The sequence below is a fragment of the Misgurnus anguillicaudatus genome, chromosome 4 (genome assembly GCF_027580225.2).
Source record: "Misgurnus anguillicaudatus chromosome 4, ASM2758022v2, whole genome shotgun sequence".
NCBI classification, from domain to species: domain Eukaryota; kingdom Metazoa; phylum Chordata; class Actinopteri; order Cypriniformes; family Cobitidae; genus Misgurnus; species Misgurnus anguillicaudatus.
In genome coordinates, this window is record NC_073340.2 from 6011869 (window position 1) to 6156047 (window position 144179).

Here is a 144179-nt window from a genome sequence, read left to right on the forward strand (position 1 = left end):
TTTGTCCAAAAATAAAAAAAATTACGACTTTATTAAGCATTGTCTTCTCTTCCAGGTCTGTTGCGAATGTGCGTGGACAGTAACACTGCTGGCGTACAACGCTAATGACATACGACGTGGCTGACGTGTTATCCTCAGACATGTTTGCGAATATTTTTTTTTTAAACATACAGCCTGCGTCTCCCTCAGACTGTAAACGAAGCTCGGGTGCCAAAAAAAAGCTGGGGCGCACCAGATAACACGTCAGCATTGTCACTGCTTTCTCGTGCATGCGGTTTACAACAGACCCGGAAGAGATGACAATGCTGAATAAAGTCGTGATTTTTGTTATTTTGAACCAAAATGTATTTTCAGTGCTTCAACAAATTCTAACTAACCCACTAATGTCACATGGACTACTTTGATGATGTTTTTATTACTTTTCTGGACATGGACAGTATACCGTACATAGATTCTCAATGAAGAGTCAGAAAGCTCTCGGACTAAATATAAAACATCTTAACTCATTCACCGCCATTGACGAGTTATCTCGTCATTTATGAGTTCATATTTAACTAATAAATATGCCTTTCTGGACAAATTTCAAAGTGAAAGTGTAATACCGCTTTTATCCACTTCGAATTTATCAAAAACGGAATTTAAAAAGATTTAATGATTTATTTTAACTGCCTTTATGTTTGATAGTCATTCTGAGTCTGATCTCTAACATAAATTCCTTTACAAAAACGCAATTTTTTAAGCTTTTTGCTCAAAATGTTGTATTTTTGAAGAGGAATATCCATATTTCAGTGGTTAAATTAAGTAGAAAAAGTAAATATATAATGAAACGTTTTTTCCCCATTTTGTTTGTTTGTTTGTTTCTTTATTGTTTGTTTGAAAGCAGAGGGTGTGTTCTTTAATTTGATATAATTTGTATGTTTATATATTTATAGAAGATAATTTTTCCTGCAAGGTATTTTGTGAAAATTTTGTTAAAATCACAAAAATGCAGGTGGGCAACTTTTCTCAAAAAGGCTGGCGGTGAATGAGTTAAATGGTTTGCCGAAGATGAACGGAGGTCTTACGAGTTTGGAACGACATGAGGGTGAGTCATTAATGACATTATTTTCATTTTTGGATGAACCTTTAAGTTACTTTCTATCCACATTTGCAGATTTGTTTTTTGTTTGAGCACAAAAATAATTTTGTTATAATTTTTTCAGAAAACAAGACTTAATATCATGGGTCATTTTGCTTAACAACAACAAAAAAATTCTGGAAACAAGACAAAAAATATGAAAAAACATCCTTTTATTGCTGTGTAATCTTTCTAGCAGCTTTTTTAGTTTATTTTTAAACAAGTTATTTTGCTATATTAAAATCTTAAATTCAATTTATCACTCTACATCGAGTCATATACACATGCCCTATGGTGTAACCTGACACGCACCTCTCCAAAAATGATAGCAATATGTGTAGAGGCTACGGCATAGAGGTCAGATGCAAAAGTATAAATCACCCTTTATACAAAAAAAATCCTTAAATGTGACCTATGTCCTAGTTATATTCCATTTATCAGAAGATAACAGTGATAGATATTCTCATATCTTCCCAGACCCCTCAACTTGATCTCTACATTGAATTAGCCACCATCATCATCATCATCATCATCGGCTCCCATCTGCTCTTTATTGTCTCCAAATGAGCAACAGTACTGATCTCTCTCAAGCGTGCCTGACAACATGAGTTTGTCAATCACCCCAGCAGCCGCTTAGACTCAGGTGGTCCCTGGTTAATGATGAACCACAGTCTTGTGATCTCTTGTTTGCTAATAAAGAGAAACTGGGTTAGCACATCTAGTGCAGTTTAATGTAGTAAATCACACTATGGCGATATGCAACAAAGCAAACCAGTCATCTGTGTGAAAAATCCTGTTGAGTATCATTCTGTTCTTCATGTGAAGTCTGTGAACTTTAATCCGAGACATACAGTAAATGGTGATAGGATTTCATTACAGTGTTTACATTGTCAGTATGTTGATTTAAAGAGGTTTCGATTACTTTTAATCAAGAAGCTTATGTAACATGCAAGTTCATTTATAGGGCATCTATTTCATTGCTAAAAACGATGTTATTTTGTGTATTTTGTGTTATACAATGTGTTTGCGTGGTTTAAAAACACATTATTTTCCACATACCGTACATTTTTGTAGCTCCAGATATCCCTGACTTCCTCAAATGCTGCATTGATTTTGTACAAAACTCATTGATTTGAAAAGTTTTGTGTCCCTGACTGGCCAGCTAATCTGTATGTTTTCATTGGTCTGAATACCTCTGACGTCAGCAGGAAATGTGACGCTCCTTACCATGTTTAAAAGATTCGCTCACAATGCAATGCTAACAGGAGTTAACTTACAGACTGTGAGTCCGAAGCGGGAGGAATTATGATGTTTATAATTATTATAATGTCGGTCTTGTCTACATCACAAACCACTTTTGTTTGTTGTAGTCCAAGAAAAGAGATGTATGTTGGAGACGATAACTCGCGTCATCGTTTACGTTGGAGTTTGTACTTTTTGCATATCATTAAAGGTGCAGTGTGTAAATTTTAGCACCATCTAGTAGTGAGGTTGCGAATTGCAACAAACGACTTAGTCCACTGCTCACTCCTCGCTTTTGAAACACATAGAGAAGCTACAGGAGCCGCCACCGGACAAACATGTCATCGTCGGAGACAACTTAGTAAAAAAAATGTCCGTTAAGGGCTTCTGTAGAAAAATGGTGGCACAAAATGGCGACATCCATGTAAGGGGACCCTCAGTGTATGTAGATAAAAAGGTCTCATTTTAAGTTTATAAAGACATAACGGTTCATTATGAAAGGTCTTTATACTCCCCTGATAATATAGTTTTGTATATTTTTTGGCATTTCTGTCAAGAGATCCTTCTAAAAATTACACACTGCACCTTTAACATGTACTAATACATACTTACACACCAAAGGAAATGTAAAAACATGAATCGGACAATAGGAGCTCTTTAATGTCCAACATATAATTTCTAGGTTTATTATTTTTGTTTTAGTGCTTTGTTTTTTAATCCACAGCTTAAAATGCAAAAAAACACTTCTTTTTATGCAAAGTGACTTACGGTGCAAAGTGCACATTTTTTTAATGTGTATGTATGAAATCAAATCCCACAACCTTTGTGCTGCTAACACAATGCTATACACTGTAAAAAAGTGGTTCAACATAAAAAGTTACCTGGTTGCCTTTAAATTTGGAGTTAATTCAACATAAACATATTGGGTACCTCAAAAAAAGTGGTTGTGTCCATGCATATTTTTGTTGAATTAACAAACATTTATAGGCAACAATGTAATTTACTTTTTAATTTGAGGTGCGGGAACAATTGGCAAGAAATCCATTTTTAGCACTTATCAGTACAGTATGGGCTTCCCGACCAGCTCAACAATATTCATGCAGGCAATGCTATAAGTTAGTAGTTCATCCCCAAAAAACCTTCACTGTAAAAAATAAATTGTTGGCTCAATGAATTATTTTTTAGTAACTAGTTCCACAGAAATTTTACGTTCACTCAATTTCTGACTCCAAAGTGTTACCTGGATTGATGTTTTTTAGTTGGCCCAAACTTGACTCAAATATAAAAAAGTATGTTTGCTCAACTAGCTTTATAGTTCATTCAACTAAAATGTTTTAATCAGTTGAATCTTTAAAAACTTACAGCAAAGACTCCGTCAATCAAAATCCAAGCATTTACTCAATGTTGTATGTGTTACTTCAATTAATATTTATTTTTTGGGAATTTAAATAAACTTTTTTAAATTATTTATCAAATAATTTATGCTGGTGTTGTTAACAAAATACTTAACTTCAGTCAAATAAAAACAAAAGCTTTATTCACTTATCATAGAGACTGAACATACAGAATTAAGTCTTCTCTAAATAGAGGGCATAAAACAGTCCAAAAAGCACTCCAAACTCAGTCAGAACATCTGCAGGGTCATTTAGAAGAACTTCTTTCGCCATGTATCCCTCTGGTCTGCCTCTCCACATCATCTCTACTCTGGTTTGATAAACAGAGGAATATAAACACACAGACATACATAAATACATGTTTAATATAATAAAGCTTGACGGTGAAAGACTTTATACCCTAAAATTGCCAAATTTCCCTCAAACATCACACGTAATTGAAGTAAACACTATTGGGCGGTTTTCTCGGACAGGGCTTATCACTGACTAAAATATCTCTTAACATATGAGTGCTATTGTTTTGTCTCAAAATGCACGCCAGTATTGTATTTTATAAGGTTTGTTTGTAAAAATGTCCTAAACCCTGTCCGGTAATCTTAATAAAATAGCTCCACTTTAACTTGGACACATAACACATCTTTATATAACTTATATCTTTACAAAAACATAGAGTATTTGCGCCTTTGCCAGGTAATATAGTCTAAAATTAACATTAATTTACAAAAACGTCGAGTATTTGCGTCTTTGCCAATTAATACAGTCTAAAATTAACATTTATTTACAAACACTTACCTGACGTGAACTTTTTACAGTGTTCTTAAAATGAACAAATTCAAATATGTTTGCACATTGATAACTTAAAATCTCACTGTGTGTCTCATGACTCATTTTGTACGTAGGAACAAATTAGATTTAACATTATCAGCATGGCGTCATATCTGAACTTACAGTGCTGATCTGTAAGGGATAATGTAGAGGCAGCTGGTTGTTATCTCAAAAATAAGCCCTGACAGGGTCTTGAATCAAACTGAAGGTGCTAACAACCGGCTGCCTGTACATTATCTCGCTTATTACAGGGCAATTTACCTCATAAGTAAGGTAAGGAACATTAAATATTAGTTTAAAATATTTCATTTGCTCATTTTAAAGCAGACCTTTGGTGAGGAAAACACGTTTACATTTGGTTTTAAGATAAGTCAAGACGTTCACATGTCACAAACACACTATTTGGTTTAATAATTTGTAAATGTGATGTCATCCTTAAAGATAAACACCACCGTTTTTCAATATTTTACTATGTTCTTACCTCAACTTAGATTAATTAATACATACCTATCTTTTTTAATGCATGCACTTTTGATCTTTGTACGGCGCCTCGTAAATGTGTTAGCATTTAGCCTAGCCCCATTCCTTAGGATCCAAACAGGGATGAATGTAAAAGCCACCAAAAACTTCCATGTTTTCCCTATTTAAAGACAGGTACATGGCATAGTTACACGAGTAAGTATGGTGGCACAAAATAAATCTTTTGTTTGGAGCCATAGGAATGAATGGGGCTAGGCTAAATGCTAACACATTCACGAAGCGCTGTAAAAAGAGTAAAAGTGCACGCATTCAATAAAGGTAAGTATTAATTCATCTAAGTTGAGGTGAGAATATAGTAAAATATAAAAAAACGGTGGTGTTTTCCTTTAACATGTGATGTTATTAAAAAACATTTTTATATTTATTTTTTGTGTAACATTCAATGGTACATGTCAAAATGATTTGCAGCATCCGGGTTACCCTGTGTTATTAGTTTTGAGCGGTTGTTATCTGGGAATAACAAACCTGCATTTTTTTCGCAATGGCCAATCAGAATCAAGCATTCCACTGAGCAATATAAGATGCGGCATGGTGCCATATCTGAATTTACAATACAATACAATTCAATATATATATGTATATATAAAATAATTAAAGCTATAGTAGAAATCCACTTTAAAGAATAAATAATGGATGCATGGCTTGCTCAGTTTAGTTAGGAGGTGTTTAGTTTAAATGTTGCTGTTGAAACTAACTTACTGTACTGTCCTTTCGGTGATGTGAGTGCCTTGCATAACACTATGACTTCTGAGTCACCCATACTTATAGCCATTATATTAGAGCCCAGCATCCTGCTGTACAACCACCCACACTGTTGTTTGAAGTCCTTTGAGATGCTGCTTAGTCAGTAAATACAATTAGCAAATTTATTTATTTCACTTTTGAACCTTTTTGTAGACTTCTCTGGCATTTTGTGATAGTTTCACTTTTGCATGCATGCATTGATCACTTGAACGTTTTATTCAAAGGCAATGATAGCTTTCGGGTGTCACGAACATTGTGAACCAGTGGTTAGTTTAATCACTAGCTACATTAATTGAACACTGAGTCTTTAAGGAACAGGCTGGCTTTGCAAAGTAGCACTGTGCAAGGTTGTACGGCATGTGATTTGGGTGACACAAGGAAAGGAAAGTGTCCATCAGTGCTTCTTTTTCTGTTGTTTGTTTATCCAGGTCTGTGTTTCAGCACACAAGTGTTCTCCTAATAGAAACGAGCTGGCTTTGGTGTTCCTGGAAATGCCAGACAAACTCCTCCCACGTGGGTTCTGCCATACGCTGAATCCGCACATTGCAACAGGTGTGTAGTAGCTGTGGTCTGTGCATCTCATCTGGACACCCATCCTCAGTTTACACTTTATCCCATTTCCCGACCTCATCTCAGGGTCGGCGGGTTTAAGCGTGACCGGGGGCAGAAACATAATACGTTGCAATAAGTGTATCACCCATGTCACAATATTTAAAATTCAGTAGTTTTACGCTCAATGTCCTCACTGACCCATGAGGTCTATCCTACATACCAGTTTTAAAGGTATTACCAGGTTTTGTGTTCTCAGACAAGTCAACTTTAGCTCTATATAAAGATTGTTTCATAATATAGTTTACAATACATTTATTCAGTTTATTAAAGTAATATCACTTCAGTTGTTTTGTAGTATGCATAGTGAATTAACATAAATGTGGGACATCAAAAATGGTTGCTGTAAAATGTTTAATATACATTTACTCCTTTGCATTTTTTACATTTCTTATCACACTTATGTTGTAGACTGCGTCAAAAGAAGACCATCAGAATATAAGAAAACAATAATTTTGCTATGATGACATGCATTGGGATATGATTTTCAATTTAAAGTGTGCACTATGCAGGCACTTATGGCAAATAATGTAGCCGTTTATTTATTATATGATATAAAATACAGCATACAAACAGTGGCAACTTTTGTCAAAAGGAAGTTAAAATATTCCAAGTTTACTGAGGTCAAACAATCGATTTATTTGAAGAAAAGACGCAAAAGTGACGACAATCTGCTTTAAATATCAGATCTGGTGTACACTGGTTTAAAAATCACCACAGAAGAAGCAATGATAAGTCATCTTTGATTATGAAATATAGCTCTTGTGTGTCTCTTGACCGATTGCATCATTACGTTAGCTAAGAACGACTATGCAACTCAGTCTCACGGAAAGTCGTGTTATGGTAACGAAAATTTTGATTAATTTATTCATCTTTAAAGACACGAATTTCCGCTGTTTTTTGTGTCTCTGGAGACGAATGTCTTTTTCGTCCTTCCCAGCACAAATTTCTATCAATGGCTATGGCACGAATTTCTTTATTGTGTCATTTTATATTTAGTTTTCTCGTTGTTTTCTATTTTTTTAACATTGTCGCTTGAGGTTTGTGTTAGAATCACTTTCTGCGACTTCCTAACCCAAACCCCAACTCTAACCCCAACTCCAGGTGAGAATAGTTTTAAAAGCAGATGAAAAACATATAGAAACCAAAGCATAAAATTACATCCTAACGCAAACCCCGAATTTAACCCCAAGTGACAATGATTTAAAAATAGGAAAGAATAATCAGAAAAAAATTAAATGACACGATAAAGAAAGTCGTGCCACAGCCATTGATAGAAATTCGTGCTGGGATAGACGAAAAAGACATTTTATCTCCAGAGATAAAAAACAGCTAAAAATTCGTGTCATCAAACACAAATAAATTAATCAAAATTTTCGTTACTATAACACGACTTGCCGTGAGACTGTGTTGGACTACGTCATGCTGTAATGTTCTGGTACTTGCACAAACAATTAGGTCATTATTTTTGGAGGACAGTCTTCTGTAAATAAAATCAAAGGATACATATTACTCTGTAAAATTGTCTCTTATATTTCTATATTTTCAAATATTTTTTTTGTTTTATTAAAGGGGACATATAAAAAAATGTAAAAAAGATCAACCCAGTAACTTAGTTTTGGTAAACCATTCTCTGCAAGCATGTGAAAAAATAGGCCACTGAAATTTGGCTCCCCATGTGATGTCAGAAGGGGAATACCGCCCATTAATCTGCACTATCCAACCACAGCGCTGCCATTTAGTGCAGAGATCGGCTCATTTGCATTTTAAAGGACACACCCAAAACAGCAAATTTTTGCTCACACCTACAAAGTGTCAATTTTAACATAAATTATCTATATGATATTTTGAGCTAAAACTTTATTTGACATCTTAAAAAAGATGTCATAGCTACAGACATAATGCCAAAGTTATCATCCTATGACTGTGTGTGTGGGTTGGTATATGTGGTTTACAGGGACATGAATAGTGTATAATGACATATTTATTGTGCTATAAACACTGTAAGTGTCCCCATAAAATAAACTGATTAAAAACCATAATAAATGGTAATTTTTCATAGATTAAAAACTGCCAACAGCTTTTCGTGATGGTTGGGGTTACGGACTGGAGTAGGTAAGGGGAATAATATAGAGTTTGTACAGTATAAATGCGTTGTGTCTATTGGCCCTGTAAACCACATATGGCAACGTGTGTGTGTGTGTGTGTGTGTGTGTGTGTGTGTGTGTGTGTGTCTGTCTGTGTGTTTGTTTCCTTTTACTGTATGTCCTTCAGATGAATCATGTATTTTATCAAGAGTAACTGTTTGCTTTCTGTGGAAAAGCAAATATTCTTGTGGTGCCACTCTTTCTTGATTTCCACAGAGCATGATGACTTTACCCTTACTGAATAATGGACAGGAAATGAGTGAAGCGAACTGTGTGTGTGTGTGTGTGTGTGTGTGCATTTGTCTGGTAAAAACCTGAGTGCTCACTGGAAAATTTTAAAATACAGATTTACAATTTCTTCCTGATGGAAAATAAAGCTAGTGGAAAATTTTAACAAAAAAAAAAAAAATTCCATTGAAGATGTTTGTGGGCAAATCCGGTGACTATAGAGACCTGGGGCCTGGGGGTGGCCAGAGCAATAAACCAAAACTGACGCAACAAACACCCAGAAAGCCAAAGCAAGCACATACCACCATGTAAACCCTCTAGAAACCCTGCCAACCGACAAGAACATCCTAGCAACCACCTAGCAATGAAGTAACAATCACCAAGAAATCCCAAGCAAGCAAATAAGACCATGACAACCATTAAAAGCAACCTAGGAATCACCTAACAACCACACAGAATATCACAGCAAACAACCATCTAGCAAACCCCCCAAAACACCCTAGCAACCACCAAGCAACATCCTAGCAACCACTTCACTTCACTTTATCCAAAGGATACCTACTGACAATAAAACTCAGTGAATATGTGTGTATGTGTTTTTTTCCACATTTCCCGGTACTGCCTTTAAATCAGATGTCTCATGCAGATGTATGAGGAGTAAAAACAAAGTCCATGTGACCAGAAGAAAAGCAAACACTTTGTGTGTGTGTGTGTGTGTGTGTGTGTGTGTGTGTGTGTGTGTTATGGAGACAGAGTAATGCAGAGTTGAGGAGATAAGATCTGCTCCTCATCAACCTGAGCACATAAACAAAGCTGACGGCAGTTTCACCTGACAGGGTGCACACATAGTAGTGATGTCACAAATGGGAAAAACATTGCTCATTAATATCAATAAGGTAACAGAGACAATATTTATATTTGTATGTAACATGATCTTTACTGTTTTTATAAATATCCTATGTGATGTTTTCATCAGGAGATCAGGGGCATCTGTCACTGCTATAATATCTACTGTAAAAATGTGCTGTAATTATGCAGCTGGTTGCCAGTAACTTACTGTAGAAGATAAAGACTGAAAATGTTTCATGTTCATTTAACTTTGAACAAACTGTTGCCAGTAAATAACATAAATGTAAAATCTATAGTAAGTTACTGGCAGCTAACTGTAATTTCTACAGAATATAATTTTTTACAGTGTATCATTTAATACAAATATATATCTTTCAGGGAACTAATATGAAGTATTTAAGTGCACAGATGTACTTTTTGAAAGGGTACCACCTCACTGACAGCGAGGAACCATTTTTTCTTTTTTTACACATTTTCTGACAGTGTAAGGTGTAATAATGTCTAACTAAAAAATAAGAAATGTTTAAAATTCATTTTTAAATTCATTCTGAACAATTCAGTTGCTAAAATGAACTTGATTCTCTGGTAACTTCATTCACCCCATCACTCACTGTTTTACACCATTAAATGATACTTGGCACACCACAGGGGTCTACATGTACACCTCCTGATGCTTCTGTTATCTATACACTGCAATCGTGTAAGTGCAATTGCTGTTTCTGCCAGATGTCACACAAACTGAGAAACATTTCAGGGGTTTGTCAACATCACTTCTGATACATACAGCCTCAGTTTCAGTTTTTTTTTTTTGCAGATTGATTACCTTTTATATTACAATATTTATACTACAAATATCATGCTTAAACTGTTGGTACTGTTGTGACTCAATGGTAAATTTGTGGTTAACCCTTTAACTGCCAAACCAAGAAAAAGGCATATGAACATTTTTTTGTTTGCATTTCTTATCTCCATATGTCGATAGTTAACACACTCAATTGTTTTTTTTTAACACATCCCATCATTTTTTAAATATTGGCCTCTACCAAATGGTTGATGTGTCACTTCAATACACATACTATGATTTTACTACAAATAAATGACCTTGAGAAATCCATGCTAAAGTTTCAAATTATGAGATTTGTAGCATCAACGTTTTATTTATGTCATTGATTTCACATTAATTTTAATTTTTGAAATGATCTTACTCAGTATTAAAGATATCAAGGTTATATGTTACATAATGTTCTTTACACTATGTATATGATTTGATATAGAAAACAGTAAATTACAAAACACAAGTAAAACACAGGGTTTATTTTCATCAGGATAATTTTCATATTTAAAGGGATAGTTCAGCCAAATAATATGCCATCATTTTCTGACTGTCATGTTGTTACAAACCTGAATGCGAAGGAAGATATTTTGAGAAATGTTTGCAACCAAACCAATCATGAGCCTCATTCACTTCCATAGTAATAAAAAAGAATAACATGAAAGTGAATGGGGCTCATGAACGGTTTGATTACAAACATCCTTCAAATTATCTTTCGTCATGTTCATCAGAAGACATTTATAGGTTTGTAACAACATGACATTTCATTTTTAGATGAACTCCTTTAACATTCAGTAGCTGTCCTCACAAATGAAATGTTAAAGGTTCGGTTCTTTCTGTGTTTTTGAAGCTTTGATTGTGTTTACTATGCGCAATATAACGTGTTCATGTTTCACGTGTAAAAAATGCAGTATTTTTTACACAATTGACTTATCTGTATAGTGCTGTTTTCACTGTCCTCAAAACGGTCTGATGTCTTTCTTGTTCTATGAAGTCCCTCCTTCAGAAATACATATTGAGTTCTGATTGTGTAGCTTGTTTAGTGTGTTGTGCAGGGCTTTGAACCAGATTTTTCCTAATTGGTATAAAAAATTACGAACAGAAACAGTATTTTAACGTTTTCGGTTCAACGCTGAAATTGACGTTCCTGAACGGGTTAGATCAAAATATAAAGTTCCTAAACTGGTTAATAACGTTCCATTTCAGCTGTGTGGCATATAAATAAGTAGGCTGATCATTAGGACATTAAACTTAAATTATTAGTCTACATCATTTTCCTTAAGTCTCTATCTTGTCATCAAACATTAAAAAAGCTACATTATGTAAGCGGCATAACTGTAATTCTGACATGCCTACATTTGTTGAGTGCACTTAAACACTCGCACACACACACAAACGGAGGACGAATTCCAAATGGCCTAAACAGTCGCTATACATAAAGTGAAAATAACGTTGTTTTTCAGTGCTTTATTCGTCAAATGTATTTTAATGGACTACAGTATGAGACACAACTCTCTCTCAAGTTTACACATCAAGAATTCGGATCTTTGAAGGTATAATCACGTTTGATTGGAGTTGGAGTGGACACATTTACCGCATGTGCGTCTGTGCGTACAGAAAATTGTTGACTTTAGCGCCTTTTTGCTGTTAAATTGTTTAAAATCACTTAAGTGTTAACATTTGCAAGCCTTTGAAACACGTGCTAATGATCAACTTTCACCCTATTTAAATTTGCGTATTAATCTGCGAATCGCATGCGAGCCGAACCGTGGGTCATGATTTGTACGGATCTTGAATCAACTGCGATCCGTTACACCACTATTTAGTAAAACACAAACATCTTGAGATACTTGGTAACATACAATATTTCCCTCTTAAGATTGAACATTAGAGACTTGGGCTTGAGTAGACTACTTGCCAGTGTCAAACTTCTTATTTCTCTGATGAGTCAACAAGGACCAGAAGTAAACTTCACCGAGTCATATTGCACAGAAATCTTGCCAAAGAACGAAAAAAAAATGTTATTAACCAGTTACCATTATTTTAAATAAACGATTCTGTTCCGGAACATACATTTTTGGAAAGTTTCTGGTTTCGTTTCTGTTGCAAAACATCGTTTTTGTTCCATGAACCGGTTCAAAGCCTTGGTGTTATGATTTGATCGCAGCCTAGCAGAGCCGTTTGAGCTTAGCTGGTGATTGATGTATTCCTGTGGGCGGAGTTTAGTTAAAAACTGTTCTAGTGACGTCATTAAAGCAGGAAATAGAGGGCTGTACTCCAAACCGGCCGTTCGCTGTATGCTTTGAAAGGGGAATTCTGTTAAAGAAAATATCACCTGGCAGTGAACTTTGAGCTTGATCATTTTGCAGGTATTATTTATGCTCTAAAAGCAACATTACACACTGACTAAAGTTTGAGAAATGGGATCAGGAAGAACGTGACCTTTATATTATATACAAGAACATACGTTGCTTACTTCCAACAGCTTCTTTACTGTGCATTCATTATTACAGAACTGTATGTACAGACTGTCTTTAAATTACCAGCCAACACAAACAGTTAATAAAACTTAAGATTAAAGGTTAAAACCAATAAGCCTGGTCAATAATGCATTATTAGCAGTGTGAAGGTTACTCCCAAGTGCTCTCATAATCTGATTTGCATCTATTCTTGCAAAGACCTCCAGACAGAGAGACATACTGTCGACATGCATTCGGTTTATACTGAATGAATGTCATGATCTCCTCCTAATATCCATAAGCTGCTATTCAACAGACTATTGTGTTAATTTATTTAATCAAAAGAAACACATCTTTCAAAGACGTCTGTTAGTGCTGCTTACTATATGTGTTGGTCTGGACTACATCATAGGTACAGTTGAAAATTGTTGTGCAACACTGCCCTCTTGTATTTAACTTGAAAAATGAAAAATAAATGAATACAGAGGGTTGGTAGTAGTTTGCTGATCTTAAAAAGTCCTCCTTACCTATAATTTAACTCTTGGTGTACTGTCCATACCTATTGCAGATTGTATGTGATTATTGTGGATATCTTGTATGCTCTGTAAATATTTTGTACAATGTATAGTGAATATAGCAAACAGGTAAAGAGCTACAATAACAGTCGTTTCCTTCTCATTTGAGGTTGTTTATGTTTTGGAGATTGGGATGTAGGGTCATTGTTTGAATACATATTTCAATTTAGCATTTCCTTCACGGGTAGTAAACAAACATCCCTCCGACCAAGGCACAACATGCCATGTGATATTAATGGAAATATTTTGATTGCACATGACAGAGACCCGAAACCCTCTGTGCTTGTTCCTTACGATGTTATAACAAACAGGTACAAAACAGAACAGCAGGAAAACATCTCGAGGGCCAGGACTGATTAAACGTCCTCCTATCCATCATTTGAGCTGAGCGGAAGGTCATGACAACACGGGCACAAGAATCCGGAGGACATTTAGCCATATATAGATGTTTTTATTTCAGTTAAAGGTGGGCTTGACCATGACCTGCAGGACTATTGACCGCCAAGTTCATCTCTAGCACATGTAACAAGACTCATCCTTTTCAATTTGCCCTTATTGCAATTGTTAGGGCAAGATTACTGCCAGGATCACTGTTAATAATGAGCATCAAGAGTTTAATCTGATAACAAACTTTGCCTTTTTGATTTGATCCCTATTTTATGCCCTTGTGTTTGTGGTCCTGTACCAAATTGTTTTGCAATTCTGTCTGTGTCTAGTGAATGCTGTCAAACTTATCCAGTTGTCTAGTCTCGACTACAGTCCCGCTGCTAGCCATTTTGGTGTCCTAAGCATAATTCCTTTATGATGCACCCCACCGCGACCCTGAGAAAAAAAAATTTTGTTATATATTTGTTTTATTTTGTCAAGTCAGTTCATTGTTGTGTGCAGGGTTCCCACACCTTAGCTAACTTCAAATTCAAGGACATTCCAAGTCCAATACTCTCAAATTCAAGGACTAAATTTGGGGACACATTTCAAGTGAGAGCAAGGTTACATTGTGTTACTTTTAAAGATACATTGTTACAGTTCCTTTTCGAGGGAACTCACGCTGCGTCACTACGATGACGCCTCCAAAGGGTAAGTGTGTCTGAATGTGTATATCAAATTCAACCAATGGTGAGGCTTAACGACAAAGACAGGGTGACACGGGAACCAGGAAGTATATCGCTATCTGAAATATTGCCAAAGACGGCGTTACAGGGACGCAGGAAGTATAGCAAGGGAGACGCAGCGTCTCGTTCCCTTCTCAGGGAACAACAGTTACATACGTAACCCAAAACGTTTTCATGTGTCAGACACAACTATGCAAAAAAGCATTTTGGTATGAATCAACATTCGCATACAGAAGATATACACATTTAAAGCGAACAGTTTAGCACGTGTGCTTAAAAAGTCTAGAATATGATATTATCCTACACTACACAGGGAATAATAAGCTTTTTTTTTCAGAAAACTTCTTGCATAAAATAGATTCAAGCACTTTCAATGATCTGTATCTATATATGAATATTTTCAAAAACTTCCCAGAGCCTTTACTTTTTCCCCCCCATATTCACAAACTTTCAAGGATTTTAACACTCTAAAAATGTCTGGGTTATTTTTGACCCACAATGAGTAAATTTTGGACAGAACACATGCTGGGCTTAAAATGACCCAATGTTGGGTTGTTGTTATGTAACAATGGGTTATAATAAGTTGGGTTAAAATTAACCCAGCATTGGGTCAATTTTTAACCCAGCATGTGTTCTGTCCAATATTTACCCATTATGGGTCAAAAATAACCCAGCCATTTTTAGAGTGGAGGACCTGTGGGAACTCATGTGTGTGTTTCTAGTTTATTGTCTGTTTTGCCCCCTCGTGGGTTTTGCTTTTTGTTCATATGAATAAAACCTGTGTTCAAGCCATTTAGTTCACGTTAATTTCAGCATTTACTAATACATGTTTACAATCAAGAGTTGTGTCTGTTAACATTATTAATGCACCATGAACTAACATGAGCAATTGTTTTGGCATTAAAAACATTAAAAAAGATTATTAAATTAAGAAAAACAATACAGACAATATAATATGCATTTAAAAATTTTAACAAATACAACCTTATTGGTAAAGTGTCACCAACTTTTGTAATATAGTTTTGTTATAATATAAAACATTTACATCTATACACCTTTAACGATTTTTAGCCCTGTTCAATTTATGTAAATGAAACAAGTTACACTCTAATGTTGTTTTTAAACCATGCTGGGGTACTAGCAACAACCCAGCATTGGGTGATTTTTAACCCTATAGTGTGTTTTGTCCAATATTTACACAGCATTGAACAAAAACAACCCAGCGTTTTTTAGAGTGTACAATAATTTTTTAAAAGTTTTGTCTTAATTTATTTTTATCAAGTTCAACCCACTTAAAACTGTAATCATTCTGTGTTGGACTATGTGATTGATTTTTGTTAATATTATTCAATAGGTATTGGAAGAGTAATTTATTAAATGAAGTATTTTATGCAGTAAGTACAGAGAAAGAGTGTTTAATGTTCATTTATCTTAGAGATTTCGAAGACCATCAGGCAGAACCCATGCATTGGATCAAAAAGGAACAAACCATTGAATTAAATTAACCAAGAAAATGTTTATGCACATTTGACCCAACAATGGATTAAAACAACACAGCATATAGTTCAAATCCAGCATTATTTTCTTCTCGAGTGAAGTGTGTGGTGCTGTGAAGTAACTGTGTTAATGCTACTGAGTCTCTTGTTGAACAGACATGTGTGGGAAGATTTTGATTAATAGAATTAAATTGACTGAACAAACACATTTTTTACAAATACCAAACTAGTATTCTCTTCTTTCTTGTGAGAAATATGATTGCCATGGTAACCACAGAGGAGCCGCAACACAATGCTGTGTCCAGCAGGGGTCACTGTCATATAATATTATTGAGAATCGAGAAGCAAAAATCACTTCACAGATTTATTATGAGGAATACAATAAACATTACATAAAAACCTGGAGGAAAAACAACATGTAGATCGACATATATATAGGTCTTCAAGCTGACCTTCATAAAGATACAAAAGAGTTTTGTATATCATTGCTTGTATTGACCTCTTTATCTATTTCTGTATATGGGAAAATAAACAAGAGAACCTTATATACAGTACGCTAAGCAGTTCATTGTCAAAATCCTTTGAGCAGCTCAAAATGAAATTTTCTGACCAACAGCATACATTTTAGGCTATATACGTATCAATCTTTCAATAGACCAGCATGACATGACATATACATAACAATTCAAACAACAGAACAACAACAAAAGTGCAAAAGGCATAGTTCTGGATCTCTCCAAATGATTATTAATGCAAAAATAATAATATTTATACACAATATATTAAACAATCCACAGTACGCATAGTATCTTGACATAACATCAATTTGTTGAATTCTGGCACGTTTTCTATGCAACTAATTTCTAGTTAAAACTGTTTCTATTTAAGTATACAGGACAATACTAAAAGCATTTAACAAAGCATCAATTACATGTAATGCAAACTAAGTGCCATATGATAACTTTTTAATTTGTACATTAAATACATTCAATTTGATAACATTTAATAAAAAACAAATAACAGATTACTTGAATTTAAACAATGAGTGAAGAAAATGAAATTAAAATGTCATTCTTGAAAACTTGTGTAAGAGAAAGTGTGTGTGCAGGCATGCATGTTTGAAGATTGACTAAATTGTATACTGAACTGATTCTTCACTTAGACGCATTTTTGGCACTTAAAGCCTGAAAAACTAAAATAAAATTAATTCAGTTATGTTTGAAAATGCATCACATTCGCAAAACAGATGATCACAGTGTTGATGAATGTTGTAGTGAGTGTTGTTGTATGTCTGATCTCTTTGTTTTTTTGTGTGATGGTTATGACATCTAAATATAAAGATATGTCAAACATTGCATTAACCTTGCTGAAAGTCATGCTAAAACAACAAGATATAGCAATAAATCAAGATTTATAATTCTCAAATACTAATTGGTTTTGTATTGACACTTCCTCTAAAAATCGTTCTGATCGCTCTGCTGTTTTGGCAAAGATGTGCCATTTTTATTATAATTAAACTTTAAAAATGACAGCACTTTGGGTGCATTGTTTCTGTGAAAACAATAACAAATTTGGCAGATATTAATTTTAATGTGTTTTAAATATTCACCCTAAAGAATTGAAAATGTGTGGCTAGGGGACAAACCCAAAATCGAGAAATTGCTCATTCCAATAACAGTTTAAAGCCATTATAGTTTAAGCTGTTAAACTTTTATTAAAACAACAGAAAAGTTCCCCTAACTAAAGAACCAGCATATTGTCATGATGAGTATTGAAGATACATTCACAGCTGCTTGGAGAGGTGGGTCAGGAGACATTATTCTTTAAACACACACATCTGTATTAAAAGCATCTGTGTAAAAAGAACGAGTGCTGTTTTTTACATTGTGCTGTTTGCAAGCTGCGGTCGGGGGAAAGACTCCCGAGTTATCCAATATATGCCAGAGATGAGGATGAGAGAAAAACACACAAACAAACAAACAAGCAGATGTGTATGCGGCTTTAGGAGCGACAGCAGCCGGCTCCCTTCATCTCCTTGTTAACAAACTCCTGCAGTTGAAACTTTGGCTCGTTGGGCTCCTTCATTTCTCTGTGCTTCAGTTCCCTGATGGATGTGAAGGGAGACGTGAGTTTCCTTTTAAAACACTGGAGGGAATTCACTAAGCACTATACACATCACTTAGTTTGCTCATGCTGTCTGTGTAATTTCAGTGCCACGTTTATTCAAGTAATAAATACAAAGTGAATATGCTTAAAAATGTCTGCTGAAGATGCCACAGAGAGTTTCAGCCGCTGAAGACTAACATTATATGGGTGTCAGTATTAACCTTTTAAGACCCAAGCATTGATTTGTCTTCTTTCTGATTTCTTCCCGCTATTTGGGGTTAGCAAGAATCAATAAATATTATAACCAAATATTTTTAAGTGAACATGAAGCATTGTTATTTTTGTTGTACACGTTTGTGGTTCCAGTTACACAGAATTAAATATTATGATACAAACAACAAAAAATGTGATGTCCACATATTTGGACACACCAGGTCTCAGGAGGTTAAGAGAGTGCTTTACTTCCTGTTTTCTTTAAATCAATTGCATCCTAATGGCGGAAGCACACCCGGGCTTGGATCGGTCAAAGTATATTGTGAGTGTGTGCTTCTGGGGGAGTGGGGAGGGGGGACAATAGCGCTCTGGCACGGTTTGGTTTGGTTGGGTATGACATGAGTGTGGCTTTGATAAAGACTCTTTTTTTACTGAAAAAAATTATAAAAATATTAAAGAAATTGTTCTTCTAAAAACTTTTAAAGCCACAATATTTAAGATTTTTGTAAAAACAAAAATACTTAAAAAAGACAGATGCAACTGTGATATGCACTCACCTAAAGGATTATTAGGACCAACATACTAATACTGTGTTTGACCCCCTTTTGCCTTAAGAACTTCCTAAATTCTACGTGGCATTGATTCAACAAGGTGCTGAAAGCATTCTTTAGAAATGTTGGCTCATATTGATAGGATAGCATCTTGCAGTTGATGGAGATTTGTGGGATGCACATCCAGGGCACAAAGCTCCCCTTCCACCACATCCCAAAGATGCTCTATTGAGTTGAGATCTGGTGACTGTGGGGGCCATTTTAGTACAGTGAACTTATTATCATGTTCAAGAAACCAATTTGAAATGATTCGAGCTTTGTGACATGGTACATTATCCTGCTGGAAGTAGCCATCAGAGGATGAGTACATGGTGGTCATAAAGGGATGGACATGGTCAGAAACAATGCTCAGGTAGGCCGTGACATTTAAACAATGCCCAATTGGCACTAAGGGGCCTAAAGTGTGCCAAGAAAACATCCCCCACACCATTACACCACCACCACCACCCTGCACAGTGGTAACAAAGCATGATGGATCCATGTTCTCATTCTGTTTACGCCAAATTTTGACTCTACCATCTGAATGTTTCAACAGAAATCGAGACTCATCAGACTAGGCAACATTTTTCCAGTCTTCAACTGTCCAATTTTGGTGAGCTTGTACAAATTGTAGCTTCCTTTTCCTATTTGTAGTGGAGATGAGTGGTACCCGGTGGGGTCTTCTGCTGTTGTAGCCCATCCGCCTCAAGGTTGTGGCTTCACAAATGCTTTGCTGCATACCTCAGTTGTAATGAGTGGTTATTTCAGTCAAAGTTGCTCTTTTATCACCTTGAATCAGTCGGCTCATTCTCCTCTGACCTCTAGCATCAACAAGGCATTTTCGCCCACAGGACTGACACATACTGGATGTTTTTGAAAACTGGATGCTTGAAAATCCCAGTAACCGAGCAGATTGTGAAATACTCAGACTGGCCCGTCTTGCACCAACAACCATGCCACGCTCAAAATTGCTTAAATCACCTTTCTTTCCCATTCTGACATTCAGTTTGGAGTTCAGGAGATTGTCTTGACCAGGATCACACCCTTAAATGCATTGAAGCAACTGCCATGTGATTGGTTGATTAGATAATTTCATTAATGAGAAATTGAACAGGTGTTCCTAATAATCCTTTAGGTGAGTGTATTTAATGCAGTTGTTATCACAAAAGTTCTGAAGGATTTGTAAATTCAGAGAAATTCCTGTTTTTAATAATGACTCGTCCCTTGTTTCCCTTGTAATTGTTGCCCTTTTAGTGACTTAATATCTGAGCAATCCTCAGAAACTAGAAACTATAGCAACACGAGTGGACAAACATGGATGTGGCGGTTATACAGCATCTAACACGCAGCTGTTGTGCCTTGCAGAAAATTCATTATGGTGGCATAAAATAATGAGATCAAACATACGGATAAAAACATGAAATCATTACCTCATCTGTAAACATGATTAGTGAATTCCATACCTATCTGGATGGTGACAACAACATCTCCCATCACAATTACACTCGCTCTCATAACGTCATTAACCTTCACCTTTGTTATTGTGTAATAGCGACCTCTAGTGGTAAATATCTTACATATTGTGGCTTTAAAGGAATAGTCTACTCATTTTCAATATTAAAATATGTTATTACCTTAACTAAGAATTGTTGATACATCCCTCTATCATCTGTGTGCGTGCACGTAAGCGCTGGAGCGTGCTGCGACGCTTCAATAGCATTTAGCTTAGACCCATTCATTCAATGGTACCATTTAGAGATAAAGTTAGAAGTGACCAAACACATCAACGTTTTTCCTATTTAAGACGAGTAGTTATACGAGCAAGTTTGGTGGTACAAAATAAAACGTAGCGCTTTTCTAAGCGGATTTAAAAGAGGAACTATATTTTATGGCGTAATAGCACTTTTGGGAGTAATTCGACTCGGCGCAGTAACACCCTCCCTCTCCCATTATGAGAGTGAGAAGGGGAGCGGACTTTTCAGGCGAGTCCAAGTACTCCCAAAAGTGCTATTACGCCATACAATATAGTTCCTCTTTTAAATCCGCTTAGAAAAGCGCTACGTTTTATTTTGTACCACCAAACTTGCTCGTATAACTACTCGTCTTAAATAGGAAAAACGTTGATGTGTTTGGTCACTTCTAACTTTATCTCTAAATGGTACCATTGAATGAATGGGGCTAAGCTAAATGCTATCGAAGCGTCGCAGCGCGCTCCAGTGCTTACGTGCACGCACACAGATGATAGAGGGATGTATCAACAATTCTTAGTTAAGGTAATAACATAGTTTAATATTGAAAATGAGTAGACTATTCCTTTAACCGAATGGTTCTTTAAGCAACCCAAAATGGTTCCTCTACGACATCACTGTGAAGGACCTTTTAAGCACTTTTATTTTGAGTGTACTTATCCCTTCTTCTAAAATGTATACCCTGTTATTTTATAGTTTTATTCTGTAAAGATAAAGGGCCAGATTTACTAACAGCTTGTGCTTGTGCAAACCATAATGTTCTCATTAAATAACCATTGTGGGGATTTACTAAAGACACGCAGTGGGTCATTAGCACTGAAAAGGTGTGGTTTAGTTATTTTTGCGTTTAGTTATTTATGGGAGGAGATTATTTGAATAATTCACGCAATTGGATTTACTAATGTTTGCGTGTGTGATATTATTGGTATTTGAGCCGTTATTTAATGCCGAAAAAAGTCTTTAATCATTTTGTGCTTGAAATGGCTGCAATTGTTGCTGATAAGAGGAGGCGTTGAGAGATCAGAGAATGCATGATACAAGGCAAAGAATTGTTTTAACACGTAGCAGTTTATTTGAAATGCCAGAGGAACATATTATTCAAAAATATTGTTTGTCAAGTCATGTTATTTATATAATTTTTTGCTGGAGGAAATAAAAGAGGAGTCACTAGAAGTCACAAAAAACAGGTGTTTCAAACGTCTTTCAGCCCTGAAACATCACAAGAATCTGTTTAGTGAATTCGCCCCTTTTTGCCAAACTGATACAAAACTGATGCACTAAATTTTTTTTAAATAAAATCCTGCTTGATGTCGGAGCCGATGGTGTAGTGGCCAGCGCTCCGACATGTGGTGCTTTCGCACTTTCAGTGACCCGAGTTCAATTCCTGGCTCGTGGTCATTTGCCGATTCCATACCCCGCTCTCCTCCCTGTCCTCTCCTAACCTTACTGTTTAAAGGCGGAGTCCACGATGTTTGAAAGCCAATGTTGATATTTGAAATCACCTAAACAAACACGCCCCTACCCCAATAGAATCTGGACCTTCTGTTGATAGACCCGCCCCACACATACGCAACCCGGCAAGGATGTCGGTTAGTAGACACGCCCCTTACTGCTGATTGGCTATAAGTGTGTTTTGGTAGTCGGCCCGTCTCCTTCTCCAAAGCGTTTTTCAAACATTGTGGACTCCGCCTTTAATGAAGGCAAAAATAAATGGCCAAAAATATAAATATATAACTTAAAAAAAAAAAAAAACTCTTCTTAGGGCCCAATACAATCTCTGTAATTCAATATTTACCCAACATGGGTCAAAAACAACCCAGACATTTTTAGAGTGTTGTATCAATAAACTAAAAATATGACCCTGTCTGTGAAAACCATGTTAAAGAGTCAACATCTAATAATGAGATTTGGAACATCAAGTTTCATTTTACATTGATTTTAATTTTACATGACCTCGATAAGTATAAAAGATATCAAGGTCATATTTTCACAGAATGTTCTTTATATTACGTAAGATGATTTTATGTAAATCACATAAAATAAAAAAAATGACTTTTCACAAGCAGGTTCACATTAAAAATTCCCAGGAAATCAGACTCTAAAGCCATTTTAAACCAAGGATGATAACAATACTACAATATAAAGATAAAGTTGTAAAAAAGTTTATTTTTATTTTAGGGGAATAGTGGAGTCCACACCACAGCTATATAGATAAAGCTATATAGACACAAGAACTATATTGTTCAGATCACAATGTTTTCCCAGCTGATAAATAATAAACCATGAACAGCCCAAGTCTAAGGAATTTAAAGGGCACTCGAATTTAAAATGTAAAACTGCACTGTCCAGTAAATAAACAACATTATCATCCGGTGGTGCTAAAATATTTATTGTTACTTATCTTTATAGGTATCGGTGTCAGCATATTTTACAAGCGACTTACTTGGCCACGGCAGTGAAAGCCAACTCCACATTCAGACCAGATTTAGCGCTGGTCTCCATGAAGGGAACACCAAACTCCTGTAGACAACAAGTGAAAAGCTTTAGGGGCTTCCGTGCAGTCCATACCCGTTTAATGCATTTATAAACTCCTTTTGAAAAATAATTTAAGAGATTTGCTTAATAACATATAGCATGACAGTACGTTACTACACACAGGTGTATGTATGTATCTTTCTGTGTGTGTGTGTGTCAGAGTAAAACATTTAAATAAGCAGCCTCTAATAGGAAACAAAATAGGTTACATAAAGCAATCCATTAGCATGTATCTAGCCTGCAGTGTGTTTGTAGTTAGTTTTATATAAAACATTTTTTTATAATGTAATTAGTCAAATAAAGTCTGTGTGTGTGTGTGTGTGTGTGTTTGTGTGTGCGTGCGTGTGTGATAACTAACCTTGGCTAGTTTCTCACCCTGCTCTCTCTTCACAACCCTTTCAGTTGTGGCATCAGCCTTAAAAAATCAATCATATAATCAATCGACCACACTATCAATGAATCAATTACAATGCATTATGCATTGACTATGATTTCTAATCAGCTAAAATGAATCATGTTTGCATACTGTATGAATTATTAATGAATTCACAGCTATCACACATTCGGCATTTCAACATTGATTCACCTTTGAAGCAACATCAAGGCAAGGTTGAATCAACGTTGAATTACCTTTTGATGTTGCAAATGAAATCAAGGTTAAACAAACAACTGACATTATTTCATCATATTTCAAAGTTGAAGGTCCGGTCATATGCCTGCTGGGGCAACTCTAAATATAGAAAGGTCATAAAGTTTCAGATCTCAAATGAGTGAGGTCGACATGTTTCAGATGTATAATTTAGACGTGACCCAGCATGCTTCACTCACCTTGTTACCCAAAAGCATGATCACTACGTTCTGCTGAGCGAACTCGTGAATCTCTGTCAGCCAGGCCTGCGGAAAGAAAACAACTGACAGCAATTGTACTGTAAATGTATAGGAAATAACCATAATCTCACATGCACACACGCACACACGCACGCACATACACACACAAATCCGTGAATTGTGGATCCAATAAAGTTTAGAATAGAAAGTCATGCTAAAGACAGTAGATATTTAAATCAATAAAAGCTGGCATTTTCATAAGTGTATTTTCACCAAAGAAAAGAGCGAATAAGAAAAAAGGATGTTGTAATGAGAGAGAGAGAGAGAGAGAGAGACAGAATGATGAATGACCCTGGAGACATGTCTGACCTCAGGTTAATGAAAGCCTCCTGTTAATATTGGGAGCATTGAATCATAGGAGTGAAATTGTATGACACATTGAGCTACACAGCAAGGGTCGTGTCAGATCCTGACTCACATAATAATCACACACACACAGCTTCAGTGCTTAAAGCAAAGACTCTTATGTCCCATAATTAGTGGTCTTTGCTCAGCCAAGCATTGCTTTTATTAAAGAATCCAAACCATATCTACAGACCAGATCTACAAAACAACAGGTTTAAAGTGCACACTCTGGCCATCCACTCACAGCTTCGTTTTGGGATCAACTGAATAAGGCGTATGGACCAAAGATTTTCACCAACCACTACACTTCTGTGTTTTGGTGGTGTGACGATACCTAATTCTTCATTCTAAATCAAATTAGTCTTGCTTTGGTCTTTAATGCTCAAAGCCAATATGACCATGTCTAGAGATGGATGGTCAATATAAGCCAATATAATAATGATTGTTGACACAAGTGCTTTTTGCTAATTTCAGTTTTCATTTTCATTTCCACAGTCACATTGTTTAAATGGGAAATGCGTTTGCAGCTATTTCTGCGCCCATGGGCATGCTGGTCAAAAAACGAAGTGTGTTCAGGCGCATTGATTGGGTGTTACAGGATTACAGGATTTTAGAAAGTGTACGTTTTTTGGTTTTAAAAAGTGTAAATATTGCATTTATTTTGAAATGTTTTTAAATGCTACCCCACAGATATGGTGAGATGAGAACCATTTTTAAGTAATATTTTTCAAAACACTCATGGCGCTGTCCCAGTGCTGAACTGTCACACTTTTGTAAATTCTTATCTCCTGTTTCTTAGAAAAAAAGGATGTTGACTTATGCAAACCTTTTTTTTTTTTGGCATATTTGTAAATTATTCTTATAAAAACCTTTACAGTGATCATGCATCATACTTTATCAGCTTATTTAACTTATTACTCCTTGACTAAAAAAATGACTTTTAAGGGAACCAAAGCTTTAATTACACAAATAACACTTTCAATCTTGGTCTTGTTCCTCTGCTTAGAGTTTTTCGGCTTACAAACTCCACCATGTACAGTAGTATGTTTGTGTGAGCACCTTATTATGACCTAAAGTTACGTGTAAGCGATCAGTGCCCTCTAGGGGCTAGCAGCGTATTACATCTTGTGCTTACGGTTTGAGATTTTTGCATTATATGTCAGATTAGACCCATTTAATTTGATGAATTTGTAAATAGATATTTTGTAGCTTCTAACCCCACCCTTACCCTAAACCCAACCACTTCTCAATCATTTAAAACACAACACGCAAGTACACTCTCAGGTATTTACTGCATAAATTGACCAAAAAAACAACAACAGTATAAAAGTAGTACAAACAATTCACATTGCAAACCTTGCGAACTGAAGCCATACGATCACTTCATATGAAGAAATTCATGAATGCAACGCAAACACAGATCTCATTCAAACACAATGGCGCTTCACATTCTTAGCTAACATACAATAATGATGCAATTGGTCATGAGACACACAAGAGCCAATGCTATTTACAATCAAAGATGACATAGGCAGTTTTTGAACCAGTGTACAAAACTGGATCTGATATTTAAAGCGGATTGTGATCATTTTTGCGTCTTTTCTTCATATAAATCGATAGTTTGATGTTTGACCTCGGTACACTTGGAATATTTTAACCCCGTCAGACCTGATTTTTCAAGTGTTTAATCAGTAGGCGTGTCACGATTCTCCAAATCCTCGATTCGATTACATTTTCGATTCTTAGGCCTTGATTCGATTCAGTTCTCAATTTTTACCTTTTTTTTGAAAGCACAAAAAATGCTATGCCATTTTTAGACTTTTATGAAATATAATATCTGACCTTGAACCCGGAGATGCCCTGCCATGTTAGTGGAAAAATATGGTACATGCACATACCTGATAAAACATACTGTCAGTACTTTGCACCTTGTCATTTAAACGCGAGCGGGAGTAATGATGAGTTTATATGGACATGAACTAATATTATGTCAGAGTCCGCTGCTTGTTTTGCAAGTAAACATGCTGCACAGTGTTTTGTACATGTATATGTTGGAGCTTTCTCTGAATTTTCAGGGCAATTGATGAAATAAGATCGCGCAACTTTCACACGCTTGCAAAATGAAACTGCTGAGATCAGCTGCTTTAGTTTTATCAATAAAAGGCTAAAAATAGCGCTGTTCACTGAATGTTCACGCCAGAAGTCAGAAAAGACGTGTTCAGTACCTCCGATTAGATAAATGGGTGGAGAGAAGGCGGTATCATGTGGCTGTTTGAACACATTCAACCACATGTGCGTTTACACTATAAAAGATGGCAAGCCGACCGGACGTGACAGCATCGAAGATCCCATTTTTTAATTTGCAGTTCGAGGTTGTGACTTAATTTCGATCGATTATTAATCAGTGTGCCTTATTTTAGATTGGTTGATCAGCATTTTTATTGGTTTGAAACACAAAACATGTGATATCCATTCCAGTGGACGCAGTGTCTGAAGGTGTTAGGTAGGGGAGGACAGGGTAAGTTGTCACACTTTCCACACACGTCTACCATTTACTGAGCACCATACATCACAATGGTATAAATCTCATACCAAATGAAAGATGGAAGTCTTGTGCACATTTGTTTTATTCATTACATTTTTATATCTTATTTCATTATGGAGTTGTAGACTGTTGAATAGAGAATGTTCGATTTGCCCTATCGGCGAGTAAGTTGTCAGGCTGGATTATCTAAAAAGAACAACACACCTTAATTGTGATTATAGATTTGAATTTTTTCATTCAAACCAAAACTGGAAATATTAACTAGGGCTTTTCACACTGTGCTTAACCCTGGGTTATCTTAGTTCTAAACACTGCTTTTAACCCTAGGTTAAGGTAATTTAGAAGTGGGGTTATCCCTGAAATTAACCCAGGGCTAAAATACCCTGCTAATGTTGGCTAAATCTCAGGGTTAGCTTAACATAGCACGTCAGCTAAAGTATCAAAAGACTCCTCAATTTTGTGCAAAAGAATCATTTTTTAACATTCACACCTAAATAAAGTTGTATCGCATAAAATTTGAAATGCTATTTTTTACTTTTCAAGCCAAAAAATAAGAAAATTGTGCTAACGTCAGATTAGAACGATCTTGACCACATGTGAACACAAAGTGTATCCTTATTAACATTAAAGAAAACACAAAAAAAGAAATATCGATCAACTTACAGCAAAGAATAACTTTATTAACATTGTTTTTTAGTCTGTAACAGAAAAGACTTAAAATGCATCAATTTGCCTGAAAAAAAAATCAATCCTTGTTTAAAGTATAATATTTTTTGACCGTTTGATACTGAAAAATTAAATTAAATGTAATCAATAAATAATAATAAAAACTCAAGCGGCTTATCAGCGTGATTGGGGTGTAATGTCTTTAAGTGACAGTGCAAAAAAATCACTTCCTGAAAAAGTATTTTTCCCCAGGGTCTCGCGCGCCCCACCTGGTGTCGCTTCGAGCCCCCCCTGGGGGTCCCGCCCCACTATTTGAGAAGCACTGGTGTAATGTGTAATAAAATAGAATGAATCCTGGCAGTTTCAATTGAAAATCATATCCCAGTACATCATTGCAAAATGATACCCAATGTATATAATTTCAAACCCTAATATATTAAGTTTCACCTGCTGCCGGTAGAGGTGCTAAGTTAGTAAGCACATATTTTGTTCGTACTGTATTTGGGGGAATGGACTAATGATCAAAACAATCATATGGGTTGGAGGATTGGTTGCCTTAAGCACAGAAACCAGCAACTTTAAACCACAGCAGAATTTGTGATAGCATGTCCTGTTCAATGTACCAACCTGGAATTGAGTATTTAAGATCTAGAGAAGTTGGAGGTGGAGGAAAGATGAAGTATGAATTCTCAAGTGGATGCAGTAGACAATGAATATGTGAAATCTAAATCCTTGTAGTTTTGTTTTGATCCGCTCATACTTTAGCTACTTTTACATCTTCAGAACGGACTATTTGTTCTCGGCGAAATGTGGCACAACTCCCACGCTCTCTTCCCCTGACTCATCATCACAGACTCTATAAATGGGTCGCTCTCTCGCTCCAACTTTGAAACGCATTCACCCTTATTTGCATTTTAAAAGCATAACAGTGCTATTTAGCATTCTGTCATAAAAGCCTTGTACTGTATCAGTGTGCGTGTTTATCTTCCCCTGGGCCTTGAACAGGAAGAAGAAAAGTACAAGAGAGAGAGACTTTTGATCTTGGTATACCACGTTTTTTTTTTAAAACTTTACTTTCTTGCTTTTTAAAGCACAATTAATCAGAGTTCTCTGATACGCTTCATTTGTTATTATGCATAACTGGAACAGAATTAAGGTGACAGGGCTCTGGCCAACACTAATGTACTGTATAGTCTGAAAGGTGAATATGTCAATATTGCAAAGAATGTTCATTATTCAATTATGGATATAATTTTACATTACAGTTTAAATTAATAATTTTATGGGCTGTAAAATGTAAGTATAAAAAGTTATTATCTCAGATTGGTATATTTTCTGGGTTAATTGAACCATAGGTTGGGTTCGTCCCATTTTGACCTTACAATTGAATCAGGTCAAGAAAAAGGTCTGAAATATCAGCACAATTGAACAACCCTGTATCACAATAAAAGTTGAACAAATTCAGGATTCCTGGACAAGTTTATTATGGCATAACTTTTCAAAAACATTTTCTGTCAACTTTGGTTTGGATTGTCAAGTTCAGAAGAGTGTGCACATAAAAGTGTGATGTTTGCAGTGAGCCAATCACATAAAACATGTTATTTTATTAGGCTATAGCTGAATGGTCCAATATCTGCTTGTGATCTGTGATTGAGAACATAACATCTCCCAGAACAGCATAACTGTGTAGTCAGCTACTATACTGTTAAATACAGATGAAATTCACCAGACAAATAGGTAGAGTTTGTGCTAGCTGCAGGACTATAAAGTAATTATTTATCCAAAGTGTTGTTTAATTTGCGAGTCTAGAGCGAGTATATACACCGATCAGCCTTAACATTATCACCACCTGCCTAATATTGTGTAGGTCCCCCTTTTGCCACCAAAACAGCCCTGACCCGTCGAGGCATGGACTCCACTCTGAAGGTGTGCTGTGGTATCTGGCACCAAAACGTTAGCAGCAGATTCTTTAAGTTCTGTAAGTTGCGAGGTGGGGCTTCCATGGATCGGACTTGTTTGTCCAGCACATCCCTCAGATGTTCGGCTGGATTGAGATCTGGAGAATTTGGAGGCCAAGTCAACACCTTGAACTCGTTGTTGTGTTCCTAAAACCATTCCTGAACCATTTCTGCTTTGTTGCAGGGCGCATTATCAGACTGAAAGAGGTCAATGCCATCAGAGAACATCGTTTCACCTTTGTTAACTTCAAATTCAAGGACCTTTCAAGGACTTTCCAGGTCCAATACCCTCAAATTCAAGGACTAAATGTGGGGACACATTTCAAGTGACAGCAAGGTTACATGTGTTGCCTTCAAAGTAGGGCTGAAACGATTCATCGAGTTACTCGATTTACTCGATTCAAAAAATTCCTCGAGGCAAAAATTCTGCCTCGAAGCCTCGTTAAATTCCTATGACGCGCACTACACATGCCGAGATCTAATTCACACGGACCGTTGTTCAATGTTCAGGAAGCACATCAGAGCGCGTGGTACATTGTGAATTTAGTTGGCGTGATGGCGGAGCGAATATGTCCATAAACGGCAGACAGAGAATGTCTAAAGTTTGGGATCATTACATTATCATTACATTACATTCAGCATCTGAACCAAAAACATCCACTGCTGTTTCACCAAGCGTCGATAAAACAAACATAGCTTTCGCTGATTTTAATCCCATACTGTATTTGTAGCGATGTCGTTATGCGGTTTGACTAGATATGATGTTTAGCTTTGATGTTTTTAAGTAGTAAACGTATTCACGTTCAATTGCAAGAGAGTATAGCTTAAAAAAGAACCCCTTCACACACACGCATGCACTTTACAGGTGTGTGTACCAAAAAACAGCACCACAGTGCAATCATATATGGGCAACTTGTAATCTGACATATTTTGTTCAATAATAATAATCTCTGTCTTATTGGAGTTTAGCATAAGAAAGTTATTCTCTCTCACGCGAGTCAGACCGATTGCGCAATGCATCACGTATGCTTAAACTTTTATGTAGCCACGCAACAATAATTTCAGCATGAATTCACTGTATACAGCAGGACGTGATGTTGTGATTTTTCGAACGGATTCTTAACCTAAAATGCACCGCAATGCAAGTGATGCAAACCAAATGCAGCGTTCTATTGAAAAGGAATGCATGTATTTCTGCCGTACCAAAATGCAATGAAACAACTGAACGTCTGACTGGGGTGTCACTCTTCCTCACGCACAGAACGCGTGCACACACACAAACACAAGTGCACGTGCGCGCATACACACAGGTTGTTGCCATAGCAAATAGGCTCACCCCAGAAATGATATATTACATGTTAGTAGCCTAATGGTAAATGCTGCAAGTGTAGAAATGTACATAAACCAGATATTTACTTTGATGTCAGGGCTAGATTACACCATGAAACCTGTTGTGCATATTAATAAATTAAAGTGCTTAATTGTTGGCACTGGCACTTATAAACACTAAATGGGTAAAAATTGAAATAAATAGGCTTATTTTTTGGAGCCAAATACCTCTGTTTTTTTTAAAGAAATAAAAGCCAAATGCTTGAACATTTTACAGCCAAGTCATTTTCGTTATGCATTATTTGTTTTGGTTGTTTAAAAACACACACAAAATTTGTATCCAATTACTCGATTAATCGATCGATTCAGTGCTAGATTAATCGATTACAAAAAGAATCGATAGCTGCAGCCCTACTTCAAAGATACATTGTTACAAGTATGGCAAGGGAGACCCAGCGCGTCGTTCCCTTCTCAAGGAACAATAGTTAAATATGTAACCCTAAACGTTTTCATGTATCAAAGCATTTTGTTATGAATCAACATTCACATACAGAAGATATAAGCATTTAAAGCGAACAGTTTAGCATGTGTGCTTAAAAAGTGTAGAGTTTTTATGATATTATCCTACACTACACAGGGAATAATATGGATTTTTTTTCCAAAAAACTTATTGCATAAAATATATTCAAGCCCTTTCAATGACCTGTATCTATGTATGTTTATTTTCAAAAACTTCCCAGGGCCTTAAATCCCCCCCAGATTCACAAACTTTCAAGGATTTCAAGGACCTGTGGGAACCTTGTCGTTTCCATGAAAGGGTGTACATGGTCTGCAGCAATGCTTAGGTAGGTGGTACACGTCAGAGTAACAGCCACATGAATGGCAGGACCCAAGGTTTCCTAGCAGAACATTGCCCAAATCATCACACTGCCCCCACCGGTTTGCCTTCTTCCCATAATGCATCCTGGTGTCATGTGTTCTTCAGGTAAGGAACGCACACACAGCGGCCATCCACGTGATGTCAAAAAAAGTTTGATTTATCAGACCAGGCCACCTTCTTCCATTGCTCTGTGGGCCAGTTCTGATGCTCACGTGCCCATTGTAAATTTCGGCAGTGGATAGGGGTCAGCATGGGCACCCTGACTGGTCTTCGGCAATTCAGCAATTTGAGTTACTGTAGCTCATCTGTTGGATTGGAAAAACGGGTCAGCCTTCGCTCCGCTTTTTTTGTTGGCGGAGTTTAGGTGAAGGGAGAAATCGCATACTGTGACAGTAGGTACTGAATTACATAAAGTATCTACTCATCAACCGCTAAGACAGTAGGTGCTATATAGTATGAATATGGATAGTATGAATGAATTCAGAATTACTACATCTGCCATGTTAATACATCACGACATACGCCGTCAAAACAACAAGTTAGTTGTTAATTGGAATGACGTTAAACAAGCGGGACAGCTGTTTAATATCTGTATTTGCATTTGAATAGAGCTGCGTTACCACTTTGGGTATTTTTTAATAAAACAATGCCCCTCCATCTTCTTCTTTGTTGGATAACTCCTCTCTTGGGGGATCACGGGATAGCAAAGTGTCCATCGAGTAAACACTTCGGGATCTTGCCAAAAGTAGTAGGTCATCCACACTTTTCGCCTACTGTTTCGAATACTATGAATTCGGACATACTACTGCTTTTTGCCTACTATATAGTATGGAAGTAGGTGGTTTTGGACGCAGCCAAAGTTTTCCCTGGCCGCTTCTCATTGGATGAGTTTCGGCGGAACGATTATACTGGAGCACCAACTAGCGTTCATGACTTCAGACCACAACAAACCACATTGAACATGAACGAAGAAGCTGATGAGATCGCTTTGGTTGGTCCCGTGGATGGGAATTTTTTTTTAATAAAAAATGAACGGATGGAAGCGTCGATAAGAGCATGGTTGTGTGTAAGCTATGCAACAAGGAATTCACATATCACCGCAGCACATTGAGCCTCAAGTATCATCTCAATGCAAAACATATAGCAGCTAGCGTGGACATTAGCCCGACTCAGAGTACAACGACTTGGTTGAACAAAAATAAACAATATTTTGTTGCTTAAGCTTATGTATTCAGTCATTATTCATGGTATACTAAAAATCCATGTGAAAAAATAACTTCTCAATGTTCTCAGGTCAAATATTTATATGTGATTAAAATGTGATTAATTTCGATTAACTAATTACAAAGCCTCTAATTAATTAGATACATTTTTTAATCGAGTCTCGGCCCTAAAAAATAACACATTCTTTTGATATTTCAATACGCTTAGAAACAACTTAATCTTTTTCATTAAAACAATTTTTTTTTTTACATGAGAATTGTCCATTTCTGATTTGGTGCGCATGCATGAGAAATCTTTAGTCACAACAACATTCATGTCTCTTGTGTAGCTGCCTCTGTGCTGGTTTGTTTTGGACGCCTCCAGTTTTCCTTTTATTTTGCCTCCAGCTAGCACCAATTGTGACATCGGCCCTATAAGGGTTTATAATAGGTTGTGCTAAGTCTTGATTTTATTTCATTGAGGGGTTTTACCTACTTCACAAACTGAAGAAGATCCACCACCCCCTGAAAAAGCTACTCAGTTGTCACTGAATCTGTGCATGTCGATAACTGTCTGGTTTGGTTTGGCTAAAAAATCTGATATAAGAAGACTAAAACTGACAGATGAGAGGATTATTGATGCTCCCCCTCTGCCCACTTTCTAGGACCTGTAGTAGTGAGGACATGGACAGGAAAATCATTATACACAACCTCCACACACCAACTCCATCAGACCCAGGACATCTTATTCCTACACTCCATCTGTATTACTACTACCTGAACTACCCCGAATGCTTGATTCTGTTAGTCATGACAGGACACCTATTATGCCTGTTTTTACAAGATGTAATATAAGTCACAGGTGTGTCTAGAATGTGTCTGTGAAGTTTCAACTCAAAATACCCCATAAATCATTTGTTCCCCACAAATCAATTCCAACAACAGAATGGCTTCAACAGAAGAAAATACGCCTTCTGGAGTGGCCCAGTCAGAGTCCTGACCTCAACCCGATTGAGATGCTGTGGCATGACCTCAAGAGAGCGATTCACACCAGACATCCCAAGAATATTGCTGAACTGAAACACTTTTATAAAGAGGAAATGGTCCAAAATTTCTCCTGACAAAGGAGGGTCAACCAGTTATTAAACCCAAAGGTTCACATACTTTTTCCACCCTGCACTATGAATGTTTACATGTTGTGTTCAATAAAAACATGAAAACGTATAATGTTTGTGCGGTATTAGTTTAAGCAGACTGTGTTTCTCTATTGTTGTGACTTAGATGAAGATCAGAACACATTTTATGACCAATTTATGAAGAAATCCAAGTAAGCCCAAAGGGTTCACATACTTTTTCTTTCAACTGTATGTCCAAAGACCTTGTAAAAGTGGATTTTGCATAATAGGTGACTCTTAAGCATACTGTAAGTTTGTTATAGCAAACAGCAAAACAAAGTTACAATACTCAGCTGCATTGACATAGACGTTTCTAAAAATGCGGTTTATAAGTTTAGCTTTATGGTTGCAAAAAACTACTTTTACCAAGCTAAACTGTGACATTAAAGTTTGTGCGTGTTTCTTGTCTGTTTTAAACTCCTCAGTGTGATGCTTTAAAAATCATTTCCCCAAGCATTGCAGCAAAACTTTAACAACATGATGTTTTTAGACACAAGATGAGTTTAGAAGTTATGTTATACACAGAGATTTCAAAGAAAGATCCAGATATCAGATTAGTAAGGAATAATTGACGACGGGCCATTGAATTATAAGAAAATAATGCACACCAAGGTGGTAATGCGGCACGACGCGAAGCCGCATCACTGGCCTAAGGTAAGCTAATTCAAAGGACCGGAGTCAATTATTCCGCTTATACCACGGTTACCACAAACATTGCTCTGGTGCCTATTTTTAAGACATTTGAAAAATTAGGTGTGCGGTTTACAGAAAAATAATCAACACCCATAGAACATTTTTCAGCCAATCAGAATGCAGCATTCAACAGACCCGTGGTATAAGATGTTTATAATAGTTGAAAACTTGATATGTTGTACAGCTCAAAATATTTATAATTTATAATAAAAAAATAGTATGGCAATGATCCTATTCCAAATATTTTATTAAAGTACCTTTTAAAGAGCTCAGATGCAAAAAAGTGCATCTGACATGTTTTCTTGTAAATGAGCATTTCTATCAAACTCTTAAGGGATTCTGCCAACAAACTGCTATTTCTGAATGGCCTAAGGCTAGAATTAAGCAGATTTTAAGCAAAGTATTTGATGAATGTTCACTCACCTAAAGAATTATTAGGAACACCTGTTCAATTTCTCATTATGCAATTATCTAATAAACCAATCACATTGCAGTTGCTTTAATGGATTTAGGGGTGTGGTCCTGGTCAAGACAATCTCCTGAACTCCAAAATGAATGTCAGAATGGGAAAGAAAGGTGATATAAGCACTTTTGAGCGTGTCATGGTTGTTGCTGCCAGACGGGCTGGTCTGAGTATTTCACAATCTGCTCGGTTACTGGGATTTTCACGCACAACCATTTCTAGGGTTTACAAAGAAGGGTGTGAAAAGGGAAAAACATCCAGTATGCAGCAGTCCTGTGGTCAAAAATGCCTTGTTGATGCTAGAGGTCAGAGGAGAATGAGTCGACTGATTCAAGATTCTAGAAGAGCAACTTTGACTGAAATAACCACTCGTTACAACCGAGGTATGCAGTAAAGCATTTGTGAAGCCACAACACGCACAACCTTGAGGTGGATGGGCTCCAACAGCAGAAGACCCCACCGGGTACCACTGTTGCGGGCAAAAATTGTTGCAGCACGTTTTCTTAAAAATGCAATGGAATATGCACGATATTTATGCAATTTTACTGTTTGCAGCCTGTCATGGATGTTCACGCCACGTAATTACGTCACTTCCTAACATTTCCATGACAACAGGGGACATGGCTGCACATGTGTAAAGTAAATGCAATATTTTTCAACCTTCTGCTAAGTTATATATAACTTTTTACTACGAAAATGCGGCGATTGTGAAATCATGCAAGCCCCGCATATTTTGCGAGCAGAAATCTGCAATTTATGTGGTGAAAGTGCGGCGTATTTAAAAAATGCGGCCCCCACATAAATATGTGGACTTTGGCTGATTATGCATTGAAAATACAAGTAGACAATACAATTTTTAAAGACCAGAAGGGATATGTTATTACATAAATACAGACAGTGAAATTCCAAAAAAATACAGTTCTCTAAATATTGTGGCAGAGAAGCTGCACTTTAAACAATTTAATTGAAACGGTGCAATAAGCTTTAATAGGTACTGCATGACGGATTAAGATGAGCATATCAAGAATATGAATGTAATGGAGTCACTGGTTTGTATCCCACTAATCAAGAGTGATAAATGAGACTTGTTTACCAGAACCGGTATCGCATATCTCCAACAAAACTCATCCAGAATATCAGTGGAGGAGAAAAAAAGAAGCCACGGGAACGCTGTGCAAATAAGCAGGGGCAAATGACAAGTTTAATGGATAGATTACACTTTTTCCAAAAGATTAGACAAAAAATAATAAAAGAAAGTTAATGAATGTGTGAATGAAGATAAAGAAGTGAGATGATGAGAAGAGGAAACAATTACACAGAAGTAATTGGTTAGACAAACCTGAAAAAACTTTTTAGCTGGTGTATCAAGCAATATAAAGAGAAAGAAGTTTTGATAGTGGGAGAGTAACATGAGTGTAATTGTGTTTATGTGCCCACTTGTTATGCTGAGAATATATCTCAGTTAGTAATTGGATAGGATCTTCAGCATACAAACAAGACTGCATATAAACCAGCACTGTAAGCATATGATAGTGATGTACTGTGTATTCCCCAGAGCAACCTCTTGTTTAGTATGGATGTTTTTCTGGCCAATTTTCCTTTCAAATTGAAAAATAAAATGCAAATGAGGATTTGACATTTCATTTTCACGACAATGTCAAGGGAGGACTGCCAATATTAAAAATAAAATACAAACATAATAAAAAAACATTTCTAAACAAAGCATGCCAAGCTCTTTCACGCTTCAGCTCGTATGTTCTAAATGTTGCCCAGCTTAATGCACATAATGGGGGGTTTCCCGGACAGGGTTTAGATTAATTCAGGACTAGGCCTTAGTTATTTTAGGACATTGAAGTAGTTATTACAAACAAACCTTACAAAAGACAATACTGGTGTGCATCTTGAGACAAAACAATGACACGGATATATGTTAAAATACTGTATGTCAGGTAGAGGTCTTCACGGGTCCACTTAGATCCGAAAACCCGAGGTCCGACCCGAGACCCGATCGGGTTCGGGTCTAAAAGTTTCACATGTGCCTCGGACACGGGTCGGGTACAATAATAGCGGCATCGGGTCTCGGGTAATTTAAAAATGAATGTGTTTTTTCTGAACGGACCCGAGAAGACCCGAACTCTCTCGCCTGTGTGCGTCAATGTCCTTTTCAAATCTCTCATCTGTTTGCCAAGAGCGCTTGCAACATTGTGTGGTTGTCGGAAGGTTCCTTTTCGTTGAGACAAACATGTCAGTCAATTATAAATTTACATTTTAGCGGTTACGTTGGTGTCGTCGTCAGATAACAAAGTAAAACGAATGGAGCAGCTCGCCAAATTGGTTGCAAGGCCCACGGAGTTTCTTTCTGTCTGACTGCTGCGCGTGGGTCTGCAGAATGCACACACGTCAGTGCCGTTCACATTCGGTTCCAGTCGGGTTAAAAAAAAATTTCACTAGTTCGGGTCGGACTCAGGTCTAATTTTCTCGGGTTTGTCTCGGGTCGGGTCTTTCTTTAAAAATGTTTTATTTATGCACGTCGGGTTCGGGTATGAAGTGATTCGGGTCATTTCGTGTTGGGTACATTTCTTTGGACCCGAGAAGACCTCTAATGTCAGGTGTTTTGAAATTAAAGCAGCTCAAACATGCATTTTAGTCTGGGACTAGGATAAGCCCTGTCCGGGAAACCAGCCCATAGAGTATAGATGCCGAGAGAGATGCGCATTTCACAGGGACAGCAAGGAACGACACTCGTGGGGTGGTATAGTAGCCTAAGGCAGTGGTTCCCAAAATTTTTCAGCGTGCGGCCCCCCTTGTGTATGGTGCATTCCTTCGTGGCCGCCCAACATTTTAATAAATAAAAAAAACATTAAATTATACAAAAAAGTACTGCTTTTGGTTAGTAGCCTTATTTTTTTAGGTTTAATTACACAGAATTCATGATAAATTAATGTATTTCATAAAATGTCATAAAACTGGGGCCCCCCTGGCACCATCTCGCGGACCCCTTGGGGCCCCTGGCCCCCAGTTTGAAAACCACTGGCCTAAGGTAAGCTAAGGTTTATCCAAACAGTTTTTTCTAAATGCGCCCAAAAGTCGCTAAATGTATCCACACGTTTCCGGGGGCGTTACTGTAAAAAAGAAAGTGGGTAAAACTTCCAGCGAGGCGGCGGGGGTAGTATATCAATGGTATTTTGTGTGTTGTATAGCAAACTGGTTAGATGTTTTTCGGATAATGTTTTTACTATTTAAAGTTGCAAACCTTTATGATAGATGTTGTTACGGAGCTCAGGGACAACATGTGCTGTTTGTGGTTGTACATTTAACCGGAATAAACTAAGTCAGTGGCTTAAACGACAAATCAAAAAGAATATGGCTGAAGAACTTAAACTTAAAAACACCCCCAAAACACTTGTTTGTGTGCTCATTTCACTTCGTGGATAAGAAGCCAACACAGGATAAGCCGTACCCAACCATCTACTGCAGAGGGTGAAGGTATTTATTTCACCCTTTTTCATTTAGTTGAGGTTGTGTTCCCACATTGTTAGCAAGTTTGGATTGCTATATCTTTAGTGACTGTCAACTAATGAATAAATGAGTGTCAGGTCCCGCTATGCGTCCCGCTTGTTTACTTCCAACCCGGAAGACGCGCCCACTTTTGACGCAAGGCCTCATGTGAAGCAGGAAACTTGTAGATAGCAATAAAGTCGCTAATTGGCAACAGTGCTTCAGTCTCCGTTACATGAGCAACTAAGTAAACCCCACCCACTTATTAACATAGAAATTTGCATACAAGTTAAAAATGAAAATGAAAAAGAGAACATAAAAATAATTTTGAACATTAAAGCAACACTATGTAGTTTCCATGTAAAAATGACTTACAGCTCCCCCATGTGGTTGAAAAGCGCAACAGTGCCTGGTATCAGACACTCTTCTGCAGGCAGGGGGAGGTGCGGGGCTGTGTTTCCTACCCTCCACCGCCACTTTCAGAGTGTGCTTGTAGCAGCTAGGAGGCTGCTCGGGTTGCAGCAACAGTACAATTTGTCCAGTTAAAAGTTGTTCTATCACTGAAATAATTTTAGAGACATTATTAAAAGGTACAAAAAACTACATAGTCTTGCTTTAAATTTAAATTTGATTGAAGAATGTGTTAATTTTTTAAAAACATTTTGTGCTATTCTTTTAACACATTTTGTGTCAATGTTTGTTGATTTTGCATTAAAATAAAACAAAAAAGTTTTAAAGTAACACAAATGCATTGTCATTGGGACAGTATTCTATAAAAAAGGTCCTAATATGTACCATTTAGCTACAAATATGTATCTTTAAACTACCAATATGTACCTTTGAAGTACTAACATGCACTCTTTGGGTACAAAGGTGTACCTTTTTGAAAGAGTACTGTCCCAGAGACAACTTTTGTACCTTAATTTCTGAGAGTATACTAAAAAAGCGCAAATTAAATAACACAGACGCAACAGATCCACCACTTTGGAAGCTCAAAAAGCAAATATATCCACTAAAAAAGTAATCCCCATGTGGACATATGGACATCTTGTAAAGCAAATTGATCCGTTTTGCAAGATATTAAACGTTATCCACAACATTATTAGCGTTAATGCACAACCTCGGCAACATATGAAGTGTGCTTTATGCTCCGCTCTATAGGTGGAGTTGACTGCAAACACTACAAGAAGAAGATCATGCTCAATTTTGGCCTGCTGATGGCAAACCTCTAAGTGCCCCCTATCCACCTTATTTTTGAGCTCATTTGTGTAAGACTTCCGTTGAGCCACTACAGCTAATGGTAGTTGTATAGCGAAGGACACGAGTCTGGCGTTTTCACTGGCTTTTTCAAGTTTATTATGAAATCCAGGAAGACCAACATATTTGTGCAGTTAGGGGTTGCCATAATAGCTGATACAAACACAATTAAATCTCTATGAAACATTTTGACTATAATCCACGCAAAAGAGTTGAATTTGTATTTGGCCCACGTTGCTGGTTCATACAGACCGTGTTCTGTTTATGTCTGTAATTTTCTGTGTGAACAGGACACTTCCAGACTCACACCTGTAAGTAAATGCGGCTGTCACTCCTGAAATTTTGCGCGTGTGAACGCACCCTAAGAGCAGCACAGTTTCGGTGGAGTGACCGCTCTTGAAACCAGACTGGTTGCTGGGAATGTACCAGTGGAAAGAGATGAGTTGCTAACGTGGGTAAGAGCAGGATTGAGAAATGGCCTGAAGGAGATGGGTGGGTATGGTATCTAACAGGCAGGTAGTCGGGTGGTTAGAAGCAAAGATCTTAAAAAACATCCACTTCAGATAGGAGAGGGAAAGAGGGGAGTGAGCATGCATCAGGAGTTTGAGCATGTGCAAGAGGTGGCGGTACAGAGAACTGACTGCTGATAGTGTTCATTTTCTTAACAAAGAAAGAAGCAAAATCATCAGCCGTTAAGTCAGATGAAGATGGGGGGAGAATAAGAAACCTTTTAAAAATATATTTTTCACGATTGCCTTTTAATGTTAATACTGGCAGTCTTGCCTTAAGATTGTAGTGAAAATTAAATGTCAAATCATCAATTGGTTTTGGATTTTCAATTTGACAGGAAAGGAAAATTAAAATGGAAATGAAATTTGCACATATTTTGCAGATTTTTATTTTAACTTCATTTTTTTGTGTAGGTCATCCCCGGTTTCAAAGCACTGCGCTACATGAAAACATTCAGAGTGCAGTTAAAGAAAATATGAAATATTGGAGAAATACTGTGGCAGGAATAAAGAGGAGGTCTCATGGGTTAGGTCTTCTCATCTGCCATCTCTTCTGACTTGTTTGACTTACAGCTCTGCGGCCACTATCATCACTGCATGACACGAGAATGTGTCTTGAATTCATGCTGTGAAATCGTGAGTCACAACTCGCTTGGTTGGCAAGCAGGTCTCTCCCACACGTGTCATTCTCACTGACCTCCCATCTGCTCTTGCAGCTTCACCTCCCAATCTCCTTTCATATTGTCTTTCTCGCTATATGATTTCTCGCAACGCTGACATACAACATTTAGGGTTTCCGCTGTGCCACCCGATGACTCTTTGCAATGGTGAAAATCATTTTAGTGTTCTGTAAACACTCCAACTTTACTTTGGGTTTTCCATCTCAGGCTCCTTGCTTATGCCACACTACAGTTTATCAGCAAAATGTAAGTCCATTTTTGATTCACTGTAAAGTTTTTCTGTGAATCTCTGGGCACAAGTTTCTCTCTGTGGCTGGTTAAGCACGATATTTGAGCGCAGAGTGGGTAAAAAGTATCCCTTAGTAGCCCTATCCACCATAATTTGCATTTGATATTGATAAAAAATGTATTGATAATTTTTTCTGTTACCAAGGCAACGACTGACACAATTGTATTACAATCCAAAGGAACACTATAACCGTACCGGCTCGGTTGGATCAGCAAGGAACCGAACGGTTACAGAACGAGAATTGTTTGGCACGGTGATGGAAAAGTGCCTATATGGGTATTATCTTGCTTCCCGCTATATATCTACTGTTCACCACTCACATAGGAGTTACAGAGAGAAGCAGAATCTCACTACTTATCTCTTGCCATCATGGGTACAGTATGTATGTTTTTTCCTCCAACACCCATGCAATACCATTATTGCCTCTTATTGGATAAAAACTGAAAAAAAAAACTCATTAAGTTTACTCGATTTTTTTTTAAGGTAAGTGGTCACAATCAATTTATTTAAGCTACATTTAAACAAAAAATAAATAAATAAGAAAAACAACAAAAAAACTGTTGTTTAAATGTAGCTTAAATAAATTGATTGCAACCACTTACCTTAACTAACGTCTCGGTTACGTATGTAACCCTCGTTCCCTGAAGGAGGGAACGGAGACGTCACGTCGTGACCGACGAATTGGGAACTCGCTTAGAGAGACCAATCTGCTTCGAATACTACTAAAACGCCAATGAACTTGGCATTGAGATATTTGCATAATGCTGGCGCCGCCCCGCCAGGTGCATATATAAGCCACAGGTGCAAATGTAGAAATCAGCTTCTTTTTCCGCTGAGAAAGCCGGAAAGTGTGACCGGCCGATAAACAGCAGGGAGCAGCCCTGTGGCGACGGGACGTGACCTCTCCGTTCCCTCCTTCAGGGAAGGAGGGTTACATACGTAACCGAGACGTTCCCTTTCAGTCGGTCACTACGACGTCACGTCGTGACCGACGAATTGGGAATCCCTACCAAAACGCCACTGAGGGCTGACCTCTTCCAGTGTCTGCGTAAAGCCCTCCGGTTCCACTTAAGGATAAGGAGAATTAGGTTTTAAGGCAGAAGGCCGGGCACTAGATGTTCCTTTAACCCACAGTAGTGCCAGCGACTGGGAAGCGCCCTATCTGAGCGGTATAGGGACGCTGCGGAAGCCACCGCCCCGTTAAGGGCTATTGGTGGGCGAAAGTCAACCGTAGTTGAGGTATAAATGACAGCCGTGGCTGTGTAAGCAAAGCAGTGCTCTGCTCACAAAGGAACCCGGTGGGACGCAATGTGGATGCCCGAGCCAAACACAGGTTCGCGAGGATGCAGCTAGTGAGAGGCTGGCAGCGGATGCTCCGCAACATCAGGCTGCCAAGGCAGCGGAGGAAGGCAAAACAATTATTACGCGTTTTTGCCTCGATGGCCTTCCATACTGAGCTCAGTTTGGAGCAGCAGTCGGAGGCTGCAAGCCGACCTGCGAGCCTGTTCTCTGTGCTTCCCCTAACGAGGAAAAACACAAGAGGAGACAGGCTCGACACGAACACTGTAAAATCTAGTGAACGTATTAGGTGTCGCCCAACCAGCAGCTCTGCAGATGTCTGTTAGCGAGGAACCACGAGCGAGTGCCCAAGATGAGGCAACACTCCGTGTGGAGTGCGCTCTCAAATTAAATGGACAAGGAATGCCCTGCAGATTATAAGCAAGGGCGATAGTATCAACTATCCAATGAGACATCCTCTGCTTAGTGACAGCTTTCCCTCTCTGCTGACCACCGTAACAAACAAAGAGCTGATCTGAGGTCCTAAGGCTTTGTGTGCGATCCACGTAGATGCGTAACGCTCGTACGGGGCATAATAAAGCCATGGTTGGGTCTGCCGCCTCTGCGGGCAAAGCTTGCAAGCTCACCACCTTATCTCTGAAGGGAGTGGTGGGAACTTTGGGCACGTAGCCTGGTCTGGGTCTCAGTGAGACAGCAGGACCAAACTGAAGGCACGAATCGTCAACAGAGAATGCATATAAATCCCTTACTCTCTTCACGGAGGCCAATGCTAGCAGGGTCAGAGTTTTCATTGACAAAAGCTTCAGACTCGCAGACTGCAAAGGCTCGAACGCGGTACCTGTAGTAGGGCTTCAGCACCATGGACAGGTCTCGGAGGAATAGAGGGAGGGCGCGAGGGGTTTAGCCTGCGAGCGCCTCTTAAAATCTAATAACCAAATCATGCTGGCCAACTGATCTGCCGTTAATAAGTGAGTGATGAGCAGAAATAGCGGCGATATCCACTTTAATGGTGGAGGGTGACAGCCTACCATCTAACCTATGTTGAAGATATATAAAAGCACAATGTTAAGCATTCTCTGGGGTCCTCGCGTTGCGAAGAGCACCAGGTGACGAAAAGGGTTTCATTCAAGCGCGTAAGCCCGTCTTGTGGACGGTGCTCGTACCGCGTCGATGGTGTTAGATACCGCTTGCGATAAATCACCTAAACCTTGTGCGCACTCAACGACCATACATGGAAATCCCACAGGTCGGGGCGCGGGTGCCAAATGTGCCCCTTCCTTGAGAAAGAAAGTCCTTCCTCCGGGGAATTCGCCAGGGAGGGGCTGTCGCGAGGAGCATTAACTCTGAAAACCAATTCCTGGTCGTCCAGTACGGTGCGACTGATGAAAGGCTCTACTCGTCCTGCCTGACTTTGCACAGTGTCTGTGCGATTCAGCTCACTGGAGTGAATGCGTATTTGCGCGTCCCCCGCGGCCAGCTGTGTGCCAACGCATCCACGCCGAGGCTGCCCTCGGTTAGTGAATAAAACAGGCGACAGTGGGTATCGTCCGGTGACGCAAATAGATATATCTGCGCACGACCAAACTTCTTCCAAATTAGCTGAACCGTCTGGGGGTGGAGTCGCCATTCGCCGGTGCGCGCAGCTCGGGAAAGCGGGTCAGCCGCTGTATTGAGCGTACCCGGGATGTGAATGGCACGAAGGGACCTCAGATGCTTCTGACTCCAAAGGAGGAGATGACGAGCGAGATGCGACAGGTGACGAGAGCGCAAAAACCGCCTTAACGGGAAATAACGCAACAGTCGCAATGTTGTCGGTGTCGGCTAATACATCCTTCCCTCGCATCTCCATAGCGGAGCGTACAAGTCCCAGATATACAGCGCACCGCTCGCGGCAGTTGGTGTGCTATGCACACCCTTGAGACTGCAAGCCCTTCATACATGGCTGCTCATCCCGTGCTGGGGGCATCGTATGTGCTACAGAATGCCAGGAGACCCGACTCAGGGGCATATCTTGCTATAAGAAATGCTGGGTCTGCCACGGGGTAAAATTGAAATGACACGCAGGTGTAATGGTTACACAGTGTATGCCGTTGCGCCACGCTCTCCTCGAGACTCGATCGTAAAACCAATGCTGAAGCGGTCTCACATGAAGCAGCTCAAGCAGTGTCACAGCTGCAGCATGCTGTCATATGTCCAGGAGCTTCTGAAATTGTTTCAGAGAGACCGCGTACTTCCCTCGAATTAAACCGAGGCAAGTCAGAACTGACTGGTTGTGCGCTCTTGTAAAACACGCCAATAAATCGACCGAGTCTATTTCCATACTGAGAAAAAGATCCTCTGTACGGGGCAAAGTTGCTCCTTTCCCAGCTGACCTGATGACTTAAACGAGCGAGATGCTGAAGCATTAAATCTCTGTGTTCGCGCACGTCTGCCAAGAACGAGCCATTATAGCTGACGTAAATATAAGCAGAATGCGAACAACGCTCTCTCACTGAGATTTTAATGCCGTGACTAGCACTTTCATGGAGACACGGGGAGAGAGAGACAGCTCGAATGGTGTACTTGGTATTAATATGCCCACCCCATGACGCAGAGCGAATAAACGGTCTAAGGCGAGGGGAGATGGACACATGAAGTACACGTCTACAGGTCTAAGGCTGCAAACCGATCTGAATATTGAAATACGAGCCTCGGCGTATCATCCTAAAGGATCACATTTGTAGAGCCGGAGCGTAAATAAATCGGTCGTAACCCACCGCGTATTTTGGGTAATATGAGATAAAGGCTGGAAAAAAAACCTTATCATCATTCTCGGTAAGAGGGACCGAAATGTCCTTCGCCAGCAGGACATCGACTTTTGCACGCAGTACATGTGCATCGGACGCTTTCACTATAGTGAAACGAAAGCCCGTAGAATTTGGGGGAGTGCCGGTAATTGTATTTCGTAACCGAGGCGGACAGTGCGTAAAACTCAACGAGACGGGCTGGGAACTGAAGCGAAGCATCCAGGGACCGTACGAGGAGAATTAACGACACTACCGAAGTACCCGCGGTGGGGCAGCGAAGCGAGACAGGTGAAACTGCCGGTGCGTCTGCTGTGACAGCATAAACATCTACAGTATGTGTGTGAGTGACACTGACCTGAGCCCGCTGAGGGTGACGGTCGTCTGGTCTCCTGCGCGGAGAGCGCAGACTCCGGAAAAACACCCGCTGGCGATAGAGGAGAGAAAGGGTGAGCTGGTGTGCCCGCTCACGGCTCTTTCGATCCTCTGGAGACCTGGAGAGGGAAGAGGAATGCACTCTTATGTGTGGTTAAGTGGGTACCGGCTGGACAGCCGGTGGAACAGATGCAAACCAAGAATTTTCCACCCGACCCTCTACCGGGGGAAGGAGCGAATCACGGTCTCCTGAAGAGTGATCCTCTGCCAATCCGGGTCGCCCGTTTACTGGCCACTTAAACTCCCGATTTTCACGGGAAGCGGCTAAGCGGGCGGGGCGAGCTGCTGACTACCGGTTCCCATGCGCTGCCGAGATGGGGTCCGAGGAGGGGAACAGAGGTGGCCGCCGCAGGACGCCGACGGTGAGAGGCAGACTGAGGAGCCGGCATGGTGGACCAAGGGCAGCTCTCTTTTGCCGGGGCATGCCCTAGGAGATCGCCTCAGTCTGCGCAGCGGAGCTGTACGACTCCACGGGCTCGCCGAAGAGGCCGGTCTGTGAGACAGGGGCATTCAAGAAGTTGTTCTCGTCTGCGTCCGTCATGTAAGCCAGACATAGCCAAAGGTGGCCATCTTGAACACTGTGGTGGACATCGCACGACTGAAGGTCGCGGCTTCCCTTGTAAATCTCTAAAGCCTTCGCTTGGTGAACCTGCAGTAACATTATTGCGTGCAGGGCTGAAGCCGCATCTCCGCATGCCTGATGGGCAGCGCCCGTAACCGGACGACTGTCTATACAAACACGGGAGGAAAGGGTTGGGTGGTCCCTCCAGGAACGCAGCTGCATCGCAACCCCCCGCTCTACTGAAGGGATCCCCATCCTTAGCGGCTCCGTTGGTGAGGGAGGTGAGGGGTGAAAGCTGAACGGCCGAGACGGCCGCAAATCACGTCAGCTCTTCGTGCCGTCGGGAAAGGCAGGAGGTGAGGACCGTAGAGGCCCGGGCAGCTCCGAAATACCAATCATATGGGCGGGACGGTTCGGGTGGAGAGGGATTAACCCCTCCAACTCTACCGTTTCCGCCGCTTGAGCGGGCACGGCCGCCATCTCCGCACCCCTCTGATGCTGCAGAAGTGACGGGACCAAAAGGAGGTCCAATGGATTCGGCAGAAATCGCAGAACACGACTCTGCAGTCTCCACCGGAGCCTCAACCGGCTGAGGATGAGAAGGCCGGTAGGTGAAGGACGCATCCTCCGTCCTACTCAGCGTAGTGATGCGAAGAGCGTCCTGCGAGCGCTTGACAGCCGCACCATGGCGGCGTTCAGCACTGCAAAGGCGCGGACGTCGTTCCCATAGAAACGACAGTCGGCTCCGCAATTCAAGAGAGTTATGCTCTCACAGAGAGAACAAAAGCTCTCCACGAACGCAGCCTCGGAGTGCTCGATGCGCAAGCACGAAGACAGCGCTCGTGACCGTCACTGGAATCCCTGTACTTCTCGCACCCAAGATCGCACGGAGGAAAAGCTATCCTGAAAAGGACGCTGATCTCCGAATATACGAGAGAGTGGCTGTCTTTAAAAAGACACAGAGCTCTCACATATCACTCTTTAGGGAAATCACTCTTTTGGTGCTCAGCTGATGATGCGCACAGGGAGAGGCAACGCACACACTAAACTCAAAACAAAAAATATGCAGAGCAGTGGAATACTGCGAAGCGTCCGCTGTGTCAGTACTGCTTGTCAATCAACTTCAGCAACCGTTCCCAGAAGAGCAGAAAGTAGCTTCTCAGTAGCAGATACTGCCGGCTTTCGAAGCGATAAAAAGCTGATTTCTACATTTGCACCTGTGGCTTATATACGCACCTGGCGGGGCGGCGCCAGCATTATGCAAATATCTCAATGCCAAGTTCATTGGCGTTTTAGTAGTATTCGAAGCAGATTGGTCTCTCTAAGCGAGTTCCCAATTCGTCGGTCACGACGTGACGTCGTAGTGACCGACTGAAAGGGAACTGGAGTAGATTGAATGAATAATTTTTTCAGTGAACCTGTGAAATAAAAAATACACCTTGAACTTGAACTATGATTTACTTACTATTTTTACATTGATATTATTTGAGTAAATGTAGGCAAAAAATAAAATAATAATAAGTAGAACAAATGTTAATTTTAAAAAATCCCATAGCCAAAGATTTTTAATCAGCAACAGAGAAACTGGGGGGGAATTTCGGAAGTGCTCGTGGCATTCTGCTCTCTAAGACGCGCATTTTTAAAGGCCACATCTGTACATAAGTAATATGTAGTTATGGTATAACCATTGTCAAGAAAAAGCCTGCGTGATTAAAAGTGCGATGCTGCTCACAACTGTAATTGTGTTTAATTAGTTGGTCTGGGCGCTTAGTGTTGTTATAATCAGTGGCATTGTTCAGACACAATTGTACGGCTGATTGTGCGACATCTAAGAGGCCAGGGTAGATTGATTGCAATTCTCGATTATGGTTGCAAAATTTATTAGCATGAAACAACACACTGAGTAAGAAAATAAAAACTTAAAACAACAAATAAACTATTCAAATGGAATGAAAGTGTGCACATGAGATATATTTCTATGGCACTTTCTGGAAACTAACACATAGCCTATTCTATAACCAGTGTAGATTATAATATGAATTATAAAGTTGTGTGAGAGAAGGGCCAGTGTATACAGACCTGTTCTAGTTCTGACGGCAGTTTAACCTTTGGTCACTATACTTGCTTTTTCATTTTACATTTTTGATTCCTTTACTAATTTTCTACATCAGAAACCAGTAATAGCAACCTGATCTCAGAAGAATTCAAATTTTACAAATTTACTAATTTATATAAATTCACACAAAGTTAATTGTACAAATACATACGATTATCATAGAAAAACAATAATGACACCCCACCCCTAACACCAACTTCACAGGGCCTTTCATCCATGGACACTTTATATACTGTACACAACGCTGCAGGAAGAGGGCTAAGAACATTTTCAGGGACACACACACCACCCTGCACATTCAATGTTCAAGCCTAAGCATTCAATATACAATTTGAGATATGGCAGACCGGACAGTATTATTTCGCACAGGGTGCAGTTTTATAAGAGTTTTTTTCCAGCGAAGGTTAGATTGATGGCGAAGGACATGGCTGAGGGAACAAACATCTCGGCTTTTATATAAAGATGTTAGAGGTATACACTAAGTTTTAAATACTTATACCTCGTATCATCTTGGGACAGTATAAAATATTATTAGTATTATATAATTAATTATTATGAATTATCATATAATGTTTACATCCGTCAACACCTTGTCAACATCCTCACCTCAATCCAATGTAAACTCCCCACTAGGCATAAAGGGTTAACCAAACAGGGTCAACCAAAATTTGCCATGCATTCAGGGTGAATTACATACAACTAGTGGGACCAAAACTAAAAAAATGTCTCTTTTCATGTCAAGTCCAATAGCTTTTATCCCTCAATCCTCCTGCTGTTCTCTTATACATATTAATGTGAGTGCCTGGGCCCTTACAAGCCACTCCACTTTGTTTTGCAATACAAAAGCTAAAAAGAAACATTGACTTTTCCTTTGCAAAGCAAAACTGTGGTCATGTTTACAGATTGACAGATTGAGCTTAAACTGACTTTTTAGATTTGTTTGGCAAATATGGTCTGAAAAGCTTGGTACATTTTTTGATGTTGCTTTGAGGATATGTGCAACATTTTTAATATCAAAAATATATATATTTCTTTTAACCAAAGTTTTTAATCTATTAACTATTAGTTATTAATCTATTAATATTAAATATCAATTTAAGGGCATGAAACCCCCCTCTTTCAGCTCCTCACTATCATTTTTAGAAAAATGGCCATGAACGCTGTAAAAAGAAGGGCAAGGAGTGGGTGGGGCACGGGAGAAATAACTTCCTAGTCTCACGAAATTACATACCTATAAGAACATAATTTTTTGATTATTTTTCGTGATACTTTCACGGATTTCTGCATGTTTTCGTGATCGTATCAAAAATTTCTGTTTACGTGTCACTGTCACGTATTGGTTACTCAACTGATTTTTCCTATTTTCAAACCATTGTTGCTTCGGTTTAGGGTTAGATTTAGTGTTTGCGTTAGGATGTCACTTCAACTATTGGTTTATACTATTTTGTCTGATTTATTTTTTATATTTTCTGAAAAAAACCATTGTCGCCTGGAGTTAGGGTTAGAGTTGGGTTTGGATGTCATTTTATGTAAATCTAACCCTAAACCGAAGCGACAATTGTAAGAAAATAGGACAAAACAGTTGAGCAACCAATACATGACAATGACACATAAACAGAAATTCGCGACACGATCACGAAAAAATGCGGAAATTCGTGACAGTATCACGGAAAAGAACAAAAAAACTACGTGACTATAGGTATGTCATTTCGTGAGACTGAAATAAAGGGGATGAGCAACTGTCATAGTGTATGTCAGTCACTTCTCTAAATAAAGAGAAAGCAATGTTTGCATGCTTATGGTTAAAAAACAGATTTGTTGGATCTGTGCAGTACGTATTTGTACGTATTTTAAAAGTTGGTATATGAATTTGTATGAAGTAAAATGAACATAAACATATAATTATCATAAAAAACAACAAAACCCCACCCAAAAACCCTTAATGTCACAGGGACAAAAGCAAATCATACAAAAATGTACAAATGTGGTCTTACAAATTAATACGAATTAGCCACCTCGTAAAATACATCGGTGAAAATAAGTATTTGACACATTTTTATCAGTAAGGGGATTTCTAAGTGGGCTATTGACACACAATTTCCACCAGATGTAGCTATCAAGCCAAATATTGAATTCATACAAAGAAATCAGAACATTTATTCACTGTGTCATTTCACTTTATTTATTATGACTCAACTTGTATACTTAAATGTTCTGATTTCTTTGTATTAATTTAATATTTGGCTTGATGGCTACATCTGGAGGAAATTTTGTGTCAATAGCCCACTTAGAAATCCCCTTACTGATAAAAATGCTGATGTGTCAAATACTTATTTTCCCCGATGTATAAATGAATTGCCATGAGATAGTGTCGGTCTGTGATATGAATAGATGTTAAAGTCTGTATAACTTCTGACTATCTTTATCTGTTATTTATTTTAGTCCGGCTTCTGTCTTCTTTAGCTTTATTTAAATAGTTGTTGAAGAGTCTGCGCAGATGGCCACATCTCTCAGCAGGTGGATGTTATCAGTTCCAGTGATTCAAAAGCCTGCTGAGTTAATGGATATACAGACTCTCTCACACAATCCAGCATGTTGATTCTTTTTCACAGTCTTATGAGCGACCTATGACATTTATCTCTGAGAAATCACATTGAAAGAGCGTTCTGTCAAGCAATAATGTACAGCTCCAAACATTAGGCCAAAACCAGGATCTATGTGCGGATGCAAATTTTCTTTAATAAATGCAATGTGAAATACAAATGATAAATCCCAAACATCTATAAGCATGACAGCAAGACATAACAGATTCACAACACCAGATACGATGGAAACCCAGGCCGGAGAATATACACAAACATTATCAGGGTAACAAGACAAACCTTGACACGGTTAGGGTGGGGACATAATAAAAAATACTACAAAAGTACATTGGCATGGGTACAAACAGGAAGTCATCACAAACAAAGAAGCAAATTCTTTTGGTATTTTTAAATTTCAGCTTAAACTCATTTTTTTATGTTAGCTTTTAATTGATTGATTGCTTTTTATCTTTGTTTTACATTGTATAATGTCTCTTTAGTCCTAATCTTTATTATGTGTTGTATCTCTGTTGTTTTAATTGTTTTTGTACAGCGCTTTGAGATGTGCACTTTAAAGGCGCTATAAAAAATAAAGTTTATTATTATTATTATTATTAAACACAAAAGACATAAAATGACTTAAAATCCATCTTTCTGCTCTGAAACTTTATTTATTGTGGTCACTGCCAGATAATGCTTGTTCAGATGAATGAAACTGCCCAAGAGGTGTTACAGCCTTGACCCAAATTGCATTATTTTGAGACAAGTTAAAATGAACATGACCTGATTCTGTGTGCAGGTGTGAGCGTTCACATGCACGATGAGCATTGTCTAAATCATAGTTCATTGCAAATTTGATAAAGACTGACATTCTGACAGACTCGACTCAATTTCGGTACCGTTGAGATGCACTTTAAATAACACATCTAAACTAAGATGGAAAAGGGGCAAATTTTTGTTTTTAGAACTATGTGATATAATTCGGATTGTAATAAACCTCTAGAGCAGTGCTTCCCAATCCTGGTCCTTGAGGACCCCCTCCCAAACCCCCCCTTATTTAACACACCTGATTTAACTCATCAGCCTCCTTCCAAAATGGTAAACATGTCTCCCTAACAAGCTGATGAGTTGAATCAGGTGTGTTAAATAGGAGACCTCTAAAACCTTTTGGGAGGGGGTCCTCGAGGACCAGGATTGGGAACTCTGCTCTAGAGGTAAACAAATAAAGTTAGGAAAGAAATCTGGAATGCATAGTCATAAGATGGAAAAATGAAGAATAGCAGATTTTTATGCTGAGCTCAACAGCAATGCAAACTATGTTGTTTGCCTCATTCATGCCTGCATGTGTTTAAATTAATTTAAGCAAGAACACATTTCATATAATGATTATGATGTCAGACTCTTCTTAATTATATAAGAGATCCATGCTCACTGTCTCCCCTCGTCTTTTGGGAACCGAAACATTTTTATTTTCCACAAGGTGTTTGTTCCAGAGGTCAGTCACTAGCCAGACTGATAAACAAGCACAGACTTCGGGCCAGACGCATAACGACACTTCCTCAATCAAATTGACTTTTGAGACTTTGGGGCGTGACAATGACTGGTGTCTTCACACCTGTGATTGGTTGTTTGATTTAATCAGTGACACACATAATCATTTGTCCCACAATCCGTGTGCAGTCAATCTAGGTAGAGAAGACACGTTTTCATATGGCCATCAATTGGTAGCAGATAATCCATCTGATTGTTTAATCCATACAATAAGCAGAAATCTAAACAATAATGCCAATATTTGGCCTGATGCTAAACTCACTTGCTGACCACTGGTCTATAAAAACGGGTAGGTTTGGGGGTTGGCACAGGTGTTTACAAATGTCTAATTAGTGCCAGTAGTATCCTCATAGTCATAGTTAATTTCATAGTCATAGTTAATTTATTGTCATTCTACTGTATACATGTATACAGTTGAACGAAATTTCGTTTCATACAGATCCGTGTGCAACCATACACAAATACATATAACAACACCTCATGATACACACAATACATACCAACAGTAACCCATACAGTACTGTAAAACCAAAACAATTGTGCAACTCAACCATAAGAAAGTCATTATTATTTAAAGTTATTAAGCTCATAGTCCTTCAATGGGGGGGGGGGGGAATGGGAAACAGCAATTTATGACAACGGTATGATGACTGGCACCCTGGTATCTAGGGCTCTGACAGCTTGAGGGAAAAAACTATTGTAGAATCTTCTAGTGCGAGTCCTGATGCTGCATAACCTCCTACCAGATGGTAACGGGACAAACACACTATGTGAGGGATGGGAGGGGTCCTTTATGATGGCTGAAGCTCTGTTCACACAGCGTGACGTAAAGATGTCTTGGATGGGTGGTAGAGAGGCCCCTATAATCTTCTCTGCTGTCCTCACTATGTGCTGCAGGGACTTACGTTCGTGTGTTTTACAGTTTCCAAACCACACAGTGATACAGTAGGTCATTATGTTCTCCACAGTTCCTCTGTAGAAGGTTTTAAGGATGGGTGAAGGGAGCCGTGCTCTCTTTAGTTTCCGCAGAAAGTGCAGGCGTTGTTGTGCTTTCTTCAGTATGGTTCCGGTGTTAACAGACCAGGTGAGGTCATCAGAAATGTGTAAGCCAAGAAATTTGGTGCTTCTGACTCTCTCCACCTCTGAGCCACTGATAGCCAGTGGGCGATGTTCAGATTGCATCCTGCGGAAGTCAACAACCATCTCCTGTGTTTTATCCACATTAAGGGATAAGTTGTTGTTTTTGCACCAACCTAGCAGTAATTCCACCTCCTCTCTGTATCGGGCTTCGTTATTGCCACTAATGAGGCCAACCACTGTTGTGTCATCGGCAAACTTGATAATAAGGTTGGAATCAAACTTGGCTGTACAGTCATGAGTGAGTAGTGTGAACAATAATGGGCTGAGAACGCAACCTTGAGGGGCACCTGTGCTCAGTGTGATGGAACCTGATGTTCTGCTGCCAATGCGCACAGACTGTGTTCTCTCTATCAGAAAGTCTAGAATCCAGTTGCAGGTGGGGGTGCTAATGCCCAGAAGTCTAAGTTTACTAAACAGCTGCTGGGGGATGATGGTATTAAATGCGGAACTGAAATCGATGAACAGCATTCTGATATATGCGTCCTTAGTGTCAAGATGTGATAAAGCAGAGTGCAGTGTGTAGGAGATGGCGTCGTCAGTAGTGCGGTTGGAGCGATATGCGAATTGCAAAGGGTCCAGTGAGGCGGAGAGTGAAGAGTGAATATGCCTCTTGACCAGACGCTCGAAGCACTTCATCAAAATGGAAGTCAGCGCCACAGGGCGGTAGTCATTTAGACATGTCACTACTGACTTCTTCGGCACCGGAATAATAATGGCCTTTTTGAAGCTTGCCGGGACCACAGCCTGGCTCAGGGAGATGTTGTAGATGTCAGTAAAAACACCTGTTAGCTGGTCGGCACAGTCCCTGAGCACTCTCCCCGGTATGTTGTCCGGACCTGCAGCTTTGCGTGGGTTGACCCTGGATAATGTCCTCCTCACGTCGGCTGGGTCCAGATGCAATGCCTGCTCTTCAGGGGTGGGTGTGGACTTGTGAGCCGGTGCTGTTCATGGCTTCAAACCGTGCATAGAAGTTGTTTAACTTGTCTGGGAGGTGGGCGTCACTATTGTTGACCTGTGTTGTAACATTGTAGTCTGTTAGGGCCTGGATACCCTGCCACATACGTCTGGGGTCCTTGGCATCACAGAAGTGGTTGTATATCTTCTGCGCATACATCCGTTTTGCTTTCCTGATGGCCTTGGAGAGCTGAGCCCTTGCTACTCGGAGGAGCCTTCCATCCCCTGACCTGAAGGCAGCATCTTTTGCCCTAAGTAGGGCACGGGTCTCTGCTGTCAGCCACGGTTTCTGATTGGCGCGCGTAGTTACAGTCCTTAAAACAGTGACATCTTCGATACACTTCTCGATGTACCCAGTCACACTGTCTGTGTATTCATCCAGGCATGTTTGCTGATCGTAACTAGCTGCTTCCTTAAACATGTCCCAATCAGTGCACTCAAAGCAATCCTGCAGGGCTGCAACAGCTCCTTCTGGCCAAACTCTAATGGTTTTCTGTACTGGTCTAGAGCGTTTCACCACCAGCCTGTATGCTGGAGCGAGCAGTACACAAAGGTGGTCCGAGTATCCTAAATGGGGACGAGGGCTTGCTTTGTATGAGTCTCGAATGTTGGTATAACATAAATCCAGCATATTTTTACCTCTCGTGGCAAAGTTCACATGTTGATAAAACTTTGGTGCTACAGTTTTCAGGTTGGCATGATTGAAATCCCCAGCAACAATAAAAAAACCGTCGGGGTGAGCTGTTTGTTGCCCACTGATGGTATCATACAATTCACGCAGCGCCTCGTTAGCATTAGCACTTGGAGGAATATACACTCCCACAACCATGACTGCAGTGAATTCCCGGGGTAAGTAAAACGGCCGGCATTTCACCATTAAAAACTCTAGCTGTGGTGAACAGTGAGTAGCGACTACAGAGCTGTTTACACACCAGTCGTTGTTAATATAAACACAGAGCCCGCCACCGCGGGTCTTACCGGAGGTCTCAGTGTTCCTATCTGCCCGGAACAATGTCCGCCCCTGTAGCCAAATAGCTGTGTCGGGAATGTTGTTATGAAGCCACGTTTCTGTAAAAATAAACACACTGCAGTTCCTTGTTTCAGACTGTGTAGTCATTCGAAGTCTGAGATAATCCAGTTTGTTGTCCAGCGAGCGTACATTAGCCAATAGCACTGACGGGAGGGCTGGACGGCTTGAGTTAGCTTTTAGCCTCCAGTAAACACCCGAACGCTTGCCTCGCTTCCGGGTCCTTTCGCACCGCTTTCGGTGTCTTACCTCCCGGGCAGCTGAGTCAGGCGACGCCGAGGTGGACCTTTGACTGCGTAGTAGTCCTAGCTCCTGTAGCTTCGCTGTTAATAGTTTTGAAATTGGTGTTCCGTAGCTGCTGTTTGAGCTCAAAATCTTAAGAGCTTTACTGCTATATTTAAAACCAGATTCCCTATTTCCCTGATAACCCGTGTTTGGTTACTGCAACAAACATTTAACACCGACATTTACACCCTCTATCGGAGCTGTAGAGGCCGCTGCGACCGCGCGCGCCGCCATCTTCAAGTTTCATATGTTAGGTTCAACAAATGAGCAGCGCCTTGTGTTACCTTCACAAAGGGGCACTAAATCACATTCCCGTTCATTTTCCTTCACTTTTCCCTGATGGTGGAATGATCTTCCTTTAGCAATCCAGTCAGCCTCATCTCTTGAAGAGAAAAATCACTAACTCTCTCTTTCTATCTCAACAGGTTATGTTTCGGAAAAGTGAAAACTTGGTATAAGCACTTTTTGTATTATTGCCTACCTATGAAAAATCGCTTTATGGTTTTTTAATCTTTGTATGTCTCTTTAAATAAAAGCATCTGCTAAATGTCTAAATGTAAATGTAGTATACCTCAGTAATGGAGTAGTTAAAGCAGAAGGAAAGAAAATGCAGAATAGTTGATATGTAACATCTTACTTATATTCTATTAAAGTATGTTATAAAATACGCTTACAGAATGTAAAATATTTGTGCACTTCAGTGTGGCTTTAAAGTCTTCAAAATAGTTTATCCTTTCAACATAGAGGTTTGATTTAGTGCTCTTTGGCAGTAAAAAGATGTGAGCTCTTCAGTTGAGGCCAAACACTTTAAAAGATTTCAAAATCAAAATCCTCCAGAGTGTTTGCTCAGTCTCAACATTTCTTCCATTTTTTTTTTAGTTCAGCCATCATTTCATCCTGCACAGCCATGAATCTTGAAACAGTAAACTAAACATGTTACACAATTTTGCTGTTTGCTTTAAACCTAATTATTAAAAGTAATTATGATCTAATTTAATAATCACTACAATGTTCTTACAAAAAATATATATATAAGGTTTAGAAAAACGAAATTTTAAAAGATAATGTTTTAGACGGAGATATATTTTTGCTTTGGTCAATAACTTACAAGTGTGGTCTATCAATACCACCATTTTTTTGTGTTATTCTTGTTTTTATTAAATATACCTGACTATGACTTTGTTAATACACTGTAAAAACAATTCAGCATTTTTGTCAAATCAACATATATTTGTGTAAGCATTCATTGTCTGGCAAGTTTTTACAAAAACGCTGGCAGGGAAAGAGTTAAAGAGTACTGCCCCAGTGACTTCTTGACAGTGCAGATACCAAACATTGTAAGCAAAGGATCTAAATCATATTTGAATTAGGTGTAGAATTATTTTGAAAGTTTAAATCATGTTTTAAAGGTTATAATTTTCACAGTTTTTAATCATGTTAATCAATGTTTTTAAACCTAAAATCTAAGCCCATCCACTGACAAAATTAAACACCTAAATCAGCAGAACAATGTCCTTTCTTTTATTTATTAGTCCATAGAACCATGAGAAGCCTGCGTTGTGTCTATCACAGATTAATTTGCCTTTTAGAAATATCTGATAGTATCTAGGGGAGAGCGGGGACGAAAGTAACAAAGCTATTTTTTTAGAGCCCTGACTACATTTATATTCCAAGCTCCAGTATGACAGCACATTCAGCCAAATATCTTGTGATTTCGTCATCATTTACCACGGTCATTTTTTCTAATTACAACTGTTTCTGGTTTCATGTGTTAAAGTACAGATGAATACGTTATTTAGTGCTCTCACACATCATGAAGTTTGCCTTTTCAAAGTTTTTCAGAGTAAAAGTAAATTGGGTTTAAATGGCAGGAGTTCCTGTCATTTCACATTCCACTCATTCCTGAGTACCTTTTTTTCTCAGAGAGTGAAACTTTTGTCCCACTGCTAATGTGATGCATTATGTTGAGAATTTATATTATGCTCATTTAATTTAATTTCATTTACATAATGATCATACTGTTAAATATATAGACCCTCTGCTCTCAAACAAAAAAGTTTCATCCTACCTTCATTAGTTCTCTTTTTATCACCTCTCAAATATGGGTTTCTTCAAAAACACAAAATTTTAGGCAAAAAACTGAGATAATTGCATTTTTGTGAAGGACTTTGATAGAGATCAGATTCAGAGGGTCCTCAAAACATACACGGACATACAACTGTTTGCCCTAGGGCGATACTTCCGGGTTTTATAAGTTGGGGCCACCTGGTGGATAATAGCGGTATTACAGATTGCCAGAAATACTTGTCATTGGCAAGGAAGCGTTTTCTCTTGATTGAGACTTTAACTCATCAATCATTATACACCATGTTTCCATGCAAAATTCAATGACATTTCAAAAGAAATCAATTGTTTATCCCTTCATTAAATTAAAATAAAAGATATATCAATAATGTTGCTGTTGGTGATAGCTAATATTGAGTTATAGGCAAAAAAAAAACACATTTAGACAATACATTGTATAAAAGAAAAGCATTTTTTAAAATAATTTTTATATCTGTAGTACAATAGTGTTGAATCAGATTGTATTATCTGGTGATGCTGAAGCACAAGATACAACACATGAAGCGAATGCAAACTAAGTAGTTTCCTCAGAGAGCAAGAAACAGGAGAACAGCATGAATCAATATGACTGGATATTCATGTCAACGATGTATTGCACAATGATGTGATACCACCTTTAGTTTCACAAGTTATTAATATTGCTGTTTAATTTCCTGAAGCCCTGCTGCAAGAGACTGGCAGGACCACACGGTGAACAAGGACATTAAATAGTGAATTAAAGAAGAAAACATCCCCAGTAGAAAAGAATGAAACACAGCGACCGTCTCTATTGACTTAAATAGCACTGTGGTTTCTCCTTCAGCTCCTCATGAAAAATGCATTAAGACAATGAGCTTCAACTGAAGTGCTTTCAGGTATTTTCAGGTAAAGCTCATCTGATTGTTATGCAAAAGCACGAGTGTGTCTGCCCATCAGGAAACAGCAAGGCTAGAGTTCAGATCATTGCTAAAATAATAGAAAATATTACAGATAAATGATTAACATCACTGTCAGTATCATTTGTATATTCACCCTCAGGGTTTCAATATGCAATGGAATAGATTTATGACTGTGAAGGAAAATTAGCATTGAACCAACTAACATACACTCGTATTGACCCAAACATTCATGACATGTAGCAGTCTGTGGTTCGTCATTTTAGAGATAAAAAGGAATCTGTGTGCGCTGTTTAGATATGGGCACAAAGAAATATAGTAGGGATCTTTAATGAAAAAAAAAAATGATGCAACTTGATTTAGTTGTTTTCAAGAGTCAAGATTTTGAAGGCTAACCAATTTGTTTTCTGTAGCTCAGTATGGTGCTAGCAGTGCCAAGGTCATGTGTTTGATAATGCACATACTCTTAAAATGTTTACCTTAAAGTAGTTTTGAATGTATGTCTGAAGGTTCTTCTCTTACGAAATCATCTAAACAAAAACAGCTGCATTTTAAATCTCTCTAGTAATGCATTACAGTAGATTTGCTTTAACAGCAAGTCAGAAAACGAAAGTGATGTTGCTCCGATCAATGATGTCTGCCCTTGATAGACGTTATGAAGTGATAATAGGGTACGACCAGAGCTGCTGTACATCATTCTGTAAAAAAAACTGGCACCTGTTTTAGAGATAAATAAATTAAAAACCTATGAAATGACATTTGATATCAGTGGGAATCAACGTTTCACCTCTCATTTGGTCCCAGTGACGTATCCATACAGGAAATGAAAAGATTTATCATGATGTTCGGCTCAAGGTGGGAATGTGGGTGAACATGTTCAGTCTGCACTGTTTTTAATTGTTTTTGTCTACATAAAATACGTTTTTTAAAGATGCTGTGTTGGACTTTTATTATTTATTTTTTTCATTCAGCTGCGCTTTTGGGTACACTGTCAGAAAAAGAGTAAAAAAAAATGGTCCCTATCCACCTGTTTCTTGACGTAAATGTGGGTGCCGCCATCTTTGAGCTTTCCTGCTTATGACTTCCGGTGAGCTACTAAAGCTAACGCTAGTCTATTGCGAAAGACACAAGTGTGCCGTTTTGGCTGTTTAATGTTTATGATGAAATCCATGAAGACGACATAATTTGTGCAGTTAGGGGTTGCCATAATAGCTAATACAAATGCAGTAAATCTACAAAACATTTGTTTAAACCCCAAGCACAAGAACTGAATGTGTATGTGGCGCATATGCACTCATGATCTGTATTTACAAATCCATCCAGTCAAACCTTTTATAGAAACTGCTAGTAAACAATAAATACAATAATTGTTTAAAAGTAATATTATGCTGATAAAAATAAGCTGATTTAGCTGATTTATTTATTCTGCTACTATATATCATTACAAAAATGCGATTATAGTACAGAATATATACGACATAATCTGCTTAGTTAATGTTTATAATAGTTTGTAATATGTTTGCGCGTATACTTTTGTTATGTTTTAAATGAAAAAGCAAATATTTTAAGCACATAATTTCATAAACTCATGTCTCCACGTTAGTGCATTAAGAAGCGATGTAATAATATTTTCATCAAACGAAAACACTACTCAATACATGTAGTAGTTTAATATGTTTATTATGGTTTGTTCAAATAACTTGCAATGTGTTGAATGAGAAAGATACTGCTGACTGTGTCGGACCGCGAGAAGCTTTTACATGTTGCCATTAACAAGTCCATTAAAAATTGCCTTTTTAAAAAAACTCACACCAGAGGGACAGTTGTGAAATTTTAAACCAGCCCCTGAAAGGTTAAAAACAAGTCTTGGTAAATTCCATGTACAAACGCTCACCTGACTTTCCCATTGTAAAGATACTGGTATGTCTCTGTGCTTTTATATTTGCACATTTAAGACCCGTCACCTTCAATAAACAACACAAAATGATCAAATATATCTTCATATATCAAGCCACTTCTTAATTTCAGAAAAAAATGTGGGTGGGTCCAAAGAATTTACTGTCCAAAGAGTATTTTCTTGTATTCTGATGACTTTTAATTAAACTATTGATTTTACAGCCTAAAAGTACTGTAGTGAAAACACAAAATGGAGTTTAATTTATATGGACTTTTTCATTACAACATTGTAATCAATGGATTTAAGGAAGCAGCATGGAAGTCAAGGTTGTAGCTGAAATGAGTTTAATTTATTAGGGCATTCTTCCAGTGGAATGGATTTGACTGACGGCGCTCTGACAAGTGAACAGGCATATGTGCTAAATTAGAGAAAAAGTGGGTGGGTCCAGTATCATTGGTCTTAGAAAGTGGATGGGTCTTGTCTTGGCTCTGATGCATTATTTAATTTACACAAAACAAAAGCCTAAAACTCAGCTCTAACTTTAAAGGAATAGTTCACCTAAAAATAAAAATTCTGTTATCATTTACTCACTAGCATGTTGTTAAAAACCTGTATACATTTAATTTATTCTTTTTTCCTACTATGGATGTCAATGGGGCTTCTGATCAGTTTGGTTACAAACATTCCTCTAAATACACTATATAGCCACAAGTTTTGGGGCACCTACCTTTATATGCACATGAACCTGTATGACATCCCATTCTTAATTCATAGGGCTCTATCATACACCCGGGCGCAATGCACGACACAAGTATCTTTTGCTAGTTTCAGCCCAATGCAACCCAATGATCATTTTCACATTTAGCGCCATGTTGTTTAAATAGCTAATGCATTTGCACCCATTTGTGCATCCACGGGCGTTCTGGTCTGAAAACGAGGTGTGTTCAGGCGCATTGTTGGCGCGTTGCTATTTTGAGGCAACTATAATAGACTACGTCATTGACCAAAAAAAACCTGCTCTAAAGTCTAAAGTCTATGGCGCAATAGTGTTTTTGTTATTTAAAGATTGCATTAGTAATATGCGCCTATAAACGCGACGAAAACCTGCGTTTGCTTATCACATGAATAAGCAACGTAAACGTTTTAAAATATGAAAAATCATAGGATTAAAATGTAAAAGATTATTAATGAGTCTCTTGGACATAAATGAGGACTGATGATGAGACGTTAGAAGGCGAAAAGAGCTGCTTCACCTGTAGCCTGGTAAGTAATTAAATGTTTTGCTTTAAACAAATGCAAATATTGCGTCTATTTTTTATGTTTTTTTTTTAAATGCTACCTTACGGATTTATTGTATATGATGACTTTGTACCTGTGGATATGGTGAGATGAGAAACATTTTTTAGTAATGCTTTAACCTCATAAGGAACACTGTGCCGTACACGGTACACCCCCTCCCTTGCACATGAGGCTGCATAAACATCATTGTAACTTTGAAGCATTAAATCTTCAAAATGTATGGTCACGCGGCACATCATTAGACTTTCAGGATTCCATTAAGCGCACACACAAAGCATAATATGATTTTTAGCAGACTTTTAAAGGTTTTCATACAAAAAAAATAACAGTTTCAATACAAGTAAAAACAATGCAACAACAGGGTAAGCAAAATGTCCAGGGTGAAAAGAATGAGTCCCAAAGTTAGATGGCTGAGATGCCGGCGGGTGACGTGTCTCCGGCTGCACCGGCGGCTGATGAGTCTCTGATTGCGCCGGTTGCAGCAGCTGCTCCGACGCCCCCTTCGTCCTCTTCTTCCTCCGTCTGGAGGCTGGGAGTGCTGGACGGCTATCTGGTGCGGGCGTGGTCTCCGGCGTCGGGGAGACGGGAGTCGACCTCCCCAGCCTGATAGCCCCAGTCATAATGCCCCTCGGGCTGGACGGAGTCGGACGGGATCTGGCAGATCCGACTGGTCTCCACCTGGCGTTAGCTTCGGGTCCGCATACGAGCGGGTCATAGAACTCGCAACCCGACTCGTATGCGGGACGGGAACCCCTTCCCCGTATCGCCAGGTGGCTACCGGAAAACATCCCTGCTGGGTTCGGTTGGGCGCGTTCGTTATGCGCCATTAACCCTAGACCATGCACTTAGATCATTAAAATAGGGCCCATGGTTTAATATGGAGTTGGTCAATCCCTTATAACAACTCTTCAAATCTTGGGAGACGTTCTACAAGGTTTAGGATTGTGTTAATGGGAATTTTTGACCATTCTTCTGAAAGCACATTTGTAGGGTCAGACACTGATGTTGGACCAAAGATGTTCTATTGGGTTGAGGTCAGGACAGTCAAGTTCCTCCACACCAAACTCGCTCATTCATGTCTTTATGGGCCTGGTGCACAATCATGTTGGAAAAGGAAGGAGCCATCACCAAACTGTTCCCACAAAGTTGGGAGCATAAAATTGTCCAAAATGTCTTGGTATGATGAACCATTAAGAGTTCCTTTCACTGCAAGGGATTGGAACACCTGAATTCATTGATTTGGAGGGGTGTCCCAAAACTTTTGGCAATATAGTGTAGCTTCCTTTGTGTTCATCAGAACAAAGAAGTGTATAGGTTTGTACAGTGGTGTAGGGAAGTGGTTCCCAAACTTGAAAACCACTGGTGTAGGGTGTATGCAGGTATACAGAGTATATACCCACTTCTTTATTAGATGGCATGGGGTATACCCACTTCTAAATATTAATTTCATATTGATCCTTACGCTGAGAAGTCAAGCAGCAGAAGTATAGCCCATAGCCCATTTTGGAGTAAACTAATTATGCAAGACTATCCTACATGTCATTGTTTATATTACAGGCTGTTCAACCTTAGTTGGGCTCCTTTAAAAGAATAGGGGTGTAAATTGAAGACTATGCCTACTTCTCCAGGCACCACACCACAACTGGGTTTAATGAGAGTTAACACTATTCTTAAGCTGCTGTCCAAGATTTGTTATTTTTTTTAAATTGCTAATTAAGTTATAACAAATGTTGTAATTTCAGAGTTCAATAGCAGCCGCACGTTGAAGTTTGAAAAAAATGAGGCTGCAGTTGAAAATGAAAACCCAATAAATAGCTTTAATAAATAAGACATTTTCAAAATAAATGAAAAATGAAAACAACTAATGCAAACGCTGCACTGTCCATTTGATTTACTGTGTAAAGAGAGGTAAAGCTGGTCAATTCGATTAGTTTGAGGCAGTCCTCAGATGAGCACTGATGCATTACTCGGGTGTTTCTGCAGACAGAGAAATCATTCTTCATGTCCTCTTTAAAGACACACCAACATTATCAAAGGTCAATACATCAGAAACTTTCTTCACAGCACTGCTTTCTGCATTTTTACTCGAGCATTGACTTTGTTTAAACACTTGGCATGACTTATGGTTGTGCAGCAAAACAAACTGTTTACATCCGACAAAAATCTGGTGATAATAGATTTATTATATAATCATTAATCACAATGTTCATGTTGTGTTACTGCATATTAAAAATAAGCAGCTCCGTAGGAGGGCCCTAATAGTACAGGGCATCTGTCACCTGAAAGTGCATTGTAATGACAAATGTTTTCATTAAAATCTGATTAGAATAAACCTGTACACAGATTTATCGATTATTATGTGCTTAATTTTCTTTTGACACGTCCTATCTAGTATGAATAAGATGTTGAATTAAATGGCAAACAATTCCATAGTAAATAAACGACTTCTCAAATAGCTTAAGTAAACAAACCAACATCCGTGTCTAAATGTGGGTGAAAAAAACAGAAAGGCGATGCAGGAGAGACACATTCATCCTAACAGAAAGAAAGTAACACTAAATATCCCAACCAGACAATGCACTTGGTTTCTATTTCTACAAGTTACCATGACAAGCAAAATTTTTTTTTACTGTCCGGGATATTCACTTTTAGTATGGACGGACACATTAAATGATTATGCAAAAAATATATATAAATAAATATGTGCTTAAGCTGATGGCCTGTACCAAATGATTATACAAAATGGTTATGCAAAACAATCTGCACGCTTTCATTAAAGCCATTTTGTTTGATTATGCATTCAGATTGCGTTTTGTTACAAATCAGGACAAAATTGATCAAAACAATAGCATTTTAGATTACATCTAGAGATTTAAGTAAACACAACAAATCAATAAGAGCCGGATCACAGAAGTGTCAGAAACAAAGGGTGTGAGTGAATAATCACAGCAGGAAACTCTTTTTCAGACACTGTGAAAGGCTGGCAATGTGAACATTTCAATCATACAGCAGCAACTACAAAAATCCAATCAGGGACTGAGTGACGTGCAGCTCACTTGCCTCTGGTGGACTTGGAGACAGCAAATAGAGTCAGAGCAGCTATTTCTCAGCTCAAATCACTACCTGAAGAAACTATCACAGTATAACAAGATCTATACTGCTCACTTTCTTTGTGTGTGGGGTACAAGCGTTGCCAGATCTTGCACAAATAAAACAGCAAACAAGAAAAATCTCAAGGTAAACTGAAATAAATCCAAAGCTTTACCTCAAAAAACTAAATATTGGGACCGGCACCTTCCCACTTTAAGGGCGATTTATAGTCGTGCGTAGGTTCTACGCTGTAGCTACGGCGTAGGCTATCCGTAGCCTGTGCGTAGCTCTGCGTAGCCTGACGCGCACCTCGCAAAATTTTTAACAGCGCGTCACTTCTACGCGGACAGCAAGAGCTGTGATTGGTCTACCAGAACCCCTCCCGTCAGGTAAAAAAACTGCGTCATAGGTATTTCCGTTTGCGACGGTGAAAACAAAGATGAGCCAAGTTGAGGAGTGATTTAACGCAAACTGCAACAAAAGTCGCTGTTTATTTACATCCATCATTACTGGTCTTCTCAAATCATACACAAAAAGTTGCTGTTTCTTCTTCGTTTGTGGCTTAACTTGCAAAGCTTCTTCTTCTTCTTTGGCGTTTGCGCTGCTACTGTGGTTACACGCGTGGTTACTGCCTACCAGCGGCCCCTTCATGAGCCAAGGCCAGAAATGGTTAAAGGATTATTCCACTTTTATGTCATCCAAGATGTTTATGGTGCTGTTTACACTTGGTATTAAGATGTGTTTGATGGCAATCAAATGCCTTTCTTCAGTCGAAAAGAAAAGGGGCATACGCGTCATGATGAAAATTTAAATATTTTTATTTAAAACACTCAAATAAAACTTAATTTTAAAGAAACATTGACAGAAAAGGAACACATACTAGATTATTAATGAATTAAATAATTAATTAAATTAAATCTTAACAGATATCTCTAATGGGAATAGCTGCGTGATGGAGTGAAACTAAAGGGTTAATAAACACAAACTAAAGCAGCGGTTGTAGATCGTCTGGCGAACGATGATAGATATGTCACGACGCGGGAGTGGAGGGAGGACACAAACGCAGAGTTCGGACAAATAAATAACATTTAATAATAAAACTGGAACAAAACACAAGGAATACAGGTAAGCAAACATAGGAACATCCAAAATGTGACACGGGGAACAGACAGGGTAGTAATGACAATGACAATGATCCAGCAGTGAGCAAACAGAAAACAGGAGTATATATACACACAGACTAAATGACAAACAGGTGTGATGAGGCAGGTAATTAATCAATGAATGTCCAGGTGACAACAATCAGAACAACAGACACAAACAGAACACGGATTAACCGTGACATTACCCCCCACTTAAGGAGTGGCTCCCAGACACTCCAACATAAACAAACAAAAGTCTGGGAGGGAGGATCTGGGGGAGAGACGGAGGGCTTGGAGACCAAGGTGGAGCCGGCAGAAACCGGGGTGAAGCCGGCAGGGCAGGGAGCCGGAATGAAGCCGGCAGGGCACGAAGCCGGGACAAACCCAGCAGTGCAGGGAACCGGGGTGAAACCAGCAGGGTAGGAGGCCAGGACGAAGCCGGAAAAACCGGAACGACCATCTCGGGAACCAAGGCAGATGATTCGACCCTCTTGGGAATCAACGGGGATCCGATCCCCCCGGAAGTCAACTCCCACCATCTCGGGGAAACGGGCTCGCACACGGTGGCGACCGCCCCAGGGAAACCATCGGGCGCGTGGCGTCCGTTTCGAGCCCTGAATCAAGCACGGTTGTGGACCTCCCAGGAATCGGAGACGACTCAACGAGCAGGGGAACCAACAGAAACGATTTTACCCTCACATGAGCCGGCTCGAGTGTCGGGGCCGCCACCTCGGGGAATGAATCGGGCGTGGCGACGGGTAACTTGAGCTCAGCCTGGAGTTTCGAGCATTCCCTCTCGGTAAGCTCCAAGGGGCACCGGGACTTCTAAGCTTGCAGATCCCAGTGCCCACTACTCCCCCTCAAAAAAATATTAGGGGAAGCTCTCCTCCTCGAACCCGCTGCATCCTTTGATGGCTGGGTCATTCTGTCACAATTGGTTAGGAGAGTGAGGACGCAAATGCAGAGTTCAATGAAATAAATAACATTTAATATAAAACAGGAAAATAAAACACGAGTATGAAACAACGGACAGGTAAGCACAACAGGAACAAATGGGAGTAATGACAATGACAATGATCCAGCCGTGAGCAAACAGAAAACAGGAGTATATATACACACAGACTAAATGACAAACAGGTGTGATGAGGCAGGTAATTAATCAATGAATGTCCAGGTGACAACAATCGGAACAGAAACAAGACATGACACGGATTAACCGTGACAAGATAAGCGCAAAAAATGTAAAAACTTATTATTTCCCACAATTAATTACATTATGTACATTACATAGGAGTCTAACTACTGTAGTATGTAAATAATGCACATAAATAACACGAGCAAGAGCGCTCAACAATTATATCTAATCAACAGGCACGTGAAACCAGCTAGCAGGTTGCTCAAACAACAAAAACACCAGTTAACTTACTTTAAATTGGCAAGAACTATATACTAATACAATAACAGGCTTAAATAACCCCAAAACATAAGTCCACTTACAGTTCTCACAGACACGTGTTTTATTAACTGGCTATCCCCCAGACATGACATGACGGACCACGTCTTTATCTTATTTCGGCCGTGTGGCACGCGTGCCCATTCTGTCACGGTAGGAAATCCACTGTTTCCTCCGTGTCATGTGTGTGTGTGTGTGTGTGTTTGTTTACTCACCTCTGCCATGTGCTCATTAGAGCGATTCAGATCACCTGTGTGTTGATTGTCTCGCTCCAGCTGTTCATCATTACATCTCCTCCATAAATACTCACATGACTTTCTGTTCCCTGCCAGATTCTCACTTTGTGTTCGGCTCCTTGTTGTTTGGTTGTTCCGTGTCTCTTGGATTACGTTTCAGTTGGATGTGTATTGTCGTCGTCGTATTCGTGTGGATGTTACCGTGTTCAGCCTGGATTTCACCACTGCTCACCCCTCCACCAACGTCGCACTCAAACACCAACTTCCACCGTAGTCTTCGCCACCATTGCCAACAACAACAACACCGGACTGTTTACTTCCGCATTGACTCTAAATACTCTCTCTGTGTTTATTATTAATAAACATTGTGTTTACATTCCCCTGCATTTGCTTCCACTCATTACGTGTCATTACACATTCGCGGTGTGAAGAGCGTCCGCGCTATTCTCCGAGATGCACTTGACAATTTCTTTTCGACTGAAGAAAGACATAAACATCTTTGGGGGTGAGTAAATAATCATGATTTTTTTATGAAAGTGGAGTAATCCTTTAAGCGTCACAACAGTATTTAAGTAAAAAAAAAACATGAGGACCTGGCAACATTAAAAGACAGCACTCTGTAATGCATACAACACACTACACCAGGAAAAACTGGGACTTTTGTAGAGGGCCGTAACAATAAGCTGAACATAATACTGCTCAATATTAACTTTTATAATAAAAAAAAAACACAAAATATAATATGAAAGAGGTCAAACAAAGCAGTAAAAAATGTGGAAACAATTAAATGCCAAACATTTAACATACCACTAATCTTTCAGAGAAACAGTTATTGAAAATGTTTTAAGTTTAAGACAATAAAAAAACATTAGCGGGTCATTTAAAGTCGCCATGAAATTAAAATGAAAAATTGTAATTTGTTTTGGAATATTGTGTTTTTTCTTTACAAGTGACTTGATGATGGTTGTGCGTAGGTCCTACGGCATAGCCATGTGATGGCGTAGGTTACGCGTCAGTTTCCATTTATTCTTTTGCGTCGTCGTTCGCGTCGACTTGCAAACACACACGCAGACCGCTGGTAGGCAGTATTCACGCGTGTAACCGCAGTAGCTGTGCGACGTCAATAAAAAAGCAGCTTGGCAAGTTAACCCACAAACGAAGAAGAAACAGCAACTTGTTGTGTGACCAGCAGTGATGGAAGTAAATAAACAGCGACTTTTGTTGCAGTTTGATTTAAATCACTCCTCAACTTGGCCCATCTTTGTTTTCACCGTCGGAAATACCTATGACGCAGTTTTTTTTAACCTGACGGGAAGGGTTCTGTCGGACCAATCACAGCGCTTGCGGTCCGTGTAGAACTGACGCACGTAAAAAATTAGCGAGGTGCACGTCAGGCTACGGATAGCCTACGGCGTAGCGCTTACGCACGACCATAAATTATACGTCACCTGGGGGAAATTAGGCAATTGATACTTCTGTTTTCATAGCATACAAAGCAATAAATGCTTCCGATGTTTTTCTGCTTTTTGTCTTGTTCAATGAAAAAATCCAGTCTGTCTCATAATAAAAGGACATCCTGTGTAAATATAACCTTGATATCTTTTAATATTGACTGAGTAAGACCATGTCAAAGATTGAAATCAATATCAAAGCACAATCTGCTCCCCTATGAATAAAAGATGAGCACTGTCCTCCTCAAAAAACAAGAATAGCCACACTATGCATGTCTTAAACAACACATAGTAAATTCAGCCAAAGGTGGCATGAACTTTGTATGGTACTAAGTGATAACTGTTATCGTTGTTTGCCAGTTTGTGTCTAAAGCACTCGCTGGATGATTTGTGAATCACTTGAGCATTATATTCAAGCTGTTGAAACTCTGCGGCAAAAATGAGAAAGACATTTGCAACCCCAGAGCCTTAAGAAAGAGAGGGAGACAGCGAGATGTGGATGAAGTGGGGCGGGGATTAATGAATACCAAGCAAGCGTTATGTGAGTGCAACACGCAATCTTACAAACCACCTGGCTAAAGGCAGCACCAGAAGGCTCTTTTGAACACTTGAGGACAGAACATTCAGACATTCAGTCTTGCTGCAAATAGCAGACACATGCTCTACATGTTAAATATAGATGTATGTGCCAAAAGCAGCAAGAAAATGCTAATGCCATTCATAACTAGCAATACGTCAGTGCATTAGCCAATGAAGCATAGACAAATAAGTGTCCACCGTGAAATCTTATTGGTCTGAAACTGAATAATAAACAAATAACAACATACCTGTCTTGTATAATAAGGCCAATTTTGTAAACCAAGTACCTGTATAAATCTGCTTAAGTGCTCTTTGGGGTAAGCTTACGCCTGATTAGGAATCACTGGTTTTAATGGGATGATCTGTGCCCCCTTCTGAACAAAGCAATATACCCACATCCATCACAGATACACAAATCATTAAAAAAAATATGAGCATTTAAGAAGGCAGATCTTATTTAAAATTAAATGTACCATAGCATACAATTTAGCCAATGCTTGCGATTCATACCCACTGTAAGAAACTGATGTAACAATTCGTAATTCATTTCTCTCCTTTAATCCAAACTAATACTATTAACCGCTGAATTATCTTAGACAGTAATGAATATGATGCTACCAGTGATAATGTAGTGATTTACTCTGCATTATTTTTGGGAAATGCTTCACATGGTATTTCGCTATCTTACGCAATTTTGATTCAATTTGACTTAAGTGTCCAAACGTGTCCAAATGCTTTTGGGAGCTTTTAAAGATGTAAAAGTAATAACAACATGGCAACACAACGAATGTGCGTATAAGTAGGTTTAATATGCGTAATGCTAAGGCTTTGGCTTTTTTGCATCTCAGCCTTTGGTTCTCAGTTTGTCACGGTGATCAGCATGGAGTTACATTAATTAACCTAAGCAGCAGAGGTAAAGCTTGAGTGCCTCTATGCAAATGAACAGGTGCTGTTTACCACATACAAAACACTCATAATGTCCCTTATGGTTACAAGTCCAAGACAGCAGACAAAAGCTTTGTGAAATGCAAATGCCCGTGGGTGTAAGCACCGACCTTTGGTCTGAGCAACTGTTTTTCTTTTGTGCATGTCAATGTGAGATTGAAGCTGTGATTGAAATGTTTGTATGTTTGTGTGTGTATGTGTGTGGGAGTGTGAGGGCTTGTGTGCGTTCCTGTTCATGTATCAATAATGATTTTTAAAAGCTTGAGGGTGTATCAGTCCCCCCTACAAATGGTGCAATGCTTCATGATGTATTAATAACTGGGCCTGCAGCTGTAGGATGGTTGTCCTCAATACCACCCTTTCATGCAAAAGTTATTAAACTTGCATCTCTATTTCACATTGACACTGACCGAAAAAAATGGTCTCTAGCTGTCACTGTTGCAGTACCCTTTCATAAAGTACACCTTTGCAATTTTTGCAAGTACATACATAGATGTACTTAATGCACTAAAGACTGCAGGCCCTATTTTAAACGATATAAGTGCATTGTCTAAAGCGCATGGTCTAAACGGGCGTGTCCGATTCCACTTTTGCTAATTTAACGGTGGTAAAAATGGTTTGTGTGCCGAGTGCAGGGTCGAAAACGGTTGTTCCTATTCTTGTAATGAGTTATGGGTGTGTTTTGGGCGTAATGTGCAATAAACCAATGAGAGTCGCAGCTCTCATGCCCTAAAAGCCAGTTGCGCTGGCGCTATGTCTAATCCCTATTTAGATGATGGATTTTGTAAAGTGAAAAACTAAGAGGAGGAAGAAGAATAATGTTAAATAATTGTGTTGTTTGAAATTGTTATTTTTTGGATTAAAACCTTTAAAAGCCGTTTTCTTTTAGTCATGGAAGTAAAAATAGCAGGCTTTTACTTGCTGTAAATGTATTGATATCTTACATAATCATTGTAATCTCATAAAATAATTTGCAAATATGCAAAAAAAAGGTTTGTATTCTAAAAATACAAACAAGAGATAAAGAATTTACAAACGTGCGAAGAGCCGAAGCGTTTCAGCACTCGGACAGCCCCATGGGATTTTTACAAAGCATTACTTAAATGTTTCTCATCTCATCATATTCACAGGTACAGAGTCATCAAATACAATAAATCCGTGAGGAAGCATTTAAAAAACATTTAAAAATAGATGCATTTGTTTAAAGCAAAGCATTTATTTACTTACCAGGCTACAGGTGAAGCAGCTCTTTACGCCTTCTAACATCTCATAATCGGTCCTCATTTATGTTCAAGAGACTCAATAATAATCTTTTACATTTTAATCCTTTAATTTTTTATATTTAAAACTTTTTTATGCTGCTGCGCATCCATGTGTGTGATAAGCAAATGCCCGTTGTCCTCCCGTTTATAGGCGCATATTACTAACGCGCTCTTTAAATAACTAAAAACATATTGCTCCATTGACTTTAGACTCTAGAGCAGGTTTTTGTTGGTCAATGGTGTAGTCTATTTTAGTTGCCTCAATATACCAACACACCAACAATGCTCATAAACACACCTCGTTTTCAGACCAGAACGCCCATGGGCGCAACATTGGGCGCAAATGCATTTGCTATTTAAACAACGTGGCGCTAAACATGAAAATGATCATTGCGCCGGTTTGAAACCAGCAAAAGACACTTGCGTCGCGCATTGCACTGCATTGCGCCGAGTGTATGGCAGGGCCCTGCATATTAGTACCTCAAAAGTTCATAGTAGTACCAAATGTTTGCATATATGTAGCTAAATGGTACAGATGTTTAACTCTTTACCCACCATTGATGGTTAAGGGGGTGTGCACACCAAAGCTTTTAAACACTGTTGAAAACAGCAGACGGACCCCGACTGACAGCATTTTTCAGCTAAGTGCATTGGTTGCTGTGATACTTCTGCTTTGTTTATCAGTTGTTGAACGATGCGCCGGTTGGTTGTTGTAATGGTTATCCCGCCCCTCCTCCACTGTGATTGGACGGCCAAGAAAAAAAATGACATTGACGAGCTGAGCTTTTCACCTAAACTTAAAAAAGCGCCGTGCTTCCATTTGAAACAACTGAAAACATATGCCGGCCACCGGCGTAAACGCTTTGGTGTGCATGCCCGCTTATTCCCCACCATTTAGTTACCTCATAAATCAAGAGAAAGCCAAGTTTTTACGGTAATCCATATATCTGCTATTATCCACTAGATGGCGTTCTTACCCAACTTATAAAACACTGGAGTATCCACTGATCCAAAAATAGTAAAAATGTATGTTTTGGTCATCGTTCTGAATCTAATCTCAAAAGTCCTTTACAAAAATGCAATTACTGTATCTCAGCTTTTTGCCCAAAATTTTGCCATATTTGAGAGGTGATCCCATTGGGACGAGTTTTTACCATTTTTTTTCAGACAGTTCAGAAGCCCACAAGTTTTTGTCCCGTTCCTTTCCCATGTAAGCAGTACAGTACAAATTGCTGTCATTCAAGTATTCTGATTCATGTATCACATGATGCAACAAGAATAAAAGTACACCTACCTATAACCCCTCAGGTGTGCGAGAGGTGTTTATTTATTTACTGATCAATGTACGTGACACACACACACACACACACAGTGCTCACTGCATCATATTAGTACCTCAGAGGTACGTATTGTACCAAATGTGCACACATCTATACCCAAATGGTACATAGGACCTTTAAAAAGGGTACTTCTCAAGTGACAGCTTGGGATAATTTTCTTGACTTTTTTGACTGTGTATATAGCGGTAAGAAAAAGGACTTTATAGATTTATTATGTTAGAAATTATAATTTATATCATAATTATATAAATTATAATTAAGTAGCTGTAATGAGAAATGGGTTTTGTTGCCTTTAAATGCCACATGAGTCTTACCTGTATGTTGTCAAAGGATGATTTATTTGTCACATCGTAGAGCAGCAAAAGAGCTGAAAGACAAAAGACAAGCCAGTAATTAAAATGTATTAGTACAAGATAGAAAAACAATACAATTATGCATAACATATGTTTGTTTCTAAATATAAAAGGCCTTATGCGCTTTTATTCTTCATCATTCCAACAGGCAACATTTTTCTAAGTTTATAAATGTAGTTTATAAATGTAGTAAAAGTCAGACTCTTTTAACCTTGAACGAATTTTAAGCACTCTGCACAAATTTATTGCCGCTTTCAGCATGTGATGTATTTATGGATTTAATCCTTTACTTTGGTTTTGTAGAAGACGGGTCTGTAAAGGGCAAACATTAAAGGATAATTACTATCCCTGGTAAAAGGAGGCAGTGCGCATGCAGGAACAAACAAAGTCCGAATGTGTGCTTTTTCACACAGATGCACACGTACAAAGACAAGCTGCCTGCCTGTTATTCAGCTAAGAATGGAGGATATATAAAGGTCTGAATAGAGATTGTCTTTATCAGCTCATAACAGCTTTGTGTGGAGATGTGCAAATACGTTGTGTTAGTGAGACGGTAGGGTAGCCGAAACTAAAGCACCACACGCTGCTCCTTCAAAGCTCAAGTGCTTCATGTTGCGTATCCGTTGAGTGACAGGAGCCTATCTGCTGTAAAAATATAGGAAATGACAGCAGTTTGTTGGGGTTCATAACAACCCATCAGAGTCTGCATGTTCAGTTAAACTGGATCAGACAGCGATTCAGCTGCAGAGACTGAAATAATTGACAGGTTGTTCCCGAGCATCTTAAAAGCCAGGTGCTCTCTGTTTACTTTGTCGAAACAAATCTACGGTATTTGAGGCAGAAACACATAACTTTATGTAACCTTGAAATAATTTACAATTGCTTGATGTGATTTGCTGTTTATGTGAAAGAGATTGACGTTGACAGATTGTATAGTGTGTAGAGATGTCTGCCAAATTATTAACTCTCGAGTCTAGACTTTTCATTGTACAGTGTAAACAAAACTAAGGTAATTGAATGTGATTTTGTTATAGGTTTGAATGACATATTGCCATTAGCAATATATACAGTAAGTAATGTGAAGGATATTGTACATTTAATATGTAGAGATTTCTGCCACATTATTTCTTAACTCAAGAAACTTTTCATCAAGGTCAGTGACATCTTTGGTTTTGCTATGGGCGCCCACCTGCAATATACTGAATAAATTATAATTACACACTGTTGATATTCGTTGTTATACACAGACATGTTTAAAATATGTTGTAAACTATTGTTAAAATGTCAACTTTTGTGTTACACAGAAAATTGATTTGCATTGGGGTTGGAATGGTATACGATTGAGGAAACATGGAGAGAATTGTTATCTACAGTATTGGTAAACCATACCTTTAAGCAAAGTAAACAAAGACAGATTTGATTTCATGTTGTGTTGTAAAACAGGTACTGTATTCTAATGATTTTCCAAAAGCTTGCAAACAAGGTCACAAGAAAAGCTGTAACGCTATAAGTAAAGCTAGATATTTATTGCTAGTGTCACATAAGCTGTCCAAACTTCTCTTAAAACCACTTCATCTACCCTCAGGGTGTGCAAAACCACAAATTTTTTAGAATCAACTATCCCTGTATTTCTATGAATCAAATGTGACCCTGGACCACAAAACAAGTCAAAAAGGTCAATTTAAGGTTGTCCAAATGAAGCCCTTAGCAGCACATATTACTAATGATGAATACATTTCTGATATATTTTTGGTAGGACATTCACAAAATATCTTCATTTAACATGATTTTTATTTAATATCCTAATAATTTTTGGCATAAAATACAAATGTATAATTTTGACCCATACAATGTATTGTTGGCTATTGCTACAAATGAAGGGTTTGGTTCCAAAACGTGATAAACGCCATTTTTGGAAAAAAATAAGTTACTGCCAAAATCAGTATTATATCAGGTCAGTATTTAAAAGTAAATTCTTAATTTTACGCAAAATCCAATATCCACCGTGTTATTCTGTCATCTTTTCTCCCTTTTTTTTCCCAAAACGCGATATACGCCACTCCTCCTTTTCCACAGAATGCAATAAATCTGCTCCAGAAATCACAGCGCACCATTCCACGCACTGTAAACAAGCCAATGCCGGCGCGTTGAGCACACGGAATCCTAGTTTTCCTCATCTACTTTGTACTTCGTAATCAACAAACAAACAAAACAAAATAATACTTTAATTGCATTGATAAACCTGTGGTGGTTTTCTGTGACTGGAAAGAAACCCTAACCCTAAGCCATCAACATCTAATAATTTACGCGAGAGGCACTCGGGAGACGATTGCTTATTCTCCCATAGTTGCTCTCATGCTAACTCATTGACCCCAGGGGATCTTATCAAAAACTTTCCATAATTTTACTCAAAGTCAACGAAAATCGACCAGGACCAAAACATTTTACAGCTGATTGCTGTGAAAAATGTTAAGCTATGTTTATACTTGTCGCATCCGCACTGGCGTGTTGGTGTGCGCGGCAAAAATGACGTCAACGTGGAGTAAGCGCTCATGCGCGTTGGGTGAGCGAGACCCCATTTCGCATGGAAGTGTGCATGGCATTTTTTGTAACTGTGCGCGCGGCTCCACATCCGAAAATGACCGAACTCGAAGCGATTCTGTCCGAGCAGGCAAGCTCTCTCTTTGATCAATCCAAGCAAAACAATGTATATATTTATCTGACACTCTGGAAGTAAAGTATGCCAACTTTGCAGTTTAAAACACGAATTCTTTTACATGATTCAGAATGTTTGGCTTATATTTGTATTGAATGAACCACTGGACGAGGAATAAAATACGATCTCTGTACTGTTTGTTTAGTAAAAACATTAATGAAATGATAATGTTTAATGAAGACATATTTAAAAGATTGTTGTTTTATTCATGTTCTCATATTTATATATCAATCTTTGATGTTAAAAGCACCAGGGTTGTTCCAGCGGACGACGACTTCTATCCTCTTCTTTGTTTGTTTTTTACTTTATTGCTCGTGTCGCTTCCTGGTGGTTCAAAAAATAGTGCAACAGCGAGCGCGTCAACTATAAACGCCTTGTCCGTTTGGTGAGACGCGCGCGCAATCCGCGGAGGCTTGTGTTGTGGACCAAAGCGTGAGTATAAACAAAGCTTTAAGCGACGACGTCAAGTATAACTGCAGCAATGTGTTTTTAATATGACAAAGTAAGTGTTTTGATTAATGCCATTAATGTTTGTTTTTAATCAGTGTACAACTGTTCAACTAAATGAATATAAAATGGCAAAGATGAATGCACATTTATTGATTCAATAGATTTATAGCATTTTGGAAAAAAAACATGTGATGGATTTATTGCATTTTGTAGAAAAATAATTCGTTTTTATAATAAATCTTTGAAAATCAAGTTATGGATTTGAATTTTTTATGTTTTTATAACTTAAAGATGCTATGTGAAAGTTTGTAACAGAAAATAGTGGTTTTCATCTCGTCACTTTCTTGGTATAGAAAACACATTTTTACCGAAATTTGTTAAAATCGCTTTATTCCGTTTTGGAACCAAACTCTTTATATATACCCATGCTACTTTTGACTGGTTTTGTGGTCCAGGGTCACAAATGTTACAGATCCAAATTCTACTGTATATGCCGAACAATGAGTTGTAAGGTAATCCAAGTACTTAGACTTGTGGGGTGATACAGCATCACAAAATAATATGTGTGCATAAAATCACAATATGAAACAGTCGTTTAATACGTTTTATCTACAGACATTGAGGAGCAAAACATTCAGAATTATTGTGAAACTGAGTAGAATTATTGATTATTTTTTATTTTTATATACACATACTAACTATCTACATGGCAACTTATATTAAAATATTAATGGACTTTTAGTGATAGGGTTAGGGAAGAGGTTACAGTTAGTAGAATAAGTTGACATGTAGTTGCAAAGTTACTTATAGTCAGTTGAATAGCTGCTGGTGAACCAATACAATAAAATGTTAGCAGACATAAAGCAGTCAGTCTACTAATACTCTGTTAGTTGACAAACAGTTGCACAGTTACTTGGTTATAGTTAGTTTACCAGTTTGCATTAACATGTAATTGATAGGAAATGAAAAAAGTATTTTGGCATCCTCTCCAAGGGGAGGGCTCCGAGCATGGAATTTTAGCCCGAACCCAGAGTAAACCCCCCCCCCTTTAACTGGGATAAATGAAACTAGATGAGAGTGAGGTGATGGGGTGGAGGAGAGATGCTGTAAAACAGGGAACTACACTAACCTTTTCCACTGGTGGCACTTGCGCTACCAACTTTTTCAGTTACTGGCGCAAAATATGATTTGGTCACACATATTTTTTTCAAGTTATATTAAGGCGCTCTGGATAATAATGAACAATAATGAAACTGTATTGCATACAGATATGCTTTTTATTTTACTTGCCATCTTTTAAACCACATGCCGCCTTGTTTTCTTAAACGTTGCAGTGTTTCCCACAGATCTGAAATTTACTTGGTGGTGGTAGCCGGTGAAAAGGGCAATTATTACCCACTGACAAATAATGGTCTACTATACATGTGACATAGAACTAATAATGTGTGACACAACACAATACTTTGATTCATTGAAAATTAATATTAATTTCACATTATATTTCATCAATCTAACCACCCCAAACTTTCTTTGCCATTAACAAAGCTGACACTGTTTGTCAAAGCACCACGAAAACACTAACTGTTTTTGCACTGATATATGAAGCAATTAGACCCCAATTTATCAAACTCAATATAATACAATACTATGTATAGTATATTAATAGACAGTGCAGGTCTATAGATTATAAATGTGACTGATGTTATGACTGGTGTTATAATGGTAATAATTTCTATTAGATAGAGCAGAAGCAGTAAAAGTGCCTGTCTTTCTATTTCTCTCTTGCCGATTAAAAAAGCTTAATCCGCTCATTATTTTTAGATTTAAAAGTCTACTTGCTGTCCCGGTGACAGACTTTACATTGCTTTGCTCGTTCAGTGCAATTGGCTTGACATTAGCATTGCTTTTTGCTACAATCTCTGTCCAAACATGGATATGGTTTTAGAAAAGATATGGTTTATTAATAATAAGATCATTAAAAAAATGTGAGAAAGCAAATGCAGCGCGTGGTCGTAACAAGAACCATCGCCATAGAAACCGAAGGCACGTTGAAAATGCACTCGAGCTTTAGCGCGGTAGCGCTCATGGCCGTTTTCCGATCGACTCGGGTTATAAACACAACATTAATCAGACTTGGGACCCAAAGTAATTAAACTAGGACCTAACCGGACCCGACAGACCATTTAAAATATAAACCCGGAACCATACGGGTCCCGCGTCCTCAGTGAAGAAAGACCTCTGCTCAAGTTCAGAAACATGGAAGACACTGAGCTTGCGTCGCGTCGCACCTAATTATTCATTGAGAAACAGCTGAGCACGCAAACGCACACTGATAGGGAGAGACACGACGTGCTTTCACGCAAAATGACGCCAACGTGTTGATGGCTCAGAGCACGTTATAAAACGTATTCTTAAAATCCACATTTCTGTTTTAATAAATGCTCATAGTAAATCATATCATATTGTCTAAAACATTATGTAGCACATTTGCGACCCATTAAAAATTAGGGTCGCAACGGCAGTTCAAAAGGTCGCATATGCGACCATTTTGGTCGCAGTGTAGCTCCCTGTAAAAACTATCACTGGACAGAGGTGGAACTGCTATTTATAGGCACCTCTTTCCGCTAATTGGTTGAATCACAAGACCAAAAATACCACGTAAATGATGGACAGCAGAGAGAAAAACATCCCCAAAAAGGGTGGGAAAACTGATGGTTTGACGGGGAGGGCTCTCGCGGCATCCGACAGGGGCTTCAGCTGAGATGCTCTAAGCATCGGACAGGAAAGCCCCACCAGCAGTCAAACGGAGAGCCCAATCACGTACTTGATAGAAGAACGGTATTAAACGAATTCAGTCAAAATGACAAGGGGGCCCCAGCAGCATCCGACAGGAGCTTTGGCTTTGACCCAGCTCCTAAAAATTAATAATCAGTGAGTTTCAAAGCCAGTGCATTCGGCAGAGAAGTTATTGAGAGATTAAGGCTTGAAAATGAAAAATACAGGAGGGAAGTGGGGCTGGCTCGTCTGTGGAGGCAACCTCACGCTAGATTTGGTGATATTAAAAATGGTTGAAGTTAAGACAAAGGAATAAGAAAGATAAAATTGGCATCAGGGCTTGAGCCACTAGCGGACACCACCTCACGCTAGGAAGCACCTGAAGTTAATGGTCGAAAATAGAAAATAGTTTAGACGTGAGAAAAAGCTAATGATCGCGACGTTGGTGGATATAAAAATATTTAGTGGAAATAAAGCAGGAACCAACCGCATTTTGGACTAAACCAGCTGCCGTAGTCGGATGAGGAAGTGTTTGTTGACAGTTTCTATTAGCAATATTAGCACAATGACAGATCGCGGACATACCTGGAGTTGCAAGGAGGTGCGGGCGGAGCCTCAAAAATTTGGTGTCTTCACCATTTGTAGTGCATTAAAACGTTGTTTTCAAGCCGCAGCCGCGATTCATTCTGAAAATGAACAGTTTGTCTAGAGCGCTGTATACAAACTATAAATAACAACCACGGACATAATTACAGCGCGCAGCCGTCTGTCCATGGTATCTGCTGTATTTTCCTTCTTTTTGTTTACTTCCGGGGTTCCGTTGGAATTTTGCGCACCATGATTCTGACCAATCGAGAAACAGTTTAGGAAATACATTTAAATACATGTGGCCAATGCGGGATGTGGATGTTATCACATGACTGAATTTTGGTTCGTTCCAACTGGTGCGGATCAAAGCAATCAGTGTGGTGTGAAAAGGAACCAAAACTGCTAAATAAGTTACAATGTATAATTTTTTGCTTTTGGTCCGGACCAAATGAACCGAACTACAGATATGAAAACACCCTAATAGTCCTTTTTTAATGATTCGGCTCGATGGGCAGGAGTGGCCAACCAAGGCGGAAAATTGCGAATGTCTCGTTGGTGGGGGTAAAAGTAGGATTCGGCGTCCTCGCGTACATAAAGTGAAAAGTGTGGGCCGATGTTCCCGCTGATTGGTTGGATCACATCACCATGTTCCTCCTGAATTTAGTTTAATAAACTTCATTTAAATTAACTATTAAATTAAATTGCTAACAAATTATTTTGCAGTGACTAGTCGACCATCAACTCCGACCGATATGTATTTTTTAGTGCCGATACCAATTTTTGTTTCATCAGCCTTAGCCGATGACCGATACAGGCTGCCGATTTTCTTAAGCCGATATTTGGAGCCGATACTGCTTTTGCTTACTCAATTTACATCATAAAAATGACACGATGCCAAATGTTACAAGTCTCAATTTAAAAAAGTAACATTTATTGAACTTCAAAAAAACTATATTTAACAAATAGTAAAAACAGGTGAGGGTGCTATGGAACCATGAACTGTACTCTCCACAATGACGAGGAACTATCAGCAAAAGATATTGATTTCTAGCTCTTTACTACTAAAAATATATAGAGGGGTGGTTTCCCGTATAGGAATTATCTTAAACTAGGACAAGATCTTAGTTTATTTAGGAAATATAACAAGTTTTAACAAACATGCCTTACTAAAAATATTACTTGTGTCAATTTTGAGGCAAAACACAGGGCACTGACGTATTTTAAGATATGTTAAAAAAGATATGTTATTAGTTTGGACAGTTCTTACATTTATTTTAGTCTAGGACTAGTCTAATCCATGTCCGGGAAACCGCCCCATAGAGATGAGAAATAAAAACCCGCTTTGTCCACCTATGATCAGCTGTTAGGCCGAGCTTTCGATGTTGTCATGGAAAGGTTGATTGTTTTTAGTCACATTACCTGCAATCGCTTGCGTCTTCCAACACTCTGTCTGTAAATAATGCCGGAGAAAATCAGCGAACACAGCAGCCACTTGTCGGCCGATGGCGATACACATAAAAATCGGCCCGATATATCGGTCTATCACTACCATCAACGCACATTCGCAAGAGTCCACTCTATGCTGCTCCTGTATTTATGTAATTCAATGGATTCAGTAATGTGGAATGACTTCTGGACCTTTTTAAACTTGGTTTGGCTTGTCGTGTTAATTCATCCCATTCAGCCTCCCAGGTATGTTCTGTATGCTATTGTGTATCATTTAAATAACTGATAATGTTACGTAAACATATGGACAACTATTCAGCCTACTGTTCTGTACTATTGTTTTGTTGAATAACTTGCCTTTCCAGATTAAATGTTTGTTCTTCGGCTTGGATTTTGTGAAAAGAAATTCTAAATAAATGCGACGTGTAGTCCAGTGCGACTTATATATGAAGAGTTTCGTTGCAAAACGAGATAAATCAATTTTTTTACATTTTTGACAAAACATGTTTATTATTATGTTATCATGTTATTATTTTGTTTTATGGTGCTACTTAGCTGTATTTTTTAAGTTATGAAGGTTTAAATCAAAACAAACCAACTGCAGTTGAATTGAAATTAATTGGAATGCAGAACCAAAAAACGAGATTTCTGAACAATTAAAAAAACGGTGGTTATCTCGTTTTGCAACGAAACTCTTCATATGTTTTTCCTCTTTAAAATTTTGTTTTTTGACTGATGTGACTTATACTCCAGAGCGACTTAAAGTCCGGAAAATACGGTAGGCAGCTCACGTCAATATTTTCCTATTTAAGAAGCTTGAATGTTTTGTCACCCAATACAGTATGTGATTAAGCAGAAATATCACTGCTTTATAACTCTACTGTATATAATAAGTCATGTCTGTTTCTCCTTTATACTGTATGTCAGCGAAGCACATGCCAAATCTGTATGCTATTGGGCTGTATAAACAACAAAAATGGAGCAGAGGAACAAAGACTCATCACAAAGAGCCTTTTCAAAGCAAGTGACACATGTGAATGGCACTTCGATAATGACTGCAATTAACAATCATTATGTCAAAACCATTTCTGAGGGCCATTATTGTCTTGTTCTCAAAATCCCTTCCCAAAATACTATCATTTAGTATTGACCCAGAAAGGTAGGAGAGAGAGAGAAAGAGAGCGTAGATAAGAGAGAAATGCCGAGGAAAGTGCGAGAGAGCGATCAGCCCCTAATAAACAGCTCGCACACTCAACCGAAACTACCTACACACCGCATCACATTTAATCCCTGAGCTCAGAAACCCATTTAACTGTTGATACAAATTTTATTTTTGGTTATTTTATGGTTGAAAAACAATCAAATTAGGTAAACAAGACGGGAGCTTGAAATGAAAGCCTGCTGATAATGTAAATCAAATGAATATTCTTCATAAATCATAGACGTCCAACGTTTCTTTCAGCTCATCTAACAGAGTGTCTATTTTAATCATTTCACTTTGTGTTGTGTTTGTTTTATCTGATGAACAGAATGAATAATATACTGAGAACCAGATGATGTTGTGTGCGGAGAGCTGGGGACATCAGGATCATTATGCGTTATTCTCACTGATAAAAATAACACTGTCATGGTCACATTTCAAACAATAAGCCTACATCAACATTTAAAATATATTCACCTGTCAGTACTTTTCAACACTTTAAATATAGGCATGTCTATTGCAGTGGTACAGTATGTTGTGGTGCAATGCCATGTCTCTCTATGAGCTGGATGGCACACAGGCATGGCACAGATGGGTGAGGCTCTCTGTGGGCGTCATGAGTACAGTAGAGTCTCTCTTCTCACATTTGTTTAGCACCCTAAAACAGCATGATGAAGAGTAATAAAAGCTCCACCATCCCTAACATCTCAGGCAACTATAATTTTGGTCAATATGTGTGCATTTTGCTGGACATTTATACAAAGCGACAAGCAGTGCATTCAAATGTGTGCCATAGAAATCGAACCTCCAATATTTGCAATGAGATTAGGATCATCAGTTTGATACTCTCATTGATTTTACATGAATTATAATCTTTGACATGACCTTACTCAGTCAAAGATATCAAGGTTATATTTTATAGAATGTTATTTACATTAAATAGGATATGTTTATGTAGAAAACAGTAAATCACAAAAAATGACTATAGCTGGGCTTTCACAGGCAGAGAGCCGTAATATGGTCTTATGCTGCCAAGCTTCTCTGATACAAAAACATCTGACTTTTACTACTGTATTTCAAAGCAAAATGACAAATAGTAGGTACTTAAAACCACTTACCTTTCACTGCAGCATAAAAAGACTTTGTCAAGGTACATTTGTAGTTGAAAGGCAAGCACAAAAGCTCACTCAAATAATTGAAATTCAAGTACAGTAAGTATCTCCCAGGATACAGTCTGTAATATATTATACTATGTTTAAGTGCGATAACCTGGTTTGGTGTGTTTTTGGTGTTGCTGCAAATGTTTTTGTGTAATTGGTAGCTCACTACCACAGTATACCATTTTATTATCATGTTATTGCAAAAACTTAAGAGAAAATGATAGAGCAATAAAGGGAATGAAACAAAAATACAAAACCAAATTATGTTCCAGGGACACACAAATGACTATCCTTTATTTCTTCTCTAAATTGCTCCTTTGATGTTAGCAATAGAAAATCTGTTTCTGTTATCTAATGTCCATTGACAATGGTTCTGAAGACAGTCAACATTCAGACAATCATATATTGGTTCAATACAGGGACAAGCAATAAATGACATCATCATTTCACTTTCTAAGTCAGCATTTCTCAAAGTGTGGGGCGAGTCCCACTGGTGGGGATTAGGAACATTACAAGTGAGGGTGACAAGCGGGAGGAATTTGTTTGTCTTTCATCTTTATTACAGTTTTTTACAGATGCTAGGATACATTTCTCAATACTTAGGTCACTTTTGCAAAACTCTCAATTTCATGAAATTTGAGAGATGTAGTAATTGAATGCATTTTGTTCCAAAGCAATGATAATGGATCCTCAGTTTAGCCCACATAGACTTCTGTTGTGCTCACTGTGTGAAGAGTTTTGCAAAAGTGACCTAAGTATTGAGAAATGTGTCCTAGCATCTGTAAAAAAAAATGTAATCACCAAACCAGCTTTTCTGATGAGATACACATGAGAATCGCAGGTGATTTTTTTGCACAGCTCTACGTGAGGGCGAGATTTCATTTTTGGCTGATCAAGCCCTTTAAATACATCACATGTCTTTTAGGGATGTGTGTGAATCAGACTCTGGAAAACCATTGGCAGTGGGAATGAACCAAAATCAAATCCATTTTCCACAATCTCTGTGTGAAAAGGGCTTATTAGACGTCTTTTAAATGCGAAATTGCTTGCTGTGGGTGCTCAGCATGAGTCTTCTGTTTTGTTTGCAGTACACAAGATCAACAGTGATTGTGCAGCATAATGGCATCTATAGGTGGTTAATGAAATATGCTCAACATTTTAACAATGTAAGTCAATGGGAGATTTTTGAACATTAATCTTATCTTCCAAAAATGTATATAGCATATACAACATTCAAACAAAAACACACCAAAAACAGATACTATCTATAAAATCAACTGAACAAGTGTAATGCTAAGTAGTTTAAAACCCTGGGATTTAGAATGAATGGCAGCTTTGCAAAAATGATGAAAGTGCCTGCCAAATGTATAAAAGTAACTGTGAAACATAACAGAGAGGTGGCAAATGGCTCAGTTTTCTATTCTATTAATAAAAGCATTAAATAAGCCCCAGCAAGGGTTTTGACTTGAATACTTCACAGAGAAACACTGGGAAAGCGCTTTCTGAATCGGAAACTATTCATCATTTTGCATTCCTACACAGAACGTCTGCATTTCAACCCCAAGTCTACACGGATTAAAATGCGACTCACCATGTGCGTCTCGGTAGTAGGCATGCGTCACGCTTCTGAATCGTTCCTGTCCCGCTGTGTCCCAAATCTACAGAGAAACAGAAAGAAGCAAATAGACACGTCTCTTTAGCTGCTTCATTGATTTATCCATCCATCATACATACAGGGCCTTTCAGATCAGATATGAGTATTCAGCGAGATTACACTCTAAGTGATATGGAAGGGGAAAAGCTTTAATGATGTGATAATGGTGTAAGGCAGAAGACAAGAATGCTGAATTACAGCTGCGGTCAAGCTTACAGTGCACTGTGCAAGTCCTGATAAGAGTAGCCTGTCACCTCACATAAAGACCTGTCTGACAGATCATATATTTAACAGCAAGGAAAATAAGAGTACGGATGATGCACAGAGCAGCCTAAAATTACTAAAGATAGGGAGATGTCACCAAAAAGATACTGCAGAGGATTTGGGTTGATCTTCAGTGAATAAAAGCTTAAAGCCACAATTTCCCCAGATAGCCTTATATATTCTGCATGAAATATCTATTTTTCCACAAAAGAAACAACATGAGGGAGTGAATGGTGCTAGAATTTATTTATTTATTTATTTATTTGGAATTAATGCAAAAGCTAACAATGAAGAATACTTCTGTATAATTTATTATTCGTACTTCATGTTAATTTCAGCATTTACATTTTTAAAGGGGTCGTATTATGAGAATTTTTTAAGATTGCAAATAAGTCTTTGGTGGTTCCAGAGTATATATGTGAAGTTTTAGCTCAAAATACCGCACAGATAATTTATTATCGCGTGTTAAAATTGCCACTTTGTAGGTGCGAGCGCTTAAGTGTAGTTTTTGGGTGTGTCCTTTAAAATCCCCTCTATTTCGAAACGCAAAGTGAAGCTATGGTAGCCGCCAAAGGACAAAAAAGTCATCATCTGAGCAAGTGTAGTGACAAAACACGCTCTGTTGAACAGTTTGTTGGTTTATGGCTACTGTAGAAACATGACGGCACCAAATGGCAACTTCAATAAAAACAATACAGTTCATTATGTAAGGTTTTTATACACCACTGATAATATAGTTGTGTGTTATATTGCATTTCTGTCAAAAAAATCCTTCTAAAGGTTACACATGGCACCTTTAATGAACAATGCTTTTGTTTATTTATTTATAAAGCACTACTTAAACAACAGAGCGCTGACCAAAGTGTTTTACAATGATTAAATACTTCATAAAAAGCAAACAAAAAATTATAATGATAACCCTTACCCTAACCTAACCCTAACCCCAACATACAGACATTTAAAACAATACAAGCAAGGAACTAACATGAACAAATTTTATTGGCATTAAAGGTCCTGTTCTTTCTGTGTTTTTGAAGTTTGATTGTGTTTACAGTGCTCAATATAACATGTGTTTATGTTTCACGTGTTAAAAAACGCATTATTTTTCACACAATTTACTTATTTTGTATAGCGCTGTTTTCACTGTCCTCAAAATGGTCTGATGTCTTCCTTGTCTTCCGTGAAGTCCCTTCTTCAGAAATACATATCGAGTTCTGATTGTGTAGTTTGTTTAGTGTGTTGTGATTGGATAGTAGCTTAGCTTGCCGTTAGCTTAGCTTGCCGTTAGCTTAGCTGGCAACTGACATATTCCTGTGGGCGGAGTTTAGTCAAAAAACTGTTCTAGTGACGTCATTAAAGCAGGAAGTAGAGGGCTGTAGTCCAAACCGGCCGTTCACTGTAGGCTTTGAAAGGCGAATTCTGTTCAAGAAAATATATTGCCTGGCAGTGAACTTTGAGCTTTATCCTTTTACTGGTACTATTTATGCTATTATAGCAACATTACACACTAACTAGGGTTTAAAAATGGGATCAGGAAGAACGTGACCTTTAACTAACATTTATTAAAATAATAAATGCAAAAGCTATATTACTCATTGTTAGCTTATGTTAGCTACATTTACTAACCCTAACAAATTCAACTTTACTTGAAAGGGTTACCATTTATATTTGGGGTACACTATACTACCTTACACAATACAATTCAGGAACCAAACCCCAGCAAGATCACATCAGTAATGATCTGAATTTCACTGGTGTGTGAAACTACAAAGACAGATCACAATCAACACAAATAGGAGGATCATAAGTGCTCCATACTATAAAATAGCAGGTTTTGTCGCTTTTAACTTGACACAGAACGACTTCGCTATTTTTAATAATTCCTATGAGCAAATCAAATTTACATTAATTTACTAATTGCTTGCTAGCACAGTCCGTAACAATCTTAAAAGCCGTTAAACGCTGAATACATGTTCAGGTGACTGGGGTTATTAAGCTGTATGACTTGTTAAATAAAACATCTGCTGAAGAGTGTGTGTGTATCTCACCAGTGCGATCCATGTGGCTAATAGGGCGTTAAAGATTAATGACAGCCTTGTTAAACTCTCATTACAGCTTATCCTCAAGATGCACATTTATTGTTTGCTTTGTCAATATAACTAAGAGATAGCAAAGCAGCAAGGGAATATCAAAATGAATCGCTTTATTACTCAAAATAGCAAAGATTATTAATGCAATTTAATCAAATCAAAGGGTTTGCTGTTACAAAAATGCTGACAGAAGGTATCTACCTTAAACCTTGATGAATTGAAAGTACAGTATCAACACAAGACAATGACAAGTTTATTACTTATATAACTATAACTTTCTTAGTGTTGGGAATAGAGAGCAATGTCTTATTCAGTGCAGAAGTAATGGAATCGGATGATTTTGATTGCATTCGGTTCTGTAGCTGGCTTTTGGAACGTCAGCATTTTTCTGTTAATGTGATCACGAAGGCATAATAAAAATCCCAATATATTCATCACGGCCAGTTTACACTAAAAAATTATGGGTTATTTTCAACCCAGCGTTAGGTCAAAAAGGGATGAACCCAGCACGATGGGTTGTAATTATTAAACCTATGCTGGGTTGTTTCAACTCAATGTTGGGTTAAATATAAAAAAATGGGTTAATTAAACCTAACGGCTGGGCTCGTCCCTTTTTGGCCCAACGCTGGGTTGAAAATAACCCAGCATTATTTAGATTGTAAAAGGATGACTAAGCATCATGTTCCATGTTTACAATTCCATGTTACTGTATGACTGAGAAAATTTTCAGTGTACAGTATAATTTTTGTTAATTTGTGATAGGCCTATACACAAAATGCTGGGTTATTTCAACCCAGAGTTGGGTCAAAAATGGAACAGACCTAACCCATTGGGTTTAATTTAACCTATGCTGGGTTGTTTCAACCCAAAAAGCTGGGTTGTTTTAATCAGTTGTTGGGTCAAATATAAACATTATCTGGTTTAATTTAAACTATTTTTGACCTACACTGTAGAAAGTTATATGAACCTAAACAAATACTTAAATTGGTAACACCTAAAGTGAAAAATTTAAGTTGAAAATGTTTAAACATTTTAAGTTTTACCAATTGAAAAAATGTAAAAAAAAAGTTTTTTATCTTAAAATTGGCAATAAAAGTGAGAAAATGTAAGTTTATAAAACTTATTTTTTAGGTGTTACCAACTGAAATAATTTTTTACAACCTGATCTCACGAATTTCCGTGGGATAGTCACAGAATTTTTTGCTCATTTTTCCATGGCATTCTCACAGATTGGTTACTCAACTGTTTTGTCTTATTTTCTTACCATTGTCGCTTTGGTTTAGGGTTAAATTTACATAAAATGACATCCCTACATAAACCCACTCTAACCCCAACGCCAGGCGACAATTGTTTAAAGTTTAGAAAATATAAAAGAATAAAGTAATGAAAAATGTCCAATACCAAAATAACTGTACTTCTATATTAAAATTGTTTTATTTTTCATAATGTTGAACAACAATATAGCTAAGAGCAGCCGTTTTTTTATGTTCAGAAGTGTAAACTTCGAGGATATTCTGTATTGATCTGGTTTTATTTATTACATTTGGCTTCATTTGGTACATGAATGCTCAGTGATATTGCAAGGCTTTGGTGATTTACACACGTGACATGAAAATGGCAATTCGTGAAACACTGAGCAGTTGCTGATCCATGTCAAGGTTCATTTCCAGTGAGCAGGTTGTGCTGGAAATTTTGTGAGACTTTATGCCTTTAATTTGTAGAATGTTTTAGGTGTTTAATGTTTAAACTGTTATGAGGCATTGTTTAAAGTGTTTCCATTAAGTTTCATAAGCTCTTACTTAGTGTGAGAATGTTAAATTCAAGTGAAATTGTCATTAACGTTGGGTGAGGAACCCTCCCCACTTTTATATAGATGTTTTTGGAGATAGGCCTATTTGTAAAATGTTTTACATTTTTAACGTTTGAATTGTTAGGTGGCGGTTCCATGAGCTTTGAGTACTAAAATCTATGTGAAGCTTTACTGAACACTTGTACACTTTTCCCGTACAGGGTCTAGATCAATCTAGAGGACTAGGCCTTAGTTATATTAGGACATTTAGGCATGGGCGAGGCTAAAAAGGGGCTCAGCACCCCTAAAACTTGGAGCAAGAAATTTATTTATTCTAAAATGTTCGTTCGTCTTTGACAAGGTTAAATAATGTCCAAAACATACTCCGTAGTTTGTGGTTTAAAATGTATATGTTAAGCTAGAAAATGAAAACCTCCCCGCTTAGTAAATGGTGTCATCCTCTTCATCTACTTCTCTGTACCTGCATCGCTGAGCCCGACCGTCATTCAGCGCGAAACACACGCAGAGTGAGAATCAGTAAAAAGTGTTGTGATGCAACTTTTTTGTTCAAATCTTACAAAATGTTTACGTTATGTTTATAATGAGCGAGTACATCACAAATCAATCTTTCAAGCCGTGTTTTTGTCTTATACTGAATCACCATGGTACACGTATAATAAGTGTTTATTTTCGGATTATTTTAGTCCGGCGGGTACCCGCGCGCTGCGGAGTAGCACAGTACCTGGGTGACTCGTCCATAGACTTAAACGGAGAGAAGTAGCGCCGGTTACAATGTTCTTCCGCAAGACGCATGCAGTTTTGTGCGTCTCAGTGGTAGTTGCATACGTGTGTCTCCGTTGTTAAAGTTTATTGTATGGTTTATTGTTAATTTGAGACTCATTTTAACAATCGGGAATAATGTAAAGATGACGTTACGTGCGTCTTTTCTGGTCAGTCGTCATGAAAACATGGCGTTTGAAACAGAGTGAAAACAAACTACAAATCACTGTATACCACGAGTACCGATAAGTTATGTGTGAAATCACTAACTGTCTGACTATCAAACTAGACAATACATTTTTTTTAGTTTGTCACATTAATCTATTGTAGATTAATATGAAGGGGATAACGTATTTAACCCTTAGTGCAGGAGTCACAAGGGTTTTGTTTTAGACATATAGTAAAGGTAATGGTTCAATAAAAGGACTGTTAAAAGAAAAGCTGCAAATTAACAAACTATTATTAATCCTACCATATGTTGTAGGCATAAAAGTTATAAATTAGGAGATTTCTCATTTTGACAAAGGCTTAAAATGATACACTGTATATCCACATAAAACCATACCCACACTGCTGCTGTAGCCCACCTTTTGTCCTGAGACTTTAATATGGCATTAATGGCAAAAAAAAGTGCTAGCTCGCCATTAATCAGAAAGAAAAAGGTTGGCAAAAAATGCATCTCAAAACTCATCAGATTGATGCTTTAAAATATGTCATTTAAAAAAAATTCTAAGGGAGAGCGTGCTCCCAGACCCTAGAGGGGTAATATTCTTCTCATCTTTTTCCCCCCTGACCCGTTTTCATGCCTGAAAAGTCTCCAAAAAAAAATCTGGAATTTGGAGTAAGTTGAACCAATGTTAAAATGATAGTTATTTTACAATAGACATATTATTGGTTTCTGTAGGAAAAAAGAGCGGGTGAATGCAGCGGAGCTCATTGGGTGCTCAGCACCCCTAAAGCTCTAACCCTAGAATCGCCTCTGCATTTAGGTAGTTTTTACAAACGAACCTTATAAAAAACATTACTGGTGTGCATCTTGAGACAAAACAAGGGCATTGATATTGGTTAAGATATGTCGGTGAAAGATGATTTTAAATTAAGACAGCTTAAACATCCTTTTTAGTCTGGAACTAGGATAAGCCCTGTCCAGGAAATCGTCCCTTGGGAAGGTACACTCAGTTACTTACATTTTATTTAAATTTTCACAAAATTTTATTGTATAAAACTTTTTATTAAAAATAATTATTTTCTAGTGTCTACTGTGCAATTGTATGCAGACCATTTCTGTATGTTTACAATTTTAAGGTATTACTAATAAATAAAAATGAATAAAATGTTACAAAACAGTTTGAGTGTTTCTTTTTCTATTAGGACAACGGGGAATAAACAATTCAGCATGGTTCCTTACCAATGTAATTTTACCAATATACATTTTCAGTTTGGGTAATTTAAAATAAGAATGCTACCACAATTTAAAAAAGTTAATTGGGCAAAAACATGGTTTCTTATTTTCAATTGGCTCAACCTGTTATTTTCCATTGAGCTAATGTTTAAAGATCGTTGCCACAATTGATAAAATTCAATTCACAGAAAATCTATTGGCCCAAGTGAAAATTGTCAATGTTACCAGTCACTAGAAAATTTTGAGTTAGGGAGGCACATTTTTTTTACAATGTACTTAAAGTGACATCCTAATGCAAACACCAAATCTAACCCTAAACCGAAGCGACAATGGTTTGAAAATAGGAAAAAGCAGTTGAGTAACCAATCCGTGTGTCATGATCTTGGTCTTACCGGTTTGCTGTGTGCTCTGTTTTCCTTTGTTGTTTTGTGTTTGTTTGACAGATTCACGTGCGCGCCTCACAGAGGTGTTCCTGCTCTCTGTGATTTCCTCACTGCGTCATCCTCACCTAAAGCTCATTTATTCCCCAATCGGCATTAGTATAAATTATTTTCCTTTTCCCCACAGTATTTGCGAGTCCGTCATTTGATGTATGTCGCCGTATCATGTCTTGTCTTGTCTAGTTGACTTAAATATTAGTCTGTGCTATCTGCTTTTCGCTACTTACAGATGTTCAGCTGCTGTTCCTTCGATTGTGGATTTCCATCTCTCCGCTGTGGATTTTTTATTTGCCTGTGGATTATTAGAGACTCTGATCCATCATAGACTTTGCCATTTATCTTCGGTCTACACAGCGACCATCGGCGGGGTGTGTTGTGCCCTGAGGGTATGCCCGTTTTGCGGGTCCTTCATTAACTGTGCTCTCTCTTTGTATCCATAGACTGCCATCGCATCTGCTGTATGCCCATCTGGAGTCGTTCACCAGCACCGCTGTTTCTCCACCTGCGGTGCCTCTCAGCCGAGGCTTGGTAATGCGATTGGCATATTCCCAGTGCCTGGGTTGAGAATAGCCCTTTCGTTCAGGCTTCTGCGTAGCGGCGCACGCAGGAGTGGCCTACGTGCCTCGCCCCACATTGGGGTTTAGATACCCCTGTGTAGCCCCCCGTGCCGGTGTCTGGCCGGGGCATCTCTATCTCTATTCATCAGCGGCAGTCTCCTTCTTTATCTCTTCATGGTCAAATAAAGATACCTTTGCATTGGGATTTTTGACTCTGTCGTTCCTTACACCGTGAAGATGCCACGGAAAAATGAGCAAAAAAGTCCATTTCTATCCCAAGGAACTTTGTGAGATCATGTTGTTTTTTTAAGTTCAGCCTACTTTCTACAAACATTTTCAACTTAAATTTTTCACTTTAGGCATTACCAATTTAAGTAATTTTTTTAAGTTCATCCAACATTCTACAGTGTAGGTAAAAAATTGGTTAAATTAAACTAGCTATTGTTTATATTTAACCCAACAACTGATTAAAACAACCCAGCTTTTTGGGTTGAAACAAACCCAGCATAGGTTAAATTAAACCCTATGGGGCAGTTTCCCGGACAGGGATTAGTTTAAACCAGGACTAGGCCTCAGTTTAATTAGGAAATATAACTAGTTTTAACTAACATGCCTTACTAAAAACATTACTCGTGTGCATTTTGAGGCAAAACAAGGGGCACTGATGTATTTTAAGATATGTCAGTGCAGGTTGTTTTGTAGTTTGAACAGCTAGTATATTACATTTATTTTAGTCTAGGACTAGTCTAATCCCTCTCCGGGAAACTGCCCCAATGGGTTAGGTCTATTCTTTTTAAACCCAATTGGTTACCTTTTGCCCATGAGTTAAAACAACCCAGCATTGCATTGAAACGACCCAGCATAGGTTTATTTATTAACCCAACATGGTTTCTGTCCAATATTTGCCCAGCGTTGGGTTAAAAATAACCCAGCAAAATTTAGAGTGTATGCATACAGGCAGCTGGTAAAGATGATACTGTAAACCAACATGCCCTCCTGGTTGACAAAGCATGGCTTTCTGGTTAAGCCTGAATGCGACACACCAGTACACTCATGCTGCTGGTCGGCCATTTAAATCTTCAACTGGCATCTTAAATGTTGCAATGTTGAGAGAAATGATGCTTACCTGTAGTTTAACCCTCACGCAATCAATGCTCAACTCCTTATTCTGCAAAACAAGAAGGAAGAGAGGAAAATCAGCCTTGCAAAGATTTTTCAGAAGTTGCCTGAGATGTCTCATTAACATCAACTCCGGATCACTGAGCACAAGCGATTCAGGCTGCCTGCCACCAAAAACCTCAGATCCATTATGCTTTGAAAGGTGATATGTCAGCACAAGGTGTGCTGTTGTTTTGCCTGAACTTCTTAAAAATATTCAGAAATGATACTGATACGTTATACGGCTCTGTTCTGTTTTAATCTAAACATGATCTAAATGTGTTGTTTTTATAAGGTCATAAGAACATGTGGCAATATGGCAGTGCTCAAACCGCCATGATGGGTGATTTTCTTTTATCAGGCATTAATTGAGGCAAAGGTCTGTTTCATAAGCATTTAGGGGCTGAGGCTTGAAAAGGTTGTTCCACACAATTTAATAAGTGTGAATATTATATGCCTTTATTGTACTGTCCCTCTCACACATAATGATAAGTGAGAAAACGGATTAAAAAAAAAGCTTATCACACTTACATGCACACATTAAAGTCATCAATATGTTGACTTGTTGAGATTCTGCATGATAATATTTGCATGAACAGTTGTGGACAATAAATATTGGCACCCTTGGTAAACATGAGCAAAGAAAGCTGGATAAAAATCTGCATTGTTTCCCCTTTATATCTTTTACTTTTATTTCTTTATATTTTTATTGTTTGGCATCATTGTAAAATAGCCAACTCTATTCAAGCAAACTTGAAATTGGAAGACAGTTTTAGTAGAAAAAGCAAATCCATATTGGGCATATTCTGTTACAGCACTGAGGCTGAGGCATCAAGACTTGGGTCAGTACAGCTGTCACTGCATCAGAACATTATGGCTCTTGGTGGTGATGCATAATAATAAACCTGCTGTCAAACTGAGATGCACAAGTAGCTGAAAGTTAGACCAAGAAACTTTCACTCAGGAACAAACCAACACAATAACACCAACATTAGAGATGTATTAAGGCAATATTCCACAAGAAACTATATGGGGATTTTAGAATCTAAAGCTGAAGGCATGTGAGACAAACGCTTGTTTGTGTTTGTGTGAGGTTATGGTAATCAATGAAGCAGCACTATTTCACTTTAGGCTGGCCATTCGTGCCAGTTCCGCCGGACACGCCCGGAACATGTTTTAGTGTTCGCCTTCCGGAAGTCGCGTTGCTCGACCGCATACGCCATCGAGGTTCTCACATTTCAGTTAAAATACATTAGAAAAATAAGATTTATTTCTTTTAAGACATACAATCATTGTAGTTGCATTCTTACCTTGAAATGTAACGGTTGCTTTTCTGTAATTAAACCCGAAATATTAAACCTTGATGACGTATGCGGTAGACCAACGCGACTTCCGGAGAATGAACCCGAAAACATGTTCGGGACGTGTCCGGCGGAACTGGCATGAATGGCCACCCTTTTTCACTTTGTTTTGCTTTTGAATCTTGTTTTCTAACTGCATTCAGCTCATATATTTTAAACCTCATATTTTTGCAGCAAAATTCAGGCATAAGTTGTGGTACAGATTAAAGTCTGCTTTCTAAAATGTGTCATCTGCTTGTTCTGCGTGTCTCTTCATTGAATAAGTTTCACTGTTTAACATACTACACGTGTGACACGTGGATTTATCAATGAGTGGGTGAACATATGAACCAAATCTTCAGAGCTGCTCAAAGAGTTTGGCTGAATCCGAAATTGCATACTTACTCTGAGGTACTGAATTTCACTGGGTACCTACTTAACGTGCACTAAGACAGTACCTACGTTGCGGTATGTGCGAAGTCACTTCCTGTTGATGTTTGAACTGTTTTCAAACAGACGGAGCGTAGCTAACGCCTCCCCCTCCCTCTCCTGTCCGTGCTTTCATGAACGCGCCCAACCCCCACCCCAAATCCTTCTTGTCGTTTATTGGCTGGAACACTTTGTTATGTTTTGTTGTGCTAGGTTTGGCCACTATGTTGATATTGCCGTTTGTCGAGCCTGAGCTGTCTACAGAGATTGCGTTTTTTTTACAGTTTGATCAGCGGACAGGCAGCAAGCAGATAGTGAGGAGATGTTTGCTGTATGTAACAAAAAATGTTTTATGGTCTAAAACGCGTCAATTCGCTTAGAGCGCCTTTAAGTATGGACAGCATTCGCCATGTTGACGTTATCATGTGACATATGACGTAGTAGACTTGTTCGAGTTCATGCGGAAGCCATGTGCCCCCCTGTTAGTTATGGTCTGGCGCCGGCTCTGCATAGATGCAATAATACTCTATAGGTACCCAAGATTAACATGAGAATAGCAAAAACACTTTGTGTTATGTGACCTTTAAATAATATTTATTTTTCAATAAACAGGTTAAAAGCTCACACTATGAATCCCCTAGCATGCCAAAGTCACTGCCCACTGACTCCAGCATTGACTTATTTTGTATTACAAAGCAAGTATTCAAATCTTTTAATATTCAATTTAATCTTTAAATGCGGCAAAAATTGTAGGTCTCCGTGGTCAACACGTTTTATTGATATTAGCAAAAAGCAGCCCATGCAGTAAATGAACAACATACAGTACAGTGTAGGATAAGACAAACATAGCAGCTCCTAGTTTACTGGTAAAGCTTTTATTGAGACCAAATAACTGCACAGTAGACCTCTAAAAATACATATACAGGTGATTTACTGAGGTCAACTTTGGGGAATCTCAGAGGGCTTGTGGTAGATAAACATAACTACATTTAAGCCTCCTAGCTGGCTAGAAAGCACCTTAAGAAACTAATAGCATTAGCAGCAGAAAGCTCATGGGTTAGATTACTAGAGAACACACATACTGTATGTATACCTTGAATGGAGTTACTAGATAAAAGTGTCTGCCAAAGCCAAACCCATCTATATGTACAATCAATTAAAAAAACTTTCTGAAGCTATATTTATAGGTGGTAATACACTGGCCAGGAACATTATTGTCCCAGTAACAACCAGTTTACTCTATTGATTTTGGATATGTTGTTAAAACATAATTCTGTGAGACTGAAGATAGCAATACATCCAGCTCAAGGTGTGTATACAGTTAATACTGACATATAAGAAACAGGTCCTTTGGCACTTGTTAGCCATAAATACGGAATAGAAAGAAAGCGACTCAGACAAACACCTACATTTTTTTGTTTCAGTGTCTTTCTGAAACGGAAACCAAGCCAATTACAAACCAAGAGAGGATTGTTTTATATACAATAAGGTCCCAGTCTCATCAGATTTGTACAGAGATGTGGCCAAAACCTTTATAGAAGGTATTTTCTTCCAATTTAAAATATATTAATTAAATGATAAATTAATAAAATGAAAAAATATATTCATTAAATGATTCATTTAATCCATTAAATGAAGAAGACCTACTAATATTGTTAAATGTCCCAAATATAATGAAAATAAGGTTAAATTACTCATTTTTATTTAATTCAGTCATTTATGATCTCATTCATGGGTTAAAATATTGATATAATTAATGAGGTGTTTTAATAATCGGTAAGAGCCAGTAACCTGACAAAGAATTACACAGATGTCACCTACAGTATCTGCTCCATTGAGTGTGTGTGTGTGTGTGTGTGCGTGTGTAGCTCTTTACAGAGAGAGTATACCTTGCTCAGTGAGGGTTAAATGAAATGCAAAGATCACACTGTGAGGATCTCTTCATCATCAGTCAGAAAAACCTTAACTCCACCCTGAAGCTCACAGCTGTATAATCACACTGACATTATGGCTGCAGGTGGCAGAGGGAGGGCATTTACCATGTTTTTAATTATCATCTGAGCACCTGGGCTACATGAACCATAAATGTGTTAAAGAGCACCTATTTTCCTTTTCATGATTTGACATTTCCTTTGGTGTGTAAGTGTGTGTTAATACATGTTAACAATCTGCAAAGTCACAAATCCCAAAGTCTACGATGACGTGTTTGTCCTCAAAGTTGATGTGTTAGAAGCAGGAAAAATGGGGAAGCGCAAGGATCTGAGCGACTTTGACAACGGCCAAATTGTGATGGCTAGATGACTGGGTCAGAGCTCTAGGGGTGTTCCTGGTCTGCAGTGGTCAGTACCTATCAAAAGTGGTCCAAGGAAGGAAAAGTGGTAAACTGGCAACAGGGTCATGGGCGGCCAAGGCTCATTGATGCACGTGGGGAGTGAAGGCTGGAGCTACTAGAGCTAAAATTGCTAAAAAAAAAAAAGTGAATGCTGGTTCTGATAGAAAGGTCTAGTGGAGTACATGTCTCGACGGGTCGAAGGGGGACCTAAACAATATTAGGCAGGTGGTTATAATGTTATGGCTGATCAGTGTATAAACATAATGTAAAGTATCATAATTTCTGGGATGGCAAAGCTAAATTAAGACTTGACTCGGACTTCAGGGATAAAGACTTTGGAGTTGAGTTGGACTTCAAGGATAAATACTTTGGAGTTGACTTGGACTTCAGAGATAAATACTTTGGAGTTGAATCAAACTTCAGAGACTTTGAAGTTGACTCGGACTTCAGAGATAAAGACTTTGGAGTTGACTCGGACTTCAGAGATAAAGACTTTGGAGTTGGCTCGGACTTCAGAGATAAAGACTTTGGAGTTGACTCGGAGTTCAGAGATAAGTACTTTGGAGTTGAATCAAACTTCAGAGACTTTAGAGTTGACTCTGACTTCAGGGATAAAGACTTTGGAGTTGACTTGGACTTCAGAGATAAAGACTTTGGAGCTGACTCGGACTTCAGGGATAAAGACTTTGGAGTTGACTCGGACTTCAGGGATAAAGACTTTGGAGTTGACTTGGACTTCAGAGATAAAGACTTTGGAGTTGACTCTGACTTCAGGGATAAAGACTTTGGAGTTGACTCGGACTGCAGGGATAAAGACTTTGGAGTTGACTCTGACTTCAGGGATAAAGACTTTGGAGTTGACTTGGACTTCAGAGATAAAGACTTTGAAGCTGACTCGGACTTCAGGGATAAAGACTTTGGAGTTGACTCGGACTTCAGGGATAAGGACTTTGGAGTTGACTTGGACTTCAGAGATAAAGACTTTGGAGTTGACTCTGACTTCAGGGATAAAGACTTTGGAGTTGACTCGGACTGCAGGGATAAAGACTTTGGAGTTGACTCGGACTGCAGGGATAAAGACTTTGGAGTTGACTCTGACTTCAGGGATAAAGACTTTGGAGTTGACTCTGACTTAAAGGATAAAGACTTTGGAGTTGACTCTGACTTCAGGGATAAAGACTTTGTAGTTGACTCGGACTTCAGAGATAAAGACTTTGGAGTTGACTCTGACTTCAGGGATAAAGACTTTGGAGTTGACTTGGACTTCAGAGATAAAGACTTTGGAGCTGACTCGGACTTCAGGGATAAAGACTTTGGAGTTGACTCGGACTTCAGGGATAAGGACTTTGGAGTTGACTTGGACTTCAGAGATAAAGACTTTGGAGTTGACTCTGACTTCAGGGATAAAGACTTTGGAGTTGACTCGGACTGCAGGGATAAAGACTTTGGAGTTGACTCGGACTGCAGGGATAAAGACTTTGGAGTTGACTCTGACTTCAGGGATAAAGACTTTGGAGTTGACTCTGACTTAAAGGATAAAGACTTTGGAGTTGACTCTGACTTCAGGGATAAAGACTTTGTAGTTGACTCGGACTTCAGAGATAAAGACTTTGGAGTTGATTCTGACTTCAGGGATAAAGACTTTGAAGTTGACTCGGACTTCAGGGATAAAGACTTTGGAGTTGACTCTGACTTCAGGGATAAAGACTTTGGAGTTGACTCTGACTTCAGGGATAAAGACTTTGGAGATGACTCTGACTTCAGGTATAAAGACTTAGGAGTTGACTCAGACTTCAGGGATAAAGACTTTGAAGTTGACTCGAACTTCAGGGATAAAGACTTTGAAGTTGACTCGGACTTCAGGGATAAAGACTTTGGAGTTGACTCTGACTTCCGGGATAAAGACTTTGAAGTTGACTCGGACTTCAGGGATAAAGACTTTGGAGTTGACTCGGACTTCAGGGTTAAAGACTTTGGAGTTGACTCGGACTTCAGGGATAAAGACTTTGGGGTTGATTCGGACTTCGGGGATAAAGACTTTTAGACTCCAGCTGAAGGACTTCATACTTGACTCAGACTTCAGATAAAAAACTTGTGAACATGAACTCTGGAATATATGATGATGAATGTATCCTTTTGTTTTTGTTGTTCTCCATCTCTCTTGCTCTTGAGGTGAGTGGGTTTAAAAGCTGATCCTGGAGAGGTCTTTGAAGTAGAAAATGGTAATGGGAGGGCTACAAACTTCTGAAAGCCTGAGCTTCAAATTTCCTTCCCTTTCTCACATAACAATTGCAGCTTTTACACTGTACGTTTTATTTTTGCTCGTCTCATATATGCCACTCTTTCTGGCTTTTCTACCTTGACAATTTCTTTACTTTCATATTATTAGCCTGGGCTGTGCAGACATCGCCCAGCCAAGATTACAGATAATTCTGCCATTATAACCATTAGTCAGGGTAGGCACCATCATTTTTGTGAATACAAATGGGGCTGTGAAGGATAGTGATTTTAATACGCTGTTCTATCATGTGTTGAGGTAAGTGGTCAATTTTCAAAACTTAATTCAAAGGTCTACAAAAGCAAATTGTGTAGCTTTAACAATCGATTAATTCAACAGCAAGTGAAACAAGATGTTTCAAATGAAACCCTGCAATGTAATACATGTAATGTAATACACAACATTGATAAACCTGACAGTGACAGCAGCTATTACAGCTTTTACTCATCTGGGATACATTTCCACAACATTTTGGAGTGTTTTGTGGGAATTTTTGCACATTCATCCAGTAGAGCAATTGTGAGGTCAGAGAGAGATATTGGATGAGAAGGCCTGGTATGCAATATGCATTCCAGTTTATCCCAAAGGTGTTTGATGGGACTGAGGTCACTTCCACACCAACACATTTAACCATGTGTTTATGGCCCTGCTTTATGCGCTGGGGCACTGTCATGCTGGGAGTGCCTCCCCTAAACTGTTCCCAAGTTAAAAGCATAGCACTATCCAAAATATATTGTTTCCCCCATTTACCCTTAAAAACCAGCCTCATACATTTATCCCTCCTCAACTACACTTCATAGTTGGGGTTTTCCTGGCATTCACCAAACCCAGACCATCATACTCCCAAACAGAAAAAGTGATTCATTGCACCAAAGAATCTGTTTTCACTTCTATGAGTGCAGTGGTGGCATGCTTACAACACTCCATCCGAAGCTTGACATTAAACTTGGAATTGTGAGGCTTGCTTGTAGCTCCTCAGACATGGAAAGCTATTTTATGAAGCTCCCACCGCACAGTTTTTGTGCTGAGATTAATACCAGTGAAAGTATGGGAATCGACAGAGCACTTGTGACTTTTATGCGCAATGAGCCTTAGCACTCTGTGATCTCATTCTGTGACTTTACATGCATGTGGTCTTCTGCTTCATGACAGAAGCTTTAATGATTGTGTCAATGTTATAAGCAGGAAGTATTCTGTTTCCAGACGTTTTAGTTAGAGATTAGTTTTAAGGTAATGTCCATGTGGTAACAACACACACCTAAAAGATAACACAACTTATAATGTTATATTTGTGTATACATTTACAGGTAAGTAGAGGAAATTAATGGGTTTTTATGAACGTGCTGACAGGGCTCCTCAAAAAGTTTTGCTTAGGGCCCCTAAAAGCTAAGAACCAGCTGTGCCCCCTTCTCTCTGATGCCTACCTCTTTCATAGGGCACATGAGCATATCTTACACCTCTCTAACTGGTTCCTTATACACAAAGGTGAAAGTTATTTGTTAATTTCATGAAAAAAGCTATTACTTTAATGAACATAATTACTAAGATGTGGTGAAAAGGCCAAAATATGATGAAACGTCAATTAAAATATATAAATGACTAAAATGCCAAATCTAACCTAATTTGCCTACTAATCTTCACCCGTAAGAATTTGTTCAAAATACAAGCTTTAAATGTTGCATGGGCTAAATGATTAAAATCAATGTTCATCCATCACAGCCTTATTATTATTCACAATTATTTAAATATTGCATGCAATCTAACTAAGGTCCATATATTCGCCCTCATGCTGTTCCAAATCCACATGCTGTTATTTCTTAAAATTATGATATTTTAGTTCAGTCAGGGTGAATAAGCCATCAGTTTTGTTTCATGCATATTGCTTGAAAAAATAAAGTACTGTATGTTTTATAATCTGTTTAGTAACATTTGGCTGTGTCTGAACAACACTAATGACAAACCAAAGGTCTGTGTTGGTCTATGAATCATCTTAAAATACTTCAAAGCCTAGCTTGAGATGATTAACAGATTAACTCATTTGCCACGTACACACTGCAGGTTAACACAGTTGTATTAATGCCATAAGTCTCATAAAAAATATTCAGGTCATCCAGGTCACCCATCCACCTCAAAATACAAAAGAAGAAATAGTCTATTTTAATGTGACAACACTGTCCCCTAAGATCTCATTAACACAATGCATATAATATTTATTTGTTTCATAGACCTTTTGTAAGTAGATGTCACAGTTACGTCACTGCAAGCTGTGTGCGCAATGTGGTGGCAGAAAAACAGTGGAAATGAATTACACACAGGCAAAATAACTCACTAGAAAATGTCTTGTTGTGCTGTTGAGTGTCAGAATAGGAATGCCAAAAAAATGGCCTTAATTTTTATAAAATGCTGTCGTCAAAGACACCATTTGAAGATAAACGTAGGCGTTTATGGATTCAATAAGCCCTTAACCGGACAGACTGGAGTGATGAAATCATTTGGAAATCTTTAAATAATTAAAATAGAAAATAATTAGAGAAGATATACGGTGTTCTGTCCAAGTCTCTCTGTGTGTCCCTCTATGTGTTTCTTATAACATTTTCATTACGTTACGTTTATAAATATTTATAAATATTTCATAATGTTTCCGTTTTCTATTATTTTGTTTTACCTTATATCTTAGCCTATGTCTTCTTCCTGTTTGTTTTAAATTTATTATGTTCATAGGGTACTTAATAAATATATAAATATAGCACACACACACACACACACACACACACACACACACACACACATGCTGTAAAGTGCATATTAATATGCATATTAATTTGTATGTAAACACGTAGGCTATAAGTATAAGGAAGAAATAATAGAAAACAGAAAAAAGATGAAATATTTAATAAATGGTATTATATAGAATACATGATAGTATTGCTTATATGTACTTTAGCGATTCGTACTGTAAAAATAATTGATTTACCAATAAAGAAAAATACAAATACATTACATACATGCACATATCAGTAGCCATGTCATTTAAACGTTTAATTTATCTAAAAAATAAACGTAACTTGGTGAAAACATAACAGTTAAGAGAAATATAGGGGAAACAGACTTCTACTGAACACCGGATCCATAAAAATCACAGTTTAACGCTAAAACACTTTACACCGCTATTGCAGAGCTGCCACTTTCTGCCACCAGTTGTGCTCCGCCCACAAAAAACGTCATCTCTGTTTATAAACACATAAATGGTCTATTGGATACAGCACTGAGAATAGGATTTTTTTAAATGAGTCTTCATTTTCTTTGTGCAAAATATACTGTTATTTCCTAAAGGGATATTTCACAGAAAAAATGCAATGGGTTAAAATGGGTTTGTCCTTTTTTAACCTAGCATTTTTAGTCTAGTCTATTAAGGATCTAGTGTATATCTTTGAGGACCTATTTTGTACCAGTTAAATGTAGGTGTACAACATTTTAACTGTACTTTTAAATAAACACATTAGGCCCTTAAGGTACAGTAATGTACTGTACCCCAAAATGTACAACATTGTATTATGTTTAGTATGTAAAGGTACAAAACGAACCACCTCAGCCAAAGGTACAGTTGAGTACTTTTTTCACAATGTGTAAAAATTTCCATTCGTAGTACACTGTAAAAAATTTGCTGTAATTATGCAGCTGGTTGCCAGTAACTTACTGTAGAAGAAAAAGACTGAAAATGTTTCAAGTTCATTTAACTTTATACAAACTGTTGCAAGTAAAAAACATAAATGTAAAATCTACAGTAAGTTACTGGCAGCTAGTTGCCAGTAATACCCATTAATACTGTAATTTCTACAGAATTTTTTTTACAGTGTAGGAAAAATATTATGAAAGTCAATGGGTATTTTGATAAATATCATCAGGGGCGTCAGTTTGTGTTGAAAAGTGGTGGGGACAAAAGATCAGATGAAAAAACATTCCAGCAGTATGGGAAAAATACTAAATAACGGCGCATCAAAGATGGGCATAGCGTAGGCCATTCAACAACACAAAAATACTCAGCATAAAACCCTTAACAATGTCGACTGCACATATAACAGTCCCTGCAACACCAGCTCAAACGAATAGTGCCAAAGCTGTAGAAAACAGCAGCGCATTAAGTCAATAATTACAATGAAATTCATTACATATGTAAAAGAAAACACACTATAAGCATACAACGTAACATATGTGACCCTGGACCACAAAACTAGTCATAAGTCCCCAGGTGAAAAAGTAGTACACTTCCATAGTGTACTTAAGGTGCTTTATGTTCGCACACTAGTTTTGTACTTAATATAAAATTCATCTTTAGTACTTCTTAAGATGAATATGAACTAAAATGCACTTTTAACATATTATCTCTGTATTAAAAAATTTATTTATTTAACACTTGTATTAAACTTGAACTCAGCTTTCATACAAAGATGGGTACCTAAATACATTTTTTAAATACATTTTTAGCACATTTTAGTTCATATTTATGGTATCTCAAAATAGCACAACTTAGATGATCTTAAGAACATCTTAAGAAGTACTAAAGATGAATTTTTAGTATATTAAGTACAAAATTAGTGTGCGAAAACATTGCAGGATTTTTCTCATTTTAATGGACTTTAATAGAGCCCAACATTTAACACTTAACTCAACACGTAACAGTTTTTTTCAAAGGACTATAAACGATCCCAAACGAGGCATAAGGGTCTTATCTAGCGAAACGATTGTCATTTTTGACAAGAAAAATAAAAATATGCTCTTTTAAACCACAACTTTTCGTCTAGGTCCGGTCCAGCGCGACCTAACGTAAATGCATAGTGACGTAGGGAGGTCACGTGTTACATATATAAAACGCACATTTGCAGACCATTGTAAACAATAAACTGACACAAAGACATTAATTAGTAACATTCCACATACAACAACATCGGAACGATCCTCTTTCAACACACTTGTAAACACTGGGGCGGAGTTTCACGTTCGTCCTCTGTGACCTCTTGACGTCATGACGTATTGCGTGGGGTCATGCTGGCGCATCCCGACCGGATGTAGACGAGAAGTTGTGCTTTAAAAGTGTATATATTTTATTTTTCTTGTCAAAAATGACAATCGTTTCGCTAGATAAGACACTTATGCCTCGTTTGGGATTGTTTATAGTCCTTTGAAACTCCGTTGAAAAAAACTGTTACGTGTTGAGTTAAGTATTAAATGTTGGGCTCTATTAAAGTCCATTAAAATGAGAGAAATCCTGCAATGTTTTCCTCAAAAAACATAATTTCTTCTGGACTGAACAAAGAAAGACATCAACATTTTGGATAACATGGTGGTGAGTAAATTATCTGGATTTTTCTTTTAAGAAATGGAATTTTCCTTTAAGTACACTATACTTTTTTACCAGGGTCACAAAGGCATGACTTTAACCAAATGCTTTCAAAAAGTGGTGGGGACAAAATCAGCCATTTCAAAAAGTTGTGTGGACATGTCCCCAGCGTCCCCAGTGTAAATGACGCCTATATCATCATTAATCAAACTATCTTCATACTTGGTTTAGAACAACATAAAGGTGAGTAAATCATTTTTAGGTGAACTATCCCTTTAATTCATTAAAATTTTGCGGTGAATAAGTCACACCTCTTCTGAGAAGTTTAACCTGTATGAAACATAAAATCAAGATGTGACAACTGCATTTGCATTAAATTTGTGAAGTGTGTACACATAAACAAACCTAAGGACTAGTTATGAATGCAGAGCTGTAACTTGTTGTTTGACAGTGACAGCTCATCCAATGTGAGTCTCTCTCCTCCAGCAACAGTACAAATCAACAGAGATGGAGGAACGTGTCCTTACTCATTTGCAGACCTTGATAGGAACCTGTCTCTCGATTGGATTTGCTTGTATACCAGACCAGCAGTGTAAAGGCAATCCATACAGTATAGGGTTCAGAGAAACTGTTTATAATCGACTGTTTCAAGACCATACACTAAAAACAAGACTTCTGTTATTGTCAGGTAACAAACAACTGCACAATGATAAAACTTTCAGAAACTATTATAACTTTGGACAAATACATGTAAAACCAAACAGACAGCTTGCAACCATTTCCCGTGTCAAATCTATCTGTCATAGAAAGCGAATGAAAAAAGCTCTATTTTTATTACTCATCAGGCAAATAGTTTTTTCATGTTATAACATTTATACTGCAAATCAAATACTGATTATTAAAATGACTTGTTATGGTTAGTGTATATTTCTAATACCTGTACTGCATGTGTTTTAGGTTCAATTTCAATTCAATTCAATTTATTTATTTATATAGCGCTTTTCACAATAGTTAATCGTTTCAAAGCAGCTTTACACTAATAGAAACAGTGAAAAGCACAGAAAAGCGACAGATAGCACAACATAATACACAATAGCATAAGCAGTTAAATTTGCTGCGACTATGACTCAACGTTATAAGCGAGCGTATTACTAATGTAACGTATAGAAGAGGAAGCTAAGTTAAGCCCAAGATGGCTGCCTCCCAGGGTTAAAAAAACCCCTAGGAGAAAAAAAACCCAGGCTTTTAGCTGAGGAAATAAAAAAAAGTCCTAGGAGGGAAAAACCCTTGGGAGATATATATATCTCACAGGTCATGTGAGTAAGTGGTCCGTGAATGGACATCTTCATAATCTATCCTTATGACCTTTTGTGTTTGTATGCCAGCAGGTGCTTATTTATATGCATCGCAAGCAAACGCAAAAACCCTTAAACTTGCTGGGCTGGGCTGAGCTGTCAATCAAAACATGACAAAGTAACATCTTATAAATATTCATCAGCACGTCCCTGTAAAACTCCTTGAGAGCTCAGCAAATCTGTCCGACAAGTATTGTCTTCATTCCGATCTCCTAAAAATGCTCTACGTGCATTTTCAATGACCGATTGGTCATTTAGCCGCTAAATGTATTAAAGATTTAATCTGTAGACGTACTTGTTGTTTTGCATTTGCTTAATTGTGTGCAACATAGTGTAATTGACCTTTCTAGCAGATCTTAAATGATTGATGAAATGACACGTCTTTGGCAGTTAGCCTATAAACAAGCTTTCGGCAAGCTTGCGTAATGACAGAGCAATGAAATGTGTGGGTTATTGTCAGGGAGAGAGGAGACTGGAAACTCGGATGACAATGAATGTGGAACTTTAATGACAAAACAACTAAACAGGCAAACTTTAGCAACACACGCATGAAACAACATTAGACTAAGAAATGACAAAGCACTAGGGAAAACAGGAGAACTAAATAGTGGAGCTGATAAGGGTAATGGCTGGCAGATGAGGATGATTGAAGATAAGACACTGGTGTGGAAGTGTGTAGAATCATGGGAAATAAAGTCCGGAGGAAGATGAATGAGGATGAAAGACTGTTTTACATATTTATATCCATTGTCACGCAAGTGAACATGCAAAACATTACAGCCAGAATGCATCCTGCTTGTTTTTGGATGATATCGATTACAATCTTACATGTACCAACAATTCTCTTTAAAATTAGTTTTGCTCATTTCCATCTTGTAAAAAAACTGATATGCATATATTTCACTTAGTACGGCAGGCGTAAAAGCTTTGGTGTGCATGCCCCCTTACACAGCAAAGTAAGCGTTGTGTCGTTTTTTATATGTTTTAACTATGAAATATAAACTAAGGCAGGGCTCGACATTAAGGCTTTTAAAGCTTAAAAGTTATATCAACAAGTGGATTTTTTGTAGAACTAGTGTAAGAGAAAATTAGTTGTCCGACTAGGCAAGTTAAATTTCAAACAAAATAAAATTACATGTTACTTAAAGGAACAGTATGTATGATTGTGGCCAAAACTGGTATTGCAATCACAAAACTTGTGGCTAAAACTGGTACTGCAATCACACAACTGGTGGCCAATACACAACATGACAACATAAACATCAGTTGAGGGCTGCAACTCCAATTTTTAAATGACAATATCCTGGCCAGACCACTGTTGTTGGTGATATAAGTATTTGAAATAAAAATATTTTCTTAATTCTTAGTGACATATCAGGGCCATTTTATGATTAATTGATATAAATTTCTTACATACTGTTCCTTTAACGTTATGTGCCGCTACTGACAGAGCAGAACGTGGAGCGCAAACACGAGCGAAATATTGCACAGAGAGCATGGCGTGCCGACACACACACAAACACACAAGCTGTGCGCGCATGAAACTTGATCACCGAACACGGAGGAGGAGTGGAGAGTGATAGAGAGTGAACTGAAAAACTGCAACTTCAGTGTCTGACATCTTACTAAATAAACTAAATGAGGAAAAAGAGGAAGCATTAGATTATTATTCAGACTGATCTAACAAACTGAACTAACAAACACCAGCAAACAACATTGTAAGTTGGTTATTGCTTGAATTTATGGATAGGAATCACATAACTTCCATGTTCATATTGCAAAAACAAACTTACTATGAGATACAAAAAGCATATAGACTAGACATACACTAAAGATGAGATTTTAATGACAATGATAAGATACAGAATATGATATATGTATTTTAGACATGATTTAAACACCTGCGTGGTGTCTTTCTCATGTTTATAACTGTACGAGTGTGGAACAAAAGATGCGTGTCACTGATCAAACCACCAATCACAAGTGTGAAGCCCAAAGTCTTTAAAGTAAACTTGACCATCGAGTGAATGTTTTGCAGTTACGAGAGCACAGAGAAAGTCGAGCGAGCGCTCATTCCAGCACTTGTGTGGCTGCATTTGTGCGCGCTGAGCAGAGGTGCGCTGTCCCGTAGAGTTCGCTCATGAAGGAGCCTATATGTGCCCTCGCGAGGATGCGCATATATTATTCTGCGTGCATACTTGCACATCTCTCGCTCGCGCGTGCTTTATTCGTGCCTTAGATTTGGGTCTGAATAAACGTAACATACTTTTGCACACCTTGTGGCCAGTAGGGGGCCCCCGAAGCCCGCGAGGCCCTACGCAATTGCATGGTTTGCGTGGTGGGTAAACACGACACTGCTAACGGAGTTTATTGGAAGTTACGTGTGTGCAACGAAAGCCGTTTGTTTATGTTGTTACTGCTGAAACCGTCTATAGAAATGATGTCTCTAGTGATTTTTTTGCCACCCCGATAAAATTATCCCCTAAAAAAGCGTTCTGGCTACACCCCTGCATAGATATATTTAATTACTTGATACTGATAATGTATTTGTATTTTGTGATAATACCATATATTCTCTATATTTTCTGTAATCCTCTTTATGTCTGTACTGCTTTGTATTTACTGTATGTAAAGCTGTGATATTGTAAAAGCAATATAAAACTATATGAAATCAAATCTTTGTGGTATATTGCAGTGTTCATTTTAAACAATTTATGTGTGTGCGTCATTATTTCTTAAAAAATTCATATGCCCACATAAACGTCAACCTCTTAGCTGTCACCCCACCCTTTTGAGTGTGGGGAAGGGAAAGGTGATGTGCATATTCAAATTTATATAACTCTGGCATTTTTTGGTCAAGAAGCCAAATCAATTTGTTTTAAAAAAGACAATTTTTCACTGTGTGTGTGTTTTTCACTTTTTAAGGATTTTCACTGAAGGTAAAAATATAAAAAAAAATATTATAGCAGTTTAAATTTATTTTTATAAATAAAAATAATGCAATAACATATTAATTTTATGAATAAATTATAAAAATGTAAATATTTTACAAAAGAAATAATGTAAACATGAAGCCATAAGTCTCAAGTAGATTGAAATGAAAATGAGATTTGTATCACAATTTTATTGGTTTTACCAACAAAGGCCACTAGGTGTCAACAGTTTGCTGCATTCTCTGGTCACATATTAATACATTACTGTCACTGCATTATTATTCATGCAAAAAGGTTTTGAAATATGAAACTACATTCTTAGAGCTTAAAATGATATGTAGATTTGTCAACATTTTTGAAGATTTATAATAGGATATGTTATGAATATAGAAAATCAATATGCATTCCTATGGGGAGTCATGTAACAAAAAACATTCTGACAGCTTTCCAGTGATATATAGTTTGTCAAGATTTTTTAGGTTTAGAGTAGGGGTTTAGTGTTATATGTAATAACAAATTGGGCCTACCTGTGGGCCCGTGGCCTTTTACAAACTAACTCTCACAACATCATTTTATCCCCAAAATGGTGGTAATATATATGAAAACTACACTCTTGGAGCTTTCCAAAATAGTTTGTCAAGTTTTTATTAGTCTTATAAATATGTAAAAAAAAAAACACCTATGGGCCCATAACATTTTAGAAAATTGCTAATTGATAAATGAAAACTACAGAGCTTTCCAACGATATACAGTTTGTCATGATTTGATTAGAATTTATATGCAAAACACTGAAGCAATAGTAGGCATCCCGCTGACAGAACAGTGACAGTTAGCAGGATTATCGATGTTTTGGGCCACACTCTTATCATAAATGAATCACTTACTTTCCCTACATAATTTCTTTTATAAAACACTGATGATTTCTGTATTCTAGAGGCTTAGACATTTCCAATGATATATAGTTTGTCATGATTTGATAAACATTTACATCCAAAATATTGAAGTAAACCTAGGCGAGAGGAACGGATGACAGTTAATCAAAATCTGAAAATGTACTCTTGCCTCTTGTGGCGATCCTTCTCAGATGAAGCATTTTTATTGCAATATTTTACAGTATGTCTATTAAACTTTTAGGATAGAAATGCAAGGATGGTTTTCAATGTCATGTGCATCTTATTTACTGAGGAGATTTATCCTATCTTACAACCCTGGATATGACACTAATATGTTAGACTACAAGCCATCAATTCTCATTTCAATAAAAAAAATCTTCTTTTAGTGCTACACCACTTGTTCATTTTCTTGCTACTGTATTTGAGACGAGTGTGGGCACCTTATGAAAAATTCAGAGAGATCCTTTGCACCCCGTGTGCCCCAGTTTGAGCTCTAATGCCTCCTCATATCCTGCTGAACAATATTGTGTGTTATTTCGAGCTAGTTACTGTTGGAGGCTGAAATGGGACACCATCTTTCATTCGTTAGAAACGTATATTCAGCCCAATCTATAATGTTGGATTTTACAGAATAAAGAGCATCCTACCAAACCATCCAGCAATTACGCTTTCTTATTACCCTCATTGACATTTGGAAGCAGTTATTTTCAAGGATCTGAAAATTACTAGTGTACATCAAAGGGTCATTACATCATTGGCTGGTCACAGTTTAATTACCATATTACTTAGAGGAGTAATTATGAGTATTAAGATATATATTGATTGTACTTATTCCTGCATTTTTAGGTTAGTGAACAATGAGTGTGAAATGTACTCTTTAATGCATTTAGCATACAGTTCATTGTTTTATAAGTATGTGTGTTCCATGAAAGTCAAACCCAGAACTTTTATGTTTAAATTGGATATTTTAAAACTTTTTAAGTAGCTTTTCTATGTTGCTAATGTCTGTTATATAGTTCTGGACAATTTATGGATCACTTGTGAACATGACAGGTTGGCATTATCCAATTGAGAGGTCAATCAGCCAATCACTGTGCTAAAGTGGCTTTATTCATTCTGCCTTCTTTTACATGACTGTCATTTGCATTTTTGGTGCCTGCAATCACCGTGCCCTTCGGTTTGACCTGAGTAACATTTTTTTTCTTACAATACTGTAGATGCTTCTTCGGCTCAGTTGATAGAAAATTGCGTTACCAGTTCAGAGGTTGAGGTTTCCCAATCCCACAAAACACAAATAATGGTTATTAAATGTATTAAATGCACTGTTAAGTTGCTTTCAATTAAAACTTCTGCCAATGCATGAATTTAATCCTTCAACAATCTTATCAATCCCTATGTTCTGTTAACTAGTTATCCATGATTCGCAAATGAACTACGCTTTTAAGTTTTTTCCATGAACCAAAAAATTAATCGGTGTGATGGCACTTTGAATCAGGTTGTAATCTGAAACAGTTTGCTATTCAGTATGAATAATTCAGACAGCTTACATTTGCAATATTTTTCAATTAGTCAAAAACTGCTTAACAGGACACAAAAACAGAGAGAGAAAAAAGAGTAAGGGATAAAGTGGATGCATGCAGTATCTGCATTTACCTGAAACAAAATCTAAAATTCATTTTATTGTTTGCCACTGATGAAAAACTGTAGCTTTTGAACAAATGTACTGCAGGTAAACCTATTTACTTATGATTCACTTTTGGGAAATGTTTTGTAGCCCAATAAATTACTGCAAGAAGAAATTAAGGCTCAAGCAAACCTATACTGTCAGAAGAAAATGGTGCCAAGCTGTAACTTTAGGAGAACCCTTTAAAAAGTTCCTAAAATGTTTAATTTAGGTACAGATATGTTTACATTGGATACCAATATCCACCTTTAAGGTACCAATATGTTCCTCAGAGGTAATAATATGAACTCTTTAGGTGCAAAAGTGTACATTTTGAAAAGGTCTCACCCCCGTGACAGATATGGACCAGTTTTGACCATTTTTTGTATGACAGTGTACCAAAATTAAACACTATGATAATGCAGAGAGTTGTAAAGAGGCTTCATGTTGCTGGATAAATTGTTTATAGTTTAGCGTACTGTTAAATAACATTATTTTTACTATTAATTTGATTTTACACTTTATTTAACCTAATTTTAAAAAATTATACACTTACCTAAAGGATTATTAGGAACACCACACTAATACTGTGTTCGACCCCCTTTCGCCTTCAGAACTGTCTTAATTCTACATGTCATTGATTCAACAAGGTGCTGAAAGCATTCTTTAGAAATGTTGGCCCATATTGATAGGATAGCATCTTGCAGTTGATGGAGATTTGTGTGATGCACATCCAGGGCACGAAGCTCCCGTCCACCACATCCCAAAGATGCTCTATTGGGTTGAGATTTGGTGACTGTGGGGGCCATTTTAGTACAGTGAACTCATTGTCATGTTCAAGAAACCAATTTAAAATGATTCTAGCTTTGTGACATGGTCCATTATCCTGCTGGAAGTAGCCATCAGAGGATGAGTACATGGTGGTCATAAAGGGTTGAACATGGTTAGAAACAATGCTTAGGTAGGCTGTGGCATTTAAACAATGCCCAATTGGCACTAAGGGGCTTAAAGTGTGCCAAGAAAACATCCCCCACACCATTACATCACCACCACCAGCCTGCACAGTGGTAACAAGACATGATGGATCCATGTTCTCATTCTGTTTACGCCAAATTCTGACTCTACCATCTGAATGTCTCAACAGAAATCGAGACTCATCAGAGTTTAAGACATTTTTCCAGTCTTCAACTGTCCAATTTTGTGAGCTCGTGCAAATTGTAGCCTCTTTTTCCTATTTGTAGTGGAGATGAGTGGTACCAGTGGGGTCTTCTGCTGTTGTAGCCCATCCGCCTCAAGGTTGTGTGTGTTGTGGCTTCACAAATGCTTTGCTGCATACGTCGGTTGTAACGAGTGGTTATTTCAGTCAAAGTTGCTCTTCTATCAGCTTGAATCAGTCGGCTCATTCACCTCTGACCTCTAGCATCAACAAAGCATTTTCACCCACAGGACTTCCGCATACTGGATGTTTTTTCCCTTTTCACACCATTCTTTGTGAACCCTAAATGGTTGTGCGTGAAAATCCCAGTAACTGAGCAGATTGTGAAATACTCAGACCGGCCCGTCTTGCACCAACAACCATGCCACGCTCAAAATTGCTTAAATCACCTTTTTTTCCCATTCTGACATTCAGTTTGTAGTTCAGGAGATTGTCTTGACCAGGACCACACCCCTAAAAGCATTAAAGCAACTGCCATGTGATTGGTTGATTAGATAATTGCATTAATGAGAAATTGAACAGCTATTCATAATCCTTTAGGTGAGTGTATATTTGACCCAGCAATGGGTTAAAACAACCCAGCATAGATTAAATTACAACCCAATGTGCTGGGTTCGTCCTTTTTTGACCCAGTATGGGGTTGAAAATAACAATAAGCTTAAGGCTCCCTGTAAAACTGCTGGACAGAAGATATATTATATGTATTTCACGTATTGTGCTTGTATTGTTTCATTTTTTCTCCTCTCTTCTAATTTGTAACTCATACAACCAAATATTACAGCTATCAGCCAAGCCCGCACAAATAGGTCCATAACTGAAGCAACAAGCACACAGTGGCAAAACGACATAGTCATCCGGCTTACAAAGGACTCATATTGAACAAATGGACACAGAGTGAACAAGCCAGCCTTGAATAGATGCCCATATAAAGGCAAAGTAAGAAAGTCCAGCAAATAAACATAGATTTTTCTTTTATACAGACTTTCCTTTTCCAATAACCAATTTTCAGAGCAAGGTCTCTGATGATGTAGACCTTGACATTAAAACTTGCTGTTTCTGTGCCTTTGCAAGCTCACAAATCTATCATCTCTCTCTCTTTCTGGTTGGGTGCAGCTGGAGACCCTGACAGCTGTGTTCTGTGCTGACTGAATTGGCAAAGACCTTGTTACGTTACTAAAACTTTATGATTGTAAAAAATGATAATTAAAACTAAAGCAGAATATAATTCTGTAAGCATTTCAAATGTGTTTCGTGCAATCTCTCTTGTACCTCTGCACATACAACCACATGAAGCTTCAAAGAGTCAATGCACTCGAGTGTTCATCTCTTTATACAACCAGTGACGATTTTCTGCAGCCAGTGTCAACACAATATGGCCCTGACATCCGTCTTGGGTTATCCTATACTTTAAGTGACCAGATGAGGCACGTTACATCATATAACTTTAATTGGATTTTAATGGTTTTTGACTGCATACAGTACATTGCTTACAAGGCAATGTAACGTTTTGAGTCGAAGGCTCATTTTATGTTGTTTATATGAACGAATGTCCTTTTTCTAAATTTTTTAAATGTTCGTTTCTTTCAAGTCTTTCTCTCTTACACACAACCATACCATAGACTGTAAAAAAAATGAATTGTAATGAATTGAAGCCAAAAATGTCCAACCGGGCACTGCCATGTTACGTAAAAAACGTCACTTTGGAGCCAAGGCATGCTCAGAAGGAGTTGTTTGTGGAGCCGCGGTAACAAACTTCCGCCCAAACGCTCGCACGCCCAATTAAACCACGCCATTCATAACTACATGCCCCGGTTCTATAGCGTCAAATAACCAGCTAAAATGAAACTTAAATGAACATTTGAACATATATCAGCGTGATAACAACTACCTAAAAGGAAAAAACATTTTTCAGAAAATTTTATTGAAAGTGTAAATATTTTTTTTATTTAGAGCCGAGTCTCTTTTGTCTTTTGGTAGTCGGCCCGTCTCCTTTTCCAAAGCGTTTTTCAAACATTGTGCACTCCGTCTTTAAACCATACTTATTAGAAAAACATTTAAACGTACATCAACATGATAAGAAGAAATAACTGAAGAAACAGAAACCATTGGGAATAATGTATCAAGTTTGGCTAAGCCATTCGTTTACATGGAGAGGGCGGGGTTTATGACCTATACTGCAGCCGGTCACCAGGGGGCGAACAAAATGTTTTTACTTCACTTTTCAGGACATGTGTGGCCTGGTTCAGATTGAGGATGTACTGTTAAATATCACACCTGTATCTGATTAAAGATTAAATATGGAAATCCCAATCGAACAGATCAGATTCTTTTGGTTTGTGGCACTATTAAAAACAGACATGGACAAAAAATCATATTTGGGCCATTTTTACCTACCAAGATAGCAAAAATGTTTAATATTTCTAATGTTTAAAATCAGTCTCAGCTCAAGTTGGTTTGATTTAAAAGTTTAACAACAACAAAAAACATTTTTTTATCATTTATTGAGTGAGGTACAATACTGACCACTGCCTGACTCTTCCAGACACTCAGGATGGACTGAGATTATAAATTATTAAAGGACTGAGAACTATAGCTTATACCACCCAAACAGCGAAGGACATTTTATTGATCACCGCCTGCATAACTCCATCCTCAAGGACTACAGCACTACATGCTAATCATTACTATTCTGATAAATAGTATTACAATTGATTACATTTCATTCATTACAACTTAATCAATTTCAAAGTCCGACTGTGGTCAAACATTTTTTTTGTTTGTTTATTTGTCTACGTGGTATCTGCTTTAAAAGCATACGATATGCAGATTCATCATTCAACATCTTTACGGAGTATTTTTTCCATAAACCGTCTCAAAACCAAGTCACAAACAATGCAACCATTCGAATTATTACAGTAAAACGAGTGTATCAGTAATTCGAGCATAGATATTATGTTTGGATGACGCATAGTCTCGGCGCTGAAATGATCTCTACTTCTGTGATCCAGTGTGAATGCGCTAACCTGTTAAAATCAGCGCTAAACAGTGCGGCAAACAAGCAACTCACATGTGCATTGTGAAACCAGGCTTAGCAGTTATGATTCTGAAACTGCTGAATTTAGCATCTATTACAAATATATTTATGGTCCAAGGTGGTGCACAGAATTGGAGGCGGGTACTTATTTGCATATTCATATCTATGTTCAGAGCTGTGCGATTGAGTTGAGGTGGGGATTAATTTGCATATTCATAGATCCGCGTTTACAAAATAAGGAAAGGGTGTGAAGTTACATTCAAGCTATTTTAAACATAAAGAAATGACAAGGTAAAACATTTACATATACTATTATGATGCTCAAAGATAAGTTTTAAGTGACAACATTATCGAGTAAAGGGGGACTTTAATCATCCATACATACATTTTATTTAGGAACTATGATTTAGAAATGTAAAACTAAATCACTAACTAAAAGGACAAGTTCTGTATTTTACACTTAAAGCCCTATTTTCAGATTGTTTATGATGAAATAAAACGGTTTTGACTGAAATTTGGACATATGATGCTGGCCGAGAATTTCAGGGTGTTTGTTCATCCTCTACAAGGCTGTATAGGTGCACAGGAACAGTCCTTACTAAAATGCATTAAACTTTCGTTTACAAAGACGTGAACCTCATCGAGTGGTCAGGGGTTTTCACTGATATGCTCACACAAAAATGATTAAAAGATGCTTTCCAACAGCTGTTTTAGCATTCGTTGTAAACTTGTGGACCTATTTTTCCAAACGCCTCACACCCGTACATTCTTCCCCTGAGAGCTTGAATAATAAACACTCCAGACCAGTTGGTGGCGATAATCCTGCTTTGCCAATTGCAAGAATACAAACAAAGTTCCCGGCACGGAGCAATACCTCACAGCACATCTAATACAAGTCAATGAAGTTGGACAAAAACTACGATAAAACCTGTTGGAATGTGTATTTTGCAGCAATTTTTGCGTGAGCACATCAGTGAACAACCCTGACCACTCGCTGAGTTTCACGTCTTTGTAAACGAAAGTTTAATGGATTTTAGGAAGGATTGTTCCAGTGCACCTATAAACCCATTATAGAGGTGGGAGGTGATACAACAAACACCCGAAAATTCTCGGGCCAGCATCATATGTCCAAATTTCAGTCAAAACCGTTCTATTTCATCATAAACAATCTGAAAACAGGGCTTTAAGTGTAAAATACCCAACTTGTCCTTTAATTCAGTTCTATTATCCCTACTGAAAAATCAAGCTAAGACCAGCATAAGCTGGTGAGCTGGTTTTAGCTGGTCTCCACCTTGGTTTTAGCTGGTTTTGCTGGTGTAGGAAGCTGGTTTTGCTGGTGTAGCAAGCTGGTCTAGCTGTGTTTTGGTCACATTTTAAGCTGGTCTAGCTGGAATTAGCTGGTCAGGGTGGAATACCAGCTGGCCCACCAGCATGACCATCTTTGTCAGGCTGGGAGGACCAGCGTTAACCACCTTAAACCAGCTAAAACCAGCTACCAGCTTATGCTGGTTTTAGCTGGATTTTTCAGTAGGGATGTTCTGTTGGTTGCATTTTATACCAACATTTATAAAAAACTGAAACCGGAAGTGCTTCTGGACCAGTGCTGTTTACATCTTGCAAAATGGTCTATATGCTATAGCAGGGTTAGCAGCGTTGTTATGCTAGCTTGCAGGCTTCTCTATAAAGGGTCTTTGATTTCAGTATACTAACTGTATTTGCATTTTCTGCATCGGATCCTATCAGATCCACTGCGGATGCTATTTCGCTGAGTTGGCAGCCAGCCTCGTCTCGCATGTGGATAAAAAGGCCAGGTGTGTGCTTGGCGTCGAGCATTGTTGTGATCATGACTAGTTTAACATCTGCGTGTTCGCTTAATTTTTTCCTCTTGCTGTATGTTTTTTGCGCAGGCGCCACACACATGACCTTGCTTATTCAACCATCGTTAAGTTTTATCCATTTGATTATTATCGACAATTCATTGAAGATTGATAGATTGTTAACATCCCTAAATCAAAGTAAACCCTATTCCTACAAACTGCCAAAACAAATGTTAGTTTACTATAGTATTAGATTCGTAATTATGCTTAGCATTGTAAGAACACTGAGGCATAGTTCAGATCCAATTCACTGCTATGAAAAAGCAGGCTAGGTTATTTATTTCAATGTCTGTGTATCCTCTCTTTAAAAGACTCTGTTCTACCTCAATGCACAGTCCAATTAATCAGCACCATTAGATCATTATGAGTTTAGCCAATCACTACGTCTGTCTCTATCCCCAGAAGGGTTCACTTACTCCCCCCCTCATCCTTTCTTCCTGTTTTGCCCTAAAAGCTGTTGAAATTAATTTGTCTGAAATAGGCTAAAACACTCTTTTCTTTTCTCTCTACGTGCTCATGCAGCATCAACTCTCTTCTGGTTAAAATGATCCAGCAGTTCTGAACACACGTGCGCTTAGGGACACGAGGGAATATTTTTGAACAGTGTGAAGCGCTATCTGTAGATATCAAGAGGTTGCTGCGTTTAATGAGCTTGTTAGCACATGAAGTCTGAGGGTGTGACCCGCACTGGGTCAACTACAAAGATGGTTCGCACCAAGCTGTTATTTTCAAAAGACGTCAACATGCAGCATTTCAAAGCTGAAACTTTCTTCATTCCTTTCCTTTGATGCAATGGTAGAGGACTGTGACTTTCTAAGTACTTACTGGTACTGATGGTACATAAAAGACCACCTTTAAACTTCCAAGGAGGTTAAAAGCGAATCACCCGGGTCACATTCTGACCACAGTTTTCAGAACAGTCAAACGCAGGTTTCAGCTTTTTTTACGTATTGAGTGCAAATGAAAAGGAAACCTTTATGGGACGTTTGACTGTTAAGCTTGGTTCAATTCATGGGTGAGTGGTTCGTCTGTATGTATTACACGATATAGTGGGTGTAAAAGCATCGAAAACAGAAAAGTACCTAAAAAATGAAAACTTTATATAACAGACGCAGGACCACTCTTATTGATGAACTTATTATACAACTGTACCTCAGAATGCACTGTAGCTCAAGGGCTTTTATAATGTGCATAATATAAAACAAAATAATGAACCAAAGTTACAATGTGAATAAATGGGTCTATATTTTACCCAGCCATATTTACCTTGGTTGAAACAACCAAGCATTTTTTAGAGTGTAAGGGAGAGCGGGGCACAACCTAATGCTTTTTGGCTATCATTCAAAAAATATTTAACCCTGTAAATATTTAAAGCTCACATAACACACGCTGTTTCTGAGTACCTATAGAGTAGTATTACATTCTTTTTATCTCCAAAGAGTCAGATCTATAAAAGAAAGATTCTTCCCAATAACGTACGAAAAAATGAAGAAGGAGGAGTTATACCACGGGAGGAGCGAGTACGAGTCATGCAACACTATACAACACTGTTTAACTTATGATTCACTACATGTTTGTGTCATTTATATAATATGCACACGCCTATTTTCAACATAAGACAGAAGTCTTACTTACCGCATGCAACTCATGACCCCGTTGGGACTTTTCAATGAAATCCAGCGCATCGAACACACACGCAAAACTCCGCTGCTACCCCGGATAATAAACTATATCCATTGTTTTCATAAGGCTGGCATTTTTCTGCTTACATCCAAAAACACACTTCTTCTTTCGTGCCATTGTTGAGTTTTAAAATTAAACAAAGCTGTGTGGCGTGATAAGATGTTTGCAAGCTCTAGCGTCTCCCACTGATTGACGGGTGGGCGGGGTTTTCAGGGGGAAGTGCCCATATAAAGAAGTGATACGTATAGAAAACTCCTGAAACGTCAGCTGGACCCGTAATTAATAAAAACTTTCAGAAACTTGTACGAACCCTGGCGAAGTGCATTCGGCACAGGAATCCTCTGTTAACACGTCCAACTGCTTTTTTAACACTTTGCCTCCGTTTAGCATGAGGAAACAACTCTATAACTGTGTTATTAAGTCAGAATGTATGAAATACCATTGAACCACCCCTTTAACTGCTGTAAAATGTATCAGATTAATATTTCTTTTCAAATTTGTTTGCATAAATCTGCCAGTCAACCTCAGTACTGATCAAAACTTCCAAATGTTTCCAAAAATTTTAACTCTTTAATTGCCAAGTTCATAAGTGGTGTCACTGATGTGGGGGAAAAAACACACAAAATGACTTTTTCAATATAAAAAGTGATTGTGGACTGAATTTTTCACAGTCTTGGGCATCCCGAAGATTTGTAAAAACATTGGCTTTGATGCATTTTTAGTTTTTGTGCAGCATCGGATTTTATTTTTTATTTATTTATTGTTAGTGGCCATTTTTGCCCCATTGACTTCCATTATAACATTTTTTGATTGCAGAGCCATGACACCTTATTGTCATGCATTCCTGATTCTTTGTGGTTTTTCTTTTGCAAAGAGGTAAAATTTGTCATTTTTACTGTTAAACACCATGTGGCACCATTAACCCTTTAGTAGCCTGTGCAAAAACAAAGCTTAATTTTTGGTTTATAAGGTGTCATGGCTCTGCAATCAAAAATGTTATTATAATGGAAGTCAATGTGGCCAAAAAGTAAAAATCTAGTGGTTTTTACTGATCTTTTCCATGCCCAAGACTGTGAAAATAGTAAAAGAAAATACAGTCCACAATCACTTTTTATATTGAAAATCAGTCATTTTGTGTTTTTCCCCCAAATCAGTGACACCACTTATAAACTTGGCAATTAAAGAGTTAAAATCATGGATTTTTTTGTAAACATTTGGTAGTTTTGATCAGTAATGAGGTTGATTAAAAGATTGTGCAAAAAAATGAAAAAAATTATCTGATACATTTTTACAGCAGTTTAATTTAGTGGCCCTTTTTGTCCACTAACAACATGAAAGGGTAATACATTTGCTCACGGTATATTGTTAAGTTTTTGAAAAAATCTCAAAGCATTTTCTTAAAATATGTGTAAATTTAAGATTTGTCACCGAAAATCATTCCATTTGATGAAACAAAAAGAAAGTTGTGGCCAAATTAAGACAAAAAATAACAAAAATGGCCCCAACAACACAAAATGGTTAAGTTAGATTAATCATTTGTTCACACAATTAACACACACATCTCTGCTACAAATGGACACTTAAAGTTGTGGGAGCCGTTCTTGTACAATTACACCGAAAGTGACAGGAATGCAAACGTGACAACTTACCCCATAGGTGGGGTTCATTGTAACAAACAGAGGGTTTGTTGTAACACCTGCTAGAAATTTTAGTTTAAGCACAAATAATTCAATAAAAATCTGTTTTATACTAAAGGTGGATATTGTTTATATATCTGCCTATAATAGATAGATTTCCACACATTCATCCATCCATGATCCTTCATCTAACCATCCTTGTGTTGTGTATCAATGCATATAAAAATAGATTTTTATTTGACAAAAAATAGACAAAAAATCAATAGTGAATGAATGAATAGTATTTACATTGATTTCATTATCATTGTATACTGGAGGCTTAATTGTAACACTGTGTGACACTAACCCCGCTGTGTAAAAATGTTTTCAATCCCAGCTATCAGTTACTAGGAGTTGCTGACATGTTTCAAAATGCTGTTAAAGGGATACTTCACCGATTTAGCATTCAGCTTTGTATCTGTAGAAACCCGGCAGTATTACTGAATGACCATGTTTCCCTCCATCATTTCCCCCTGAGAGGAGAGATATCTGCATTTTGGTTCTGCAAAAAAGTCCTCCGATGATGCAAAAATCGTCATATTACATCATCGGAGGACTTTTTTGCAGAACCAAAATGCAGATATCTCTCCTCTCAGGGGGAAATGAGGGAGGGAAACATGGTCATTCAGTAATACTGCCGGGTTTCTACAGATACAAAGCTGAATGCTAAATCGGTGAAGTATCCCTTTAAGTTTTAGTTATCAAGACAGTGATTAAAATAATATAAGGTTGGATTTGGTGACTTACAAACCCAACTCAGAAATTGATACAAATACAAGATGAAGAAATTTACTTTCATGCCTACAAAACACTCTTTGTTCAATATCTTAACTAAAACACATCAAAACTTTTCACAAATTCACAGATCATCTTCTGACAGTAAGAGGAAAAGACCAAAAGCACAGATTGCTCGGCCCTGTAGAAATATGTAAAGTAGCTGCGTTACAATTAACCCCGCGTTAGTTTGTGCGCAACTCACCCTATATGTTGTTGTAAAATAGCAAAGTACTCCATACAATTATTTCTGGTTCTTAATCCTTTTCATTTCTGAAATGTGATGCACTTCTATATGAATTACATTAATAAAGGTCTCAATATAATGCAGTAGATGATTTGCCAGGAAAGGTTGAAATATAAAAGGAAAAGATGTCAGAAAACCACTACTTAAAAAACAGCAAAGGTTTAATTTTGTACACTGACTCACAAATTCATGTCATTCAAAAAATTACCAATAACATTGTAATCGTCCTTGTAATTTGCATATTGGACAGGTACAATATGAAGAAATTCTTTTCACCAACAATAGAACAAAAGTAATATTTTTTCTTGAAAGGCAAACGAAAATTTAATTCCATCTACAAGTTTCAATTTTGCTAGCACATAAAGTCTGAGGGAATGATTCATGCTGGGTCAACTAAAGATGGTTTGCAATGAGCTGTCATCTGCAGCGTTTCAAAGATGAAACTTTTTTCATTCTTTTCCCCTTAATGAAAAGGTGGAGCAGTGTGGCCTCTAAATACTCAATGACAGCACATGATAGATCCTCTTTTCATACCAAAAATGTCCAAGGTTGTCAAAAGCAAATCACCTTCATCACACTTTGACCAAAGTATTCAGAGACCACGCAGCACAGAATAAAGAAAAACAACCTTTTCACTTTGTATGAAAAGGAAATATTTCTTTGCTCATATAATACCTTAATGGTTTAAATAGTTTACGTTATTTTGTGTGCAGAATAGTTTGTATCTGGTAAAAAGAATTAAACTTCTTTCTGAAAATTACATTAAAATGGTTTGCTCAATATAATGCCACTTGTTGACCTTTTAAGGCATGTAAATACTACAGGCATTTACACTCACCTAAAGTATTATTAGGAACACCATACTAATACTGTATTTGACCCCCTTTCACCTTCAGAACTGCCTTAATTATGGCATTGATTCAACAAGGTGCTGAAAGCATTCTTTAGAAATGTTGTCCCATATTGATAGGATAGCATCTTGCAGTTGATGGAGATTTGTGGGATGCACTTCCAGGGCACGAAGCCCCGTTCCACCACATCCCAAAGATGCTCTATTGGGTTGACATCTGGTGACTGTGGGGACCATTTTAGTACAGTGAACTCATTGTCATGTTCAAAAAACCAATTTGAAATGATTCGAGCTTTGTGACATGGTGCATTATCCTGCTGGAAGTAGCCATAAGAGTATTAGTACATGGTGGTCATAAAGGGATTGACATGGTCAGAAACATTGCTCAGGTAGGCCGTGGCATTTAAACTATGCCCAATTGGCACTAAGGTGCCTAAAGTGGGCCAAGAAAACATCCCCCACACCATTACACCACCACCACCAGCCTGTACAGTGGTAACAAGGCATGATAAATCCATGTTCTCATTCTGTTCACGTCAAATTCTGACTCTACCATCTGAATGTCTCAACAGAAATCGAGACTCATCAGACCAGGCAACATTTTTCCAGTCTTCAACTGTCCAATTTTGGTGAGCTTGTGCAAATTGTAGCCTCTTTTTCCTATTTGTAGTGGAGATGAGTGGTACTCGGTGGGGTCTTCTGCTGTTCAAGGTAGTGCATGTTGTGGCTTCACAAATGCTTTGCTGCATACCTCGGTTGTAACGAGTGGTTATTTCAGTCAAAGTTGCTCTTCTATCAGCTTGAATCAGTCGGCTCATTCTCCTCTGACCTCTAGCATCAAAAAAATTCATTTTCGCCCACAGGACTACTGCATACTGGATGTTTTTCCCTTTTCACACCATTCTTTGTAAACCCCAGAAATGTTTGTGCGTGAAAATCCCAGTAACTGAGCAGATTGTGAAATACTCAGACCGGCCCGTCTGGTACCAACAACCATGCCATGCTCAAAATTGCTTAAATCACCTTTCCTTCCCATTCTGACATTCAATTTGGAGTTCAGGAGATTGTCTTGACCAGGATCACACCCCTAAATGCACTGAAGCAACTGCCATGTTATTGATTGATTAGATACTTGCATTAATGAGAAATTGAACAGGTGTTCCTAATAATCCTTTAGGTGAGTGTATGTTGGGCCAACTTGTGGTTTTAACATAATCTTTTGAGTGGACTACAACAAAAAAATACTTGCCTTATTTTTTTAAGTTGCTTCAACTATTTTTCACAGTGTTGGCACATTGGGTCCATATTTTTGGTAATTTCAAACATTTTAAACTTTTTACAGCATCTGCAAAACCAAAACGATTTCTTTTAGAGCCAAATGTCGTGTCATTTCAAAGCTCGTGAACAGATTACAAATGCTGTCACAAAATCTTAAACAAACTCGTAAGTCGACTGTCTGGTTTAGAAGACACAGGGCTTAAAAATGAGAACGCAGCTTTATCTTTGGCTCTGACAGCATGTCAGTTTTGAACACTCTGTTTGATGGATGCCACTCGCAATAGGATTATTTCAATCTGCAGAACAGTATCCAAAATTACATAACATATGTGAGTGCAAGCGTTTGGGTTTGTCAGTCAAGCATGCGGTGAAATGCACATATGCTTAAACAGATGCACAGACTTTCGACACCATACAGACACACAAATACACACACACGCGTGTTAAGCCTGCAGGCATGTGCACTCGGCTGAATAAAATCTCGGGTGTGAGTTAAACATTAAACATCCATCAGTCTCTGTGTTCATGAAGTCCATTAATTCAACTGCAAGATGACAAAACGTGCATAATGCTTATATTAAACAACGACTGCCAGAGAATTAAATACTTTGCCTTGCAATGCATGAACTAAATCTAATCTACTTAAATGAACCATACACTCCTTTTATTTTACCCCAAAGCACACTTTAATGTTACTTGTGATTTTTAGCACCGAAAACAGTCATAAGTCCCTTCGAACAATAGTTTCCCCTGAGGATGGGGAATTTGTGAGATTTGTATTCAGACTTTGTGATTTCACACAACCTCTGAAAAAATGATGAAGCAAACGTTGTTTCTGTCCTCTGGGAAATCTAAGACCATCCAGAGAGAAAGTTCTGTGATCAACATCGCATCAATAAGAGTATGATAATGAACTGTTAGCCCTATATTATTTATTTACTTATTTAATCATTTATTGATTTATTCCAGCATCATGCAATGCAACAATATGTCATGGTATTGACTTAAATAAAAACATTAGGTTATTAAAGTGATATTGTATCAGTAGGCTACTGCTGGCCATCTGTCCCGGGTGTCTCCTGCCTGTGGGCCATGATGATGGGATAGCCTCCAGCTCACCCGCGACACTGCAGGGGACAAGCGGTGTGAAAAATGAATGGATGGATGATGTATACTGCAAAATGTTTTTTTCACTGTATAAACTTTATTCAATTTAAGTGTAATGTTGCTGTTGTCGTTCCTTGCGATGGCTGAAGCCCTGTCCAGGAAATCGCCACATAGAGAGTACGTTTACATGCACAGTTTTACCCCCATTATTCTTAAAGGACAATATGCGGCTGCCCTGAGAATTTTCAGGTGTTTGTTTTTCACCTCCCACCTCTACAATGGGTTTAATGGTGCACTGGAACAATCCTTCCTAAAATGCATTAAACTTTCGTTTACAAAGACATTCTTTTAGGGGAAAACCTTAAAACTGTGCAACAAGAGAACTTAATGCAGTCTGCAAGGTGTATTTTAAGGGCACTGTGAAGTCTTTTTTTAGTTTTGTGGTTTTTAGACTAATTTCTGTTTGAGGGCATCTTCACACTACACCAAGAATAGGCAAAGTTGGTCCTGGAGTGCCGATATCCTGCAGATTTTAGCTCCAACCCTGATAAAACCTCTCCTACTGTATGTGTAGTTTTCAGGTGACTCTTTAGACATCGATTAGTTGTTCAGGATTAGAGCTGGAGCTAAACTCTGCAGGACTCCAGGTGCGACATTGTCTACCCTGCACAACACCAAAGTCCCTTTAGGGAAGTCTTGGCACTAGGCGGCAATCTTTGCAACATCTCCAGGCAGTTATTTCAGTCATGCAAAACTAAAGTCATATCTGTTGAACGGGAAAAAATAGATATATCTCTAAAATCGCGTGCTAAAGTCACAATTAACCCCTTGAAAAGCACTAAAAGGGTTGTTTTTACTAAACCATTTAGAGTATATGTTATCATTAGAAAAAAGACAATTTGAGCTTCATTTTCCAGGTTTCAAAATTATTTTAAGATAAAAATTAAAAAAGTTAGAGAGGCTGAAGTACATTGTAATAAAAATGTTTTTTGCATAACATCTATTTTAATACTAAAAATCTTAATGATAAATATGTGTGTGAAACCTAGAAATGCAATGATGCCAAAGCCACAAGTCTAAAGAAGTTATGTTTCACGTTTCAAGTCAATAGGCCCAAAAATGAGGTACTTGCAAGGGTTTTTGTAAGACTAGTGCCAAGTGCCAGTCAGCCCCAAAATAAAAGTCTTTGTTTACATGCATACACGTTTGTTCTTATTATTATTATTAATACTTATGTTAGCGTATAAAATGCAGTTTCCACACCAGGAAATAAAACGTCACAAAAAGATTGTTGGATTTGTTATCTAATTGGCTACACGTTCTGTCTATCAATATTTTCCATGAAGTCATTGGGGGAACGAGCGAGTCAGATGACGTCACGATATTTGACAGCGCTGTTTGGATATTATGTATTATCCTCCCGCCTACTTTTTAAAATAAAGTTTGAACGTGAATGTAATCTCATATACAATGTAAGACATAAATAGTCCTCAGATTATATATCTATATATCTATATTTCACAGATTATACATATTTTCGGACAAAAATGGTCATTGGATGTATTCTATTTGATGGTTTTCATGTGTTATTCACACATCTGAAACAGACTGGATTCGGTAAGAAGTCCCGTTTGTATTTTGCATGTTGTCATCTGGACTTCTGTAACAAAATACTACATTTATGATGCTAGAGCATCTGTATCTCAAAACTGAGACCATACACTGATGCTTGACCCGTAGACCTTTTAAACAATGTATAGTAATGTTAATATTATTAATGTTTGTAGACATTAGGCTATATAGATATTGTTAGCAGCGTTAAAAAAAATGACGCCATCCCACACCCGAGCTAGTGCGCGTCAAGAGGTTAAATACACAAATAATTTTGTCTTTTCTATTTCAAATACTTTATTTTTTGCTTCAAATCAAAGTTAGTATCTATGATTTATCTCATAGCTGTCTGGTTTGTTTCATGGTTTAAAACACTACTGAAGCATTTTTTAAAGCTCCCTGTGGAGAAAATGAATGAAAAATAACTTCCAGAATCGAGTCCGCTGAACAAGTAGGCGGCCACTGTAGCACTTTACTGCTGTCTAAACTCATTTCCACACGTACTGCATCACTGCCGGCACTTTCAAGCGCGGCTAGAAGCCGAGTCCTGTGTTTGATGTGCCATGTCTGCAGTGTTAAAGCCTGCCTGCACAGATCCTTAATGCTTTACAGAGAGGCCAGGTGGCACTGCCATACAAACTGATGCCAACAACATGCAAAACACTTCCAAAATAGTGAGTAAGCATGCAGCACGCAAAGAAAATGTGAAGACAACCTCATCCAACATAAACAGATAAATAAAATCAACACCCTTATTTCCCGGGGAACATTTTCGATAATAAAGATGATTTTGTAGGTCAGTGTATTTGCAGCGCATAAACAGATGACCTTCAAAGTATTACTGCAGGTTATTAAGCCCGATCACCAAATGTTATAAATCCCTGAGTCAGACTGCTTCTAGGTGTTGCAGGACAGATAATTGAATGATTAACTGTCTAAATAACACTTTAAAAATGTTTAATGGGCATTCTCTAGGCGTGGGGGAAAAACATATTAAAAAGCCAACGGCGTATTGCGCACCACCGTAAAGTAAACAGATTTGTCAACATGGTGCTGCAAATATTTACTGAATGTTTGCTACACTCAAGGGCAGAGCGCAGATCCACTGGTGCAAATCCTAAAGAGACATACTGTACAGTATCTGCTTTAACACAGCAGAATAACAAAACAAACTATAAACAGAATAGGCTATAGAGCTACAACAACCATAACATAGACAGGTAATATTGTGAAGATAGAACATCTACTGTATGACAGTTGCTTTCCTACTAAAACTAAATAAAGGTGCTTCACGATGCCATTGAAGAACCTTTTTGTCTAAATGGTTCTATAAAGAACCTTTAATATCTGAAGAACCATTCTGTTTCACAAAAGGTTCTTTGTGCACGAAAAAGGTTCCTCAGTTTGTAAAAATTGAAATAGAAATAAAACAAAAAGGTTTTTCACATAAAGGTTCTTTATGGAACCATACATCCAAAAAAGAGCTGGGTCCCAATTCACTTACTGCATTTGTGTTGTAAAAGTACCTATATTTGAGTGCAGATCAACACAGTATACATGCACCGAGACATACTACCGCCAAACAGAAGTGACGACTGTTGCCTGGACGACGCTGCATTCAGGCTTTATTTCATTTATGATTTTTCCTGTAATGTTAACTAAGTAGTTTAAGTAGCCGTTTGAGTGTCCATGGATTTACACTTCGCATTTTCACCTAAAACAGTAGACCATCCTGAAACTTTATGGATATTCATTTTAACATACTATGATTTGGGACATACTTCAAATTTCTTTTTAGGATGGATAGTATGCAGATTGGGATGCAGGGATGGTTCTTAGCGGGGTTTCCCAAACTGGGGTTTGCAAGCACCTGGTGTTTCGCAAAGAAATTGCAGGGGGTTTGTGAAGATGACGAAAAACAATTAATTACAATTAAATAAAAAAATTAAACACTTACTAACAAATGAAGAGTTTGGTTTAAAATGCATTAAATCCATTTTGACTAATTTGTGTAAAAAAAGTGACAAGATGAAAAGCACTATTTTCTGTTACAAACTTTCACATCTTTAGGTTATAAAAACATAAAAAATTCAAATCCACAATAAGATTTATTATAAAAATTTCTTATTTTTTCCACAAAATGCAATAAATCCATGACAAGTTTCTTTCAAAATGCTATAAATCTCTTGAATTAATATATAAATGTGCATTCATCTTTGTCATGTTATATTCATTTAGTTGACTAGTGGTATACACTGATTAAAAAACATTAATGGCATTAATCAAAACACTTACGTTGTCATATTAATAACACTATCATTGCTGCTCACTGTCATTCTTGGGACGTCGTCGCTAAACTTTTTTGATAGCAATCAGCAATAAAATGTTTTGTTCTGCTTGATTTTCGCTGACTTTTGGTAAAATAATGGAAAGTTTTTTATAAGATCGCCTGGGATCAATGTGTTAGCATGACAGAAGCTTGATGCTGTCGGGAGAACAAGTAACAGCTGGCATTTTTCCGTCTCCCGAGTGCCTCTCACGTAAATTATTCGATGTTGATGGCTTACGTTTCTTCCCCGTCACAGAAAACCATCACAGGTTTAGCAATGCCAACAAAAGTACACAAAGTACAAAGTAGATGAGGAAAACTAGGATTGTGTGTGTTCAAAGTACCGGCATCATGTTTTACAGTGTGTGGTGTGCTGTGATTCGTGGAGTGGATTTATTGCATTCTGCACAAAAGGAGGAGTGGCGTTTATCGTGTTTTGGGGAGAAAAGATGACAGAATAACACGGTGGAAATCAGTAGCAACCAGTATGTTCCTGTTGGATCCTGCAGCCTATACTATATGGCAGTGATGGAGTACTCGAGTCCTTGGACTCGGACTCGAGTCCGACTCGAGTCACTATTCTTTGGACTCGAGTCCGACTCACTCGAGAATCCATTCTCTGGACTTGTGACTCGACTTGGACTCGCGGATTGATGACTCGTACTTGGACTCGGACTCGAGGATATATACAATCGGACTTGAGCATTCATCACTTTGTTTTTGACTAAATATGTTATAAAAAATTATATAAGGTGTTACACTTTTCCTGTTTCGTGCCCAAGACCGGCCGCGATCTCCCTTCACAGACACTGCTACCTCTCGCTCTCTTTGCTTGACAACACACTCACTGACGTCACTCACTTTTACGCCCGTGCAATGCATGCATGATTCGCGGGCTAAATGTTCACATTTGTAAAATACAGAAAGACGTGGCCCGGATCGTGAAGTTCGCCTACGCGAATTTTGCTTCTAATGCTGGAAAGAGCAGCGCTAAATGTTGTGTGTGTAGGAAAAGACTGGGACAACCTCAAACTTTAACAGACACCTGTCACGGATGCACACAGAAAAGTAAGTAAAATGCTTTCCATTGCCTAACGTTAGCTTTTTTCAAAAAATATTACTGACTAATGAATATATAACAAACAGAAGAAGCTAAGGTTAATATATGTCTGGTTCAGATTACGGCATTTTTTTGTCTGTTGATAACTTAAAGAGTAACTAAACCCTAATCCAAATTTTTTGTTACTGATCTGTAAGAATGATGGTTTATTAGTGCTGTTCATTGATTTTGATGTACGTTTTTTGACATTTGGATATAAAGTGTTTCAATACTACAATATATGGTGTAAAAACGTCTGAGTGCTGCCCTCTTCAGGTTGAACGGTGGCTACTGCAGTTGAATTTTCCTATTGCATGTTGGGTCCAAAAAATAATTTATTAAAATTATTTTATGGAAAATAAATTGTTTTTTTTAAAGAAAATCATTTTAGGATGTTTTCTTAATTTACTTCAATGCCAACTCAGTTGTTTGTTCCTGTTTCCTCAAAAAACAAAATGCAGCATGATTAAACATTAAATTTGTAAATTTTCTACGCTAGTTCTCAATCACAAGTTCACAACAATGGAAGTACACACATGCTTTTGATGGCGTCGTAAAGTTGCAAAGTGTGTTGCAAAGTGTAACTGGACTTGTCAAATCAGTAAATAAACTCCCTTTGCAATTGTGACAGTGGTGTCATTTTTGTTTAATGTAGGACCTCTTTAATACGTTTTATCAGTTTTTTGAAGGTCCCAGAGTGGAGACATGTAGGCACTCTCAGACTCGAATACAGGACTCGAGACTCGACTCGGACTCGAACACTGGGGACTTGAGACTTGACTCGGACTCGAACTCTGGTAATGGTGACTCGACTTGGACTCGACTCGGACTCTTCTTTGGTGACTCGGACTTGGACTCGGACTCGAACACTGGGACTCGAGACTCGACTCGGACTCGACAGTTGGTGACTCGACTACAACACTGCTATATGGCAACCTCAAGTCAGGGGGGAGGGGAATGGGATACACCGCTCTACAGTAATTTGAAAGTGAATGCAGTACCATTTTTGGCCACTATCCTAAATACGGTTCCTTTAAAGTTTGTTCTATAGCGCCTTTATTTTTAAGAGTGTAGCTTCTGCAGAAGGAGAAAAACTTACTACAAAACATACATGTATGATCTACTGTAAAATGCAGTGACAAAACACCAAACGTATAAATGTTATTTATTCTTAAAAGCCCTATATAAACCAAGGAACTGCAAACACTATTCTTTGACAACACCATGACACTGGATATTTAATGAGTTCACATAAAGATGCTTTAAAAGATGTCAGTAGGTAATTGGTATCCAGACATGAAGGGGCTCTCTAAACATAAATGACCCCCTGATGACAATATCGACATCATATGAAAGGAGAGCTTGTTACATTTTGAAGCGTTCGGTGGTTTAAAGTATGAAAACGGGACATCAATTATGCTTTTTATGTTGCTTTTTGTTATTACGGTTGGAAACTTTGTTTTATAAAAAATCCACAATGGGAAAATTGGAATGCAGTTGTCTAACTGACAATAACTCAACTCAAAAAATACATTTTATTTGTGCATTGTGGTTAAAAGAAATTTGGAGACGACTGAGTGCTGTAAACTTTGATGGGAGCCTGTAGACAGGCCAAAACAATTGCAAAATTGCACAAGAATTTTGTAGCATTTTTGTTGTTGTCTGAAAGTGACAGATTATACACTCAAAAGACGTCTTTATTCTGCTGCAGGTTAAAGGACCACCAGTGCCCGATCAATGCCAACAATAGCTGAATACGGCAGGCCTGCTGCTATAGCAGCAACAACAGAAACAAATGGCTTTTGTGGTCCAAACTTAACTTTAGGTAGACTTTTGCAAAGAATCAATAACAACAGAGTCGCTCTAGTGTAGATTATTTCAGATAACAAGCAAAGTAAATAACCAGTGAATTACCTTGGTTTAACTAGCTAAAGCGTATCAACTATTACACTAAAGCTAGCGTGTAAAATAATGTTAGCTACAGATCCTTGAATTCTTGCCTGGTTGCCGACTCCCCTTGTCTTTGGGTAACCAAAACATTTTTATTTTCGACAAAGTATTTGTTCCAGAGGTCAGTTAAGCCACTAATAAGATTGATAAACAAACATAGACTGGACCAGGCGGGTAACCATGACGACGCACATGCATCAGGTGAAACCCGGCGTCTATACAGCAAATAGTTTAGGTGCAGTAGTGTTCAGCCGTAGAGAGGCTGTCAGGCTTGTAACTCGAACCTGAAGTGCCCTGGAGCAAGGCACGTTTCCCCCAATTGCTCCCCAAGGGCTTCAGTAATAGCTGCACTCTGCTCCGAGTGCGTGCGTGCGTGCGTGTGTGTGTTCACTACTCACTAAAAAGGGTTAAACGCAGAGGTCACATTTTGAGTATGGGTCACCGTACTTGACATTAATGTCACTTTTACTTTTTTCACGTAATGCAGTAATAAAGCTAAATATTTATATAACAAAAACGTATGAAAAAGCACTGTACGTGCAGTGTGCATGTAAAAATAACCATGGTTTTGAAGACACCACCATGCTAACACCATAGTTGTTTTTTAATTATACTGAGCATCTATAAACACACCATCTGAGCCACAATAAACTTTGCTGTTGTCATGACAATCAGAGTCTTGTATACTGTCAGCTGTGCAAGAGATTCAACAATCAATTCCACTGTTATGACTATGTAAATGTGCCATTTCTGTGCATTAAATATTTATGCAAATGCACCTTTTCAGGATTTATATTCGCACAGCTTTTCAGATACACCTGCTGTCTCATGCACTAAAGTTAAAATTCACATACTGTATACAGACATGCTGTAAACCCGAATAAGTTGGGAAAACTCAAAAAATTTGAGGTAATCAGTTGCCTAATTGATCCTAATTTTAATTGTGCAGAACTTATAAGTTTTGAGTTTCTGGTTCTCATTTATGTTAATTGGACCTAACTGAAAGTACTAAGTAAGTTAACACAAACATTTTAAGCGCTTAAAGGCGGAGTCCACGATGTTTGAAAAACGCATTGGAAAAGGAGACGGGCCGACTACCAAAACACACTTATAGCCAATGAAATCAAATCTAATGACGGGTTGCGTATGTGTGGGGCGGGTCTATCAACAGAAGGTCCAGATTCTATTGGGGTAGGGGCGTGTTTGTTTAGGTGATTTCAAATATCAACATTGGCTTTCAAACATCATGGACTCCGCCTTTAACCCAAAATATTTAGTTATTACCTTTTATATTTTGAGTTCTTGCAACTTAAAATACACAAGTTTAGATAATGAAATGTTTGAGTTCTTGGACCTCAAACATTTCATTATACCTAAACTTGTATATTTTGAGTTCTTGCATATCAAACATTTCATTTATTAAACTTGTGTAGAATTGATACATTGAGTTTAAAGGTGATACTTACAGCACCGGATGAAGCGACCGATTCGACATTTTGAGGAGAAGAACTCAACGCGAGCAGCTTACGTGAACACGGATAATGTCAGACGCAAAATCTCTATACTGAGGGATTTTAAGTTGGAGTACATTTAAAGAGACAGTTTGTGCAAGTTAAAAAAATCACATGTATTCATCTAACTTAAAGAGTTTCATTTTTACAAACTCATAAATATCAGAAAGTTATACTCAACAAGGTTAATTAATTTGAACTAATTGTAATGATTTAAGTAAACAGTACTAAATACAATTAATTACTTACAGTTTACAGTGCACTAACAAAGAACCAAAGTAAGATAAATCAAAATTGTATGTTGTGTAAAGAGACTATTTATATGCATAAGGATGAGTCAAAATCATTACATGTACATATATACATCATTTTATTCACACTGTTTTACTGTAGCTCTGCAGTATATAAAAAGACTATATGTTTTGTTGTTGCATATGCATGTTTCTAAGGAATCAGTGAATAAGTTATTGTGCGTTTGTCTGTGCGTGATTGTGTGTTCTGTGGCAGAATGCTTCAATAGCTCTAAGCCTTTGGTTGTGGATCAATATATTGTGAAAGCTTCTCTTAGATGGGTCCGGAGATGCATTCATACAGCAAAGATGAGGACATCCATTTTAGGTCCAAGCGGTCAAAGAAAAGGCAAGTTTCTCGAGTCAAAAGCCGGTCAGATAATGGTAAAGCTTCCAAAATGTGAGTTAGGTTAAGAGATGGTAAAGAATTCCAATGTACTTTGTAGGGGTTGATCAATTTATCGAACTATATTTGACAAGCAGATAACTACAGTAGGCCCCCATGGCCAATTAAACGAATGTTCCAGGTTCAATACAATCTGAGGCCATTTCTCAATACCAAGAACGCCAAGTTCAGACTTGCGTCCTTCGTAGTTCGAACTTGGCAAGTGGACGGGACTGAAACGTCCAGTCCGGTTATTGCACATAGAAAAGCAGAGTACTTGGGGTCGTCATTCAGTCTAACCAATACGTGCAGTCCTGCCTATTCTTATTTTAATGTTATTTTATAATGAAACGGAATGTTATAAAAAATAAAACCGTACTTGTTTTTGTTTTCATTTTGAAATATGTGATTTAACCCTTTAACTGGCGCAGCCCTTTTGAGTGGGGGGTGGTGAAAAGATGATGTACACCTTTAAATGAATATAACTCTGGCATTTTATGGATCTAAAAGCCTAATTTTGGTCTTGTTTTAAAGAAGACACTCTAACGTTTTTTACGGAAATGTCTGGAGGTGAAATATATAATTTTTTATAGCAGTTTACATTTTTTGTAATAAATAAAAAATGCAATATAGTATTATTTTTAATATATAAAATTTTGCTGTGAGGTTTGCTACATGTCACAAATGAATAAGTTACAGGTGTTAAGTACTTAAGTTTAACCTCAGTAAAAACAATAATAACAAATAACAGACTTCATCTGTATAATAAAGGGAAATGAATAGATAAGAGCAAAAAATGCCAGTTAGATATAACCAAAGGGAATATTTCATGTTTCACCATCAGACCCTGGAGAGCAAAGCAGCTGCACTGAGCCAGCGGCAATTTCGGAAGGACTAGCCGAGATTAGGCTGCCCTCGGCGGTGTACACGCTCATCACCTGAAACTCACATATCCAAAATAGTCAGATTATATATTTAAATAGGCACTGTCTTTACTAACTGGCCACAGATTTTAAGTTTATACATATATTCTTGACTAAACAGCTCTTAAAACTACAACTTATTACAAAAAAAAGAATATTGTGCAGATTTTTAGCTCTATTGCCTTGACGCGAAACGCATTCTGGGAAACTTGACTGTCATAAGTCCGCACAAGTCACCTCCTGATGCAAACTTGATAAAATGGTCGGATCCAGGGATGTTATGTGAACTTGGCTTGATGCAAACTTGGATTTGGAACAGTACTTGGGCTATGATTGATGACGTTTCACAAATTAACTTTCACATTTGTAAGCAAAACCTGAGGTTACAGTAAGGCATCTGCTGTATGAAAGTACTGTATTTTCCGAACTATGAGTCGCTCAGGAGTATCAGTCCCATCAGTCAAAAACACGTTTTGACGAGGAAAAAACATATATAAATCGCGCTGGACTATACGTCGCAATAGCATACAGAACATCTGGAAGACTGAATAGGTTAAATGAACATGACGAGCCAAATCAACTTCAAAAAGATCCTTAAGTCATTCCACATCACTGAATTCATTGAATTACATAAATACAAGAGCAGCATAGAGCGAACTCTCGCGGCTGTAGACGGTAATGTTGTCTCTTGGTTGAAATCATTTTGACGTATAAGTCGCACCTGACTAGAAGTTCCAAGGACCAGCCAAACTATAAAAAAAGTGTGACTTATAGTCCGGAAAATACGGTACTGTACCTATAATTGTTAGCCTGGATGCCAGCCGATCTTAGCCCCGCCCACAAGATTTTGAGAACGGGAAGATCGATCTGGGGTTTCTGCGTTGAGGAGCTACTATGCTAGACCCAAAGCTGGTCGAACCAATCAAATTGTCAGGGCGGGCTTTATACGATGATGGACAGATGATCAACAGTAACGTAATGAACCACGTCACCAAAGAGCGCGTGTGTTGAATCTGTTTACAACGAAATGTCTGCCGGTGGAGAATTCAGATGTGTGGATTCTGACATTGAGTCTGTTCTAAAAGATATCGACAGAGCATTGATTTAAAAAGAGGAACAGAGAAACGCGAGCAAGGCATTTTGTTGATGTTTTTGCCGTCCTTCCTACGGGATTCATCAAAAGTTGGTCGCAACCGAAACTGGTATCAAGGCGATGCAACTCGGCGTGCATGACGAGATGGATATAATTAGCGGTCGTTGCCAGCTTCTTTTCGGAAGCCCGGAATCGTGGTTGCTGAATAAGTGGAGAGACAGGCTAGGCTCCAAAATTTTCAAGCCAACGTAATGGGTATCGTCGTGGATGAAGTTCACCTAACGTACAAATGGTAAGAGATAGTCTTACTGTATGACTTAGTAAATACTTAATGTTGTGATATAAACGAAATGTTGTAAATGTAGTAGGTGTTGATGTACGTTCTCTAAGACTTAGTATAATCACAATCTTAGTGTCATTGTAGCGAAATAACTAGCAGTTCGGTCAGTCTGCAAAAGACGTAAAGTACGTCACACACTCCGTTGCTCTGATTGGTCGTAGGTCTATCCAATTGAGTGCAGAGGCATTTTTCGGTTGATACACGCCTCATAATTATAGCTCAATGGAGCGGTATCAGACTCAAATTCTGACTAGAATTGAGTATGACAACGTCAGGCAATATAATTGTACCAAGAGGGTTAAAAGCCAAAATGGATTAAAGCTATTTTGGCATGAAAAAAAGAAGCGCTGGTCTTGAATTCGTTCATCAAGAATTTATTGGATTTTTGGAAGTTGGGTCATGTAGCTAATCACTGCAATCTTTTTCCGGGCCCCGCCCACCCGCCATACCCCGTGACCAGAAGAAAGGAGCGATCGTTTTAAAGAAAGGGGGAGATTTGCGTTTTTGATTGAAGATTATAAGATCACATGAATATAAAAAATAATGAAACTCACAGATAAGTCATTTGTAAAAAAATACAACAAAAAAGCAAAGGTTTTTCATTTTAATTTCATTGTGACTTTACAGCCCAATGGCAGTTGCCAGTACATCTATGAAGGTGTGTCGTAGCACCTGTGGTCAGGTAATGACATTGCAAACAGCATTTGCTGCTCCAACAGCCTCCGCTCTTCTGGAAAGGCTTTTTAATAGATGTTGGAACATGGCTGCAGGGTTTTGCTCCAATTCAAGTCAATCTCAAACTGAATGATAGGGCCTGGCTCTCAGTATATATAGGTATGGCTTGCATTAAATATAAAAACATTTATGTATTATTGAAGATATTTAATGCATTATGTAAAAATAATCAAAAATAATTTAATGTGTCGTATACATATACGACATGTACGGGCTCTATTATACACTCGGCGCAATGCAGCGCAATGCGGGACGCAAGTGTCTTTTGCTAGTTTCAACCTGGCGCAATGATAATGTTCACGTTTAGCGCCACATTGTTTAAATAGCAAATGCATTTGCGCCCAATTTTGCGCCCATGGGCGTTCTGGTCTAAAAACGAGGTGTCTTCAGGCACATTGTTGGCGCGTTGCTATTTTGAGGCAACTAAAATAGACTACACCATTGACCAACAAAAACCTGCTCTAAAGTCTAAAGTCAATGGCGCAATATGTTTTTTGTTATTTAAAGAGTGCATCAGTAATATGCGCCTATAAACGGTACGACAATGCGTGTTTGCTTAACACATGCGCAGCAGCACAAAATGGCTTTTAAATATGAAAAATTAAAGGATTAAAATGTAAAAGATTATTATTGAGTCTCTTGGACATAAATGAGGACCAATTATGACACGTTAGAAGGCGTAAAGAGCTGCTTCACCTGTAGCCTGCATTAAACAAATGCATCTATTTTTAAATGTTTTTTAAATGCTTTCCCACAGATTTATTGTTTATGATGACTTTGTACCTATGGATATGGTGAGATAAGAAACATTTTTAAATAATTCTTGCATATTTGCAAATTATTTTATGAGATTAAAATGATGATGTAATACATTTACAGCAATTAAAAGCCTGCTATTTTTACTTCCATGACTGAAAGAAAACGGCTTTTAAAGGTTTTAATAAAAAAAACAATTTCAACAAAATTGAAAACAACACAATTTTTTAACATTATTCTTAAACTGATGGTCTTCTTCCTCCGCTTAGTTTTTCAGTTTAAAATTCCACTTTCTAAATAGAGATTAGGCATGGTGCCAGGCGCAACTGACTTTTAAAGGGGATGAGAGATAAGACTCTCATTGGTTGCACGTTATGCCCAAAAAACACCCACTACTCATTAGGAGAATAAGAACAACCCTTTTAGGCCGTGCGCTTGGCGCATAAACCATTTTACGGTCGTTAAATTAGCAAAAGTGGAATCGCACATGCCCATTTAGACTGTGCGCCGTGTGTTTTAGACAATGCCCTTAGATTGTTAAAATAGGGCCCTAAATCACAAAGATCAATATATCAGCACTAACCCTGACTCTTTCGCGTTGAGAAGCAGCCAAAACAATTCAGATCAAAAATTGACATTATAATGTACAACATGCATCAGACAGTCCATCTCAGAAATCCTTTGCCCAAATACAGTGCATTGTAAAAGAAAAGTTACAACTTTAAAATAGACAGAAAATATTGATGCACAGTGGCTTTTAGTCCGTTTAATGTGTGCATGTGTGAATGTAGTGCAGTGATTTGCAATCATGATTATTCCATTTTATAACATGGAGTCTCATGAGTGATTTGTGCAAAGTGGAATTTGATTGGTGTGAGAAGAGTTCAGTCATATAAATTTTTTATCTTTTATTCAGCAAGACAAAAAGTAATAAATAGACTTGGCTTTTCTGCCAGCTTTGTTAGCAATGAGAAAGCAAGCAATATATCGGTATGCCAACTGTCATGATGAGTAAAGCGAGCCATAAGAGAAAGAAAGTGTACCCATGTTTTCCCTACAAGATTCGGATGTAAAACACCCTGGCATTTTAGCAGAGTCAACCACTGTATATGCTACATTTAAATGTTTATGAATACATTCAGCCGAGATTACATTTGCTGGCTGAAGTTTGAATGAATTTAAAGGGCAGGGCTATCATTCGAGCATGAGTGGATGTTCATGAAAATGTTGGACGATTATGAGGTCACATTGTGAGATGTACAGTAAAGAACAGAGACGGGACCAAGTCACACATGTGCAAGTCTCAAGTAAGTCTCAAGTCTGAACTTTCAAGTCTCAAGTAAGTCCCAAGTATTTTTTTCTTAGGCAAGTCAAGTCAAGTCGAGTCACAGGCTATGTCAAGTCAAGTCAAGTCCTGTAGTAGGTCAAGTTAAGTCCAAGTCAAGTCACCTTATTATTGTAATTTTACCTGCAGAATCTGATCTTAATAAAGATATACAGAATATAAAGATATAAAGAAATACTCATTTTCAGTAAAATACATCATGGAATCAAACAAAATTGTAATCTCTTCCGTTCGCGCGCTTATATTTGAAATAACGAACTTGAGGGCGCAAAAGACGCAATATGTGAACCGCTCTTAACATTGTAGAATCCAGTAATTTTTCTCTGTGTGTGTGTGTGTGTGTGTGTGTGTGTTCAGGTGGCAAACATAGAAAAAGTAGCCAAGTCTCGTACCGCTCAGATCAAGGGAACTATTTTTAAAAAATAAATCAAACTCATTTTGCCCACATTTGTCCCCAACACAGTATGATGATGGTTAATGGCTACTTTAATTATTATTACATTAGCTAACTACCAACTAACCAGATATTAACAAATTGACAAGCACTTACTGGGCAGAATGGCTCTTCAAATGACGGACGCAATTGGAGGTTGTGGCTGCCCGTGATTTTAATGTTGCATGTCTTGCAACGCACTGTTCGTCTTTTGCCATCTTGTTGAAGCCAAAAGTGATGACCCCCGCTACCCCTCCGGCTGACATGTTGATATCTGATCTAAGTGGGCGTGGTGTGCGTAAGGTACGAGAGGGCATGACTGATGACAGTGTCGTGATTCAGTCATGACAGCGCCATTCTCAGCCTGCGCTCCAGCTGGGTCAACTTTATTTTTTTTAAATAGTTTATATATTTTAACTGAAAACATGATGTGATTAACACTCAAGTCATTCAAGTCATCGTGTCTCAAGTCAAGTCAAGTCCCAAGTCTTTAACTTCCAAGTCCGAGTCAAGTCTCAAGTATTTTTTTTTGTCAAGTCACAAGTCACAAAAATAGCGACTCAAGTCGACTCGAGTCCAAGTTACCAAGTCACAAGTCCCCATGTCTGGTAAAGAACTACCATATAAGAAACATAAGACCAGGAGGAAGAAGTATTATTATTATTATTATTATTACCGGTGATTCATTGATTTCCACACTATATGATTTACATTAACAGTGCGAAAGGTCATGGGTTCAAACTTAGGGACCACAAACACTTATATAAAATGTATACCTTGTAATAAACTCCCCAAAGTTGCTTTGGATAAATGTGTCTGCCAAATACGTAAATGTACAGTAAGTGCTTTCATGCTAACGTTGAGTATTTTGTTTATACTTTCAGAACATTTAAATACCTTCATATTTCATAGCATCATTAATTAAAAAAGTAATTTTGATTGCATTTATATTGCTATTTGTCGATACAGCTTAAATAGTTTATCAGTAATATTGCTTTAACAAAGACAAACTGACTTTATTACGGTCCCTTGTTTATCCAGCAGAAAATGAATTACCTTGGCTAAAAATCTATTTACGATCAAGTCCAAGGACAGCAAGAGAACAGCAGACACGTGAACTTGAATATGAACAGATTCATTTCATATAGTGCATAATTTATCATTCATAAAATGTATTACTGTTTTCCATTACAAGAGTGCTGTCAGTGCATCTGAAGTCATAAAGCTCAGGGACTCTAATAATTATCTGATTGATCAACTAATGCTCTTCTCAACTGACATACACTTTCCAAAGTTACTATTTGCACAAGTGCAGATTCTTTCAATAACATCTGGCTCTTATAAGGCATTGAGAGAGAGAGTTCACAGGTCTCAACCACCCTTGCAGTCATGCACGTACAAAATTGTACAAAAAAGTACTCTGTGTGAGTGTAACGAATTCTTAATCAAACACAGCTCAATCAATTACATATTTACAGAGTAAATGCTCATCTAAATGCAAGTATCTGCAGTAAATGCCAAAAAGGATAAAAATGTGTCACTTTGGGATATTTCTCATGTGTGCAGCAGTGAGTGAAAGTGTTATAATAAGCATTTAAAAACACAGCTGCTTATGAATAACTCAACAAATAAAATTTTATTATGCAAAGAGACAAAATCCAAAGTAGAGGAATGAAACTTATAAGATATTGAAAATACAACATCATCCTACATAATGTAAAGAACATTCTTTGAAATATAACCTTAATATCTTAAATATTGACTGAGTAAGGGCATGAAATCAATGACTGAAATCAAACTATGATGCTCTTAAACTCATTATTAGATAATGGGCCAGATCTCCTAAAGAGGGCAAATTAGCTTAAGAGCGCAATTCCGAAAAAGCATAGATGGGAGTGGTTATATCTGCAGGGTATTTAGAAAAAATCACACAGACGCAACAGCTGATTTCCATAATGACCACACACTACTAAGAGCAGCACAAAATAAGCAGAGCTGATGGTCCTCAGGTGCGGTTGATCTACTAATGCGCTTCAGTTCAGCACCACAGATATCTCAGCTTAAATGCGCCCTCTTTGGCTCATTGAA

The 144179-nt window shown here is 38.0% G+C and overlaps 1 protein-coding gene across 1 annotated transcript; it reads right to left on the minus strand.

Moving 5' to 3' along the window:
• Positions 1 to 16520: 16520 nt before the first annotated feature.
• On the minus strand, positions 16521 to 95085 carry LOC129421291 (ras-related protein Rab-26). Its single transcript, XM_055176713.2, has 7 exons — positions 94957 to 95085; positions 86446 to 86512; positions 74480 to 74532; positions 24190 to 24255; positions 23720 to 23776; positions 23270 to 23346; positions 16521 to 18273 (listed from the first exon to the last, which is right to left on the minus strand). The coding sequence occupies exons 1-7, from the start codon at positions 95074 to 95076 to the stop codon at positions 18171 to 18173; spliced, it is 543 nt and encodes a 180-aa protein (XP_055032688.2). The 5' UTR covers positions 95077 to 95085; the 3' UTR covers positions 16521 to 18170.
• Positions 95086 to 144179: the final 49094 nt, after the last annotated feature.

What these genes read in the sequence shown, in the direction of transcription:
- LOC129421291 (XM_055176713.2), bottom strand. Translation starts at nt 95,076, where the DNA reads ATGTTAATGAGACATCTCAGGCAACTTCTGAAAAATCTTTGCAAGGCT. An exon ending in CTACTACCGAGACGCACATG is followed by an intron (nt 74,533 to 86,445) that starts GTGAGTCGCATT and finishes TTTGTCTTTCAG; the next exon opens with CTCTTTTGCTGCTCTACGAT. An exon ending in TCATGCTTTTGGGTAACAAG is followed by an intron (nt 23,777 to 24,189) that starts GTGAGTGAAGCA and finishes TGATTTTTTAAG; the next exon opens with GCTGATGCCACAACTGAAAG.